The sequence below is a fragment of the Oryzias melastigma genome, linkage group LG21, assembly GCF_002922805.2.
Source record: "Oryzias melastigma strain HK-1 linkage group LG21, ASM292280v2, whole genome shotgun sequence".
NCBI classification, from domain to species: domain Eukaryota; kingdom Metazoa; phylum Chordata; class Actinopteri; order Beloniformes; family Adrianichthyidae; genus Oryzias; species Oryzias melastigma.
This window is the reverse complement of record NC_050532.1, coordinates 5,110,588-5,213,353: the sequence shown is the minus strand read 5'-3', so window position 1 is coordinate 5,213,353 and position 102,766 is coordinate 5,110,588. Positions and strand designations below refer to the sequence as shown.

The window sequence follows — 102,766 nt, the reverse complement described above, 5'->3', positions numbered from 1 at the left end:
GTGCATATGCCGAATCGGCGTGGATCTGCACAGTATGGGGTGAGGTGAAGTACTTACAGAAATATGACTTGACAAGCTTTATCAAATGGGGAAAGATGAAGACGAAACAGCTGCTGGTGCTGTCGTAAGCAATCTGGCCGTGATTGAATAAAAGTGTCAGGAAAAGGGCCGCTTGATGGTCTTTTGTTCTCCCCCATCCAGCTTGATGTTAGTTTGAGCTGTCAGGAGGGAATCACAGCTGGGTGATTTATCAATACTTGGAGTGACCTTGTAGCTGCACTGCTGTGTGTACGCATCAGTGTGCGTGTGAGGGGGAGCAAAAGTGTGTGTTGGTTTTTCCCCAAGTTTGTATCCGTGTGTGGCTTTCAGAGATTAAAAAAAAAAAAAAACGGAAGAAGTTGGAATATTTTGAAAACAGTTGGCACTAATAGACAAAGACTTGGCCTGACTTGGAACAAAACTCCGTCTTCTGTTAAACACAGCAAGTAGATTGTTCTGCCAACACCATAACGGTATTTTTCCCAACATCAGAGCACTCAAAGCATCAGCAGCACACGTTGGAGGGAGGATAAAGTCTCTTTGAACTCTGTTTGCTTTTGAATTTGCTCCCTTTTTGACTTATTTTTGCCTAACCTGTCCGCGCCCCCCCTCCCCACCACCACCACACAATACTTTCTTTGAGATGTGCTTGGACAGCCGGTTTTCACAGCAGCCATTGACTGTCTCTGTTGTGATTAAGCAGATGTTTTATTGCGGACTGGAACAGTCATTACTGCCATAAACCCATCTGTGGAATTGCTTTTTATGCAAATTTACAAAGCATCTGCATAAATAAAGTTCTAATTAATACCTTTTTGCAAACCTCTGCGCTCTTTGATTCCTAAGTGTTCTTAATTGTGTACAAGCAGGTAGAAAGTACAAATCGATGCTTGCAGCTCTGAGGTTTTGCTCTTTATTTGTGTTTTCATGATTCCTTTGGCAGCTTTAAAAAAAAAAAAAAAAATTACAGATTAATGGGTTTTTCAAAATACACTGCTGAACGGTTATTTAAAAATGCACAGTGCATTTCAATTTGTACTATCAAACAGTATTGACGCTAAAAAAAATTAAAAATATGAGTTCAAAGTATTTCGATCAAGGGTTACATTCACGTGGAGTTGCAGGAAGAAGCAATTCTCAGCTCCTGGTGTAGGTTACAAGGGAAATAAAACAAAATCTGCTGCTGCCGGTTGATTGAGAACTACTGAAGAGTAAAGTTTCCCCGAGAACATTAGGGCTGCTTTATAGATCCCTTTGTTGTGAAGGTGCCAATGGAAGCTCATTAATTTCCCCTGGTTCTAAATGGGGAGTGCTGAACATGTGGCAAGAGTTGTCTTGGTGAGCTGCACTTTTGTGGCTAATGCTTTACTAGTTGATTGTAAAAGGGTCCCTTTGCTAAGTAATCATGTGGATTTTATTGTTTTTACATTGTCATGCCTGATTTGGTTTGTAGAATTATTCAGATTTTGTTGAAATTTGTTGGATTTTGACCATTAACGATGTGAATTACTAAATTTGTCTGTTTATAACTCTAATCCATGACAGTCATTTTAATGTTTTTGTTACTTTTAATTTATTATTACATTTTCTACATACACAAAATAACCATTTCTCTGAAATATTGTTCACAAATCTGTCTAAATATATGATAATCCGTCTCACCTCACAGGTGTGCCATATCGAGACCTTGATTAGACACCATGATTATTGCACAGGTGTGCCTTATGGCCACAATAAAAGGCCACTCTGAAACATATTGCTTTAGTAATACTGGAGGGTCCGGGGACTCAAAAACAATCAGTATCTAGTGTGACCACCATTTGCCTCGTGCAGTAAGGAGAAGTGCTCACTATCACAGATTTGTGAACAATATTTGAGAGAAATGTTTATGTTGTGTGAAAGTGTTTCAGATCTATGAGTTCATCTCATGACAAATGGGAGCAAAAAGTTTACATTTTTGTTCAGTGTACTTCACTATCAACAGTTTTATTAGCCCAAATCTGGAAAAGTTAAAATTAATCTTTTTTTTCGTTTTAATTTGTTTAAAACAAATACATTGATATAATCATAAGACCCAATGCTTAATATAGCAGGGAGAAAATTAACCAACTAGTTTAATTAAGTGATATTAGGTCTTTAAGATGATTAGGGATTTCTTGCAGAGTTTTGAATGTATTAATAAACATAGGCTCTTCAATCTATTAAAAGTGCATAAAAAGATAGTGAATTACTTAAGAGCAAAGTATTCCCCAGTCTCAAAATACAAAGTTTGCACATTTTGTGATGCACAGTAGAATATACAATGAAAAGGTTTCAAGAAGTTTCTTTTTTTTTTTTTTTTTTTTTTTTTAAACACGGGATATGACGTCACTGATTTCATGAAGTGAAAATCTAATAAATACGAGCATTTTATGGCGTCTATGACTCCACTGTGATTTGATGATGAAAATGTGGACGTTTATCAAAAAATTACATTTAAACATTTTTTTTTTACAAAAAACATTCAAAAGCAATGCATTGTGGTCTATATTTGCCTATGTAGTAATACTCAACTTTCTCTATCAGGCATCACACAATGAACTGCATCAAGCTGTAATGTTTCACAGTTTAGACCTGTTTGTTTTAATGTTCTGAGATGAAAAAAAATATTAGTTTATGGAATATGAAAGACTTAGAGTTAGATTAACTCTGATCCGTACTAAAAAAAATAAAACAAAATTAAAAAAAAGGCATAAAATTACTCATGCATGCAAAAAAAGCTTGCATACACTGTTTAGAGTTTGCGGGTAATCAACTAAGACTGCTCACAAAGTGGATAAACCCCATGGTGGATTTTGTTCAGCACTGTGCAAAATCTACTTTTACTCTTATTTATTAAAAACAAAAAAAAATCTTGTAAATTGTGTTGCATTAAGAATATGCATGTAAAAGCATCCTTATCCAAGTAGATGTAGGAGCTTTCTGCAACAACATATCAAGTGCTAATGCATTATTATTATTATTCAAAGTACTACACAATGTTTTACTTCAAATGAGCATAAACGCATAAGTAGGACTTAAACAAAACCTGTAGGTACTTTGGTTTGAAAGAAATGAGATGCAGAAGAATGACGCAAAGAAACAGCCCCCACATGCAAACATACTGTTGTTTGTGCTTCTCTCTCATCAGCTATTGAGATGTAGCAACTTTTAGCATAATGAATTTAGCAGGGATGCCTTCTCCACACAGCCCATCAGGCCTGCCATCCACCAGATTAAATTACGTCCGCGAGCATTAAAGCATTGATGCTGTATTTGGGCAGCCGGCATGCATCCATTTGCAAAATTCTATATAACAAAATTAAAAACATGGACACCTATGGAAAAATGCCTTGGCACTCGCACTTAAAGCCAGCCTTTCCAAACAGACTGCTGACTGATGCATTTCTAATCATTTCTGTGATCAATGTTAGTCACCGCGCAATGAGATTAATCAGCCATATGCAAAGCTGGGATCACCTTGAACAAGGCAAAAGCACGGGAAGAAAAAACAGAGAGAGAGAGAGAGAGAGAAAACAGGCACTGAAAGAAAGTGTCTTTCCATTATGTGTGATGAGCGCACCATACGGAATCAAACCCGAACACCTGCATTATTCACATTTTTCATGTTGCGTGTTGCATCGGTACACGGTTCCCTCAGCTGTGCTTTGGCATGTTAGCGCGGCCATCTCGCCACTGAATAGCGGCCTGATTATTCCGATTTGAAGGGAATATTCAAACAAGGCCAATAATGCATTCTTCCATACGATTCTCCTGAGCTGGGACAGCTGCTCAGCAGCTTTCAGTGTCATGTTCGGAAAGGGACACATCTCTGCCTTCAGCTAATAAGCCCGTTTAAAAGAGCAGGGAGAGAAAAGAGAAAAATGCAGGTGGAGAGGAAAGCAACTGATGGTCAACGCCAAAGAATTAAGTTATTTTTAAACAAAATGTTAAAAAAAAAAAAAAAAAAAAAAAAAACGCTGTTTTCTAGGATATAGTTTCTGCAGAGCAGCAATAAAATTGTGTCTTAGAAATGTTCACGGGACTTTTGCTGTGGAGCAATCCCGCCCCTCTTCCCCTCTCATTGCTGAGAGCGGGCAGCAGAGAACTCGTGGCTTGCTTAGAATATTTTCTACGTCACAAATACACTCTTTTTCAAACCTTTTTTTGTGTCTGCTTCTGATTCTCAACAATTTGAATAAAGTCATACTCTTAGGTGCAATTTTAAGCTTAATTTTCTTTGTATATGTCCTCCATCATCACTAAAATACTAAAAACTTCAAAAACTTAATAGGTTTTTAAATGTTTTCCAAGATCTTTCAAGAAATCCCTTTTTTTTCCTAACACAATTTTTTTTTCTAACTCTATAAACAAAAATTCGCAACAAAAGATTACATACATTTTATATGAGACTACTAAATGGTAAATATCTGAGCCCTACTAATGCAACACACATCTACCAGTTGCAAACTTTAATAAGGTGGCTGCCAAACTTTATATCACAGTTTAAACATTATCTTTTGAGAAGTGGGCTGTAATTTTAAGCATGAGAAGTGCAAATACCTTTTAGTGGGTTTCTTGGGACATTTTAGGGACCATTTTAGGGACTTTTATTAAAACAGTGGTTACTGTTTTAATGAATAGAATGAACTATGAAAGAAAAAAACTGAACACTAATCTGGAAGAAAATAAAAAGTTCACAAGAGATTTGATGTGACAGAGAGCAACTGAAAACTGGAGTACATGAAGATAATTGAATGCATGGAAATACCTTAAACAACAATAAAGATGGTTGGCCAACCAGAACACAACTGAAGAAAAAGGGGCAAACCCGCTGGAAATATCAGTCGTAAACCATTTAATGAGACCCTGCACATTATTTTCTGTGGGCGACAGATCATAGTAAACACTTCAACAATGCGTAAGGGTATGTGAGGATAAAATAGGTGAGACACCAGCATGTTGAATGGGTGTGTTTTTTAATGGGTGTGTTTGAGATCATGCAGGCAGACGCAACCCAGAACACCTGGATTGCAGTGCATGTTGGGTAGTTTTTGCTCCGACGTCACATGTCAAACATCATAAAAATATTGCGAAGAGGGGTGCTAGGGACCTATCTGGAAATCTGGCACTGCGTTGACTGCAACCTGACGGCTTGATGACTACACAACAAAGCATTGTGGGAAACAGTGTCCTGACAGTTCTTGTAGTTAAATGGGATCCTGATCAGAAATGACTAAATAAATATGCTAAATGCAAAATTAGCCTAAAAAAAAAAAAAAAAAAAAACAACTTAGGTTAGCCAAAACAGCTAGCATGTTGCTGAAAAAATAGCTAAACTTCAAAATAAGCTAAGACGGAAAAAAGCCTAAACAGCTAGCATGTACTTATTAGCCTAACTCAGAAAAAGCCTAAATTAGACAACATAGCTAGCTACGGATTAGCCAAATTCCAAAATAGCATAAAAAATTCCGAGTAAATGCCAAAATAACCCAAAAAAAGCTAGCAGAATGCCAATTTTTAAAACGTAACTTTTTAACATATTTATGAATAATAAAAGGCAGGAATATTATTCCAGAATAAATTAACTTAAACCTTAAATAACTTTCATTATTTTATTCTCCATAAAAATATATTTTGTAAGAATTATGCAAGTTAGAAATAAGCTCCAGAAAACATCGGACCATTAAGGCAATAAAATAAAATGATCTGGAGGGCCGGATATAAATACCCGGCGGGCCGGATCCGGCCCCTGGGCCTTGACTTTGACACATGCTATAGGCACTTACAGTACGTATAAACTGCATACCTCTTTACAATCCTCCACAGACCCAGACAACACAGAGACCTGCAAACCCAAAGGGTCAAGGATGCATGTAACAACAGCTTAATTTGAACACATGATGTGGGGAGCAAATGAAAACTAGAAGTCAAAGAGGGAAGTAGCTCGAATGAAGGTAAAAACAAGAAAAAAATACAAACTTTTTACTCAAGTGAACAGAAGACAAAATTAATATAAACAGCTTTAATTTGTCTGAAAATGTGTTTACCAAATAAAAAAAACGCAATTGTAATAATTATCGTGAAACTTTATGATCATCATTTGAAAAACGGTGCAAGCCTTACATTGAGGGTGATCTCTGGAGGGGCACAAAGCCTGACTCTGTAAGTGAGATTCCCACACTGTAACTGTCAGTGAGGGTTTGTCACTTTGCAGTCATCAAAATTTAACAGATTACAACCAGGTCAATTCCCACAAACCCGCCCAGCGGCCTGATAAAACTTTAATGACAAGAATTTGTCCGCTGTATCAGACAGAGGGAATTACTGCGGATCAGAGTCTCTTTGTTCGCCTCGCTTTGGCCTCACGCTGATCTGAAGGTGGAGAGTGGTTCTGCCGGGCCTCTGCCTTGTAAAGTTTCAGTCGCTGGATGAATTCTTTCAGCCCGAAGCCCCCCCTTCTCTACCATCCTGCCCTTCCTCCTGCCCTCCACCCCAACTCTCCAGAACAACGGAGAGGTTGTCCGTCCAAGGGCGCACCTGTAAGGTGCAGACCCTCGCCAGGCTTACCTCAGTGGCCTCTCTGCTGCTGTACTCAAAAGGCAATTATTCCCCTCAGAAGATAGAGCACTGTCAACTTCAAACAGAGGACATTCTTTTGGCAGATTAGACTAAAATTATGTTTTATTATTTGGGCCCTGGAGGATGAATTGCTCCCTCTTTGGCCGTCTTTGTGCTGAAATCTAAGACAGTTAAATGGCAGAGGTATGTTTGGAGTCGGGGTAATACTCCGGCGTCTTTATGAAAGGGCAACACAAGGGATCAGATTAGAGGCTGAACAGCGAGAGCCTTTCAGGGCGGCCCTGCTAGCATCTCCGTCCTCTTGCCCATGCTTTCGGAGAGGTTAAATGAAACGGCCGTAATAAATGTTTGGGTCTGCTTGATGCGCCGCGGCTGGCCATCAAACGAAAAACACAGCGGAGAAACGGCACGGTGGAAGATCACAGAAAAGGAACAAATGGAGGGCGGCGGAACTATGTCAGCACATTACCAACATTAGAAACACGCTTGTTTTCACTTAAACCTCAATTAAACTGGTAGCTCCGAAAACAATTATATTGATGAATGCTTTCTAACTTACTGTAATTAAATTATTCCATTTAATTAACAAATTATATTGAATTTCTCCCCAGAGGACGGCATCCGCTTCATCCGCTGTTCCACAAACAGGAGCACTTTGCATGCTTTGGAAATGATTGCTAATGCTAAACGAAACTGTGTCAGATCAGATAAATGCGGCGCCGAGTCAACAAGACGAGCTTGTAACGCAGCCAAACATGAGACAAAACAATAAAGTCAAAGGAGGGGAGGGGAAAAAAAAAACATATTGATTGTATTTATTCAAGGGCACGCTTTGTAAATCTGACATCAAGTGAATTAAAATGCTAAGAGCCTGCTTGATGTTTTTTCTTTTTTTTTTAAACAGAGAATCATAGAAAATATGCACTAAGCAGGTTTGAGATCAAATTGCCCTTGAGGGGTCTGCGCATGCAGCACATCTTTGGTGGAAATAATGAGCCTTTTCAGAACGTGTCATCAAAAATCCTGGTTAAAATAACAACTCTTAAGTGGCGACACGAGCTAAGATCTACACTTTCTTCTGGTAAAAGGGTAAAAGTTACAAAAGTGAACGTTTTACTTCACCGTTTCACAGCAGAATGGATGTTGAAACCCAGAGAGGCTCAACTGTAGTTGACCATTGCCCTCTGCTGGGAATGTCAGGCGGCTGCGTGGAAATGCCACCGGACCGAGATTTATAAGCATGTTTTGTGCTGTAAACTTTACTCCAAAGCTCATTTATTATTAACAAAAATAAGACATAAAGGGTAATATTTTATAGTATTAACAAAGCACTAATAATTTACTTTTGTAAACCCTCTACAGTCCACCCAAAGAGTCTTAACAGTGTGAAGTTAACAAATTGGAGTTAAAAGAACATGGAACTACAACACAGATTTTTTTCCTGTGTGCATCTGAAGGTTTTTATGAAGGTACTCATGGACTGACTAAGGATCACTTGTTTAACCCTACAAAGCCCACTACATCAAAGAATTAGCATCATTTTTTTTTTTAAATTAGGGTTTTGAAACACTACTAAATCCACAAAAGCAATATTTTTTTTTTTAATTTAAATGTATTTATTTTTTTAAATACAATATCGACCGATGGTTAAATCAACGCAAATAGTTTAATCCAGATATGTCCACAGTGTTTTTTATTAAAGGTTGCCCTCAAAACCGGAAGTTGAAGGCAGAAGCACTGACTGTGCCGTAAGGCAGACTTTCATGAACCTATGAATGAATGAATGAATGTAATGGTTTATTTCAAGCAATCAGGAATAATACATGAAAAATAAAACACATTGAATGACATCTAGATCACTTGAAAGGGAGTGGGAGGAAGCAAACTTACATATTCCCACCCCGGCTCGACCATACCATTTTCTCTACATGAATTATCAGTATTATCAGTTCAGGAATTATTATATCAAATATTAATACCCTACAATAACAGAGATAACAAGTTATGTTAAGTTAAGTTAAGTTAAGTTAAGTTACCTAGAAACAAGTGAAGACTAAAATCTGACAAATGTATATATATTAAAAAACAAATCTCTGTGATTTAGATACTCTTTTTAGATCATTTTAGGCCTTCACTGAAGGATTTGCAGGCCCTGACGGTACGCCACTGCAACGATATTATTTTAAGCTGCAAAAATATCATGGGTTCAGCAATAAATACCCTCTCTCTGAAATTTGACCCACACATTTTAAACATGCCGTAACCGTTTATAAAGAATTTATTATCAACAAATTTGGTATTCTTTTGATGGAGCGAGAAGTGATAAAAAAATAAATAAAAAAATAAAAAATAAAAATAATAAAAAAAACTAATAACAGATGAGTTATTCACTCCACAAGGTTTTAAAAATTAGCCAAAACTTTTCCCTCCAAAAATGTTTTTGAGCTTTTATGGAGGCAGCCATTTTGAAATGAGCAGGAAAAGCCCTTCTACTGCCCCTAGTGGAATGATGATGAACTACAGGGCAGAATACATGGATTAAGTTAAATAAAATTGTTTAAGGAAAGTTTTGATTGGAATAATAAGACAGGAGTCTCAGAAATGAATCAAATATGAAACAACTAGCTATATAGAGTTAAATTTAACAACAATACACTTTTTTAGTGGAAATGAAGGTAAATTTAATCTGAAAATAAATTTGAAATCATCAAGAATGTTTATATTTAAGGTGAAAGCCTCCATAGACTGGCTGCTATTGACTATGCCATGCTATACCAGAAGATAACATTTAAAAATGTGAATTTAAGTACGGTCCTGTCCTTCCCTGTTTGGTCATTTAAGACTATTTGAAAGAAGAGTATATGAAATACTGCAAAAACATACCTGTCAGGAACAGGCAGACAGCTGGATCCAGGTTTATTCAGCACAGACAGGGCAACAGGCGTGATGCACAGCTAAAAGTCCACAACACTAAATCAGGGTCAGGCAGGCAGGGGTCAAGCACCAGCATGAGGGCATCAGGGGAAAACCAGAGTGGTCAGGATCCAGGCGAGGGTCAGGCACGGCAAGGGGTATATCACAGGCTGAGGCAGAACGGTGGTCAAAGACAGGCTGGGGTCGAGGCAGGCTTAAACAGGACCAGGACTGAAGGATATAACGCTCAGAATTGCAGGAGTAAACCAGAACAAGACTTCGCACCTGAGCACAGCCTGTAGCCTCCTTATAAATGTTTGTGGTGATTGTTGAATGAGGGACAGCTGGTGAGGTCTGGGAACAGCAGGCAGAGGCTTATGGGAAATGGAGTGAAGATGAGGCTCAGGAGAGATTAGAATTCAAGCGATGGCTCCCTCTGGTGGTCAGAGGGAAAAACAGACTGATTCATGACAATACCACACAAGCGCTCTAACACTGTTTCTGTTCAAACACTAACTGTACTTTTTCACACTGGACAAGCAGGAAGGGGCTTCTTCTTCTTTTTGTTTCTACTGTTTACTAGAGCATGTTTGAAGAGGTACAAATCTCACAATCTTGCTCCAGCATATTTCTTTCTTAGCTACGATATACAGTATGAAAGACTTGGTATCATATAATTCTGGTTGGGCACAAACCGTGACTAATTTATTTCTCTTCCATGATTGATTTCCAACTGGTTGGCGCTTCTGTGAGTGAAAGGAACGTCATCCATACATCACTACCAATTAACTTTCAACTTGGGTTTAATTTTGAGAGTTTTGAACGCAGAAAGTCTCTATGTTCATTTTCATTGACTTTACATTGGAATTGGTCTCTAGAATGTGTGTTGTCGAGGGAGGTGTGAACGTGGCCAACAGTTGTTGTTTCACAAAAATACTTTGAAGGGATTCAAAATGTTCGTTTACGTGACAATATGTCGAACCAAAAGCCTCTTGTGTGGGTCAACCAGCTGCGATCCAAAATAAATATGAAACAAACGTCCAAAGACGGCCCTACCTTTTGACTGTAAACACAACACAATTAAATCCTGTTCAGTCAAGCCTGCAGCGGCTGCACGAGCTACATTTCACTGAGAGGACAAGAGCCGCCTGAAGGAACATGTGGATGGGAGTGGCTGTGGCCTATAAATGTCATATTGAGAAAGCCCCCCCACCACCCATCCTTTCAAAACACACACATACATGCATATAGTGTATAATGAAACGCAGCTATAACACAGCTGCTACTGTGTAGGAAACGGGGAATGAATGTTTGGATCTCTAACTGTTCCAAAACCAAAAAACCTTGATGTTCCTTCCAAAAAACAAGAATCAATAACAGGTCTGGCAACAAACAAAGAAATATATTAGTGAGCACATCCTCCTCCATCTGCAGCTCCATCAGCTGCAGGCAAAATCTAATTGCTGAACATAAAAAGGAAACTATTTTGTGACCCACTTTGATTCCCCCCCATCACACACACACAGTGAGTTTACTGAATCTGAAAGAGACTTATAGCAGCTTCAGGAATGTTGAGACAGCTGTGTGCGTGGCGTTTGAAACATGCCACAGCAGGGTCCTGTGGATGATCTAAGTGCAGTTTGTCAAACTTCACACTTCTTGTATAATTTTCTGTGGATGAGCACGGAAACCACGCAGCAGTTTCCCAATCGGACAAACGGAGAAGGATTGGTGTTTGACACCTGCTCTGCCCCCAAACTAAAGTGTGTTTGACTTTTACCGCGTAAGTATTAGTGAAGTGACTTCTGCTTCAATGGCTGCTGCTGTGGGGAGTCACATCTGGGCTGCTCCAGGTCAGAACCCCCGCGCCACCGGCACTTACCAGTACTGGAGAGGATAAACACAATGCCATCCGAGAAATTTCATGTTTTCATCGTGATCACCTGGAAAGTAACTGATTTTTGTTTTTTTAATTGAAAATAGAGTTTCAAAATAAAAGCATGGTGTTTTAACGTAAAAATAAAGAAAGTTTTAATACTGATATCTTAGGTTTACCTCCAAATGCTCTGATGGTGTTGGAGAAGGATGTTTACATTTCTGACTTGTATTTCAGAACAGCCTGTTGGCTCGAACCTTTCAGATTGGCTTTTATAACAAAATTGCATATTGATCATTATTTTCCCTCATTTTTTTTTTTAAATAAATTTGGTCTCCTGACATGTAGATGTAATATTTCAGGTTTTTATATTTCTGTTCATGCTCAAAGTTAAAAGATGTGTGAGTGTGTATTTATGCTTTGAAGAACTTGATGTTTTTTCAAATGTATGTTTTAAAGCTTTTAAAAAAAAGTAATTTTAGGCTTTTATCTTCTTGTTTTTTCCTGTGTTTCTTTTTTTTACTTTTTATTGAACCAAGAAATTATCCAAACCGTGACACAATTAAACACGACAATTGGTGTTATTTTGCCTTTTTTTGAATACAACTTTGGTTGTAAAGTGACACATTTTTATAAACTGGGTGTATGTAAATAAATTCTAGACCATAGGTTAGATGTGTTGTTTATTACGTCATTTTGTAATTGTTCTCTGGATTACTACTTTTACTCTTACTTAAGTAAGATCATTAGATTTAATTTTTTTTTGCCACTTTGCCCACCTCTAATATTTGGTGATTTTAAAAAACGGCACGCTAAATTAGTTGTAAAATAAGTCCCAATCATCACCTCACCCCACCGTGTTTAGCACCTAACAAGATTATCGTACAATAATTTGATTTTATTAACCTAGATTTCATTCATTCAAATGCTATTTTAAAACTTTATTGATATAAAATGTATTATCATCATTTGGAAATGTTTTTTATAGACACAGAAACAAAGTGTGTCTCATAACTCTGTTCCAGTATGTGAAGGTTCCTATGTGAAAATGTGAGTTTTGACCACGATTGAATCTGATCCGACTCGCCTTCATCCTCAGTCATAGCTCCATCCTAGTCTGTTACATACAAAATGCAACTTTATTAACCTTCATGCCTCCATTCATATCAATATACATGTTTATGCTTGCACTTATTTTAATTTCACAGCTCCATCCATATGAAAAATACAGAGAAAAAGGCAAAAACACTGACTTGATACTTAAACAACTTTTTGAAAAAAAAAAAAAAAAAAGCTGAAAAGAAAAACACTTTTTTAGGATTTGAAAAATATCATTTATCTTTTACAGATGTGGAATTCCATGACTCCCTTTTTGAAGAAATGCTGAGCAATATCACAATTAGTAACGGCAAGAATGAAAAGATCTGAATATATTTACACTACACTCACTTTACATAAATACAGAAACAACGATTACCGTACGGAATATCAGCAAACTTGAAACATAGGCATTGGCTTCACTACTTAAACTTTCAAAAAACCAGTAAAAATTAACCGCAGATGTTACACACAAAAAAAAGTCAAATATTGAACAAAGTCAGAGGAGGTTTAAGGTCAGTAACAAATGTGCCGATTCCTGAACAAGGATCCTGATTTTCTTCCACGTCGTGTTAAGCTAACCTGCTAAAGCTGACACACCCAGAGGCCTTCGTCGGATTCCCCGTAAATGAGGTGACTTATTGCAAGCAAAGGAACAATGTCAAGCGAAACAAGCATGAAGGGAGGATTTGTGGCGTTTGGACATAATGGTATAAGGCTCAGTGCGAAAAAAAAAGAAAAAAAAAAACAATGTTCGAGGTCCCACTTGCATATTTTAGTCTGTGCTTTTCTTTATTTTTATGTCCGAAATTCACTATTTTTTTTTATTGTTGTTTCAAATGCAGGATTTGACATGTTGGAATCAAAACTCTGCACAGAGCAGGCGATATTACAAGTTTGTGATATGAGGCACTATTCATTTATTATTGCATAACTTTGACCCTGGTTACCATAACAAAATTATGCTTTAAACAATGACCAAAAAAAACAAGGAAAGTTGCGGTAGGGAAATACAATCCACCCTGTCCTGTGGAGACGCCACCTTCAAGTCTAATTGAATTTGTCGTTAACCTGTTTTTTTTTTTTTTTTAAGGCAAGCATGCATCATATACTGAATACAGAAGTACACGTGCTGCTGATATGTGCTTGGTTTGTGAAAAAATACTTGTGTGGATAGAACAAAAACACACTGGGGATCGATCACCTTTCAATGTGTAGAAATTATTATTTTTTGATTATAGCAAACACTGATTTAGCCTCAAACAAAAAAAGATCTAAAAAAATGCAAAAAAGATGGAAAAAAATCCATGTTAATTTATAGGAATAAACATTTAGCCCCTTTTTTACTGTTTATCAAATTAGATAAATTACAGTCTCTGAAAAGACTTTACACGTATAAATTGTGATTCCTGCATCTGCTAATCAAAAGCCCTATTTTTCCAATGTATTTACAGGTTGTAGAACTTTTTCTTTAATAGCTTTTAATCTCCACTATCACATATATTACAACAAAAAGATCATTTTTCAAAATTTTTTTGTACAGAAAAGAGAATTATAAGCAACCATCGAGTGCGACTCGATCAAAACACGTCTTAATACATTAAATGGATGATAAAAGGATGATTATTTGCTAATAAATTGACATCTAAAATAAAATTATCTGGAAAAATACATAAACAAACAAACAAACAAGAAGGTGCTGATATGCTTTTACCAAAATGATAATACAACCGGTTGTAATGAAAGGAAATCCATAAATAGTGAGAACATCCTTCTGAAGAGAATGATGTGCGGACCTCCTTGGATTTGGCTGATCTTAACTGTCAAAAGCATGCTTGTGTGTGTCTGTACGTGTGTGTGTGTATTAGTGTATACGGATTTCAAGGTACCATAATCAAAGTGTTCCTTTTTGCTGGCTTCTGTCCAATCTATGCATTTGGCAGAGCGTTCAAAAATGGTTGGTTGGCCTGATCCTTTCTGTCTGAAGCTTTTATGAAGCTGAAAGAGCACCAGAAACACCCGCATAAATGTCTGTAATGAGGACTATAAAAACACACTTTGAGTCTAATTCCCTGATTAACACCAAGCAATCTTCTGAATATTACACAGGATAGATGTGGAACTTGGTACACACTTGTGTTTTATTAATATTTGCGTATCTAAGTGTTTTATTTTAACATATGTTTTTGATCAGATTGTAATCAGTAGATGTTGGGATTTGTGTGAGGAGGTGTTTTTCTTTGTATTTGACAAACAAGAACATGTGTGAAAGTGTGAAGGGAACCACATCAGAGGGGGACAGAGATGGGACTGTATATGAGAACTGGACCGAGTGAGTGTGACATCACTCAGCGATTCCAACAAAATGAAGTCAAGTCAGTCGCCATGTTGGAACCAGAAATCGTCAGAAAGGCTAAAATGTCCCCAAGCAGAGACCCACATGTAAGTTTTTTAGTAAATTTGGCAGATTGTCGCATTTGCATTATAACGTACTATGCTGGAGGTTTTAAAATAGAGTTAAAAGTTTACAGCAACCGGACAATTTTTCTCTAAAAGTCACATGGTGGCATTCCAGTGACAGGAGGGGATGACACCATCACAAAATCGAGCAACTGGGCGGCTACAGCAGCTCTGATTGGATGATGCATAAATGTCCCTGGAGACAGCCGTCCGTATCATTGCCACCGGCTGCCGGCCAATCAGTACCCCAGGGGAATTCTGGACGCTTGACGGCCACGTCTATATTCATGACCACGATGTTCAAAAAAATTGGGCGGCGGCCTGAAATCTTGAAGATTCTGCCGATGCGGCGTGACCGTAGCATAAGCTGTGATTGGTCCAAGATGGTCTAAGTCACCATTTCTATGGCAACCACTTTCACCAATCAGGAGTGAAAGGCCACACCCCCGACCACTTGAAGGCAGACTTGTGAGAATCAGTCAACTAAATGTTTTGATTGAGGCCTCTGATTGAAAAAATAGGATTAGCAAGAACTGGTTTTAGCTGGAGTGGGATATGGCCAGAACACCTCCACAAGGAGGCGTCCAGGAGGCATCTGGACCACCCGAGTCACCTGGCTCCTCTCAATGAGGAGGAGAAGAGGCTCTACTTCGAGCTCTCTCCGGGTGACCAAGCTTCTCATTCTATCTCTAAAGGAGCGGTCAGCCAACCTAATTTTAGCCGTTAGTAATGAGGGCCTCGTTCTTTCGGTCACGACCCAGATCTTATGACTATGGGTGAGTACTGGAATGAAAATCAACCGGTAAATTGAGAGCTTTTATTTCTGGCTCAGCTCTCTCTTCACCACAACATAACAGTAGTCCAATCCACCTGCCAATCTCATACTCTTCCCTCACTCATGACCAAACCCCAAGATACTTGAACTCCTCCACTTGGGGCAGGAGGACTCCACCCATCCAGAGAGGCCAAACTACATCTCAAGAACCATAGCCTCAGACTTAGTGGTGGTGGGAATGCTTTGGGGTCCCCCCAGAGGAGCTGGAGGAAGTGGCCAGGGACAAGGAAGTCTGGGTATCATTGCTTAAACTGACCCCGTGACCCGGGCTGGGATGAGTGGAAGAAGATGGATGTTAAAAATGTATCGGGGCAAGAAAGGTTGTTCTGACAAATGGAATCACTGAGTTTTAGCTATTTATTTCTCAATAGAATTCTATGGGAATTTGTCTTCTTGGAACCACTTCCTGTTTGGAACACCAGTCCAGTTCTCATATACAGCCAATGAGATGGAAACCCCTCCTCGGATTTTGACATCAACCAGAGGGCCAATGAGGAGGCTCCAGCTCAGCACTTTAGTTACGGTTGTATTGCTCTTCTGTCCTGGAACGCTTCGGCTGCTTGTTGTGCTCCTCAAAAATAAGGATGAAGATCTCTAAGGTGCCTTATTTAAAAAAAAAAAAAAATCTGATTGTTTTGAAATTGGCTCTACATGAGGGGAGGTGTATTCGTCAAACATAAGCAATAAACAGGCATTTAAGAACCAAAAAGCAAGATTCATGAAAGTACATTTATCTTTAAGATTGCACTTTACTGATTGCTAATCACAGCTCAAAATACACAACAAAAGTTTTTTGTTTCTTTTTCTTCTGTAGCAAATTATGAAACGTGAAAAAGAAAGATGCGTGTGCCCGTGTGAGGAGGATCCTGAAGCGCTGTTGCTGGTGTGCGATGATTGCAGAGGATGCTGATGAGGTTGATCCTTCCAGGCTGTGACTCAAACAGTTCCTTACTGTCTTCTGGTTGAGCTTTTTTAAGTTAGCTTGTGTAGGGGGCGTCACGGATATTCCAGCAGATTATTGAAAAAAATGGGTTAAAAAAAAAAAAAAAAAAGAATCCATCCATGAAGAAATAGTACCCTCTACTGGTCACTTGGAGGAAATGCAAGGAAAAAAAATCATAATTCCAACTGTGCCCAAGATGTGATCCTGTGATCCGCTCCAGGTCCAGCTCCTTCCTGTTCTGACAGGAAACCTCCCAACAGGGTCCTTCACATTATGAATGCTGCAGAAGCAGCAGCCTTAACAACAATGAAAGGAAAGTGTGTCCACAAACAAACACGTTTGTCTGCATGAGTACAAATAGAGTGCGACTTCATCTTAAAAATCCAAGCAAAACATTAACAAACAGTGCTTTTTAAAGAGTTCCCTATTATATTTCAAACATCGACAATAAAAGATCCTTCTGCGTCTATCTTGAAAAGCCAGAGGATCCAGAAGTGACCCTGTTTTCTGCTCCGTAAGCTCTGTGCACCTTCGTCCATCTCCTTAGAAAAGATGGCTGTATATGTGTGTGTGTGATTGTGGGGATCCAGGCCAGCTGAAAACATTCACGGGGAGATCCCGCTCCCCGGGCTGCCTGCCTGGCTGCGTGCGTGCGTACGTACATGCGTGTTTTGTGTCTCTCTTTTGTGTTTTTGTTTTTGCCGCGACCCTCTTTGAGCTGCTCTGTGTGGCTCACACCAGCATGTGTCTCCGTCTGTGCAGGGCCAGGTGGTCGGATCTGGAGAAGCTGCGGTCACAGTCTGCGCACTTGAAGGGTTTCACTCCGGTGTGCTTTCTGTAATGCCGCGTCAGCTCGTCGGAGCGGGCGAACTTCCAGGTGCAGCCGTCCCAGGTGCATTTGTATGGCTTTTCCCCTGGAGAAGGAAGGCGGGAAACAGTTTTTATTCCTCTGGTGGTTCCACTCTACTCCTCCTTCAGTCATGCACCAAGCATATTATTCACTCATGAAATACTCCTAATGTGCACTCATTTGAGTGTTTTTGCAGATAATGGTTGAACAAATGTCAAAAAGGTGTAGATTTATACCTGTGTTCAGTTTTTAACTCAGTGCTATTAAAGGGGAGCTTTGATGCCTTCTAGAATGTTTTATTTCTTAAATTCATGACTCCATTAGGTAAGATTCCTAATGTTACCTCCTCTCCAGCTATAAAAACCCCTCGGAGATTTTGTTGAAACAGTTCCAGATCAGCATTTCTGAACAGGATGATTTAAAAAACAAAAAAAAAAAAAACAAAGGTACATCTTCCCTCCCTAAAGTCTTCAACCATAATTCCTAATAAGAACCAGCAGACCACAAAGACAGATTTACAAAGCAGGACTCATTTTTATGAGATTCCCGACCTGCTGCAGGTCAGAAGGAACTCGTTCTCAGAACACGTTTATCTGATCAAGTTTCACTTTCTGTAAATGTAATTATACATCTTAAAAACACACAAAGTTGTGTTTTTGGTGTTTCTAACATGTTATTGTGGCGTTTTTTCTCATGTTGGATAACAAATATCAAGAACTCCAAATAGTATTACTTTATTCAAATCCTTCTGGATCAGGAGCAGATGAAAAAATGCTCCACTCCATTCTGATGCACCCATCTTTGTTTTCCTCGTCTGAGCTAAAGTTGTGAGTCTGGATAGTTTCGATGTTGCTCCCCATTTTTGAGCACCGGTAATGTTAGGTTGAGGTTGTGAGGGGCTGAACAAAGAGATGATAGGAAGTCAGGGCGGGCTTACTATGCACCAACAGTCCCGCCCACAACTCGAAGGTGAATTTCTAACAAACTGATGTTGCTCTTCAGAAATATGTCCTAGAAAACGACTCAAATTAAAAAAAAAATTGGCTAAAAACTGCATAATTGTAATTAAAAGACCGCCGGAAATGCTCTAAAAACAGATCAAAAGATGTTCAGAGTTGGACTTTAATGTCTAGATTTAAGCACTAGATGACAGCAATGTTATTCATGTATTTATTTATTTTTGCTAAATTTGCAAAACGTTTTGCAACTCTCAATTACAATTTAATGAAGTAAAATATTTTGCTAAATTTATTAACTTAATTTGCAAGAAGTTCAAATAAGCACAAATGTGAACCCTAATAATGTCCTTAAAAAGTTCAGGCCGGTCACACTTTTCAAGTAGACTAAGATTGATTGATTGATTTCAAGCATAGATTGTGAAAAATGCAGGACAAAATACACATTTGTCAAACTCATTACAAGAATAATGAAATGCATTGATTAGAAAATAGAAAACAAAAAAAGAAAAACAAAGACACACTTATGTCACATTTGATTGATTAAATATAGTAAGAATTTACTAAAGTCAAGTAGAGTTTGATTGATTGCTTGAAAAAGAGTGGGAAGAAGTGAATTTATATAATCCCACCTCTACTTAGTAATCTCGTTTTACAGTTTTGCATAGTTATGTAATCTAGTTCTGATCAGATCAAATGCAAGTTTGTTTGTTTTTTTTATGAGATACATTACAATTTAATGTGACGTTAACATTACAATGTCTTTGGGATTTTACAGATTTTAAAGATATTTTCAATGAATAACAAAAAAAAAAAAAAAAATACAAAATTTAGTTTAAAATGTGTACGTTTCAAAGTTTTTTATACGCGACCCCAAAATTGCAAACAAAATTCGACAGTTAAAATATAAAAAATATTCCAACCAGGGAAATTAGTGTAAAATATTTGTTTTTTTTCTATGTGTATTCTTAGCTGAAAGGGAAAAAAGCTTTCTGAGGAAACAAAAGCTTTACACCAACATTGTCTTTGCTTAAGGAAATGTTTGTAGAAAAGAAAAAAGATGTATTTATAATGTAAAAGGAAAACAATAAAAAAAATGAATATCTTCGTTGTTTTTTACTTCTAAAAGTGTATATTTTATGTCTGTATCAGGCTTATTCTGTAGCTTTTCTACTTCATATATAACCACTCTAGTGTTGACGTACACTAATGTGCCATGGGCAACATCCTTTGTTGGAAGACGCGCTGCAGTCTTTTTCATGGGTTTGAATGAGTGCACATCGTGAAAGCAAAAGGAAAAAAAGGGGATTTACTTAAAAAGGCTGCTGGACAAGTGAAAGTCTGACCTAAAATCTGTTGCTTAACCCAACCTTCGACAGAAAGGAAAAATCATGAAACTTTCTAAATGATATGAATTTTTCACCTTCATCCTGCTGGACTGGAACTCTTAAAGGGTTCAATCGCTCAAGTCATTAAAAGTCATCAAAAAATTGAAGCAATAATTAATGAAAATAAACAGTTTTTCCGTAGCTTTCTCTAACTTTTTTTTTTATTTGGTAGCATGTTTTTATACGGGAATTTTCACTTTCTAACCACATTTATCTGATTTCTCCTTATAAAAAATAAGCCAGGAAAAATAATGCTGAAAAGTTGTATTATTACAAGACATTTCAGTTACAAAAACATAAAAATCCTCATTATGATTGTCAATACTCAATCACACTGTCAGATTTGTTTGAGGAAAATTATTTTCTTGGTAGTTCCTTTTACCTGCCAGTAGAGGGTGGTGTTGCCTTAATAATAGGCACTGTTGATAAACTGGTATTAATTTGAAGTCAAATAAGTCTAATAAAGAATTAAATTCAGGTGTGATTTATGACAACATTTAGTTAAAAAGTTAAAATTGTATTTAGAATATATTTCTCTTCATATTATGTTATCTTCTGGTGTATTTTCCATTTTTATTCTTGCTTTATTTTTAGTGACTCACAGCAATGTAAAATAAAATGTCACGTTACTTTTTTTTAAGATGTTATTGTCGGTTGTTTGGACTCGATTCAACCAGTAAAATGACACAAAGCCACTCCCACTGACCTGTGTGTGTCCTCCGGTGTGCTTTTAAATGTGAGCTTTTGGTGTAAACTTTATTGCAGCCCTCAAAGTCACATCTGTGGATTCTTCTCTTTTTGGAGTCTGGTGACTCGGACCTCCGGGGGCGTCGGATGCTTTCAATACTGAATGGAGACATAGAGCTGAAAGAGAAAAAGAGGAGGAGCATGAGGGAAAACGTCAGCTAATTGAAGGTTACCATTTTTTTTATTATTATTCTAATCTTTTTTAATCCAACTAACGTTTAACACAAGATAAAGTTAAAAATATATACTTAAAAGAAAATTTTAATTGGTTGATATAATTTATTAGTTTTTTTAATCTAACAACAAAAAACATCTCATTTTTAAATATAAAAATAATATGCATTAATTTACTCTAAAAATAAAAACTTTGCAATATTCTTCTGTTTAGCATTATTTTGCACAATTTCAAGTTCATTCCTTTGCCCAAAAATCCTTTACAAATCGACTAAAAACACCAATCAAACTGAAAATACAGATTGAACAAAAAACAAAATAAAAATGACAAAACTAACAAGCAATTGAGTCAAGTATGGACTGTCAGGCTGACAGTATTAGTGATTTTTAGATTTTCAAAAGTAGAGGCAAAAGGTTTTTCTTTTCCAATCCCAACAGTTAACAAGAACTTTGCATGTTCCAATTACTGTACCTTGGTATCCAGACATTTTCACAAATCAAAGCTATTTCATAAAATGTATTTTTCATAACCTTATATTTGATAACGCAGTGGTGATCTATTTCTCATGATTTATACAATAAATTATGAAAAATCAAGGTAGAACAACAATAAAGAAATCTAAATGGATTAAACCTTGAACAATTATTGAAAAATATAATATAGAATTTTTTTGGTTTAAAATAAGCAAACAAAAAGTCTTTTGCATACTGATTGAGAGAGAGAACTTATTTTTCTTAATTTACATTTTTTTACATTTGAGGTCTTGTTCAAAAAAGTTCAGGTTCTGCTGTGAATGCCACATTTATTAAGACCTAAAAACATTATTTTAATCTTTTTTAAGCATCAGAAACTAAAAAAAACTTTAAAGCGTATGCTATAACTTTACAAAAGAGCTAAATATTTTAATTAAATTATTGTTTTGCATTTCACAAGCTGATGTGATCAAATGCCTAATATTCAAACCTTTAAAAATGTGATGTGAATGAGCAATTTTAAAGAAGTAAGACCCCCAAAAATGTAGTTCAGAAAAAAAAAAAAAAAAACATCAAAGTTAGTAATTGTTAAAACATTTAGCCAAATAAAATGATCAGGAAATGTGTCACAGCAGAACAAACCAGGGCTGGATTATTGCATAAAAAAGTAACACAAAAAAGGCAAATAAACATGTCAACATGTGATGAAATTGTACATTAATTTACCACTAAAGTGAAAATGATAATTCTGTGTTTGATTTAGGAGTTAAATGTTTTTTTGAAAAGCAGCTTTGGACTCAGTGTTGTAGAAGAGACTTGCAGAGCAGCAACCCGCCAGTAGATGGCAGTGCAGTTCCAACGTGGAGCGCTGACCAGGAAGTAGCAAAGCAGCTTAGTTGTTCAGACGTTGACCAAGATTAAAATATTGCTTTTTTCTTTATCAGAAAGCATTAGTGTAATGTTTTCTCTTTTTCTAATTTCTTTGTGAAGTTTCTCACAAATTCACCTCTTTCCAGAATATTAAATTGCCCCAAGTGTATAGCTGAAAATAAATGTCGAAAGATTTTAGCAGATTAAAGTCTGTTGAACAGTGAGCACACTTTATGCAACATATGACTGTAGCAAACAGCAAAAATGACAGGACAGCAGCTCCATGGCAGAAAGTCAAAACAAGAAGATCTCTGTTTACTTGTGATATCAGTGGAAATATCTCTGAGGTCTGCAGCTGACGCTGAGAAGCAGGTAGGAGGCTGAACAGGCCCCGCTACCACTACGGGGAGGGGGTGACTGAAAGAAGAGCACGGGCTGCCAGACGGGCCCTTCCACTGAACTGTCTCCTGCACACAACCCACTTCCTGTCTGTGTCTCACACACTGAAGGATGATCCGTCAACTGCAGACTCACATGCTCGCCGTCAAAGTAACACTCGCCGCTGCACGGAAAAACAGAAATCGGCCAATCACCTGTTACTTTAAGGCAGGGGTGTCAAACTCAATCGCACAAGGGGCCAAAATCCAAAACACACCTTAGGCCGCTGCCCAAACAGGATAAACATTTATTGAACACACTAAATCTTCATTTTTAAAACTTTAAGACCGTAACTTTTTAACATAATTATGAACTAGATATATAGCATTACCTGCGATAATGCTAGTGTGAATGCTGTAAGCTGAATTTGGCCACTGAAGATGATGAAATTGATAGCTGAAAACGTTGAAGCTGATAGCTTAAAACGGTGAAGCAAATTGCTAAATTAGCCTAAAAAACTACATCAACCAAAAAACGTAGGTTAGCCAAAACAGGTAGCATGTTGCTAAAAATAGCTAAACTTCGAATTTAGCCCCCAAAAGGAAAAAAAGCTTAAACTAGTCAAAACAGCTACCGTGTAAATATTCGCCTAACTACAAAACAGCCAGAAAAACTTTTTAAAAGCCTAAATTAGAAAAAAAAACAGCTATCATGTAGCTGAAACATTAGCTAAATTCCAAAATAGCCTAAAAAACAAACAAAAAAGCCCAAATTAGCCAAAATAGCTGGCATATAGCTGAAAAAATAGCTAAACTTCAAAATAGTCTAAAAAAAGTGAAAAAAGCCTAAATTAGCCAAAACAGCTAAAATATTAGCTAAACTCTAAAAGAGTCTGACATAATGCCAGTTTTCAAAAGTTTAAAACTTTTTAAAGTAATTATGAATAATAAAAAGGGAGGAATATTATTCCAGAATAAATCAATTTAAACATTCAATAACTTTCAGTATTTTATTCTCCATAAAAATATATTTTGTCAAAATTATACAACTTAGAAATAAGCGCAAGATAACATTGGGCCATTAATAACAATAAAATAAAATGATCTGGTGGGCCGGATATTTTTACCCAGAGGGCCGGATCTGGCCCCCGGGCCTTGACTTTGACATGTGCTTTAAAACTATCAATCTGAACCTGCACAGTCAGGTATGTGGTGAAGCCCAGCTCCTAACTGTTTTCTCTCAAATCTCCAGCAAATTATAAGGTTTTCAGAAAAATGTTTCATCTGTGTGAGTGAGACTAAGAGTGCACCCCGGAAAATGAAGAGGAGAGCCAGGATTCAAAATGGAAACACTCAAAGCTCAGACACCGAACAGATGAGGCGGATGTTTACTTTCTGACTTCACTCGTGGAGCCACGTCAGGATTATGACATAATTTAGGACAGTTTTAGAGCGAAAGCGTCCAGCACGAAGCATCATAAATCACATCTGATGCAACATTGGTATTTAACCCTTTAACACCTGAGGCGTCGCCAGTGAAGCTTAAACACAAAATCTTTAACATACTGCAAATTTTTGACCGTTAAGACGCTCAACGTGATTCCAGTAGATTCTAAAGGAGAAAAGCGGCTTCGACGAAATTGACCAATTTTAGAGCTCCATGCTTCACAGAAAAATCAATTAGAGATCATTAAGTACAACCATAATTCATAAAGAGGGCATGCTGGACATTGAAGTGGAATTCCTACTTTTGAAAAAAAAAATCAAGGATTTCAAGTGTGCATGATGGTTCAAAACTATGGTAATTTAAATGTATGAATTTCTGGCTATTTTTTTTTTTTTTTTCCTGCTAATTTATGACAACATTTGCTGCATTGAGATGATCCTATGTGGATTATATAATTATTTTGAAAGGAAGTCATGTGAACGTCTGTCAAAAGTTATTTCATATTTGGAAAAAACTGCACATTTGTGTTTTATTAAAGGGGCCAGACAATGAAAAAACATTTTGAGCCTTTGAGTCCATTATAATGTGTATTCTTCACTATAAAAAACCCCAAAAGCTGTATTTTGATCCGTTCACACATTTCTGAGTAATCCTCTAAAAACCTGCACTCTCAACAGCAGCCCTACATGAAAACGAGCAGGTCCTCACATGCTGATGTCACAAGGTGAGAACTCCCCCTGCCAGGAAGAGTCTGCTCCGGCTACCAGGCTAACACAAACACTTTCTCCACAAAGCTAGCAGCTCCAGCTAGCGGTGATCAGCTAGCTTCGCTTGAAGTGGGCGACACCCTCAGGGAGCTAAAGGCGGAGCCTCATAGATTTAGTTGTTTTACTACCGGGTATGAAAAGAATCTGCAAAAATAACTTATATTTCATACATATTTAGTTTTTTTAGTGTTCCAAAGGTAATATATGATCATTTATATGGATATCGTTTACTCTGAAAAACTTAAAAAAAAGCCCTTTAATGCCAAAAAAAAGCCAACAGTTCATCTATATCAATATTAATAGTAAGAGCAACTTAAACACAAATCAGCATGGTATTTGTCTAAGGGGTGAAGTAAGACCTTATGGCTTCTGCTGGGTTGTAGTCAGTAAGAAATTGACCATGTGTTAAAGGTTCCAGACCCCTGGTCTAGAATAATGCAAGTGTATTTTTAAACCGTTAAAAAAATTCAAAAGTTCAAGATTATTTATTACTGATCCCTGAAGGATATCACATGAGAAGAGGGGAAAAAGTACAAAAACGTTAAACACAGTGAGACTTCAGCATTTATTTAACAACTTTTTCTAAACTAGATGATTAGTCAAGATGTTTTTACTGTAAAAAGTCCGGCTGCACTTTCCCAAACAGGATCTCTGGATCATCCTACCGAGCGCTAATCTGTCAGACTGCGATGAATGCATCTGGGAAACAAGGAGTTCAGTGTCTGGCCCAAGGACATATTGACGCACACATCCAACCACCAACGATACGATGGGAACCACCCTGTAACCATGACGACCTCAATGCCCACGCGAGCATGAGGGGGAGCAGCAGGTCACTGTTTTTCAATGGAAGAGAGTCAAAGAGAGAAATGCAAATCTGACGATTGACTGAATGTTGGACTGTTAACTCAATTATGTCGGAGAATGGCTCAACTATTTCAAAATATCTTATTTCCAACAAAAAAAAGTAATGTGAAAAAAACAATATTTCATGAAATAACAAGCTTTAAATAAACCATAAATAAATAAATGTATTGTTATTGCGATATTAACGTATCTGATAAACCAGGGATGGGCAAATGCTTTGTTAAAAAATTTGACAATAGGGCCAGACCAAGATCAGATGCGTTGAGTTTTTTTTTTTAGTAATCCCTCCTCATTAGAAAAAAAAATAGCATGGAATCTGGACAAAAACAGTCTTTAATTTTAATAAAAAAAATATTGATATACAATAAAAAAGAACATTTTGGAGTTTCTATTTCAAAACTGTGGTTTTTGTGTCCATTTTAATGCAAAATGTACCAATGGGTTGATGTCCTTCAGGGAAAACAGCAAACATAGAAAAATGCTGCGTTTGTGTGATGCTGGAAAGATCGGACAAATGGCCTTCCAACTCAAAACACACGTGAACTTGAGAAAATGAACAAACCTTCCAACACCACATGAATGCAGAATTACTTTCTGCACCTAAACAAAGGCCAATGTATTAATAGTGCGCCATCTATGGGTAAATACCAGAATTAAAATGAAAATGAATATCATCAATAGATATAATTCTAGTTTGGGGCTAAATTAAATGGTTTTAGGGGGCGGTTATGGCCCCTGGGCCATAGTTTGCCCACTCCTGCAATATATATTGCAAAAGATGCCGTAAACTCTGATAAATAACTGTTTACACACATACTAAAACAACTTAAAGTGGACTCCTTTTCGTCATTGATCAATCAAATGGAGCTTTTTTATGTTAAAGGTTCCTCCTATTGAGTACAATCTAAGTTGTGCTGACTTTTATTTAAACAAAACTTTTGCAGTGAAGTAGAAAGGCTGTTTTAGTTGTATTTTGTTTTGCCATTTTTTCATGATTCGTAAGTCGTGTTATCACAATATTGATTACTCACAAGTTTTCCTCATACCGTGCAGCCCTACTTTAAATGATAAATGTAAACATGTATTGGAACACATAAAGAACTGTGGGGCGAGCCGTCTTCTACGTTTGATTTATGTTTCTGCAACATTCCTCTGCAAAGCCTCTACCACACAAAACCAGTTATTGCTATTGACATTTATACTCGTGCATTTTGCTCTACTTCTCCCCAGATGGGAATAAAAGAGTTCAGCTGTGCTGTTGCAGCTCACAATGAGAATCTTTCTTTAATTTCAGTGTATTTATAAACCTCCTTGAAAAAAAAGTTGTTTCCAGATTCTTTGCAACATCCCTTAAAGGTAAATAAGGAAGCTAAAAAAAAACTACTCAACAAAATCACCAAGTCTGAAATGAAAAAGAAGAAATTTCCCATGATGCTTTGAGGAACATTTTTAAAAGGGCTGAAATTTCATTTCTTGAGTTGTTTTGATTTGTATAATATTGGCTTTTTTTGTATTGCAACATTAGTAATGTTTAGAACAAAAACAAAAGTTACATTTGACAATTTAAGAAACTTAGAGTTATTCTTGCGTAGGGAAAAATAATTTTTAAAAAAGTTTAAATTCTATGAAACATGTTATAGTTAAATGTTCCATTTTGACACTTGTCTTGTGACATGTATAATATTTTTATACAAAGTTACAAACTGTAAAATGATGAGTAAAAATATATAAAATAGTTAAGTAAATGAACGTTTGCCGTCAAGCAATTACTAAACTATTTATGATCCTTTTCACATTGAATGGATCTAATGTATCTTGTTTTGCATGTATAAGTACAAATATATCTATTTATAATCAATAGTAATCATAATTGCATTATTTGCATGTATTTGTGGATACTGTACAAAAGTAATTTTAAATTTATAGTTGTAATTTAAATTTTGTTATATCTATCTATAGATTTATGTCTCTTTTGTTTGTCTTCTTCATTTTTTTTATTGAAATTACCAGTTCTGTTTTTAATCCCTTGACCCTTAAATTTATTTCCAGCTATAAAAAATATCATATATTTTTTTGATTTCATGTTGATGCTAAATTAAGGTAATTTTGTAACCAAAGTGGTTTGCTCCATATTTGCATCTACAGGCCTCAATGGGTTAACATTGGCCTTTACTAAAAGACATTTAAATCATCACAAAGACAATAAATCCTTTATTGTTCTAAGGATGTCATGACTGAACTTGACCAAATTACAGCTTTGAGAACAATGAATCTTTAGAGTTTTCTCTTTAGCCCAAAGGTGAGTTCTCAGCACGAGTGTTTGGTGGTTCCACCCGCAGGAGAACAGAGAAACGTTGAATATCAGCAGAGAGCGGTTTCAGGCAGATCTGACCTCTGTTTTGCTGCCCCATTATTCCCCCTCTTCCTCCCCTCACAGAAAGGCTGGAAGCGGAGGGAGTGAATGTGTCACCTGTATCCGGGCTTTCTCGAAAACAACACTTGATTTTTTTCTGACTTCTCACGGATAGCCGGGTCACAACACCAGCTCCGAGACGGCAACAGCGCTGGCTGCTTCTCAAACACAAACATGAAATTATCAAGAAAAACAGGAAAGGGAGTCTGTGTGTGCCCTGGGAGACTGCCCACTGGGCATTCCTGTACCTGTCCGAGGATCTTACCCGGAGTCTCACCCCTCCACCTGCTCTGCTCCGTAGCCCCTCGGTCCCTGGGGAGCGGCCAGACTTCAGCAGAGACACAACCCCCTACCCCCAACACACACACCTCTTTTCCTTCTGTCTTCCTCTCTCAGCTGCACTCTCCCACAATAGCCTATCCACTCGTCCCCAGGGAAACACATGAATATGGAGGAGGCTGCCCAGGAAGCGCATGATACATTCACACACACACAAGCTTACTCTCTCGCCTTTCACTCATTTATTTATATATGGATACCTGGATTGGAGGCTGCAGGCACTCCCATCCTCCACCCTTGCACCTCTCCTCTCTGATGCTCTCAGGAAGACTGCACGTGTGCCAAACTATACAAAGCTGTTCTCTCCGGCCTCACATTGTGTGCAAACGGAAAGAAAAAAAAAAAAACAGCCACAAAGTAGAGCTACATGTCACAGGGATGTCTATAGCATGTGAGGTGTGAAAACAGGAACCAGCTTTCTTCTTTTTGTGGCTAAACCAGCACTTAACTCAACACAAGCGCTCCGTTCGACAAAAACAAGCACACCAGTCTGTGTTCCTGTTGACAATGGCTGACCTCCCCCTGGAACCAGCTGTTCTGTCCACTGTGCAGAGACACGTGCACACATACAGTACGGAACGCACATCAACAGGAGGATTAGTGCTAGACATATTCTGTTCAGACGCACACCGAGAGCCTGCAGGAGGAAGGCTTCCACACAGCACCGTCTGCACTTTGCACACTGAAGCGAGTGTGTGGGCTGGGCATTGGCAGGATATTGCTAAGCCGGGCTGGTGATTTATCTCCATCGCGAAGGCTTGGGCACTGTAAGGTTGGGTCCTGCCAACCTCTGTTCTCCTCTGGCCAATTGGTGCCCACGTGTGGCACTCAGGGGCGCGCCTGTCCCTTTCAATAACCTGCAATGAAACCTGAATCCCACAATAAGTGTGCCTGTGTGCAACCCTCCACTTCTGCTGAATAGCCCAAAGCGACAATGAGATTTTGGGAAAAAAACACAACGTGCTGCCACTACAACCATTAGGTCTAAATGGAGTTTTACAAAACAAAATCATATAATGATGTCTAATGCAGGATGCCAGCAACAAAAAAAACAAAAAAACAAAGCGAGCTGTGCTTGTCTTCGCCTTGCCTAATGATGGATCAGGAAGAGAGTCGGTTCACATAAAAGCCTGACCAGTTTGGAAAGTTTGGCCCCTCTCTGGGCAGCAGTAAAGAGGCAAAGGGCTGAGCTAAATCTTTATTTTATATCTGATCTCTTGCTTTTGATCAGAACATTATTAGCTGGAATGCTCTGGAAAGGACAGGACGCTCACAGGGTCCTTTAGAGGAGGAGTACATTTGTAAAGTAGAGTCAATAAAAAGTTAAGCTTCACAGACAGTTTGGTGAATCAAGTTTCATTCAATCTATCTTTGATAGAAAATGTTTTTGTATTCATGAACATTTAGACAAGGAAGTATTTATTTAAAAAAGGTCAAGGAACGTGAGCTACAGCTGCCTACACACCGGACATTTGACGTGCATTCAAGAACGCACGTTTAGCTCTTAATGCTCACACTGTACAAACAGGGAGGGGCTTCTTCTTCTTCTTTTCTACTGTTTACAACCAGAAGCTGGAAGAAGCTTGGTGTGAAATGTGAAAGTGGTACAAATCTCGCTCCAGACTTTTTCTTTCACTCCAATATATGAAAAACTTGGTGTCAAACTTTAATTATCAATTTTTTCTTCATGATCAATTGTCAAACCGTTGACACGTCAGTGAATTTAAAGGGATGCCATCCTATACGGTTATAGAAAACTCCCTGTTATTCTATGGAACTACATTACCCAGCATTCATTGTGGTCAGGTAACTCGAGTGCCGAGTGATATTCCAAAACCTTTGCTCCGTAGCTCAGAGGTTTGAGAGCTCACGTGATTTGTCTGGGTTGTTGAGGCTGGTGTGCGTCTCATGAATGTAGATAGTTGATCACTTATTCTTATCGAGTTAATTGAGTTATATTGTGAAGTTTAACTGGCACATGTTAGTTTGAGTTTCAACAAAAGTTTTTGAAGAATTAGCAAAAGAAGACTCAAGTTTGGTTTGGAGTGCCATCTAGTGGTGATATGATGAAGCATCCTAACTTATGTGCTTGTGTAACTCATTCAAATAACTGTTTTGTGTTATTATATCTACATAGCGGATTTTTGCAGATTTGTGAAATATATATTTGTTTCAATTTTTTTTTTTTTTTTTTTAGAAACCACACTGCAACCACCAAACTATAATCCTTGTTACCCCATGCTGGTTACCAAATAAAGATAGTTACTATCTCTCTGTGTGTGAGTCTCCTTCTGCACACTTCACCATATGTCAGACGCACAACAATCTTTTTTTTAACGTCATTATCATATCACAGTCCCTTATTGGTCAAAGTTCAACCTGGTTTAACTAAAACGGTTGTAGAAACCTGTGTATTTACGTGTGAATGTGCGAGTTTTAAATGATGAAAAGTAGGAAGAACTGCTTCCGAAGCAGCTGAAACATGTCTTTGTGTATTTTGTAGACTTTCCATTTTAAGCAGTAGCTTGAAAGCACATTGCTGAGAGTGGTGTGAATGTAGGTTTAGGCCTCATATGAATTTTAAGAAAAGATAAAAGGATGAAAGATTATTTAAAAAAAAAAAAAAAGATCTTAACCCTGTAGTTCATCATCATTCCACTAGAGGCAGTAGCTCTTCCTGCTCATTTCAAAATGGCTGCCTCCATAAAACCTCAAAAACATCTTTTGGCGGGAAAAATGTTCACTAAATTTCAAAATTTTATGGTCATAACAAGTCATCTGCTGTTATTCATTAAGAAAAAACGATAACTGGCAACTTTTTTGTTTAAATAATTCATTATAATAGAGTTAAAATGTGTGGATCAAATATGAGCCAGTGGGTAAATAAGAGGATTTTTTATTTCCTGAACACTCAAGTCAATATTTTTGCATTTTAAACTTTCAGTTATGAACAAAAACGTACAAAATCACTCAAAGTGTCATAACCGATGTATATCTATAAAAACATGATATTGTGTGGATTTCATTCAAGGGTTTAAAAAACATCTTAATTAAAGAAAAAAGAATTTTCTGTCATTTCTATGAGGTAGTGGGCTTTATTGGGGTTAAATGGGATCTGTCTCATGCAGCTTCAATTCTTTACCACCTTCGGAGTTGTGAGAGAAAATCATTTTTCTTAGAAAAAGTAGAAACCATTTGAAGCAAACGATACACTTATCCGATTTTCATTAGTTACTCATATTCATAATTCCTTCCTGAAAACAGTTTTACTCTTCAGCACAGACGTCACCTGAGCAGCAGGAGGGTGCTTCATATTTTACAGCCCAAAAGAGAAGTGGAACCAGATTATCTATTACATTTTTTTTAAAGCCTGATCCTTTATTTCAGATAAGACAAAAAAAAAAGAAAAAAAGAAAACCCTGAAGTAGCTTTTATAGAAAAATCACCTATTACCATGGCAGCCACGCAGGTTTTGATATATTTCACTGAGGTAAGAAAAGAATGAGCCTCTTTCTTCTTCTTTTATTTTTCAATCAATTTATTACTAAATATCTTACTTAGTTTTGACATACCCATGTATGTATATATATATATATATATATATATATATATATATATATTGTTTTGATTGATTGAAATAAAACAATTCCAGTCCCAATATTCAAGTTTCATTAGGAAATACTTTTTTTAAAGACATCTTTTGTTCTATTTTATAAGCACACACGGTGCTTGTTTTTTTAATTAGAGTATGCTTCTTTTTTTTTTCTTTTAAATTGTGTTTTCTAGGACATAGTTTCTGTAGAGTGGCAGTGTCTCATTAGAAATCCATCTCTGAATTGTAATCGGGACTGCTGGCATAACGCAACCCCGCCCCCCTTCCCTCATTGTTGAGAGTTCTCCACTCACACGCTCTCCCGCTACCTTCCAGCCCCTCACACCCCTTACGTATAGTGCAAGTGACACAAAAGTGGCGAGCAATGTTGGAGCGATCCATCTGTTTTGATCCAGATGTCAGCTCAGATGATGAAAACAAAGATGTTCATGGATCTATTTGTCTACAAGTGGATGCATCAGAATAGAGCAGAGTAGGGAGCTTGTGCCCCACTGGTTGTATTTTCTGTCACAAATACAATTTTTTTCACACACCATTTTATCGTTTGCTCCCGATTCACAACAATTTGTACAAAGAAATGCAATTCGGAGCTTAATTTTATTTATATATGTTTTCCATCATCAGAAAAATGCTACAAGAACATGTTAAAAACACCAAAAACACAATTGTCATCGGAATGGGGCTTTAAAGGCTTTTTTGATGTGAAACCATAAGGGACAAAATATGTCAGACTTTGTTTTAAAATATTATTTATGCCAGCAATATATTTTAGATTTATATTTTTTTTGTCTGCTGCCAAGCAACATCAGTGTGTACACCACTTGGCTCCTCCCCTTCCTTAGGGTCTTGGCTGGATGGATTAGCTTGAAGAAAGTTTTAATATAGCAAAAAAAAAGAATGCCTTCCCTTTTTTGCTGTATGGTTATATGCTTTTTCAAAAGTTCTCTTTTTCACTAAAATGTATCGATGTTTTAACAATAACATTTTACGGTCATTATTTTAACAGAATTTCACCTCTTATTAGAGATTTTGACACAAACAGCAGAAATACAGTTTGGGCATAGAGAGGAGAAAAAGTGGGAGCATTCGCGTACGATCATGATACTCACTCTTGTACAGCTCGGGCTATAGACAGCGCCGTGGAGCCGGTCTCATTAACACTGTCCAGGGTGACGTTTGGCAGGTCATCGTCGTCGCTGTCACTTTTGATCTGCCTTGGCGACAGGCCGTTGAGGTCTGTGTGTGCTGCGAGGATGGGACACAAACACAGGAGTCTGACACACGACACGGCAACGGTAAACTTATAAGGCATATCACATTGTTTGTACTAGAAAGAGTCTAATTGTAATCTTTTATTTCATCACCTGCCACACGTTTTTCTTTCTTTCCACTGGTTTCATTTAATTGTGTTTTTACTTCTTGCTATGTGTTTAAATGCTCTAGCGCTTTGAGTCGCTTGTGTCTAACAAGCACAGCACTCGGCTCCAGGACAGAGCAGCCAAGCGTTACCCTGAACCCGGGAGCTGCATAGTCAAACACACAGAAACATAATCTATATCAACCTCCAGCCACAGAGATAAGACGCTGGGCTGAGCAGCGTTTGGCTGCTGTTACAGCAGTTGCGGAAACCCTTTGTAATAAAGCAGGTTTGTGAGAATACTAAACATATGGGGGGTGCATCAGCATGGCTGGTACCTCAAAAGTGCATGAAACAATGATTCAAAACATCTATTTTCTGCATTTTGATGTTTCGCTGCATGTGCTTATGGCGTATTTTCTGCACAAATGTGAGAACTTTTCATTGGACAACCGTCTATCTCAGCCATTATCTCTTTGCCGTCTCCATGGACACAGACGGAGCATCGGAAAAGCCATCAGTTTCTCTTTTATCGGAAAGATGATGTATTAAATAGGCTTACTGAGTTAGAAAAAAATATAAAGGATGCCATCTTAAAAAAATCCTATAGATGTTTAGTATGTATATGAATAAAAAAATGAAATAAGACATCTCCCTGTCAGCGTCTGCATCCTCCCTGTCTCTGGTAAAGCCGCTGCCTTTCTAAGCTATCAGGACTTCACCTACTCTGCCCTCTCAGCTGAGACTGTGGCCGTAATGGTCCATAATAATGGTCTTGAGTTTTGAACAGACATGGTGTTATTACTGAGCTGAGGGGCAGCAGGGAGCGTGAGGGTGTATGTATGGAGGGGGGGTGGGCACAGAAATAATTCTCTAACTCAGTTGGACTTTTACTTTAAAAGGTTCCCACTGTTGTTGTAGACTAAGACATGCAGAACGGTCAGCAGCCCGACGGAAAACCTGCAATTAGTTCGAAATGCAATCGGAAAAAAAAGAGGAAAAGGGGGGGCATTTTGAACGAAGGACACAAAGGAGGAGTGGTGAAGAGGTGGGCAGAGCAACGGATTTCTTCCTTTCTTTCCTGTTGTTTCCAGTCAAGCCCTGTTTCCATGGCAACCTCCTGCCGGAGACAGGGAGACAGCATTGAAAGAAATGGTACCCACCCTCTCTTGAAGAGGATGGCCAACCTGTTGGTGTGTGTGTGTGTGTGTGTGGGGGGGGGGGTGTTTGTGAAGGGATGCAAGTCAATGTGTGTTAACAAGAAAAAACATCCTTAAACTATCTTTTAGTTTGAAATTCTACGTGTTGCAAGAACTTCTTTGTTCACAAACAAAACACTAATTAAGTTACTGTAAACCTTCATTTTAAAAACAGGTTTTTCTTTTGTCTTTTCTCAAGAGAGTGTCTTTCGTCTTCTTCAGAAAAGATCTCCAACATCTCAAACCCCCATCTCTAAGGACCACCACACCCAGCTGGCCTAGTGTCTGTTTGCTCTAATTACATTTTTTTCTGTTTGCTTGCATTGAAAGTACATACAAGGGTGTGAGTGCAATTCTAAATTAGTCCTTCTAAGAAGAGACCTTTTTTTTTTCAACCAATGGTTGGCCTGGGTAGAGCTCAGGCTCGGGTAGAAACACCTACTGTAGGCTCCCGTCCAATAGTTGGCAGTAAAACCACACCCAGAGAGAAAACCAATAATTCACTCAAGGCAACACCAGAGGAGGAAAACACTCAAAACTATCCAAGATGTCTGGTAGAAAGAGAACAGGGAAGTGCACTGAGGACGAAATGAGGCTCTAAAACACACGATGTTGATGGGTACATGTTATATCCTGAAAGCATATCAAAATTCACAGAGGTTTTCTGAGCGGAACTAACCACAAAGCATATGCTACGATGAGCATAAACCAGGAAATAACACAAAAGGGGTTCAGGACCCCCTGCTTGGAAAAACAGAGATTGAACACCTGCAACATGTCATTGTTAAACTGTCAACACTGTTTTACATAATGGAATAAAATGTGTTTTGTAGTACTCGTCTATTATAGGATGGCGATCAGTCCATGGTGTACCTTCATCAGGTTATATAATGCTGGTGTGTTAGTCTGTTTAAAACTCGGCTTTACTGCCTCTTCTGTCCTGGATAACATTAATGCTCTGTTTGGATCGTTGAGTCTACTAGTGTTTAATGGGGATGTTTCAAATGTACCCTCAACTAGTCACTTAATACGACCATATGTAGGCAAAAGTATTAGAACACAGTGTACTTACTGAGCTCAGGTCTTTGAATATGAACTAATGCCACAGCTCTGAAAAAAAAACCCAGTACTGAGCTATGCAGTCTCTAAACATCTTATCTAATGTGTCATAAGAGCTCAATGGCTTCATTGTGTCCTCTGTAAGTTCTGATAATAAACTGTAGGTAGTAATATTGGAAAGTGGTGGCAACCAAAACCTTATAAAGCTGGAGTATCAAAAGTCAACACTTTTTTGCCAGGTTAACCCTTTAATACTGAAAAATATAGCTAAAGACACCTAAATGACACACACTCTTTGACATACCGTAACTCTTCAACCGTTTAACAACTTTTCATAATGTCAAAAAAAGCCACTTACAGAACCAGCTAATAAACATTGATTGTGTAAATACTTAACCACTGTACAGTGTTGCATATCAGTACAAAACTGCATTCTTCACTTTAGGATCTGCAGGAATTACATTGATTGAGTTGAACAGATGAGATAGTGGAAAAAAAGTAAACATTAGATATAAAGCTATGGCGCTAAAGGATTAACAGATGGAGAGCACAATACGGGTTGAACTGTGGTTTAGTAGTTAGCTCTCTGGCATCGCTAAAGAAGCCCTTAGTTCGAGTCAATGCGGGGTCCTTCTTGCGTAGAGTTCACATGTTCTTATGCATCTGTGGATTTTTGCCAAGTATCCTGGTCTTTTCCTGATTGGTTGATAGAGGATTCTAAATTGTCTCTTCAAGTAAATATGAGCGTGTAAGATTGATGGTCTCTATGTGGCCTTGCAATGAACTGGTAAAAGGTCTAGAACAGGGATAGGCAAGTCCAGGGCTCGAGGGCCGCAATCCTGAATTTTTTCCAACATACCCTGCACTGGCATGTTCTAATTGGCTGGACACACCTGAACCAGGTAATCAGTCATGAGTAGGGCTTGGATATCTGGAAATCATGCAGACACTGCAGCCCTCGAGGCCTGAAGCTGGCAATCCCTGGTCTCGGGTATACCATTGCTCAAAAGATGGCTGGATAGAGTACCACACACAAGTGACTCCAAACTGTACTAAACAGGTTTAGAAAATGGATGGATAAGCCCAATGAGCCCAATAAGCTTGTGGTCCAAGTAGCCGTATAGAATAGCAAGGCTTAGCTAGACTCTTCTACTGCTTTTGAAGACCAATGGTCCTCCATGCCTTTGTATTGTGGACAGTGACTAAAGCAGGACTCAGAGAGAGTTTGTTGGGGTAGAGGTCATCTAGAAGATCTATCCAGCTCAAAAGTAGAACGGAGATGGCGACCATCGGTTTTTCTCCAACATTAATGCCTGCATGGGTTCTACAGAAATACTCTCAACTCTGATTAACCTTTCAAGAAGCAGCGAGCACTTTCAAAGACAAAAAGGGTAACAAAACCCACAACAAAAACAGTGTACTTAAGTTCAGAGTAATTCAAGTCTCTACTGATGTAACACAGAGACTTCCCAGTATTGTTCTATGCAACAGATTGTTCCCATATTTATAAAAAATGTATTATAAAGTAGAATCAGATAAGTTTGCCTGTGGGAGCCATCTTAACCAGATGTGTATTCTGCTTTATGGACACGTACAGGGCTAAAGATTTGTCACAATTTCAATAAAGATAATTAGTTTCAGTGGTTTCTGTTCTGAGGGGCAATGTGTTACTTCTAGTTTCCCATGCTGTCAATCATCTTTGATTGTAATTATCCCCATTGCTCAAGGCCAATTGGAACTTATCTCCCCTTTATCTAATTAGCAATCTTCTCGCCTTCTTTAATTTCTTACGAGTTGCAGTGCCATAGTCCCAAACTTTTCACCAATCCGTTCAATGCCCCCTACTTGACTCTAGACACCAGGGATCCCTCCTCTACTTTCTGCAGTAGAGTCAGAACCATCCACTCCTGTGTCCTACTGTTCCTTGAGTCTCCTGGTTGAGTGACTTTTATTCCACGTCAAAGATTTTTATATTCCTAATCAATGTTATAACCCATGCTTTTGATTAAATAGTGTTTATTCTTTCTCTTTATGGAACGGGGATCTCTCTCCAACAGCCATAAAGCTTAAGAAGCTCTTGTGCTCCAAAAACAATATAAATCACAACCATGGGACTTGAACTGAGAGGACAAGACCCAGGTGGATAGCAGATGGTTACATCTATGTAACGTTGTTTCATCTGTGTCACTCTGAATTTTGGATTCAGACACAGATCAAGCAGTTTGTTTATCACATTTACATTAAGAATGCAGTTTAATCTATAGCAGGTCTGGAATGCATCAATCAGTTACTTAAGCCATCAATGAGGCAGGAGCAGTTTTATTAAGAGGATGAAGAACTGTTAGAAAACTGGTGAAATTACATTTGCAAGTTGAAATGAAGGATAAATTCAGTTGTATGAATATGTAAGTACTTGTGGGAACGTGGTCGTACCTTTTCCCTGGCTTTTGGCCTCTTCCAGCAGAGGTAGCATCATAGCGTTGTTGAGGCTGGAGGGTGAACGCACAGCAGTGGTGTACATGAGGGGCAGCGACTGAACCACAACGGGGATGCGGTGAACATGGCTGGCCAGCTTTCCTGCTCCCTGCAGGCTCAGAGGGCTGGATGGAGGCGGTGGCACAGACTGCAGGATGTGCAAATATGGCTGACCTCTCAACCCTCTGCCGGGGGCGACCAGAGGGCCCGGTGTGAGCACCGATGAGGCCGAGGTGATAACCGACGGTGAGGAGGAGGAAGAGGAGGAGGTGGAGGAGGACGATAAAGACGATGGGGAGAAGGCGGATCTGAGGATGGATGTCGAGGAGGTTGTGGTGGTGGAGGAGGAAGAGGGGCGGGGTTTGTTGATTGACAGGTCCACAGGCTCAGTCTGTGTGTGGAAGTTCAAGTCGTAGCCCAGCAGGTTTTCTGGGTGTTCGGGTTTCACTCTGCTGAGATAGAAGGGGATGCCGTCCATCACAGGATAATGCCGCACTTTAGGTGACTGTAAGCGGAGAGAAAACATAAATATTAGAGTTTTGTCCTTCCCAAACAAACAAAAGAAAGATTAAATACAAAAAAGTTCAAGCAAAAGCATCAAATGAGCTAAAAACCAAATGGTCACACTGCCCTCGGCAACAAGTAATCAAGCAACAATTTTCAATTAAAGGGTTTTGGGCTTCTGCATTCAAACTTCCATCCATGTGTTGCTAATGCAAGTTTTTACAATCTATTTGTCAAGAGTCAGAGTTCTGTCTTCCCCTTTGGTCACTGGTGGAAGCCATCCCCAGTTTACGGACTCACTTCATCTCCCAGGGACTACCGTATTTTTTTTTTTTTTATAGATTGGCTAGGGGTGCGACTTATATGCAGGAGTGACTTATTTGTGTGTGTGTGTTTTTTTTTAACATAAATAGGCTCATATATTTGTTATTTTCTCACTTCTACTTTTAGCGGTTGTTTCCCAATAACAGCCACTAGAGGGCACTGTGGGTTTGTGTATCAGTATTTGCTGTTGACAGAAATACAGAAGAAGAAGTGCCGTCCAAATATGGCTGAGAATCTGATCCCTCTCCTTATGAACGCTATGATGTTTTCTTATTTGCACTGAGACATTATTATTATGGTTTTTATTGTATCTCTCGTTGGACTAATGCGGAACAGCAAGCCATTAAACTAGGTTGCAAACAGAAAGAAGAGCAGCTAAAAACGTTCATTTAGATGGAGCTTCTGCAGGCTAGAAGGTAACGAAGAAAAAAAAAGAGACTGCTCTCTTGAACCCAGACATGGAGACGAGATTATAGATGCTTTTGTAGAGCTCTCCGAAATAAATAAATGTAACCTCTCAACATCATCCATATCTTCCATGCATTTTAAATGAGATATACAGTCAAAGCCTCCATCATGTAGTGATGAGGCTAAAAGACAGTTTCTCCACACGCAATGGGAGGATCTGGTTTATGAACACATTTTTGGACAATCATTGAGCATTAAATTTGACACATGTCAATAGAGGCAGCAGGCCCCAACTTGACGCATGCATTGCATTTGGTGTCAAATGCAACGTTACGTCAGACTTGTTGAAGTTGTTCATAAATGTTGGACTTTTCTCTTAAAACTGCTACTTATACTCCGGAGCGCCCTGTATATGTTTTTTTTCTTCTTCGTTATGCATTTTCTGGCTCCTGTGACTTATAGTCCGTAAAATACAGTATCCGCTTAGGAAAATAGTCCCCGGATGCCGTCCACCTGAAAACCATTGACAATCACCCAACTGAGACTCAAGCAATGAACTGAGCCTCACTCAGTGCAAAGTATTGTTTGTGCCGGTCAGCCTGCATTACTGAGCATTTCTATCCTGATCTGATCTTCTGTTTACCTGACCCGAATTCAACTCTGACTCTGATTGCCCTCTGCCTAGCCCGATCCACGCCTGAACTGTGACATCCGACGTCTGATCACAGAACGTCCCAAGTTTTCGACTTCTGTCTGCTCGAGCCTGGCTTGCTTGACTCCAGTCAAACCTTCTGGTCAACAAACCAGCTGCTTTTGGATCCAGCCGCCTGCCTGTTCTAACACCATTGAACGCGTGTTGGGAGTTAAGCCAGATCAAACTATGACCAATCAGCGACACAGTAGGGACGTAAGGATGGGATCCCTTTAAATTGACGGAAGTGGCAACTGTTAGAAAATTGATTATGCGTTAGTAAACAGTAGAAAAAGGAAAAGAAGAAGAAGCCCCTCCCTACTGATCCAGTGTGAACACCATGGACTAAACGTGTGTTCAAGAACCAGCATTTAGCAAGTTTATTGCATGTACGTAGCTTTAAACTAACTAACAACTAAGGCCAAAAATCTGGTATGTTACCAAGGATAAAGCTATATTTCAGAAACTTTTTGCCATGATGCCTCAATAAAAAGGAACAGCCACATTTCTAACATTTATTCAGCCTTTAAACTGTCTTCATCCAGGCCCCGATGATAGAGTAATGCCAGATGAAACGAGAGCAACCACCACGTCCCTCAAACTCTCCTCATTTCACTTCTTTTCTATTGACGTGGGCTGTTCTCTCTGTGCCTTTCCCTCCTGCTTTCCATGACTCCCACTCACTCTCTCTTGGCTTTCCGTGTACATCTCCTAAATCTCCTTTGTGACGGTGGAAAAACATCATCTGGGCTCAATTTCCTGACCGTCTCCTTCTGTCTCCCAGCGATGGGAGTCCTAAGGCCAACGCCGGTGGCTTCTAGTATCCACATCTTTCACATAACACCAAACAGGCTCCATCCATCTGTAGGTTCCAGAAACCATTTGGGTTAATCAACAAGGACCATGCATGGCAGAAAAGATTATCTTGCTCCTCTGTTTTATTTTTTTTTTCTTTAGCTGCCATATCTCATGAGTTATATGCACTGGAAAGGATTTTGACAAATGGGAGAGGGGTGTTACTTTGTGTGGTGAGCGATATGGATCCACATCAGAGAAGAATCAGGCTTCCAAGCAAATTCAATTTTATGCAGTTAAAAAAAAGAAAAACAAATGCATGCATCCTACTATAACTGCTACAATTAAAAACTAATTAAAAGAAAGAAAAGTAGAATACATTCAACACTAAGCATGCTTTTAAAACATTATATTAAACCTCAAACTCAATTGGAAACTCCACTTTGTGTCTTTAGTGATGTCTATTGAAGGTCAGCTTAAATCAATTCAATTATTACGTTTTTTCAAATATTTGACAATTTTTAAATGACCAATATTTAGCTAATTATAAAGTAACATTTTTCTATAAATCCCTTCAGTTTTTCTCAAACATTAAAGCTACAGAACTTCAAAAGTAGCAAAAAAAACTACACAAAACTTGGGGAATATTGTTTCTTAATCCAAACTTATTCATTTACTTTGTCATAATATTTATGTTTTAAGACTAAGCAGAGCACTTTAACCTTTAAGGTTTCCATATACTGCATTTCGATAAAAAAAAAATAATAATAACATTACCTAAAACTGGGATCAATAAGTCTTAATATGCAGTAAATATTAAACAGAATCAAATAGAGAACAGGTTTGGGTGGTTTGGATTAACCTTATCATAGTACTTGACCGGACAATGAGAACCCTAAACCAAACCTGATCCAGGTTTAGGGTTGTCAGATGGTATATTTCACAACACCCAGCTTCTTTTTCAACTTTGAAGACGTTTTTTTTTTCTTTCTTCTTGGGTTGTAACTTTCCTGCATATCCCAGTAATACTTATACAAACATGATATTGAAAAAGAGACAAATTTTGGCAGTAAAAAAAGCAATAGCTCAGTTTAATATTTCTTTTAAATATATGTTGGTGTACCTGAGGTTATTTTGGTGGTTAGTCTGATGCTGTGCAGATTAAAAACATAGTTAAAATTAAGATTAAACAGCTTCACTTGCGGCATTAAGGTTACAGTAGAAAAAAAAGCGATTGACGTTGCAAAGGAGAAAAATTAAATAATGCAATTTTATTATTGGATTGTGGAGATCAGCTGATAAATCAGCCCACAATGACAAACTCTGTATAAAGCAGCTGATGTTTATAAGCTGATCTCATTTTGTGACCCGGCCTGAACCAATACCACGCTGACTTTTAGAGAGAAAAATGACATTTTAAAGGTATTTGTTCATTCATTCAAAAAACAGAAAAGCGTAAACGATTATCTTTCTTACATCACACACGGTTTTATTCACTGAACACATTTTTATGTCTTTTTTTTTTTAAATAACTTACAAATAGCCTTGTATTGAAATATACACTTGAGAGGATTAGGTAAGATGACAACACTGCAGAATAATGTTTAAAAATCTAAATGAACACAATAATAATGTTTTGTACTTGTTTAGTAGATTCCCTATTTTAACAAATGGACCCTTTTTTGATTTATCCATGTGTCTATTGTCTGATAATTATATCAAGGTTAAATTTTGCTTTTTAAATGAATGTCACAGTATTTGTTAAAACATTTGTTTGTGATGAAAAATACCCTCTGTGTTTCTCTAACACCAACTCCTGATTTAGTCTTCTTCAACAGAGCCCGAGGCTGCCCCCCAGCCGCATGCGCATGATCTTTGTGTTTGCATTTCCTGCGTACCACAGATTGCCTGGAGCTACGCTGCCTGATGGCTTTGAAGCCATTGATTCCGCTGAGGCTGATATTCAAAAATATTGTTGTTTTCTCTGGCGCGCAAATGACCACCGGTACCAGAGACTCAATATTTTTAGCTTAACTAAACAGTTTGGGACTCAACAAGGCTCATAAATGTTGCCATGATGGGGCCTTTATAGCATGACAGGAAGGTTAGCTAACTACACTAACTAGCTAAGTTAAAGTGAAGACAACGGCTATGTCTGAACTCCTTTCCTAACTCTCTAACTGTTAATAAACGACATAGTGCGGGACAATCTAGTACTCTGGAGTTTAAAGTCTCACTCCAATTATCTTTTTGATGCATTTTAAAGGCATTCACAGAGGTATTTTAATACAATTGTGCAGTTTTTAGCCAATATATACATCTATATATTGTTTTCTAGGACATAGTTTCTGCAGAGCAGCAGTAGTTCAATAGATATTCAACTCTAAGTTGTGGGCAGGACTGTTGAAGCAGAAGTAAGCCTCAACTCATTTCCCAACTTCCCTTTATTTACATTTTTCTCCTGCTAGCTCCTGCGAGCTAACATTAGCAGTGCAACAAAATAGGCAAGTTATATAGCAGCTATCCAGCCGTACAGATGAGGAAAATGAAGAGGTTAATGGATACATTTTTCTGGAAGTTGTATCCGAATGGAGCAGAGCAGATTACTTGTGGCTTGTTGATTGTAGCTTGTATATCAAAACTACAAGCTTTTTCAAATTATTTTTTGTCTGCTCTTCATTCACCATGATTTGAATAAATAAATACCCAGAAATACAGATTAATCCTAATTTTCTTTATATATGCCCTCCTCCATATAGAAAAATGCTACAAGAACAAGTTATTAATTTTTTTTGCAGGCAACCTGCAGATTTTTTTACCCACAGACACCTGACTAAGACTTAAGCTATGTCCAATTTCCCCCCAACTCCCCATATAGTGCACTATATGGTGCATTCACCATGTACTAATTCAAAATCGAGTGCAATAGAAATTTCCTAGAAGTCTTTGCGAAAAACTGATGTGCATTGATGCTCACTAGATTAGCGAATATAGACCACAATGCATTGGGGTCGAACAATTTCAAACAAAAAAAAACAAGTTTAAATGTAATATTTGAATAAACCATCCACATTTTCATCTTCAGAACACAATGGAGTCACAAATAGATTTTGTGAAATGTTCCTAGCGATTCGATTTTGACTTTGTGAAATTGGTGTTTAGAAAAACTAAAGAAAAATACAGTAGAGATTATCATGTCCAAATTGCCTTTAAAATCCAGGGCTCTATAGAGTCCCAAACTATATAGCTTTTTAGTAGTTATGGATCAGGGTGGGAATTTGAACAAAACCCAAATTTAATAAAGTCATGTAATGCCAATTTAAGATGGAAAAAAAACATTTTCTACTTTTATGTTATATAAAACATAGTAAACTGGACTAGATTGTGTAACATAAGATGTAAAAATAAGAGAAAATAAAAATACCCTGAGTTTGTTTTTTTCTTTCTTTTTTTTACTTCCTGCTTGCAGTCATTGCTCATTAGCTGTCTCGGTTAAACTCTAAGAAATTTTCAACCAAAACTAAAAGGTTGTGTTGCTCACTTCTGAACTAAAAGGTTTCGTATGAAGAATTCTCTAATTTCAATACCACAGAAAGAAGAATAAATGTATAGACTGAAGGTTGTTTCCCTCATCAAAAATAAATAAACAAGACTAAAAAAAATAGTAGGAAACAACTGATTGTAGAGTTCTCCTTTGGACCTACAAGTTGTGTACCAGGAACACAAAAAAATAACTTAGACGTCACTGTGGTGCTATAAAAAAACCGACTCAAATAGCGTCCGAGTCAAAGTCGGGACAAAGGGCGAATGTTTTTACTTGTGTGAACTCTGAGATTCTAATAAAGGAAGCTTAAAATAACCATTAAGCAGTCCAAACTTCTCTTGGTGATGCGTAAGAGAAGATCAAAACAACAAAGTCACAGAAAGAGGAAACCTGAAGCGGTTGAATTTTGGGGTCAGGTTTTTCACACAGCTCCAAACCAGCAGAAATGGAAAACTGCTGCCACCTCCGCTCTTGTTTTGACAGAGAGAAACACATGCGTGCGCTCCGTCCTACACATCCTAGTGCACACTGACACACATAGACAGATACCCTCAACCCGCCTACCTGCCTCTCTCCTCACGCATTGTCTTTATTAGGGGATGCCGGGTAAGAGGGGCAGACTTTCCAGCCCCTTTTCAGGCAAATTGTCTAACAGGCAGAGCGTTTCCAGCAAGCCTTTGGCCCCACGCCATCCAAATGAAGACCACATTTCTGCAGCAGCCTAAACTGTCTGTCTCCGTCTGCCATCTGAAGGGCAGCTCAGTCTGTGAGGGCAAGATGGGATCTCGGAGCACTTCAAAGCTGTGTGGGCTGCAGCGCTCACATCCTGTCTGTGACTGACATCAGTGCATGTGGAATAATTACTCAAACCCCAGGTATTAGGTATCAGCTCTCAAATCCTTGGTCCACAGCTGAGGGCAGGACACCCAGAAGAGAACCGCCACCTGTTGCAAATCTAAACTTTTCCAAAGTGCTGAGAAGAACTCATCTCCTATCAATAAAAATGTTTTTTTTATTCCCAGACTAATCGATAAAAGAACTACAATGACATCATTAGTTATTAGCAATTTTCACCTTATGCATGCATCACCTTAATAAAAGCTGTAACACCATTCTACCACAAATCCCTCCTGGTGATAAAGTATGTGCAGAATAGTCATTGATATGTTATTAATGGAAATCGATAGTAACTGAACTCTAATTCATCATGATTACAAATATTAAGTGGTCTGCACCCACTGCGCACAGCTGTGGCAGCAACACAGAGCCACACAGCCCTGTAACCTAGCAACAGCTTCAGCGTAACAAGTCCACTTTATATGTGGGTACGTCAGACCAAAGAGCAACGAAACTGCATGCGGGCTTCATGCTCCTTTTTTTTTAACTAGTCAAGCCAACAAACAGATGTACTATTAATAATAAACTTAAAAGTAGACTATAAATTTGCCACATCAGCTTTTCCTTTATTAATGCACAAATATATAATCAGACTTTAATTTACGTCCTACACATAAACCAATACTGAGAGATCCTCCCACTTGAGTTTCCAGTTGGTTTGGCGGCTATGTAAAAAAATGACCTTATTATTAGGGGTTTTTACATAATCAGGTTGAAAAAGCAAGTGTGAGAGGAACCTTAAAGGGCACTTTCTCATCAGGACTGGTCTGAACCAGAGTTTAGACAATCTGCTTCATTTGGAAAGTTTAGAAAAAGTCTTTTGACCTTTGGTCCAAATAAGTTAAATGGTGGTTTACCTCTAAATTGCAAGTAGAAAAAGTTAAATTCCACAGCAGGGAGAATCTAATAAAGTTTTAATAAAAAAAAAATGTTTCAAATTGTATGTCAGGTGCAAAGCAGTGATGAGGTGCATGTCTATATTGGGGCAATTTAGAGGACTGTGATTTAGCTCTGATTTTTGGACGTCACCAGACAGTAGCTTGGTAGACTCTAGCAAACCTGTGACCCAAAAACAGAAAGTGAGTGGGTTGAGTTGATGTGTTATAGCATTGTAGTGTTGGTCCACTCTCAAAAGTACAGTGTGAAAACAAACCAAACCCCATGAATCTTTCTCAGCACTTTGGGCTAAACTGAACAGCCTACTAGTTCAAAAGGCGTGACTAAGGATTGAAGTAAAGGTGATTTGGGTATTCGGCTTCTTGGACGCCTCCCTGGGGAGGTGTTCTAGACATGTCCCACTGGGCGGAGACCCCGGAGAAGACCCAGGATATGCTAGCGAGATTATGTCTCTTGGCTGAACTGGGAAGACGTCCAAGTCCACAAGGATCAGTTGGAGGAAGTGACCCGGGACAGGAACGTCTCAGCATCTTTGCCTAGACTGATGCCCAGTCTAGAGACCCAGTCCCACATGAGCAGAGGAAGACCGCTTTACTTTAAGAAGGATACAATTTCAAAATTCTCAAATGCTAATGCTGACACCATTTAAAAGGTTTAGAGAAGCTTTATTTAGCTATATATATATGTAAAAAAATAACTAAAGGAAAGGTTGGTCTGGAAAGGAAATGCAATTTTGGACATTTGTGTAACCTTCAGAATGTATTTTGTATGAAACAATCACATCAAATGCTGATATTTGAACAGCAGTCAGAGCTTGCAGGGACAAACTTCTTGAGAACAAACATGTATAAAGGGTAACCAAAGCCTAAATCAACTTTTTTTGGCGGTTTATCTCTATAAATGGAGCTTTAAAAGTGCTGACTATTGAACCTCGACAAATTTTTGACAACTCAAAATAAACGTGTATAAATCTAAAATAATGGTCTAAAACCGTCTGTGTGCTGTAATAATTAGGTATTAAAGAGGGTTTTCATGATTGGTCAAACCATTTAAGCCCCACGTCATGACCTGCAGCTCCAGTAATGATAACAGACCTGCCCCCAAGCCCCACCCCTCAGACTGGATTTTCACATTTTGGTTGTGGGTGGAGTCAGCCTCCAACTGTCCTGTATAGTTTCCTTGTAAAGCCTAACTCCACAGTCATATTTGATCCACTTTAAAAGCGTTCCCAGTGGTCTTTTAATCATGATTATGCTGAATTTAGCAAAAAATAAATCCCTGTGTGGTTTTCTAGGACATAGTTTCTGCAAAGTGGCAGGAGAAGGACTGCTGGCGCAGAGCAACCCCGCCCCCACTTTCCCTCCTATGCTGAGAGCTCTCTGGTTACAACCTCAGCCTAACATTACTGGTGGAACAAAAATGACGAGCAATATTGGAGTTAACCAGCCGTACAGTTTAATCCAGATGCCAGCTGATCTAGTCATCTACAAGTAAATGCATCAGTATTGAGCAAATAAGCTCTATTTCAAACACATTTGCTCCTAAATCACAACAATTTGAAGTAATAAATACTCAGAAATTGCTTAATTCTCTTAATATTTACCCTCCATCATAAGAATGCCACAAAAACATGTTAAAATGCCAAACACAAATTTTTTTCCAGAGTAGATCTTAAAAGGTCTAAATGTATAGGAGATAACTCAAAACTGCTTGGATAAAAAGACATACAACTTTTCTCTTTTTTTCTTTGAAAACTGTATTTTTGCACAAATAATATATTTTTCAGCTGGATTCTGTCTTAAAAGAGATAAGGGAAGTCTAAAGATGTGAAATGTGGAAACTGGGGGACTTACAGAAGCAGGAATGGACACAAGAAAAATGATTTAGGGTTTCACATGCAGTCCAGCGCAGCAACAACATCTGTGCTTTCACCCCAAGCCAGGACTGGGCCGGCCCCAGTCACCTCCTCACAAGACCCCACTGCATTCCTGCTACAGCTGCGGCTCTCCTCCCTTTGCTCACTACCATCCTCTCCAACCACTCCTCTCAGCCCCACACTCAGTCACTGACTTGCTTAGGCCTGGAAGTGATTATCAGCCTATTGCCGGGAGGAGGAAAAAAGGAAAAAAAAGGGAATTGTCTGGAAAACAACTCCCCTCTTACTCTCTTACCCCTTGTTCCGATTCCAGGGGCTCAGCTTTGACTCGGACTGCAGGCATTCCGTCAAGCATTAACATCCTGCTTCTTAGGCTGCCTGTGAAGGAACACAGAAGAAGTGTAAGACGGGTGTTTTAGCATGACTAAGCAGGTCCCACACTTAGTTATTCACACTTGGACATCAACAAATTTTTTTCTTGCTCGAGCCGCCCGAAGAAACAAACACATTTTAAATCAACACGATTCCACATTTCTAAATCGCCAGAATCTGACAGACAAGAGAAGAAACTGTGGAGGCTCAGTCGGCGCACAGCACGACTCCTTAATAATTTTCTGCATCCTGGTGGGATGCTGCGAGACTAACTTAATAACTCGCAGCAAAATCCTCTTAAGACTTCTGTGCAATACTGAGTTACACAACAAGAGACCTTGCTACAGTCTTTCTACTTGTGACTGTTCACATACCATTCAGACTCATTCAGTTAGACCAAGTTTTTGATTCTTGCATACGACTGGAAGGACTTACAGGCTGGAACACCTGCTTTGCCTGTGTGTGTCAGGAAAGTGCGCTGGAGATCTCGTCCCCTCAGTTCCTTGCTGTGTCTTTAAAAATGATACTCGGATGAAGCCAATGAAAACAATGCATGTTTTCCTCGGCTGAGGTCCGACCTGAGGTAACCCTCCCTCTTATTATTTTAGCAGCACTACATGGAGGAATGCAAGCCAAGCAAATAGCCTCTAAACATCTCTATTACTCTCTGCCGCTAGCAGCAACATTTGAGGGCACCAAAACCACTTCTGACCCCACCGGTTATTAGCCCTCAAGATTGTTATTATGATCAAAACTTTCCTTATAAACCCATTTTATATAACGTGGTTTATGTCTTCTGTCCTGTAGTTCACATGTGTCAAAGTCAAGGCCCAGGGGCCGGATCCGGCCCTCTAGGTGATTTTATCTGGCCCGCCAGATCAGTCATAATCTCTGACTTTCTTTTTAAAAAGCACAGCATTTTTCCTCATCCTGTCTCTCCTTCTCACTCCAGCTGCAGAAAGAAACAAACATAGACTGATAAAATGATGAAAGGCAAAACAAAGTGAAACAGCCAGACAACAAAACACAGCAAAGGAAACAGAATAATTTGATTTGTGTTGCTAAAAAGCACAAATTTTATTTTTATTTCCAGGCTTTGTTTCTATGTTCATATTTGGATCATTTTAACAGGATTTATTTTATGGATTTAAAAATCTTTTGGGTTATTTAAAAGTGTAATTTTTCATTAAAAAATACGTAAAAGTAAAGAAATTTTAGTTTTTTTTAACCTTTTGTTTAATTCTAACTTGTATAATTTTGAAAAATATATTTTTATTGGGGGCTAAAATATTTAAATTTATCTAAGGTTTAAGTTGATTTATTCTGGAATAATATTTATGTCTGTTTTTATTCATATTTTTGATCAGAAATTAAGTTTAAAAAATGTAGTTTCAGTGTAGTTTCAATGTTTATCCTGTTCAGCCCCCAACCAAAGGTGTGTTTTGAATTTTGGACCCCTGTGCGATTGAATTTGACACCCCTGCTGTAGTTGATCATCATTCCACTAGGGGCAGTAGAAGGGCTTTTCCTGCTCATTTCAAAATGGCTGCCTCCTTGGAATCTCAAAAACACTTTTGACGGGAAATGTTTTCATTCAGTACTTTTTTCCTTTGGCTCCTGTATTTAATTTTTTGTGCATTGATTTTCAACTTTGTTAATAAAGTTTATTTGGAAAGAAAAAAAAGACTTTGGCGGGAAAAGTTTTGCTAGATTTCAAAACGTTATGTTGGGAGTAATTCATCTGTTGTTATTCTTTTTCTATGACTACTTGTTGGATTGAAAAAAGGCTAAATTTGTTGATAATTGTTTTTTTTATAATACAATTACATCACATTGTAAAGTGTGGTAAATAAGGTAAATATGTCAATATTTTGGCATTTTAAGCTAACATTGTTGTTAGCAAAAACTTGAAAATATATGTCTTGCACTGAACAGAAAATATCTCATTAAATATTATATCGCAAAAAAATTAATTCTGGATTTCATCAGAATTTGGAATCATCTGCGTAACAATGGTATTGAGAGGCATTATTTCTATGCAGATGATGCTTTGACATCTCTTTACAGCAAACATCCCACTAGGTTTTATTTTCCTTTCTTAAAACAACAACAAAAAGCCAATAGCAAGCTGATTCAGTGGTATTCATCGCTCTTCTCTCTCAGCTCCTGCAGAAGAAGGAAAATCCTGGCTGTTCTGTTCAGTGGAGGTAGAGAAAGGAGGATTTATTCCCTCCATCTGCACCCCCCCGAGATCCCGCCTCACAGGTCTAAGTCCCTCAGGTACCCTGGCTGTGCTGCTATTGTATTGTTGTCCAGGATGTCCTTCGGCTTCAGGTCTTGGTAGGCCCAGATAGGGTTACCATGGTAACGGTTGGCGGGTGGAGCTGCAGCCTCGGTCCAGCCTCAAGCCATGTGTTGAGGAGAAGAAAGAGAGGAGGGTACTGATTCACCCAGAAAGTGTGATTTGTTTTCGTTTGGATTACTGTCATTCTGGCATTTCTTGCTCACTGGAGGGGAGAAAAGGAAATAGAAAATTTCTCCCCTCCTAAAAAACATTAAATTGCACCTTTCCCTTGTGAGTTTAGCTGCCAAAAAGTTACAGTGTGTGCCTGAAAAGTTGATCTTTTGCACAAAATCGTTGTTAAATGTGCACCTGCATTGTCCAGCCAAAAAAAAGGCAGAGTCTTTGAAAGCAACAACCTTTTCTTTGTGCCCTAAATCCAATTAATCCAGTGGTGTGCGAGCACTTTCCTTATGAACTGCCCTGCTGAGGGCCATTCATAGGAAATCAATGGCAACTGCACCGCTCTGCTTGTGACTGCAATGACCAAAGAGCTAACAGCAGTGACAGAAACCTAAGAGTGCGTAATGAGCTAACACGGGAGCCCTGCACACCGAGCCAGTCAAATTCTTTGAAGTCGAGTGTTTTTTGTTTTTTTCTTTGCTCCCATAAGAGGATAATATCTGCCAGCTGAGGATCCCACATAAAAAAAAGAACAAGAGCTACGTCTGAAATTAAAATAATTCAAACAAGGTGATAAACCGGAGTGCAGGCAGTGTGCTTCACTACCAAATTGGCCTTTTCTGGTGGAAGGTTGAGCGCCGTCCGTCAGTGCTACGAGGCGCTGTGTGTGGGAGATAGGGAGGGAGGGAGGGGGGAGCCAGAAGGAAACGGGGAAGATTAAGATCACCTTTCCATTTGCTGCACTCTGAAATGAAATGGCCATCCCAGGTGTGTGGGGGAGCCCGCAGAGAGAGGAGAGCAGTGGAGTGTTAAGGCATCTCATTTTTCCCTCCACAAACCCTCTTCTCCCCCAAAAACATATCTTGGGGAGGGGAAAAGCTAGAAAGAAGCAGGTGAGGGCAATTTTGTCAACAAAAACATGTCTTACTGATATGTTTCTGGATTTTTTCTATTGGGGATGACTATGTCTGAAATTCTAAAATGTTCCTTTTTTTTAGTTAGAAGTTATCGCCAATTGAAAAAGTTACACTTTATTAGCTGCAATTAAATTCAATCATTCTGTACATTCAGTGCACCTATAATGAGATAAATTCTCTCATTTAAATAAAATATTATAAAAATGACAAAAATTAGGTAAATTGCATCATCAAGCACTTAAAATTGTTTTTTATCAGTCAAAATCTGTTTTGTATTATTGAGAATGAATGAAACAGTTCAAAGGTCAAGCAGTGACAGACTCTGATCAATTAAAAAAATGCAAATGCCAGAAAAAAATGCAACAAGCATTTTGATTGGACAAAAACACGAGAAGCTTTATAAACACCTTGATCCATTTTCACACTGCACTTTGGTATTTCCCTTGGGAATTAACCCCTGAAGTCAATTCCAGCTATGAAAAATTCACGTGTTTTAGGTTTCTATATGCTTCATTGAGGTTTTGGAGCCATATAGGTTTAATGTATAGGTGTCAATAGGTTTAGAAAAGCATGGTTTACCCACACAATTTTTTAGAAAAGCAAGATTAAATCTCAAATTTAAGCATCCAATTATTGACGTCCCATAATACCTACTTTTTCTGGTTTCCCTTTGTTGTTTCATTTTTTAATGTTTCATTTTACTTTTTTAAATTAGTTTATTTGGTTTCTGGAATTGTTTTTGGTTTCTGGATTTTTAGTTTTATTCTAAAATGTATATTTGTTTTAATTTTCATTTATTTTTGCACTGAGTGGCAAAACCAGTGGAGTGGCACTTCAGGGCCAGCCTTGTTCACTTAGCTCCCACTCAAGAGAAAATTGTGTTTTTTGGTGTTTTTAACATGTTCTTGTGGCATTTTTCTCATGATGGAGGGCATATATAAAAAAAAATACTAAAACCAAGTTTCTGACTAATTCTTTATTTTACTCGTGTTGGAGACTATGAAAACCAGATGTTTGAAAAAGCCCAGGTTTGTGACACAACAACTGCCATGAGTGGGCCACAATCAAATAGATCCATGAAAGTCTTCATTTTCCTCGTCTGAGCTGCTACCTGGCTTAATGTGGTATGGCTGGATAGCTCCGATTTTAGTCACCTTTCTTTTTCTTTTGGCTATGCTAATGTTAGCTTGGGCTTGTGAGGTGCTACAAGTTAGCAGGAGAGAGTGTAAACAGTTTTTTTTTTTTTTTTTTTGATATCCAGAGTTTCTTCATGAACATTTTACACCTTTTTCTCCAGCGCATCACTGCAAGTGTTGATCAAATCAGCAAGCGTTGCAGCAGAATCATCAGACATGAAAGAATTTAGTTTTTTAGGGATGTTTTTTTTTGCAGTCGGAGGCTTAGAGGAAGTGACCAACAGGGATGGGAATTCCTCTTCCTCATCTATCCGAAGGGTTACCAACAGTCATTCTATCGTAGTCGTAGTCAATGCTAGCCGACGTGCAGCCCAGCTTCACAGTATTTAATCTTTCTTGAGCTGGTTTTGGGATATTTAAGTAGCACAAAGGGGACCAAATTCTTTTAAAAACCACCTCCCAGATGTTTTTATTTCCTTTCACTCCAAAAAAAGCTGTTAAAATCGTTGGAAAAAGGTTTGGCTACACAGCAACCATGACTTACGTCTTACTCATCCGCCATCTTGGATAGCCCCCCTAAACAAAGGGTTGATGGGAAATTAGCCGAGGCTAACTTCTCCACCAACAGTCCAGCCCACAACTCAAAGGTGAATTTCTAATGACCTCCTGCTGTTCTACAGAGAATAGGTCTTAAAAAAACACAGGATTTTTAATGTTGGGAAAAAAAAGGGGATAATCATAATTAAAAAACCACAGGGAACGATTTTACAAAAGAAAGTTGGAGGACATTAAAAGCAAGGAAGAGCTCAGGTGGATAAGGAAGTAAAGCGTGGAGTTCTTTCTGTTCAGTGCAAGACATAAACTCTAATTTACTGTCGTGATTAAGTATCCGCAAGTTATTAAATGGACACAAAATCATCCTTTTTTTAAAGTGTGAGTTTGAGAAGACAAATATGCTGTAACCACCTATTTTTTTAAGACTAAAGTCTCTTCTGTAATTTTGTAGATGTATTTTTGTTTTAATGAACTTTCTCTGTTTTATTAATTCTACTCCAATGTTTTTCTATACAATTTAGCACACAGAGTAGGCATGTATTTGCTGATACATGTTCTCAGATTACTCAGTGACTTCATATAATTACAATTATATCATTCACACTGTGTATGAAATAGATTTGGAGTCAACCACTTTAACTTTCACCGGCAGAGCACAGACTGGAAAAAACCTGCAGTGGGTGGTGAGCATCACTGTGAGTTTGTGTGAGCGTGAAGGCAGGTCCTGTTCCAAACTATTTCTGGTTGTTCACCAACGATCGAAACACTTTTTGTTCCAGGGAAACTGAGGTTTTGACAACTTCATGGAATCCACCTCAGCTCTGCCTGTCCATCAGCATCTCCTGCATTGCGTTTAAGGGCCCCTCTATTTGCTGGGATTTTCTAAGCTTGAGTTTGCACAGAAAAACACTATTAAATAGAAAGTTGGAGAAATCCTTCTCAGCTATGTCGTTGTCCAGCATTAAAGCTGGAGGAGGGGGGGTAGAAAGGGTGGGGTGAATAAAGGGTGATAGATAAGGAGAGATTATGGAAGATGATAGCAAAAGAAGTTAGCAAGGGCGGGAGTTGCTGGCGAGAGCAGAAGTTAAGGGAGCAATCAAGCGGTCGGAGGGGGGTTCGTTTTGTGAAGGGGGGGCAGGAAGAGGGGGCAGGAGTCAAAGAAGCAAGAGAGAGGGAGAGAAAGAGGGTAGAAAGGGGACATGGAGCTGAGCCAAGGCCCGGTCGAGCGCAAAGCTCACGGTGCAAGAATGCCAACAGGGCCCCTCCCACCCAGAAGAGATGAGAAAAAACAAGGGAGAGCCAGAGGGGAAAGCAGGGAAACATTCTGAAACAATAAAGCCATGACTGACCACAACTATGTGTAAATATGCAAAGAAAAAAAAGAAAAAAAGTAGCAGAAGTGTTTAGTGATGTGAGCATTTCCTGTGTTTTGCCTGCAATGTCTGCTGCTGGCCCCTTTGCTGTGGCTCACTTCTCTCTTCTGTGCCTCTGGACACCCCAGCGTGACACATTGGCCTAATAACCGCCCTGTAGCTGCTGGGTCACCAGCATACAACTCTATTACTTCTTCTGAGTTTCTAAATGTGAAAACGTATTTTAGGGTAAAAAATATGAATTTAATTAAAATTTTACCCAACTCTGATCATCTTTTAATTAGGATTTGGCCGTTTTTAGCCAAAATTAAAAAAATGTGTTGCTTTCTAGGGCATAGTTTCTGCAGAATGGCAGTAGTTCATTCGAAATTTGCCTCCAAATTGTGGGCGGGACTGTTGATGTGAAGTAAGTCCGCCCTCACATCCCGTCATCCATCTGTTTACATGCTCTTCTTCTACGAGATTACCCCAACCAAACATTAAGGGTGCAACAAAAATGGCGAGCAATATTAGAGCTATCCAGCCTTACAGTTTTCAGCCGAATGCCAGCTCAGACATGGAAAATGAAGACCTTAATGGATCTATTTGGATGCACCGTAGCAACTTCTAAACCACACCTACAATCTTTTTCAAACAGCACTTTTTCACCTGCTTCTGATTCACAACAATTTGAATAAAATATACTAATAAATGCAATTTAAAGCTTAATTTTTCTTAATATGTCTTCTATAATGATAAAAATGCCACAAGAATGTACCCTAAAACCCAATTTTCATCGGAATGGGTCCTTTAAAGAGGCAAGAGAAATCCTTTCTTACTATCTAGAGAGATTTTTACGAGCGTTTGTGAAATCCAGAATTAAAGCACCCTTATTTGGTTTGCAAACAGCACAGACACAACAGAGCCGCAGCTGAATCACAGCTGGCTTTAAATCTTAACCCCGGTCTGATTCACGTCGAGCCGACTCTGTGCATGACCTCATCTACTTGGCCTAATTCTTGCTTGAGAGCTATTCAAATACTGTAGTTCCCTGTAGAGTTAATTCTTAAAGAGAAACTTCACAGGGCAAAGTAACAGCACTTGTTTTGGTCAAAAGGTCCGGCAGACTTCAGCCCACTCAGCGCCGTCTCACAAAGCCAGAGACGCTGCTCTGTTGCATAAATAATAAACCACCACAGCTGCAAACATGCGCAAGCATAGTGAGAGATGATTACCATCGAATGGGGAAAAGTGTTGGTGCTTTAAGTAATAGCTGTTACACACTCTGGCAAGTTGCCTTTAATTAGCTAGTTTGTAGCAGGTGATGCAAGGCTTTTTCCAGATTTACTGTGATGTTCGTGCCGTAAAAGAACAAATGTTCTAACTATGTGCACTTGTTTTACTTTGGTAGGATAATATTTAAAGTCTGACTCCAGTCACCTTAGTGGTCTTTTAAACCCTGATTATGTCGTTTTTAGCCAAAATTAAACAAATATGTGTTGTTTTCTAGGACATAGTTTCTGCAGAGCAGCAGTAGTGAGTTGTAGGCGGGACCAATGGAATGGAGTAATGGACCCCCCCCTTTACCCTCCCTGTTGTTGAGCAAGGAGATTGTGGCCCGCCCAGTGTATTTCCTATCACCAATGATTTCCAGAATCGATCCGATTTGATCCACCACAGATTGGATCAACTCGATTGACGTTTTTTTGCTTTTTAATTCTTTTGATTCACCAATTCAGTTCAATTCAATTCAATGGAAGTTTGAGTTCACACATTTAGATACATTTGTTTAGAAATACATTAATAATCTACTATATGTTTTGAAGATATTTATATTAATCTGATAGAGTTCACATACTGTAAAATGTATTAGTGAACTAATAATGAAAAGCTCCAACAATTGTTCTGCCTCTCCTGGAGGGCATTTCAGTTTGGCCACTAGGTGGCAATCACGCTATAGCATAGCACTTTTTTTCCAGAAGAATAAGCAAAGAATGAGCAAAAAAAACTGTGCTTTAGACCACAAATGGTTACCTTAAAAATAGTTTCTGTAAAAGGAGTTTAGAAAAGTCATGCCTGTGAGTAAATACAGATGTTAATTTAGTCAGCAATATATGTTTAGATCGACCGAGCGTTAGCATTAGCCGTCCTATGGTAAATTCCATGATATGTTAGCATCAAGCTAGCTGACTTTAGCTTTATGCGTTAAATCGATCTCTCCTTTTATGGACTGATTAATTATCTATTAAGCTTAGATCGATTCGGATCAATGAATCAGTTTTATCAACCCTGCCCTAATATTTTTTACGTAAAAAATACAAACTTTTTCAAACAGCTTTTTTTGGTCTGTTCCTGATTCACAACAATTTGAAAAATGCACCAAGAACACATTAAAAGCACTAAGAACACCATTTTCATTGGAGTCGGTCTTTCAGTAAGTGTATTCAATGTTAAAAAAGCTGAGGCAAATCTACCAAACTCCAAAGCTCTGGAGTATTTTTTCTCCATGATGCAACCCGATCTTTTTTGGCATTTCTTCACATTTTTATTTCATGACCAATCCATTGCTGTGTTTTTTCCTACTCTCTGATATACAACACTAACTATTTATCATCAGACTTTTTTTTTTCTGAGAATGACATTTGCTTTCACGCTACAGCAGAGCTCACTCACAAGTTACAGTAAGTGACCTATTTAACAAACTGATGGATTTCCCCTGTTGCGTTTCCTACCCCAAAAACCACACGCAGGCGGCAGGTAAACAGTGATGACGGCGCTTGTTATGCGTGGATCTTGTGTTGACAGAGTGTGCTTTCCCAAGACGGTCACTCCTGGATGTACTGATATGGACGGCATTTGTTTTTCTTCTTATCATTCTTGGCACTCTGTGAATGGTCTCAGAATTTCCATTTCATACTCTGTGTTTTTCTTTGGTGCAAGTGAAGTCTCTGAGATGCTTCTGGGACATTTTTGAAAGGAGCTAAAGAGTGCAGAGTTCTGCTACCTCTCTGCTAATAAAAGTACAGACTTCTCTAAATGGCAGCACACACACACACACACACCGTGAAGCGTTCATGCACTACTCTGTAAAAAGCAAAAGACAGAGAAGAAGTCCACTTCAACGCTGAAAACCCCTAAAGATGCACTCAGCTGATGCTTTTACTGCACAAACCTCCGCTCGTATCCTCAGAGGATAAACCTGTTCCACCGAGAGAAAAATATGCCCTGAATTTATTTTTAAAAAATAAAAAAAACATGGTAATTATAAACAACCTAAATATGTTAAGGTGGTTTTTGAAGAGCTTGAGAAACACTGAAAAAAAATCACAATAAAGTAAAGTTTAGAAAACTTAAGAAGGTCTTAAGGAGAATTATTGAAGATTTGATCAAATGTCTTATGCCTTTGTCATAATTGTCCTTATGGATAAAAACGGGTTTAGGATCTGTAGACCACTAAGTGAGCCGGTAGAGCAAAACTGTTCATGCATATTTTTCTACGGGTATGCTGCAGGCGACAGGTCATAGCAAACCCTTAAGCAACACCTGAGGATAAGCAAGGTGAGACGCAGGTGTGTAGTACAGATTAATTGTATCAACCTCCCCAAAACTTGAGCAATGCGCAACAATTATAAATGAAGAAAAGAGAGAATCAGAGTGTAGTTAATTTGGGTGTCCTACGGGGACTTACATATCACCTGCACACCCCTTCTGTGCAACATTTGCACATGGTCAGTAAGGGGCCAGTACAAAAGCATCAACCGTACATTATAAGTGCGTGTAACTGACATTATCCTTTCAAATACTTTACAATACATTTACCACATGCACAACAATGGTAGGATCCATTTTTTTGACGTCCCTTAAGGTGGCCGCACACGCTTCAAAGGAACTGCAAGACACACCTGCTCTCCCTTTGAGATCCTACTCCTGTCTACAACCTGTGGTGTGGCGGTCGACCCCTGATCGGAAGATTGCGGGTTCGATTCCCACCTTGCCCACACATGAGTCAAAGTCACATGTGTGGTGGAAGGTTGGCGCCAGTGTTCGGCAGTGGAGCAACCATCAGTGTGTGAATGGGTGAATGTGATTGTAAAGCGCTTTGGGTCTTCAGAGAAGGTAGAAAAGCGCTACAAGTATACGCCATCTACCCTCCATGAGTCCAGACAATCAAAAAAAAACAGCAGCACCCGTATGGGTTGACCCCCCATACAGATTCGAGTGACAAAGGCATTAGTGGCCTGTCCCTCCATTTAGGGACGTGTGAAGTCTAGAGTACAAGTTTACGCATACGGCTATTTGACACCTACAGTATGTCCACATAAATTGCATCACTTACACTCTCTGAACAAATTGTTCTTACAGTTTATTTACTGTTTTATTTTTTCACTGACAAAACAAAATCAATAAAACAGCTTTGTTTTCATTTTTTATCACCGTGTTCTCTTCTATTGACATGAAGTTTGCTTAAAACCCAACATTTCTTTGACTGCCATAATAAAACATAATTCACTCTTGTCAAGTTTTAGTGGTTCTGCAGGTTGTTAAACAAACCAAAACGCTTCAAAGAAAAAGGAATTGCAGATGTGACAGCGGCAATCACTAGCAACAATATGGCACTAGCACACTTGCTGTTCACCTTTTGGCATATCCCCATCAGTGATCGCCACAGCTAATCAGCTTTCACAGATTCGCACAGGTGGTTTGGAGTTTTACAGCCCTTTCTGACAGAACCCTGTATTTTATTCGGACTTGGGAGCGGCACGGGACCCAGGTTTGGGCTTGTGGCTACACAGTTAGGCAGTAGCGTATAGGGTCTTGCCTAATGACCAATGGAGCCAATTCAATATAAAAGGTAATAAACCTCCTATCACAAACCTCGATCACCACAATATTAATTATACATATTTTTTGCCCCTGTAGAGAAATTTTACACAGATTTTCTAAAAACTAGCGTTTGGCGGCTAGCAGCATGTCAAATACATTAAGTGTCAGTTAGGTTTCAGCTAATGAAATTTCTTCAGCATAAATTAATTTTTATGAGTCAATTTATAGTTTTCTTATTTGTTTAGATTTGTGTTGGTGGAGTGTTTGCCCATAAATACCCAAGTATAAATGAAATAAAATAAGAGAAAAATCTGTAACTTTTCTCTTGACGTCCTTGGATCAAAAGTTGATTAAAGTAAAGATTCAGCCAACTTGCAGCTCCATAAATGTAACACATTAACGAACATTGCTAACTTTTTTATTTCTGATTTAAGAAACTAAAAAAAATGTTTTTTTTAGAAGGTTAATTGAGTTTCATGATATGTCAGAACAGGATCAGTAAAAAAAGTGGTGTGCCAAGATTTATAAGGCTTAAAATACTTATATCTTTTTCTGCATCAATCTTATACATTTGAAGATAAACCTTTTTTTCCAACCACGTTAAAAGGATTTCTTGTAGTACAAGCGTTGTGGCGACAGTCTTTTCATTGTGGGTGTTGACTTCCTTTTGGGGACGAAAAAAAAAGCCAGTTCCCATGGTATTAACCACCCAAAGGCTCAGTTAGGTTGAGTTCCAAGAAATAGACGGAAGTGATGAAAACACAACTGTCTGTGAGAGGAAAAAAAAAAGAAAACAGAACGCACAATCACCTCAGAAGAAATCTGCTCCATTTGTAGACGCGAAACTCCTGTAAATACACAAACTCTGCATAATACACACGTGCACACTTGTAAGGTCCACGGAAGTTCCCATATTCTGCTGGATTGCCCTTGGGTCCTTGCTATTTCTGCCATGGGGAGATCCTGTGTCAGTAATCCTGTCAGGATGAGGGGGATGAGTTTGCCGGATGCAGCTCAAGTCCACTGCCTGCACCAGCACACACACACAAACACACACTTTGAAAGGGTGTGCAGGAACAGGTTGATTGGAAGACTTCACTAAAGATGTAGGTGATGTTTTTCCACAAAAAGAAGTCCTAATGGATAAAGCAGAGACCATAAAGATTGGATTTTAATTAGAGGTATCTTTCCCCCCTCACACGATTCAATACGAGTCAATACATAAAAGATTCAACAAACTTTTTGGTGATACAGTTTGATTCTTTTACTAAAAACGCTAAAATATAGATATTTTTAATTCATATGTAATTTAAAGCTATAAATAACAATGCATGGTATTTGACAGAGAAATGTATTCAGGTATTGACCTGGAAGAAGCAAATTTATGATTGGACGTTTTTTTGTTTGTATCGCATGTACATAAAAAGACAAAAAAAAACAGAAAGAGAAACTGCAGTTTGCCAGAAATCGATTATTTATATCTTGATTGATTGTATACCTTTTAACCAACATAATCTTGTTTATATCTGTGGTTTTCAAACAGTACTGCAGTTGCTCGATCAACTTTTCGATACATATCTAGTATCTTTTAATCCCTACTTTTAACCCTAAAGTAGATGTACAGTTATTCTATAACATCTGTCCATTCTGCTACCTAATTCATTGATTTCTTCAAAGTAATAGAAGAGTTGGAGCACTAAATGAGCTGCATGAAAAGTGTGACACACCTCAAAAAGATAGACTTCCAGTTTGAAGCTTGTTTGAGAACAAAAGTTCATTTAACCCCAGAGCTTTAGCTCCAGTGTTAACATCCTTTGGACTACCGTAACTCCTCAACCGTTTGTGCAATTCGTGTAATTCTAGCAGATTCTGTTGTGGCTGATATGCAACATCTAACGGTGGTAAAGTTCTTCTGAATCTAGGTAAACCGGCTTTGCGCCGTTAAGCAACACTTTACGTTATGGAAAGTCTTAACCACAACTGCTCTTACAGGTGGATACTGGCTGTCTGTGGATGAAAAATGAGCAAATATGAAGGCTGCACGTAAATTCTTTGCAGGAAATTTTAAGATCGTAGGCCACTCGAGGCAAAAATGGGCATGCAGCAGGCGACAGGTCGTGGTGAACACACTCATGTGATGAGTCCAGTAAGAAGCCGGTGATACACCTTATTAATGACTAGGGCTCTATGCAAGGGCACCGTACCACAGCATCACCCGTACATCATGAGTACACATAACTTACATTCTCCATTAGAATACTTCATGATACACATACCATGAAAATAGTATGTTCCATTTTCATACCTCATGAGGCACACAGGAATGGCAAGACACGCCTGCACTCACTTTAAGATGCAGTCACACCTTTCCTGACAACCCCAAAAACTACGGATCCACAAGAATCAGCTGATAGATTGTATAGACAGTCAAAGAGTTCTTGTATGTCAAAGAGCGTTTGTTATTTACAGCTCAGATTTTAGAAGGTTAAAGGGAGAAGTTCACGGACTAACCACAAGAGCTTTCTCATAGATGCAACTTAGTCCACATTTGATCATCCAATTGTATAACACAAGGAACCATACATACAGTGTGTGGTTGATCTATTTGACAAGTCAAGGTTTCGGGACCTTAGAATTTCATTTTGTATTGGACTCAAAACACACACAAACAAGAGTACAGTTCCTCAGCTGACAGGTGACTGTCAAATTCTCAGCTCTGGAAAACTGTCAGGACTGTTTGTCCCACACAATGTCACAAGAGACAGAGTTTGGTGACATTATATTCTACCAAACCGGCTATGACTTGTGGGCTCAAAAACATTCTCTCAAATCTGTCCTTTAGATTCCAGTGACTTCATTTTGGTCCATCTGCGTTGCAATTACCACGTAAGGTGACCAGGTCCTCCTGGAGACGCATAAAGACAAACTTCCATACGTGCTGAAATGAACACCCACGGTATATTTTAGGATCACCAAGTTGTCGGCCGGCAGGAGAAAGGCAGAACTCTGGAGGAAGACTCAGAGAAAGCTCAGATGAAAGAGCTAATGAAAAACCTGCTCCTTAGTTAGTTTCTCTGAGTTCTCCTTAAAGCCAAAGACCCTCCCCGTGTCGCCATGACCACTGCAGTCTCACATGTGAAACTGTGGGAAACGAAGATTCAAGAGGAAACAGTCAAAGCAAAAAGAAGACTCAGAACTGTCTGGTTTGTTGGTGTCAGTCTGTGTGTCAAATGCACTTCTTCAAAAGCTGACTTCCTGAGCCACACACACGCGCACACACACACCCACAAACGTCATGAACTCTGCTTGCACCCACAATGAAGTGTGTTTTTTTAGATTCAGACGTAGACACTCATGAACACAAGGTCTCCCAGCATTGAAGCTCTGCCCATGAACAAAGAAAATGGATGCCCATTCAACGCAAACAGCCACCCCCACACACGCAAACACACACACACAGAGTGCGTGCACAAACACACGCTTCTCCAAAGCACTCCACAGAGAGGTAAACAGAAGAGTCTGACATCCTCTTGCATCATGTGCCTCAAATGCTGCAGAGAAACAGCTAAACAAGCTGCAACTGTGACAGCTCTGAAATGAGGTGGAATTACTCAAGTGAGCGTTAACTTCCAAGTCAAAGCAATTTGTGACACCATTTCAGACAATTTGTGTCCAATTGAGGACAAATTTGATGTGATCATAAAAAATTAAAAAATAAAAAATCACTTAAATATTCATCACAAGAATCGGACTGAGCGTGGCGTTTAAAGACCATGACCGGACGCCTGCAAAAGAGCTTCTAGAGAGACATTTTAAAAACAGTCTCACTAAGGAATAATCCAATGACCTCGCGGGAACCCCACACACTGGCTCTGCTCACTAAAACACAGTAGGGTCAGGAGCTGGGCATCTAAAATTAGGTTTGTACAATAAATCGCCATCGCTGTATCAGCCTGTGAGATACTGTATGTGTATCCCAAACTGCAATAAATGTTTCTGCACATTTCTAAATAATTTAATGACAGATCATAATATTTAGCAAATTAAATAGAACCCTTTACACATTTGACCAATCAGATCTCTCACCTTATGAACCAATGGAATGGAGCTCTTTTATTTATAAGCCCACCTCCTATGTAGACAAAGGTCATTTTGCGTACAATTTAAGTTATCTTGACTTTTATTCAAATAAAAAAATTATGTTTGTTTGTTTGTTATGCAAGTTTTACCGTCATAACGATATTGAATATCTAAAATCGTCTCACTTGTACCAAAGGGGATGAACGTTCTGTTTAAAAGCTTTAGATTTTTCTCATTCATTAGACATGTATTCGTATGAAGGTTATAAACTCTCAAAATGAGGTTTATAGAAGCACAACGTTTTTTAAATTTCTTTAATTTCTATAGTGACGCCTAAAGATCCCCGGGCTGAACTGTGTTCAACGAGTGAGAGATAAAGCCAGAGAGAGGTCGCTTCAGCCGATCAATAGAAAATGCACTCAGTGACTCTGTACCGGTCTCTTATTTACTCTCACTTCACAGGTCTTCGCTGGAGGTGACCGCACTGCAGTACTTAAGCATTTCAAGCTGACTACATTGAGCAGACCTATATCTACACTGCATTCATTGTAAATACAAAAAGAAGGGATGGTTGAAAAATGCCACACAAATGATGGGTTTTACAGGAAACGAAGGGGTGTGAAGATTTATTTAACCAACTATTCGATTCATAATTTGTGGTTTTTAATCTAATATTGGTTCATTTTGATCTAAAAATGACCTAGGACATCCTTAGCCAAAACTTTAACCAGTGTGACTCAGATAAATACCTGGTACTGAACAGTGGATGTGTAATTTTCCATACTCCCTGTATTTCTTGCACGATAATCAAGTGTAAATTAAAACAAACAAACAAACAAGAATTCATGTCAATCCATTCACAATTTAGTCTCATAAAGTTTAGCCCACTGTTGTTTTTCCACATAAAATTAATACAAACAGAACATCATTAGAACATTGTACTACACAGTATGGTCACATGTCTGCTAAATTCAGTGTTTCCACACATTGGCCTGTAACGACAACACATTCTCATCCTCAAGTCTTCACATATTGACATTTGGTCAAGGACCCCTACACGGCACTTTTTGGGTGTCCTCAATTTGTCGCTTTTCGACGTGTCGGTTGTTCGTAAAATCTGGGATCCGTAAACCTTGGAACGTGGTACCAGATGCAGTACCGGATGCAGACTGGTCCTCGGGATGCGTTCAGTACCAATACTCTAACACAGGGGCATCAAACTTAAATTGCGCAGGGACAAAAACCCAAAAACACACAGTAGGTCGTGGGCCAAACAGGACAAACATCTACTGAATACATGAAAAAACAAAATTATTAAAACTTTAAAAATTAAACTTTTTAAAGATAAATATGGAAAAAATAGGCAGGAATATTAATCCAGAATGAATCAACCTACATCTTAAATAACTTTCAATATTTTGCTCTTCATAAAATATATATTTAGTCAAAATTGGGATGTTACACAATAACATCGGGGCGTTAATAATAATATAAATTGATCCAGGCCCTAACCCAATGCCGGTACCCTAACCTTAACCCAGCATTGTTTGTGCTGGTACCACATCTGGTGCCGAGTTAGGGTACCAGTACCAGGTTTGGTACCGGTGCACTCCATTTCTGGTCCATGACTCAAAGGTTATGGACCCATGATTTAATGAAAACAGCCAGCACATCAAAAAACGACGAGTTGAGGACACCCAAAACGCCAAAAAGCGAAGCGGAGGGGTCCTTAACCGAATGACAGTATGAGGATGAGAATGTGTTGGTAATGATGGTATTTTCCAAAATTGATGTAATCAATTAATTTAATTTTGTCACGAGAAACGATGGCATAGGTCAATTCGATTAACAACTTGCCTTAGACAAATTAATCTGTTTGGATCGTAGAAGTATAAATCGATCAGTTGACACACCCCTAATGGAAAACAACCAAAAAAAGCCAGAAATTACAAGGTTGATTGTTTGCGTTGAGTCTCTTAAAAGGGTGAAAATAGAAACGCATCCTTACAATGACCTGCATCTTTCCCACCAGAAGCCAGCCACCCCCCAGTAGTGACGGTACACTCCTGTCCTAATGGGACTCTATGAGTAAGCTTCTGCCTTTTATCCCCTTAGGCTCCTCTAGAGCATGTATGGACTCTTATGTCCCTCCTGTGTGCCTGAATGCGGTGCCCCCTTCCCCCAACATACGCACTGTGTACATTCTACTTACCCCAAACGTCTGAATGCATCACAGCACATGTGCGCTCACTTGCACTCTCAAAGATCGACCTAGATGTTCTACATTAACTGTACAATGCCAGGATGCGCAGGCCCCGACACTGACTCATCTGCGGTATCTCCTGCGAACAACTCACGTAGAAACAATATCAGCTCAAACACTTTTTTTTTCTTTACACTTCTGCTCCTTTGCATCTTCCTCTCTCTCGTTCTACAAGCGGTGACGAGCGTGGTCACAGTAGGCGAGCATTTAATAGTCCTCCTAACGCTGCATCGCAAAGTGCCTACCCTACACCTAACCTGACACTGCTGTCACAACAAAATACATGCAAGCCAGCCGCATATGGAAATGGACAATAATGGAGCGACAGAAACATTTTAACATGCTGACACTTGTTACATCAAAAGTGATGCTATTTTTTTGCTCTGAGAGTTTTTTTTTTTTTGCCTGGTTTGACCATCCCAGCTCTCCAAAGCCACTTAGCACAAGCCAGCAGCTGTGTTTAGCTCTACTGTCCGTCAGCCCACGCCTTCACTTCGATTATTTTTCTTCTCCTTTTTAAAGCTGTTGATACCTGGTTGAAGCAGGTAACAGAGAACAGACGTGCCCCCTCGGGTGCAGGCTCACATCTGCCTGCGCTGGAGTCAAAGAGTCAGGAGAAAGCCTCCCAAAATGGATTCCACATGCCGTTCACATAACGTCCTCTTTCTTACAGTTGACCTACAATCCACGAGGAAGAAAAGTTCACAGCCGTACGCGCCGCTTCCTTACGCAGGTCTGCAGAAGGCATCTAAACTGACATGCAGCTCACAACAGGCTCTGCAAACCATTTTCTGCAAAAAAAAAAAAACAAGCGCTGACATCAAACACTCCTCCATCCTCTCCCTTCTCCTTTCTCCTTCCGTTGGTCCACCAACCCTATTTAGATGAAGCTAATGACATGCAGCGAGACAGGAAATGTTGCGCAGATTGAGTCGTTCTCCTGGCACACCTTTCAAACCCAGCCGAGGAAACACGTCAAACTCAAGAGTCTGGGGTTGAGCTCTGTAAACTGAGTCACTGCCAGAAAGATCTGACTGTGCAGCTGTGAAGATGCTATCGTTTAAGTCGGACATCACAGCAGATCCATTCAGTGACCCCTCCCCCCTGAAGTACCAAGAAACCACAATCCCAGAGACTTCTATAGAAAAATAAATAGCTATTACTGCCGTTCTATTTGTCAGAATAACCAATCTTACTCTAAAACCGTTTTTTTATCATGTTTTAAATTATACTCATTTTTAATGCTTTTTGTAGTGATAAGTTGTAGTTATAAACTGACCAATCAGACGCCTCAACAAAAGTATAGTTTCGTGAAAGTTGAAAATATTTCACAGATTCTCAAGCATGTTTTCAGTGGAAGAGGCGTGGTCATCCAACATGCTCACTCCTGATTGGAAAGCTTGGTTCCCATTGGGGGTGTGCCAAAATATCGATATTGCGATATATCGCGATATTTAGTCCTGCAATTGATTCTGGATGGATTCTCACCAAGTTTTGATCTTTTACATTCCTTTAAAGAGGCTGTAAAACGTTATATTTTTCTTTTTTTGGTGTGACGTTCCTTCAGAGGTAGATAAGGGGTGCATGTTTCAAGACTGGCTGTCGTGAGCACCAATGTGTCTGGCAGCTACTTGAATTATTTCATTTTTGCTTTAGTGTTTACAACAATTTTGCACTAAATAGTAGGACTGCTGTTCATATTTACTATAGTTAACTCTGATAACATATGTTTCCCAAAACATATGTGTTGTTCTATGTAATGCGAGTTGTTAGAAACATCCATCCATCCATCCATTTTCTTGACCGCTTCATCCCGTTCGGGGTCGCGGGGGTGCCGGAGCCTATCCCGGCCACTGATGGGCGAAGGCGGGGTACACCCTGGACAGGTCGCCAGTCCGTCACAGGGCCTCAATCACACACTCAGTCACTCTCACATTCATACCTAGGGGCAATTTAGAGTCACCAATTAACCTATGAAGCATGTTTTTGGACGGTGGGAGGAAGCCGGAGTCCCCCAGCATGCTCGGGGAGAACATGCAAACTCCACACAGAAAGGTCCCAGCCGGGAGTCGAACCGGGGCCTTCTCGCTGTGAGGCAAGAGCGCTAACCAGTTGCGCCCCCGTGCAGCCCTGTTAGAAACATTTTTAGCGATTACTGCAGTATCGCGATATCATCGATATCGTTAGCTATGTGTCACGTATCGCATCGTATCGTGAGTTCCCAGCTCTAGTTCCCATAGAACTGATGACTCGGACTGATGTCATCTAACTCCAACATGTCAGCTTTTGAATGATAAAAAAATGGCAACTGATTGACTTAATTTCATTGGAGCCATTTTCTATGGCCACGCCCACTTGGTCTAGTCCTCATAAACAGTCAACAGGCAGAACTTGTCTCCTGATCATTCAGATTAACAAAGTTCATGTGGTCCACAGAAGCTTTTTCCATCGCAAAATTCTTTATGTGTTCCTTTCCTCACTGTTTACACATTCAATTGTAGAGTCACTGGCAGTTGCACAACACTTTCTGTCAGTCGCTAAACACACATTTGCGGCGCTCTGTGTGCCTTAACTCAATCGGGTAAACAAACGGGGGTTGGAGGCTGGGGTCAAAGGTTGAGCCCACCTGAGAAAACACACAGGCAGGAAACATTTTAACAGGCGAATGGCAGCACAGGCGCTCAAAAGACTCTCCAGCTTCAGTTCTATCATGCTTAGGAGCTTCAGGACTCCTGGAGACGGGATGTTCTAAAATCGAAAACCAGAGGGGACCTTTTTGACTCTCCACTCTTTCCTCTGGCCTCAGTTTACAGTTAGAGACTCATAAATCCAGCTTATATTGCAGTCTATCTGCAATCAATGCCGATACACTCCACAACACCCACTCCAATCAATGAGCAGTCACTCAATATGCCAGCCCTTAACCCAGCTGATTAGGGGTAATGCTGACGATCCCATCCTCCTGAATATGAATAAGTGCCTACGTGTTGTTAGTATGACCAACTGCAACACGCCACGCCCTCCTGGAAGATCCAATCTCTCAACGGGAGATCAATTTGTGATTTGTGGCTGATAGAAGATGAGGGAAAACTTGCCAAGCAATTAAAATCTCCGGTAAAGCAGCGTTGATAGACAGTCTGTCTGAAGGTGAATGGGTTTTTAATTGAGTCCCCCTCCACCACCTGTACTGATCTTTATCATAAACCCATAGACCTTGTCCTGGGTTGAAGGGATGGAGGTTCCAGCAGGAGATTAATGCAGTTGTGGAGTGAAACAAGATGGTATAAATGTTGTAAGAAATGCAGCAAAGCCTCTTGTTTGACTTTGAAATTGAACTAAAACTTAATATAGAGTTCATAATGCAGACTGGAAGCTTTGAGGGCAGCCTCATGCCACATAGATTACACTTCGGTGGCTCCTGGTTGTACTGTGGCTCCACTTTCGCGGTCTCGCTGTTTTGCATGCTTTTACTTGTTTTTGTACAACACACTGCGTTCTGCATCCTGATTGGCTGTCAACCTTGTAAGTCGATTCCCTCCGTCTACCGTCTACTGTACAGAATGCCTTCAGTTTGCCACATCTACATAAATCTTCTTTGTTTTCAATCTATAATATTTTCTCTGAAAGTTTGAACTTTGAGAGCATGAACAAGAGAGAAAAGTACATTACTGTATGCACATTTAGCAGATACAGGTTTGGTGAAGCTAGAAGACAGTGGGGTTGGCTGTCTTGCACAAGGACAGTGATCGACAAGCCTGTAGTTTGAACCCACAACCTCTGATCTACAGCCATCCAATGATTAAGAGTAGCCACAATCAACCAATTTGAAAGTCATGATGTGTCATTAAATTCTTGCTGCTTTAATTTCGTGGTGGTTTTATCTATATGGTTTATTTCTTCATCTAAATGTTATTAAATTAGCTGTGAATTAAGATAAAACACATTAAAGTAAATGCAGATATCAGATATAATGAATTTACAGAGTTCCAGATACTTTTCAGGGCATATCCAAACTAAATAGGACCATCTGGCCTCAAGTTGTCCCTAAATGCAACTTATTTGGTTTTGATAAATATTTAGTTGGATTAAATTGTTTAAAATAGAGAAATAAGGTCAGTTTTCACAAAAATGTTCAGTTGGATGGTAGTTCTATCCATTTATTCATCATCTAAATCCTCTGAATCCCCTTTGGGAGACTTTCCCAGTTACTGTCATTCAAAGGTGGGGTAGGTGGACAAGTCGCTAGTCCGTTGCAGAGCTTAATTTAGGACAAATTCATCAATTCTTTGACAATTCATCAACTTTTTACATTTTTGTATGAGCGTGCAAAAACATAATCAAATTGCTCAATTATTCTCTTCATTATTGTGCGGTACACAGCCTTTCCTGTGATTTTTACCTCTCACTAAGCTAATCGCTCAACTTTAAACACAAGTGAAGAAATCTGAATGGCAACAGCTTCTTAATTTAGAGGTAAAAGATGACAATAAGGCTCCTAGGATGGGCAGCACTCACCTCTGCAACTCAGTATAGACTAAAGAAAGTACATAAAAAGGAAGTTTAAAAAAAAAGCCTGATAGATTTACTTACATTTTGGTTAAAAATAGAAACTGGAAGGAAATAGAGTTGACTGCGGCTGCTCTACATGAAGGAAACTTAGAGATCAATATTGCAATGGTGATACAAAAAGAAAAAAACTACTAATACATTATTTTTACATTAATGCAAAAGTTTTATAAAATAAAAGTCAACACAACTTAAATAGTAGTCAAAATGACTGTCGACTACACGATGACAATACATTCTCCAGTTATTGTGCAGAATTAATGTTGACTAAATGTGGATTTTCCTGCAATCTGATTTGATTAAATTGATTTATCAATTACGTCAGTAAATGGTAACACTCCTACTGTTTTGTGTCAAACTTTCACAGTTTTTCATGAAGTCATGACCCCTGCTTTCACTGCAGAGACTCCCTAAACGATGTGAATGAAACTTCCATTTGACCACAGACGTGATTCAGTGATGCCGTAAATAGAGGAGACTTTACTATTTCATCACTCCACCATTTCTGTTGCATCAGATAAGAGGAAACTAGATCACGTTAGTATTAACACCCTCCCCAAAAAAAAGCACCTTTAAATATTTGTGCTTTTTCTGCTTTGGCTCACACACAAAGTGCCGTGTAGAGGTGCTGAGAGTGTTTTCGGATCCCTGCGAGTGGGTTTAAGCGAGACTTTAAACAGGCGCTAATCTCCCTCGCCAAACATCCAGGAGCTACAGGGGGTCCTATTCACTCACACACACGCAAAATCCACAACCTACTGCAGAGACAGATAGACCAACATCTCTATTATTATCCCAATTTTTATTAGATTTGAATGTCTGAAGAACAGCAGTGGTGAAACTTCCACTGTTTATTGATGAGACGACTTTCTACGGATGAGAAGTCAGTTTGCGGACAAAGGTGATAGTGATCGTAAAGTCCCAGAGGTCAGAGCGAAGTTTCCACATCAAACCCAGCAGCACAGGCCAGTGATACCCCCCCCCCTCCCCCCACTCCCTCCCTGCTTGCCTCCTACTTTCCCTGTCCTTCCCTCCCACTCTCCTCTGCCCACCCAGCCCTCCACACACAAACTCTCACCCTCCTCCTCCTCCTCTTCCTCATTGGATGTACAAATGCCTTTGCTGTCAGCTCTGCCCTGGTCCCCTGTAATTGAAAATAACAGCCAAGGGCCAGCCCCCGGCCACTCTCCCCCAGCCCGGTGGCTCTCTGCCTGGATGACAGCCACCCATCAATACCAATGACTATTACCCTGGAAGTGAGAGCGCCGCCACTGATGACATCCAAGACACCACCCCTGCAACCCTCCCTCCCTCCCACACACACACACACACACACACCCCGGTGTCCTTCCTCTGCTACCCGAGCCTCCTAATGGTTAACCCGTTGCTAACTGCCCCATCTCCACACACTCTCAACTCCCTGAACTTACCAACTCTGACAAGCACTAAACTTTTCCCTGCCCCCTCTCATTGTCACCCCCCCTCACACCGCATCCAGTCTGCTACAACTCTCTTGTTCTGCTTCCTTCTGAACTTGCTGCTGAGTTGTGAGAAGAAGAAGAAGAAGCCAAAGATGCTCAGTCTCACTTTGAGCGCAATCAACCCCCCCTCCATCACAGTCACTATAAAAGCCCACCACGCAGAGGCTCCGTCCCCCCCTCCCCCCTGACGGACGGCGGACGCACAGGTGATCGGAGTTGTCATGCTCTGAACGCAGTGACAGCTGACTGAACGCACGCGCGCTCGCGCGTTGCTGCGAAAACCCACAGACCTGGTCAGAAGCTGCAGAGCCGCGGAGACTCGGAGGCTGCTCTCCGTCCTCCAGTCCTCTCCGTCTCGTCTCCTCCTCTCCGTGGACGCGTGTTTGGAGCGCTCGTGACGGCGTGTGCGTGTGAGCGCGGCGCCCTCCCCTTCTGCCTCTCTCTCAGCTGCGCGCTCTCTCTCACTCGCTTCTCTCAGGAAATGAATGGGAGCGCACAGTGAACTGTTGTACTTGCAAATGACTTACCCCGAGTCACATGATCCGCTAAATGTAGGGTGGGCCCGGCCGGGTGGGTTGGTGTATGGGTGGAGGCTTGGTAAGCAAAAGGGAAGACAATATGCTCTAAGCTTTAACAGCATGCATCGAATTACATGGGGCCCCCTCCGGGGAGGTTTCTGACTCCGCTCTCCACCAGCCCCGAACTCTCTGTCCGCCCCCCTCCCGGAGCGCGGCACTGCGCCCGGGCAGGAGGGAGAGCGCAGCAGCACCTCCCAGTTTAAAGGGGACTGAGAGGAAGAGGAAACGGCAATTAGTTGAAATGTTTCACTTTACGACACCTCTGAAAAGGCACTTAAGACGTTTTGTTTCGTATTGCGCATGCGTAATGACAACTCAAACAAAAAGTATTTTTCTGAATCTCCAATAACACTTTTACAAAACTTCTAATGCAAAATTAAAAATTTGATTTAGTGACACATCATTCAGAGAATCCAGAAAAGTTATTTTTTTAATTGTTGCTCTTTTTTTCTAAAATTTGAATGAAAAAGTCATTTCCAGTTATTTCCTGTCTCTAACTTTCCACGAAATTCAGTGGGTCCACTTCCGTCATCATCACCCCCTGGACACACTGTACCAGAGGACTCCCTGCTCTGCTAGGTATCTTTTTAAAATTAACTATATGTCACGCTTGCGAGTCACAGCCGAAATACAGACATTAGATTTGGCAATGATTAATAGATCTGCTTTAGTGCACTCATCCAGTTTGTGCAGCTGTGGGTCCAGAACAAAATCATCCAAGTTGAAAGCCATTACTCCCAACAGAGAGCAACGAGGACGCATAGAAACCAACCATCAGATACCCAAAACAATAAAGGGGTTAAATCCCGGACAAGCCCCCAATCAGTCAGTTGTCTAAATAGAATTGTTTGGACCTAACTGGTTTTGTAAACACTTCATCCCTTGCTGATTTTAAAGGTTTCTAAAAGAAACTGACAGTTTGTCATACTTAGTGGTTCATTTGAACAGTGAGAGAAAATCACAAAGAAACTCACGAACTTTAAAGAATTGAATTTGCATCTCATGATAATGGAAACCCGACCAGGTCAGAGCCAACACATTCTCATCCCAGAGTCGTCACATTTTGACGTTTGGTTAAGGACCCCTCCGCGTCACTCACTTGACCAACTCCTTTTTTAACGTACTATCTGTTTGTGAAACCAAGGGTCCACAACCTTCGGAACGCAGTACCGGACACAGACTGGTCCTCAGGATGCGTCCAGTAACGGTACCCTAACTTGGTAACGGTTCGCACCCAGTACCGCATCTGGTGCCGGTTCGGGTCCGATGCCACATATGGTCCCCCATCTAGTACCACATCTGGCGCCGGGTTAGGGTACCAGTACATGGTTTCGGGTACGGGTGCACTCCACATCGCGGTACTGGACCGGCTCCGGTTCACAGCCCAGGGGTCGGGGACCCGTGATTCAATTGGAACAGCTAGCACGTTCAAAGACGTCGACTTGGGGACACCCAAAAAGTGATGCCGAGGGGTCTTTAACCAAACATCTAAATGTGACGACCTGGGAATGAGAATGTGTTGTGAGATCTGGTTTGGAGCCCCAGCTTGATGGTCGTGTGGTTGTATTTTGGCACTATTGCACCAACAGTTGTCACCTTAACCCCCGGCTCCTTGCTGATGGTTTTGTAGTCCATTCTGGTCTTGTGTAGATCTACAATCTTCTCCCTCAAATCCACTGAAAACTCTTTAGTCTTTCCATGTTAGAGTTTGGAGTCTGACTGATTCTGTGGACAAGTGTCTCTTATACAGGTGATTAGTTTAAACAGGTGTCTTCAGTTCAGTGTCAGGAAATATAACAGTCAGTGTGAACTAGAACTCTTATGCTATGGTCACAAATACAACTGCCACCACGCCAAAGGAAAGCATTGGCAAAATCTTCAAGATTCCGCCTGATTTTTTTTTTTAAATCATTGGCATGCTCATGAATGTAGACAGCGGCAGTCAGGCGTCCAGAAGGGCCCACTTTTTATATACACCAGGGCTACCGGGCGGTTGGCAGCCGGTGGCACTTGAAATGAATAGCTGCCGACCGGCGATTCGACCTGTAGCCGCCCAACTGTTGCCCGATTTCGCAATGGCGTCATTCCCACCCGTCACTTGACTTCCACCGCCTGACATCAAAGTGTGCCCAGGCGGCAACTTTGTCAACTTTTAGGGAAAAATAGTCCAGTCGCCATCAAATTTGAACTTTTTCTTAAAACATCAGCAACATGTGCAAAAATGCGACTGCTTCTTCCTAATTACAAATGCCGCCATGTGGCCAATTGCCGAATTTGCCAGAAAAACTTGCATTTAGGATTTTGCTCGGTGGCATTTGGGCATATGTAACTGTATGCTAAAGGTTACAAGGAGTTCAAATACTTAATTCCCACAATGATATGCAAACAAATGTATATAAAATCTTTAAAGTGGATTTCTTGATTTTCTGTTTTTCTATCTCACTGTTTAGATGAACCAACCAATAGGATGATACTCTGCCATTTATTTAGGCAGTCAAACCTACAAAATCAGCATGGGATCAAATACTCCAAATCCTCTACTGAATAACTGGGTAATCTTTGGTTATAATAATTGGAAAAAAAAGTTTAAATTCAAATATTCAAAATATTTAAATTAATAGATTGTGTTGCGAATATATTGCCAAAAATAAAATCTACAGGATGAAATCGCCAGAAATTTGTGGCTTTTTTATATATTTTTCAAAATAAAATATTTTAAAATGTTTTATGCCTTTATTTAAAAGAAACATTAATAAATATAAATGATAAAAAAACAACAAGACAATTTAAAACCTTGAATTATTTTTAGTAGCCCCATAAGTTGTTCTGCATTGCTTTGTCAATTTTATTGGAATATACACTTTAACGTGTCTCTTGCTTAGTTTTTAAATCATTAAAAAAATACTATTTTTGAAAAGCATGTGCTAACCTTACCGTCTGACACAGTAAAACATGTTTTGTTTTATTATTGTTTAACAAAATAAAGTATATTTTTAAACTTTATTAAATTTAATACGTTCACACTCAGAACTCATCTTATTTTAAATAGACAAAACATTAAAAATATACAGTGAGTGAACACACTGCTCATAAAGAAACATTTTACACAATTGTTTTACTTTTATAGATTTCTGGATAAACTAAAATACACTGAGGTTGGTATTAAAATATTTACCAATGCGGTTAATATTTTATGAAAATCAACTAAGCTAGAAAAAAGTCCAAGAATTTGTCTGTACATATATGTGAAAGACATCAAAACATTGAGAAAAAAATGTGCTTAGACAAATAGTTCAAGAGCAGAGGCAGGCTGTCTGTAAAAGTACACAGTTACTTTTCTATTGCTTTTAATAGTTCAAATTGCGTCAGATAATATAAATAAATAGCTGAAGATGCTTCATTATTTAGATCAAATTGACAGGATAAAGACGGCATAAAAAGTTTTAGTGCATCTGGATAAAATGGATAAAATCAAAAAGTTTAAAAAAACGCAAACTTCTTAAAGATTTACAGTTGAAATGTGTGTTTTTGACCATAAAAGTAGCACATTTTACCACGCCGTCTAACCACAGATCACTCAGAGCTGTAGCTGAGCACTTGTTCATAATTACACTGTTAAAACAGTGTGCAGTGCCGGAGCCTCTGTGCACATGTTGGCTCGGGCTTAATGAAAGGTATCTCTGCGGTATCTCACGCTTCTGCAGCTCAGACCAACTCTCCTGGGAGCTCTAATTAAGGTAAAGGAAGCGCCACTCATCTGCATGGCTGATGGCGCTCAAAACACGACTTTCCAGTTTTGTTTCAGGATTGAAAGAGAAGGAAATGACTGACAGAGAACAGAAAGAGACAAAATAAGAGTAGATTACTATATAAATGGCAACTCATCAAACTGCAGCTCCCTTAATTCTCATTGTTATCTCTTCATGCTCTGTGATCCGCTTACTCACAGATAGTCAGAGATAAAATGCTTTGATGGGAAGAAAAGGATAGATTGAGAAGTTTGAAGATAAGCAGATACAGGAATGTCAGAGAGGTTGTGGGCAGGAGAAATGGTTGGACAACAGATCCCCAATAGATCGAAGCTCTAGTAGAGCTGTAGTGCCTAAAAGCACAGCGAGAATGAAGAGATTTGATTGGGATTTACATTGTGGTTAGTGTAAAAAAACACACAACCTCATCCATGGGGGATTCAAATGAAACTTTATTCGATGGGTTTCATGCTCAAAGACAGTTTATGTGAATAAAACCTTAAATTTGTGAAAACTGCACAAAGTCACCTTTGTTTGTTTTGCTGAAGCATGAATTTTCAAATAGGTTAACTTTATTAGGAATATTCCAAAGAACTGTGTAGCAAACTGAAGCCTTAGTCACTTGCACCTGTACTGAGATTGACTCTTACGGGCGTTGTGGGTTTTTGAGTTGATACTTTTGTACAGTGTACAACACTCTAGTCATTGTGATTGGCCCCTACTGATCATGAGTAAATGCTGCAGGAAGGGGAGACTAGGTGATACGTACTTATAAAGTATGGTGCCCTTATGCCATTTTCTAGTCATTAGTAAAGTGCACGTACTGACTCCTTATTGACTGCATAATGCACGCAAAAGCTGCACGCATGGGGTGTGCACATGATACGTAAGTGCATGTAGGATGCCTATTATCAACAAAACTCACTCTACTGAGAACTACGGGATAATATTATGAGACAAAATGAATCCACCATGTCAAACGGCGGGCCGATGCTCAATTTCATTGCATGAAAGCTTCAGTTGCATTGAAGCTTCAGTGAGCTGGCTCATTGGTCACAGGTCATGGCTGTGGGTCGCAACTCAAATCTTGTGTGTCACGACTCACAAGTTTGAGTCAGGTGAGCCACCGGAAGTAGGCCGGAGCAGTTTTTAGCTGTCGCCTGCAGCATGCCCATAGAAAGCGTTGATGACTATTTCTGTTCTACGGCCTCACGGAGTGGTCTATGATCTTCAAGTGATCTTCAAGTTTGCCCATTTTTCACCCTTAGACAGCTCGTTTCCACCTGTGACTGAAGCTTTAGTTGGGTCTTCCAGCAAAGGAAAAGTCATGAATTGGTCAAAAAATAATATCAAGGAAACCTCAAATCAAGGTCTTCCACTGTCTCTTTTCGAGCGACTAATTCTACTTGAGGTGAAGCCCCCTGCTTGGAAACAGTGTGGTTCCTCAGCCCTGTAATGTTGTGAAAAAGAAAAAGTAGTTATATTATTTTTTACAAAAAAAAATGAACAAAACACTTAAGGAATAATGAAAAGTTCTTACAAGTGAGTCTAAACAACTGACATTTTTAAAGTTATTGTTTAATAAAGTGTTAGAAATCTTGGTTTGCAACAAAATAGCAAATTATTTAACCAAATTAAAAAATGCTGACTTTAAAGAAAAATCGTTTCCATAGATGAGTTGGGGGCTGATTATTTCCACCCCAGCCTCCGCCAATAGAACTGCATCTACATTTCTTAGAAAAATCTCTTGTTACACGAAAGGGGCTTTCTCTTGCACAACCAGTGATTTGTCAAAGAATGTCACTACAGAGCATCTGGTAAAGACAGAAAAAACAGAAATAGAACAGATAAGCTTGTGGTCGGACTACAGAGGTTCAAGGATCAAGCAATCATCCAAAAAGACGTCTAAAGAACAGATCTTGAATCCTTGAAAAGCTTAATAGGGGGTCTGTAGCACCAAGGATTTTCTTCTTTTTAAGAAATGTGATGTAAAAATTATAACTCTTTATGATCATTCATACTATGTTTGATACCCAGATTGTTTTGATATCTTATTAGCACGATCCAAACTTACCAAATACCTGACATATCATAATTTCTATATCTATATCTAGTAAAAAGTGTGACGTTGCCCAAAAAATATTTTGTGGATTTCGTTAAAGGGTTTGAAAAAAAAACATCTTAATTCCAAAAAATGTGAATGTTCTTGAAATTTTTTGATGTAGTCAGTGACACGGTCACAGTAGTTTCTCCATTTCTAGCTTTATAAAAAATCCTGTGAAGGAAAGTTGCGCTTTAGTGATCCCCAAAGCCATCGGAAAGCACCAATACCTGCGAATGCTTCTGACAGCATTTTAGAAAGATTTTACCAGCTGAGATTGATGTCAAATTCTTTGGCTGTGAAACACCACCGAGCCTCCCCCTCAGTCTCCTTCCTGCCTAATTTGTCACCTCAACACCTGTCAGGTATTCAGTGACAGTGTTGCATAAGTTCTTTCAAAGCAATGTGATTTAAATTAACTGACATATGGATATTTATATTGTCACTGGTACAAAAGATCTGCAAGTTTCTGTGTCTGGGATTTGCCTGACAAGAGGCCAGGCTGGTTATTAGGGGCTTCTAAGGCTGCGCTTGTGATGGATTTCTAATGAAGCGTCAGCTTAAGGCATAGTGATGTCCAAACTAGGTTGTCTGGGCGGATGGTGCCCCAGGAGTTCAGCCATGCGTTCTAGGAAGGGCAGACAGAGGGGCGGGGACAGCGGCCTCAGAGGGCGAGGAGTGTGGAGGTCCCTGACCCCCCTCTGGATTGAAATGAGGTGTTAGCAGGTCATTTCTTCCCCAGGATGACTCCTTCAGAACCTGAAGCACATCTCTGAGGTTGCACATGTTCCACCCTGAGCTAGGAGCATGTTATTCAAAGAAGACGTAGGTGTCGAGCAGATCATTTGTGAGGCGGCATAATGAGGCGTAAGACATCAAGAGGAGCGTTATCAATGCAGTCCTCTCCCTTGCATCATCTGGCCCAATCTCATCAAATTATTGTAAACGAGTTCATCATTTAGTCACACTCTAAGATGCAGCTTCTCTGAGGGGGCGGGCATCTCCTGAAGGAAAGGAAGGAAGGCTGAGGGATGCTCCATCCAGTCGTTTCTGACTGAACATTAATACTGTGGACTCTGATCAGTCAATACCCATGTCTGATGGATAGAAACAACCACCTTTTCTGTACATTTGACATTCTTTGTTCACGAAAGTCTGGATTAAAAAAATTAGAAAACTAAAAAGGGCCATGAAAAAAGTAATAAATCGAAGCCTTGGTTCGGAGTTGGACAAGAATATATATTAATTTTGTCCAACAACCCTGGTATGAAAGCAATAAAGTGCTCATTCTGGCACTTTTCTCCATTCCCTGCAGTCTTTTCTCTTTGTGAATGAACGGCACAAAAGGTTCACAAACACAACACGAGAAGCTCTTGGTCTTTGCTCCAACAGTCAAGGTTTTCTGCGTCTGACATTGAATCCTGAGAGGTACAATGGAGAGCACTTCCTTCTATATTTGCTCCCTTTTGTTTTCTTTCTTAAGTTTGGAAAGTTGCAGACTAACGCAGGAGGGGACTTTTTTGTGTGTGATTGTGTACTGCACACTGTCTGTGACAGTAGACAATGTGGCTTTTGTGTGCTGTGCACTTTGTCAGTGTCAATGAAACCTTGACGGAAAGAGTAAATTCAAACATTTGGAGCATTTTGAAGGAAAATGCAGAGTTTTTCAAGGATCACCTGTCACTATTTGTCACCAAATAACAAACGATTATAGTATTTTGATAAAACATTGTAGGCAGATAGTAAAACTTACAACTTTAACGTAACTTGATGCTAAAATATTCGATTTGTATGTTTTTTCTAGAAGAAATAGTTACTTTACACAACTTATTAGTTTAATATCTGTCACGAATCTCTAATAAAGTTGCCTTTTTACAGTCAACAAAGAGATAAATCTTGATCAATATAGGTGATAAGTTTATGCATCTGCATGAAATAAGCAAGGGTTTGTGCTAACAATGCTTATGTGTGCTTATGTGTGTTTGCATAGGTGCTTGAGAGTGTCAATGTGTCTTGTTGTGCATAAAGATTAAACCCTTTTGCCAACGTTGTTAACATTGAGCCTTTGTTTTGCATAGGGAAACTTTTATTTATGATTTATTATCCATTAAGTAAGGTTGAATAATAAACACGAGTTCACTGCTAACCAATAAAGTTAAAGTTAAAGCTAAAGTCCCACTATTTGTTCTCCACATTTGACCCATCCCCTGGGGCAGCGGTGAGCTGCAGACACAGCCACGCTCAGGAATTATTTGGTGGTTTAACCCCCCAGTCCAACACCTTAGTGCTGAGTATCAAGCGGAGAGGCACTGGGTCCCATTTTTAAGAGTCTTTGGTATGACTTTGAACCCACGACCTTCCAGTCTCAGGGCGGACACTCTACCACAAGGCCACTGAGCTGGCAATGCATTAAATAATACACTTAGTAATCCAAAGTAATGCATAAAAGTGTCTGTGAAGACATTTAATGGTACAATAATGCATAAGTATGCGTTGATAACTGTTAATAAAGCTTACATTCTCGTAAAGTCTTACCCAGTTTTTGGTTCACTTTTGTTCACCCCCTCCATCATGATTTCCCCCCTCCCTGTTCTCTTACTCCAGAATTTTACCTCACCCACCACTCCTCATTCACACACTTACCTTTTTTATTTTTCTAGTCTAATACTTCATATACGGAGAAAAAATAAAATAGTGAATAAAAACAAGGTTTTGTCTCTAATAAAAACATGGGTATATATGTATACATGTTCCCCCAGCCCCCCTACGTAAAGTTTATATAGCATAACAATAAAATCTGTGTAACACACGAGGCTTTCACTTTTTTTTCTTACCAAGCTACTTAACCAGACAAGTAAAAAACTCTTCATCCTACAAGGAACCAATCTTTTTTTTACAATATATTTGTGAACTAATTAATTGTGTCCTTAAATATCTATTAATATATGACACATAATATAGTCTGTGTTTTGGACCAACTGATACCTTTACAAATATAGAAGAACTTTGGCGGGTCAGTGAAAGTGGTTCCTGCTGACAGTTGGACTTGTCATCGATTCTGTTCATAATTCATAGACAGAGTGTGCGGATGCAGCCAGATTCCAGAGATGGATCTTTGGGAGCTTTAGAATTCTGTAATGTGGTCCTCTTGGCATTCCCAAGTCATGACCCCCAGCTCTCACTGGAACGATTCAGTCTGGAAAGAGAATCAGCACCCTCAAAGTATCAGGCAACAGTTCTCAGCCAGAGAAGCGATGATATGCCCTTTTCAGGTACGAAGTGACTCACTTCCACAGGTGGTGCAGTTTGGGCATTCTGTTTACAAGCGAAGGAGAAAGGATGGTGTGGGATTGACCAACAGATCGATGCAGCGTCTGCAGTAATCCAGACATTGTATCCATCACTTGTGGTAAAAAGATGGATGAGTCTGAAGGTTAAAGCTCTTAATTTATCGCTCAACCTACGTTCATAACCTCACTTATGGCTGCAAGCTGTGGGTTGTGAACAAACAGTTAAGATTGCAAATGCAAGCAGTGGAAAAAATCTCTCAGACAGCTCAGCTATCTGATGGATCTTGTAGAACTACTACTCCTACATACTAAGAGATGACAGTTAAGGTGGTTTGGAAATCTATAAAAAAAATGCCACCTCAAATATTATTCTGCAAAGCAAAAGTCATTCAAATCTGAAAAGGATGCATCATTAACATCTTTAACACCAGAGGTTTAGCGCCAACGTTTACATTCCTTGGACTCCCATAACTTCTCAACTATAATTAATGTAGTTCCAGTGGATCCTGAAGCGCAGAAAAGCAGTTTTGCATTGATATGCAACAGTTTTCTATTAGTAAAGTGCTTAAGCAATGTAGAATTGAATGATGTAGATCAGGGGTGTCCAAAACTTTGCAAAAGAGGGCCAGATTTGGTGAGGTGACGACATGTGAGGGCCAACCGTTTGGCCAGTCTTAGAACCCTAATAATGAAATAAAAAGCTTGTCTACAAAGAAAAAACTTTTTTAAAATCATTAAATGTCGGTTCAATATAATGTTACATATTATACATATAAATGTTTCTAAATTTAAATCATGTGAACAGGAACTTAGCACAAATAGTTATCTTATTCAGAAGTACAAACCACAGTGGTTTACATAACTGAAACAAATGAAGTTGTTTTTGTTGCTTGGCCCCGAAGGTTCTGGAGGTCAAAAAACCACAGTTTGTTGCCACAGTTTCAAAAATGTCTTCAACGTATCACAATCAAGAAATTATACACAGTTTTTAGGAAGTTCTGGGGCCCCATATTGCAACAGGAACCTGCGGTTTGGTAGAATTCTTAACGTGGGTCACATTTACCCACAGGCCAGACTTTGGACGCGCCTGTGTAGACGAATGATAAATGTCTCCAATGTCTATTGAAAAGTGTTGGTGCTGCACTGGAGCAGGAGGTAACATTTTCCCATTCTTTTGAGGCATGTTTACAAATAAAATAAAAATAGAAAATGGAGCCAGGTCAGTTCAACAAGTGAACACTAGATGGCTTGTTGCATCTGCCAGTCAGGCTCCATTTGCATTAAGGATGTTATCACTGTGGTTAAAAAGAAAATGTCAAACAAGATGTGTGGTTCCATTTGGAAACAAACGTCCATTATTTGTCAGGTGACTAAGTAACCATCAACTAAAGAATGACCTCACTAGGAAAACATTCCAGTGCAGAAAATCTAATGTAAAATAAAATATTTTTTAAATTTGTGGAAAATGTAGGAGAAAGAGACATTGAAACAGGATGACAACAACTGTGAAGCTGAAAAATTGACTTTGAATAGCTTTAACACCAACCCACAAGTCACATTCCCATATTGTTTCTCCATGTATATCCGGTCTTTGAATTGGACATGAGCTCATTTATTCACTGGCTTCATAAAATGGTTGATACTTGGCTTTGACATTTGCAGTGTAATTTCCACCATTTATGAAAAATATATCTTCAAACAAAGTGGTATTTGGTACTATTGTTTTCGTTTGTGCTCACTCAACTTGTCTCTAGAATATTTATTTATTTATGCTTATACCTACCTCCTGCTCAGGTCATGATTTGGACAAATGTCCGTTATGCTGCTTATGAATCATCCACTGAAGCTATTTTGACTGAAAGGGATGTTTTTTCTCTTTTCTGGTTGTTTAGTTAATGTTAAAAACCCCAGTACTGCACTTCTAGTGGTTTGAACGGACTGATGTGAGGTTATGAAACCATAGGAGTGAGTTTAGTGGAGGAGGTGTGTGAGTTTAATACTGAGTGGAGAGATAAACTTTTTTAGTTCCGTAAAACCCCAGACTGGTCGCTTTAGCGTAGTAGTTTTGTTACAAAAAAAAGTTAAATTGTACTTTAAAAAAAACAACATTTTTGATTTGCTGAAAGATATTCAATGTAAACTGAAGTTGATGTTCAAATCTCTGGAGATGACTAGGAGCTTAGAGAGTTTTACATAGACAACATTCTACAGACGTGATTAAAATGAATACTTTTGAAGAGAGAAAACAGTTGATTTAAACCTGTATAAACTTAATTACTAAAGCACCTTTAAGAATGCGCACCAAAGCATTATGTGTTAGATATTTGACTCAACAAATCCACAAAAAGATATGTGTCATCATGAAAGGCTTGTTAGGCCGGTAAAAAGTACATGTCCTCTTATATACTGATGACACCCAGCTTTATCTGTCCAAGAAAAAGCATTGGATCAATTTATCCAGAACTGGAAATTTATATGTGAAATGTAGCCCTATATTTAAAACTGAAAAATAATATATTTAATATGATTGAGGTTTTATCATAACAGAAAAGACGATTACTGAGACAGAACGTTACCACCTTTTGATTGTCACTAATGTTTGCGTTAATAATAGCATAAAAGCAATCATTATTCAAGATATGTGGGTGGCTCTTCAGCCGTCTTTTACATAATGTGAAAGAAGCTCTAGAGTTTTTATAGCATACTCTTGTGATGTCCGGAAAAGTGACAGCCATCCAGCTGTGTAATGAATGTATGAGCGAGAACTGTGGGTGGCATATGCTCCAAATTGTTCTGACATTCTTCAGTGTTTATGTATGAAAAACCTTTTACACAGTGATAACTTTTGCTGTAATTAGGTACCAAACACAACACCATTAGAGGAAGATGACAGGAAATACGGTGAAACAACAAACAAGAGCGATACAGCTTTTTTTATTTAAACAAAGCACTTAGAACAAAACATTTAACAAAAAAAACTCATTCATGAGTTGCATTATATTTCAGAGTTGTTAAGTATATATTGAGAGATGTTTAATACAACTTAAAACAACATTTTTATGGGGCTTCACACATTGACTGCTACCTTTAGCAGTAAAAGAGCCAGTCGGGCCTTTTTCTTACTGATCAAAACCAAGTTGGAGCAGCAAAGTCTTATATTACCCATTAGGCAAATTTGATACGGTTCTGATTTTTACTTTTATAATAAATATATAATTTTTTTGATTGAATAAAAACATTTTAAAGAGAAACATGTATTTTTTTAAAAATGTTTTGTTGTTTTTTTTTTTTGTTTTTTTGACATAAGTTCGTATTAAGGCCTTTCAAAATAAAAGACGCCATGTGTCTTATGGCTTATGGTGCATTCTCACCAGAAGCACATGGTCTGCCACCTCTCTTTTCACGTGTGTCAAATGCAGCATTTACTTATTGCCTTGATATGCCTGCTGCAGAGCAACCACCAAAGTTGTTCTGGAATTCATTTGTCACCATATTATGGAAGGGATGGATGATGTTGAGCGAGTAGCTTGGGTTTATATGCATCTAAGATCATGAAAAACAACCTTGCATCAATCGGCCATCTTGAATGTTTATTTCTACTCTTTGATCTAGTAACTGAAAACGTCATGTGCTTAAAGCTAGGTCCCTGATTGGTTGACGTGCCGTGTCAAGCTCACCGCCAAAATTGTGTCTTTACGTTGCCTTAACATTGAAACTTAACTCCGTCGCGCCTGCCGTGTCTGATGTGACCGTTAGACCGGCTCAGACCAACTACTGATAACTGATGATTTCTGGCTCCAACATCTCTACTATGGAAAAATGGTAGCTGAATTGACTTCATTTGTTGGAATCGGAAGCAATCAGACGTCACACTCACTCATTCAAGTTCTCACATACAGTCAGTGGTGTCATAATATAGACATCTGTACAGGAAGTCAAGCTAAATTCCCTGGGGCTGCCTTTTTTTTACAACAAGAATAAAGTGCTAGAACTCATTCTGGTCTGTGTGGCTTGTAGTGTTTTGTGCTGCGTGTACTTTATTACTGTCTTGTTTTCTCTTTCAGTTGTTGGGCTTTGTCAGATGCTGCATTTTCCGCCTCAGTGCCACTGCAGACAAATGAAAAGAAGATAGTGGCCAAAAGGGAAGAAAATTCAAATTGACAATAAAATCAGAACGAGAAATAGAATGTTAAGAAATCCCGAAAAAAGCACAGGGAAGGGGAGTGTTTGGACATCTGCTTGCTCAGGGGCCTTCCTCGGTCTGCTTGTTATGCATGCTTGCATACACGCGCGCGTGTGTGAGAGTTGTTTGCATGTGTGTGTTTGTCCAGGCATTTGTACACCTGCACAGACTGAGTGGGTTGGCTCAGTGGGCTGGTGTGGAGCTCCGTGGATCCCCCTCCAGGCCAGTTCTCTGTCAGGCCCTGCCAAGGTCAGCTGCCTGCCAGTGGGTGGGTGGTTGGGGGTGGGGAGGGCAGGGAGGGGGACGCTTCAACAGCATGGCCACTGGGGCCTCAGCACACTGTGTCAAATAGCAACCGCTAAGTTCACACACACTCGCACTCACCCTTAGAAAGCACTTAAACACCAGCACAGACAGCAGCAGCCAAGTAAGTGTTCTCTGACATCCCACAGCATGCATGCAGGAAGCGGCTCACTGTAGAGATTATACACACAGAAAAATGTGCTAAGAAAGGTAAACAGTTTGGATTGGTAGGTGGAGTAACTCTGCCGTCTTCACTTTTGGAGACCTGCTAGGAAAGTAACAAGAAGACCTGTGTGTTTTCAAACAGCCAGCTTTATATTTTATCCATTTGACAGCTATCAATTACCTGGATCGTCTCACTGGAGGCCCAGACTGAGGGTGCGGCTAGTGACACAGAAACCGCCCTAAAAAACTGCAGCTCACTTACATGCATGTGAGACACTCAGCGAGGGAGGAGGGAATGTACACTCACCGGTGACCAATCACATGGCAGCAACTCAATGGATTTCGGCCTGCTGATCTACTGGGATTTTCACCCACAACCATCTCTAGGGTTTACAGAGAATGGTCAGTAAAAGAGAAAATATCCAGTGAGTGGCAGTTCTGTGGACAGAAATGTATTGTTGATGCCAGAGGTCAGAGGAGAATGTCAGACTGGTTCCAGCCGATAGAAAGGCATTAGTAACTCAAATAACCACTGGTTAAAACCAAAGTCTGCAGAAGAACATCATCTAACCTTGAGGCAGATGGACTACAGCAGCAGAAGAACACACTGGGTACCACTCCTATCAGCTAAGAACAGGAAACTGAGGCTACAATTCACACAGACTCCCCAAAAGGGAACAGTAGAAGATTGCAGAAACGTCTGGTCTGATGAATCTCCATTTCTGCAGCCTCATTTGGATGGTAGAGTCTGAATTTGGCATCAACAACATGAAAGCATGGATCCATCCTGCCTTGCATCAACAGTTCAGGCTGGTGATGGTCTAATGGTGTAGGGGTATTTTCTTGCCACACTTTGACCTCTTAGCACCAATTTATCATGGTTACAACACCACAGCCTACCTGAGTATTGTTGCTGACCATGTCCATCCCTTTATGACCACAGTGTAACATCTTCTGATGCTACTTCCAGCAGGATAAAGCTCCATGTCATAAAACTGGAATCATCTCAGACTGGTTTCTTGAACATGACAATGAGTTCACTGGACTCAAATAACCTCCACAGTCACCAGATCTCAACCCAATAGAACATCTTTGGGATGTGGTGGAACGGGAGATCGGCATGATGAGTGTGTAGCTGTCAAACTGCAGCAACTGTGTGATGCCATCATGTCAATATGGACCAAACTCTCTGAGGAATGCTCCCAGTACCTTGTTGAATCTATGCCACCAAAGATTAAGGGAGTTTTGAAGGCAAAAATGGGTCCAACCCTGTACTAGCAAGGAGTACCTAATAAAGTGGCCAGTGAGTGTACATTTCTGGTATTAGTGACACTAACAAAGTAAAATCAAGCCTGAAAAGGTGTGAGAGTTTCAGTCTCTCAGTGATTGCTCCCAACAGAAATGTGAAATGAGTTTTGAAATGGTTGCTGAGAGACTAACATCCTCATTCGGCAATGAAGACACCTGAAATGTGTGGAATCACCAAAGCAATTATCCACCGCCACTCTTCCACATCCCCGACGATCAAGCCTGTCATCAGCCCCAGCCTCTATGTGTGTCTGTGTGTACATGAGACACTCTTGTTGCTCTTTTTTCCTGCCTTTTAGTTTGGTGGTGGCGAGATTTTGTCTTGTTCCCCTTTGGCAGCTGGACCCCTCCCATCCCACTCCCCCTTTTCTCCCATCACCTCCTGGTCCCTCGGCACCTTCCCCTCTCCTCCCTCCCAGGCGTTGAGTATGAGAGGGAACAGCCAGTGCTCTCCAGACACAAGGACAGAAGCTGCCAGCAGGTAGTCATAGCAACAGTTTCTCTCTCAGCCGCCACTTCCCTGCTCGGTAAAAGGGAGTGTGGAGAATCGCAGGGCCCCTCTCTCTGCTCTCTCGCAGCCCAAATTAGAGGGGTCACAGTGTTTTTCTGGCACCCGTTTAAATAATCATAGAGATGGATATGCAGAATGGGAGAGCGATGAAGGAAGAGAGGTGAGGCGGGGGTACGCCAAGGCAATAGAACGGGGGTGTTAATCAAAAAGAGGCAGATTGCTGAAGAACAAATTATTTCTTTCTTTCCAGACATAAGACAGTGGTGGGTGGATACAAGGATGCCGGAGACATTTGCAAGCAATTGTGCAGAACTCATCTGTCTAATGCAAGCAAAACGGAGGGCTGTAATCATTTCAGAAGCAGGGCCTTTGGTGAGAGGATGTAAATGTCTGGCAGAGGAATCCCTTTCTTGTTCCAGGATCTCTGTTAGTATGAAGTTGAATCTTCCCTTCCGGATCCACCTGAAACACCGGATAAAGGTGCACGAGCAGCCCTGTGGACTTGCTCAGACACTGCAGATTGATGACGTTTCATGGACCTCTGCGGCAGTTAGCGTAAAGTTTTGGCGTCTTTGCAAAAGTTTATGTATCTAGGAAGAAGTGTTGATATTTCAAGCGCGGAAATGTATGATGGAAGGCCCTGAAGTATTATCTTTTCACGAGCTGCCCTCCCTGGCTTAATAACATTCTTGCTTTTTAGAGAAAAAAACAATCCAATCCTGGCTATTTTCTACTTGATTTACTTTCCACAAGAATTCCTTCATCAGGCCAGGGTTTTGACATGGAGCCAGAGTAAATAAATCTCACTTTTTAGTGATATATTGGCCCTGCACTAACAAAGCAAATTTTAAAACTCGTCCAGGGGATTGTATCACTGCTAAACAATGTCTATTTTTATCCCGCTTAAAGTCCTCCTCACGTCTAGGAATTTCCTAAACAGGATATATCTTGAGGCCAAACTCAGAGCTGTGGTTTAGAGTGGTTGTATGAATGCGCAAAAGCTGTTTTTAGTGAATCAAACTCCCAAGTTTTAGCGGCAGAAATGTGGTCCCACTTGAAGTGTCCATGTTTTGGCTGTTCAATGCGAGTAGATGTCCTGAGGAACCTCCGGGAGAGCTCACAGACGTGACACCCAGGATCTGCCATTAATCTTTTGTAGACAAAGTAAAGTCAGGTCTGCTGTGAAAATTTAAATTTATTAGCTTCTTGACTTCCCCACACTGATACCAGATGGCCCTTCCCAACATGGCCATTGGAGGAATTCAGTTGGCAGGACCCTATCTTGTTCATGGTCAGTGTGTGTGTGTTTCCCTCAACAAACACACACTGACCTATTTGTATTCTGGGCAAAGTAGACGAGGCTCCAGGCCCACTGCCCTGCTCCCCTCTCTCCTGCTCCCCGGAGAGGGCATCTGTGGGCCTGCGCTGGGCAGATAGGGCAGACCCATCATGGCAGCTCTTTAAAGACCACCTCAGCGGTCCACAGAGAGGGAGCTTGTTTACATTTGGGCATAAGGGGAGCATCTGTGCTCCCTTTTTGTTTGTCTCAAGCAGCATTGTTTTTTTTTTTTTTCCAGAATGTCTAAAGAATTCATCTGACTGTAACCATCAAGCTGAAAAGTTAAAGTCCAGCTGAGGGAACACCCTTTGACTGTATATGAAAAATGGACCAAGTGAGTGTAATGTCACCCATATAAAATAAAGTAAGGGTGTATTCAGACAAGCAAAGTACCTCGGTCCAGATCAAGTCAGCTAAATTTGGTCTGAATTGAGTCCTGAACCTTGTGGTTTGTCTGTATTCAGACAGGCATTTCTGTTCCAAACTAAAGCCTGTAAATAAAACCAGGTGAGTAAAGATCTCTTCATTCATTGGTCAGGAATTATAAGGGCGGAAAAAGCAAAAAGAGAAGGAAATATGGAAGTGCTAATCTTTGCAGTACTTGTTGGGATGGTTCACTTATTTAAACTTTAGATTTTTTTGATCAATTTTGAAAGTCTGGGTCAAACCGGGTCCAACACTTTTTACTGCTACTTCGGTACAGTGGAGTTATGCTGCAAGACGGTTACTAAGAAGCTACACCAATAAGGGTTTAGAACAGATTTTCATGAAAACAGTGAGAAACAGTGTGTTTTACGTTAAAAGTTGTAATTATGAGTCTGCCATCATCCAACTAGAGTGAACCAGAGGTCAGTCCAATTGAAAACAAACTGAGACCACCTTGAAAGATGGGTCAGAGAGCGGTTCCTGGTCCTACACCAGGGTCTGCTTGGGTGTATTCAGACTGAAAATTTGTTGAGAATCATCGGGGGAAACACACTCTGGTTCACTTTAAGTGAACCAAATATGTCCAATCTGAATAATGCCCCCTAAAAGTCCCATTAGTTGTCACATATTTCTGTGTGTGGATTTGTTCCCCTCTTATGAGCCTTCCCTGGATTTGGGGAGCAGTAAGCTGCAGACACGGCTTTACTCAGGAACCATTTGGTGGTTTACTCCCCCAATCCAACCACTCAATGCTGAGTGTCAAGCAGGAAGGCATTGGGTCCCATTTTTAGAGTCTTTGGTAAGACTTGACCCCACAATCTTAAGGCAACACTCTAACACGAGGACACTGATTGGTGTCTTGCTTGCTTGCCTCAGGCTCCAATGAAATGAAATCAATTCAGTAGTCATTTTTTCGTCAAACGGACACTACGAAGTTGGAACCAGAAATCATCAGTAAGCAGTGATTGATCTGATTTAGTCTAAGTCATAATTTCTATGGAAACCACTCTCGCCAACCAGGAGTGAGCTTGTTAGAAGGCCACACCCCTACGACTTGAAAGCAGGTGAATCTGTTAATCAAACGTTTTGACCATTCAATGTGAGACCCCATACTTTTATTTCATATGTTTGGTCAGTTTATGACTTAAATGACTTACAATAAGAAAAAATACAGGTCTAGCAAGAACATGTTAAAAAACAAATGTACTCATAGCTGTTTATTTAATCAACAGAAGTCTATGGAATTTTGGCTTTTTAGGCCCAGCGGGCACCTATTTATAATGCCAGGGGAGAGGGGTCACTCAGTCCAGTTCTCATATACAGTCAATGGGAACACCTGACAGGTCTTTGTGCATCAGCACATCTAGACACAACGTGGATTGTTCTGTCAATACGTTCTTAAAATGCATCTATAATTGAATGAACCTCTGAGTTATTGAGACTCAATCTAAAACTCATTAGTGGCAGAGTGGAGGCTCGCCTCCGTCCTCTGTGAGGGGGGTGCCTGGTCAGTCCAAATGTGTTGTGTGAGTGTATTTCGTCTGTGTATCTGATTGAAATGGGCTCATTTGAAACCAGCCAAGCATCTCTGATAGGACCCCCCCTCCTCCCCCCCACCAGTCTCTTTAACCCTTTCCTCATCTTTTCACCCAGAAAACATTATTTGTTGATTTGCAACCACACATATGTGTTAAGAAAACACACACCAACACAGAAACACAAGAGTGCCGGGGCATAAAGGAATGCAGAGCGGTATAATCACAGCATCATCAGCTATGTCCTCGGAGAGAGCAGGCCAATAATGCCTCTCTAATTGAATAACTTATCCACAGCTATTTCCCAGGAGGCTAAGCTGCAAGGAACTGTCATGGAGAGAGGGGGGCAGATGGCTCTGAACAGAGCAGACCAGCATTCAGCAACTACCCAATCACACGTGGACTTTCCCGCAAACAGAGTTTCTCACCAAAGATTAATCCACCCCAAATGGAACACTTTAAATCCAATATTTTTTTTAAAAGAAAACGGAAATAAAAAGATTTTATCTTGTTTCATATGTGCGGATTTGGAATATTCCTAAACCCCCAGGTTGGTATACCTTAACTTAAAACCTTCCAAATTCTCGCTTCCTGAACAACCACCCCTGCACTCAGCAGGGGGTGAAGCTATACATTCTGGGCTCTTGTCTCCCATCAGTCACCGTGCCACCCTGGGAGAGAACACACGCATGCAGAACATAATACTTTCCAAGAAGGGCTGCTAAATTTTCATCATTTCCTCCCCGTGATGAACAGCCAGTGTATGTGCAAAATGTACCACGCCAATAGAAACATCTTTGATGATCATCCAGGACTCCAGTTTTTGCAGGAACAACGCCACATGTTAACACCTGGTTCTGGTTGGACTAAATTTCCCGTCAAGATGATTTCATGGGTTTGTTCTTATTTAAATAACTCCTCTTTGATGAGCTGTTCCTCACCGGCGGGCATGACATCCACGCAGGTCAATGGCCTTTTGCCCAGAAGCGCAGAAGAAGAAGTCGATATAATTTTTATCTGGAATGAATAAAGGGGGTGGGGGGTGAAAGGGGAGCGAGGTGAGGAGGGAAAGAAATCGAGGTGTGGAGAGGTAGTACATTGATTTACCCTTCATAGTTCGTTGCACTACATTTACCCAGCAGAGTGCTCAAATTAGTGCCCTCCAGCTCTCTCCCAATTAGTTTCCACAGAGACAAGGTGTAAAGCCAGTCACTGGCCTCATTACCTCTCCTCTCCCCTTCTTTCACTCTGCCCTACTCTTTCCAGCAAAAAAATCAACTCCTTTTTCCTCAGTGTTTTTAACCTGTTTTGTTTCCTTTACTGATTTCAGTACTCAGCCCCTCACGTTTATTCATGCTCTCTTGCTGTCTCTCCATGACATCTTTGTATTTTTTTCTTTTTTCATGTGTTTTTCAAGGCATGTGTGTGTGTTAGCACTGTGTATCTGGATAATACATTAGGAGTATGCGTAACAATAGAGGGTAAATCATTTCTTTCTTCATTTTTGTTTGAGTAGAGCTCTGCAGTCAACAATTTCTACCTACCTGGTACCAAATTTCAGTATTTTTTGAACTTGCTTTTTGAACTTCGAAATACAAAGAAACTCTGTGGTCAGAAAAATTAAAGCACCAGAGCTGACTATACAAAAATATTACTGACTTTGATCCGATTCACTGACGAAAAAGTGTCTTTAGCCAAAACTTCAACCAGTGAGACTCAGAGATAAATTCCTGGTACTGAACAGTGCAGGTGAAGTTTTCCAGATTCCTTGTTTTTCTTACAGCATAATCAAGTTTAAATTAAACATGTGTACAAACAAACAAGTAAACAAGAATTAATGACAAATCCATTAATTTTTTAGTTTCATTAAGTTCAGCCCACTGTTGTTTTTCCACTTCAAAAGAATACAAAAGGAACATTATTAGAACATTCTACCACGCTGCATGGTCACATGCAAAATTCAAGTGTTTCAACACATTGGACTGTGATGATGGATGATCCTTTTTTTTGTTTGTTTGTTTTTGTGGTCATCACGTGTGTTGTTCACTGTGTGTAGTAGTCCTTTACTTTTCAAAAATCGCTATATTGCTATATATATATATATATATATATTTCTTTTGTTGGAATAAAACCAAGATGTTGGCCCAATCCGAATTTTTCTCTTCTCCCTGACCCTCTATTTGAAGGGACTTGTTAAGTGCAAGTGGTGTCTGAAATATATTTTTATTATCTTCCCCTCCAAGTGGAGGGATACAGTGTCTTTTGCTTCACAGTTGTCTGACGTCCAAGAACTATCAAACTTGTTTTTTCGTGCCCTTTTTGGTTGATTAGTGACCAGTGACATGACAGCAGATGAGAATAACCACTAGCTTCACATTAGCCCAGTGCAAAACAGTGGGGCTATGTCATCATTCCATCCCTATCTATTAAAAAGTGTGGTACTATGCTCACTACAGGTTTTTTATAAGGCCAAATATGACATCACCAATTTTCAGAAGCTAAAACCTATTAAGTATGAACATTTTAAGATCACTATTTTTGAATCCACTGAGTTCTGATGATGAATACTTTGTATTTAACCACATTTTCTTCAAACGTGGCCTATATTTGTTAGTCTAGTGAACATCAATACACACTATTTTTCACTAAGGCTATGTCCAAATTCCTTCACTACTCACTATATAGTGTGTTAACCATTTTCTAGTGCTGTCCAAATCTAAAAATCGAGTGCCCTAGAACTTTCCCAGAAGTCTTTGTGAAAAACCAGTGTTCATCGATTCTCACTACATTGGTGAATGAGGACCACAATGCATTGTGTTTTAACATTTTTTTGTGGAAAAAAAAATAAAATGTGTTTAAATGCATTAAAAAAAAAAAAAGAAACTATCCATGTTTTCTTCATCAGAACACAGTGAAGTCATATACATCGTAAAATGTTCGTATTGATTAGATTTTCACTTCGATGTCAGACTTGCCGTTTAAAAATAAGTGGTGTGCATGGTGTTCGGATTCCTTTTAAAATCCTGGGCATTAGATAGTCCTACAATGTGTAGTTTTTTAGCAGTTAGGGGGTATGGAGGGAATTTGGAAATAGCCTGAGACTTTTCTAAGACATCTCCAGGGCACTAACACGACCCGACAAAATGGTGAATGCCGAATATATTGCACTAAGTAGTGAGGGAATTTACACTCTATAGGTTACTTGACAACACCTGTCATCCATGTATTTTAGAGTCACTGGTTTATATCATATTTGTGAACTCTTACCCACCTTAGAATGAGAATCTTAGCTTATTTGCAAGTGAACCCAGGTGAGTTTTACAACAGTGTTCTTGCCACCCCTCCATTACAGTAAAGAGAGAAAGCACAGAAAACAAAAAAGAGCACATGATCTTAATGTGTGCTGGAATAGGAGCATTGGTAAGAAAAAAAAAAAAAAAAAAAAAAAACATAGCTGCACAAATCTCAAAAAGAATAAAGTAAAAAATGTCTCAGAGGACCAGGTGCCACTCCTTGAGGGGAACCTTTGTTATGATTTTGTTCCGCCTCCTAATCTTTCTCGCCTTTTTGGCCCTCCTGTGTTTCCATAATATAATCCTCTGCAATCAAGCTCATGCTCCTCAACTGTTCAACCGCATATCAGGTTCTTCATTCCAGTGCCAGATTGTAGTAGTTTTCCTGTCCCACCTTTCTCGTGACGCCTCTTCATTTCCCCAGTGCTGACCACGCTGTAGCCTTCGGGTCTGTTTGTTCAGTGGATTAAGGTTACTAAACCTGCCCTGTTGTACAGATGATGTTTTTGGATCTTTCCTCTGTACTCTGCCTCTCTGTCTGCCTTTCTGACTGCAAAATAAAGATCAGTTCCTGCCTTCTCTGGTCAAGACTTCCTCCCTAGTATTTATTTGAATAAATTATTAACCTGCCTTCTGGATTTGCTGTTCTTCTGGGCTGTTCATCCTAAAACCAACACAGCTCTGCTAAATCAAAGAAAGGTTTCGGTTTCACTGCACACTCTGGTAAACAGTCTTAAATACACCCAGTGCAAAGATTTGCTGTTTGGTCCCACCCCATAAAAGAGCGGTTGCTTTTGGGTTACTGAATTAGTGGTACTGCATCCTGTGGCTTTGGGGATGAAGAGCCATCCCTGTCCAATGCTTGAATGTGTTAAACGCGACTCTGACTGTTGAAATGAGTCTGATTGATCAAATGTGGGAATCAATGAAAAAAGACAGAAGTTGATGCTCACTGCTGAATCTTGGCACTGGATACTAGATAAGATGTAGAAATAATAGCTCAAGATCTTTAGAAATTCTGTTAAGGTTATTCCTCAAAAGTGGTACGACTAAAACATTAGGGAGATGGGTTAATGATGTTGGGATAGGTTGCTGAATATTGCAAGCTAGCAAGTGCGAAGTCATCTCAGCAAAGCATTGCAATCACTTTTTTGCCACCTATGTTTATGAAATAGGATCAGATTATTGTGGTGATGAGCAAATTAATATGAAGTTGGATCTTTTTTGGTAAATTTGACTAAATAAATAAACTGTTCCTTTCACATAAGCACATTTTAAAGAGGAATTTTGACCTATATGTAAAAGCATTATACTGAGATCAAAAACATATTATGATCCACATCTTTAAAACACAGAGCTTAAGAATGAATTAATATTCATGGTGGACATCCGCTGGGTTTGCATCTGTTTTAATGTCCTGTAGGGGCCATATTGTTTTTGCAATTCTTCTTTCTTTGTGTGACTGCGCAAACATTTCATTCCTGTCAGATACTCTAAAACCTGCATGCAGCTTGTACCAAAATATTATGGGATGGCAACAGGACCTTTGGCTTGGCAGCTATTTTGTTGCAAAGTGTAAAATTTGGTAATTTTTACATTTTTGCACAAAAGTTTAGTTTGAGCGATCATCACGAAATTTCACACGCACGCCAACGCCTTAATTTCACAACCACGACCGAAGTTTCAATGAACTTTGAACTCGGGAAGAGGTGGCTATCTTGAATATTCACATAAAAGTAACTTTAGTACCTTCTACAAATATAAACTCCTTCGGGGGATTTTGATCTATTGGCTCTGAACTCCTTGAAGTCCTATTCAAACTATATGTTTTTTTTCTACAATAACATCATTTCCAGAAATCTTTGATCTTCTGAGTTGTGGGCAGAGCAACACTGCCCCCACCCCCTCCCCATTGCTGAGAGCTCTGTCTGCGTGTTTACGTGCAAATTTATAGCCTTAAGCTAGCATTAGTGGCACAAAAAATAACAATAGCATTATTGGATCAGTCCAGCCGTACAGTTTTGAGCCAGAATTGCAATTCGCTACAGCACGAGCGTTGAACACTCGTCATGTTTCACACACCTAAGCGTGAGTGGGCAGGCGTGCGTAAAGGAGGAGCGGAGTCTTTGGCACGCCCATTTCAGTGGCTGCATAATTTGTCTGAGAATTTTCTAGCATCTGGTTTTCATCTGCTCCTGATTTGAATTAAGAAATACTCAGAAGTGCAGTTTTAATTGTATATTTTTTTATTTAGGTTCTTTATTATGAGAAAAAAAATGCTACAAGAACATGTTAAAACACAAACTATATATTTTTACTGGAGTAGGTCTTCAAGCATCATAAAGGTTGCTACTTGGGAAAAAAAATGTTCGAAATATAGTTTGTAGATTTTGAATGGTGTTAACATGGTAAGATAGCAAAAGTGATGTTTACGAGGAATATTACTGGAATATTTTGAAAATGTATCACCTGGCTACCTTGGTTCAGGCTGAATGAAAGGATATAACATGCAATGTGACTACATTAGGAATGTGGGTGTCGCTAACAAAAAACCCTCTATTGTCAAGGAAATCTAAAAATTTATTTTGCAGAATCTTCAAAAGATTAAATGTTCGTCACCCCCAGGCGACTAAAAAATTAAATGGTTGCTATGGAGATTAAACAACTCAAAGTTGCCATTTTGAAAAAAAAAAAGTGTTTTTTATGGAGTTCTGACCAGAGTGGCATAGGCAGAGGGGGGAGTAAGGGGGTGTAGGCGCCCATCAGCCAGTGATAGCGGGTCAAAAAGGGTCAGGAAGGGCGGTGGTAGGTAATACTATAATGCTACTTTAATTATCTGTTGTTTTCATGTTTAAAATGAAACATTTGTGTGAAAATGAAGCTTTTTTAAAAAAATAATCTCATTAGTTTAGACTCTTGTGGTGACACGCCGTTGGATATGTAACACACACACTCAATAAAACAATAAAAAACAAACACCTTTCCTTCTCTGATTGCACCCCCAGCAACATCTCCTCACCTCCCTCCCTCCCAGCTCGTATGTGGAAATCTGGAAGAGGCGTCAGGCCAATGTGCTGCCTGCAAACAAAAGCCGCCCTGTCCACCCCAGACCCAGATGTTCCTTATTGATTCCCCTGTGGTTTTGACTGAATGTAACCGTTCCAGAATGTCTCCCTCTCGTCTCTACTCCCTTGTTAATCTGTGGGATCACGCGTGTCCGTAAAATAAGCCGCGTAGGGTATACCATTTTCAGTCTGAAACAGTTTGGGACTCACCGCTTGCTCACTCATGTCCAGTATTGTTTCTTCAACAGCCGGCTTCTGCTGGTTAATAATGTAGCGCGTTACCGTGTCTAGTGTTGCAGTGAGTTGCTGTGGCACCACCCAGACACTGGCTACCTTTCGAGGAGAGACACCGAAGCAGGTCGCTTTGTTCCAGGCAGAAGAACGGAGGTTAAAGTAACAATCCGACAGGAAATGAAAAATAAACATGTCAAATTTTAATGCGCAGCATTTAGACCCTTTTTGGTGTTCCCAGAGGGGTTTGGTTTAGAAATAACAGGTCTTGTTGAATATGTAGAAAATATGTTAGGCTTAAAAAGGGTGGAAAGATGTTTGCGTCTCCATCTTAACTTTGTCTGCAGCTACTTATCTTTTCAAATAGGAAAAGAAAATGTGCCATGAAGTAATAATAGGTCTCATTTGCAGATTGTGTTGTGGGTGGAACATGCCATTCACAGTCTCCACCAGTGCATATTTACGTCATTACAAGCATAGGCACGGTTGCTAAAGGAATGGATGGGTTGTGCTGCTTGTCACTGTTTCAAAACCATAAGGTTTATGGTATCACGCGCGCGCGCACACACACACACACATTCACAAATACAGAACTCCTTAAAATGTATGTAAAAGCTGACTTTACGCTTCAAGCCTTAGCACAATATTTCTGCAGTGGTTAATCTGATTCTGTAGCAAGACTAACGCAGGCAGGGTTGTGTCAGAGATGTCTCTTTTTACCAGTGAGCTTCTCCTACATCAATGAGATTGTCTTTATCTGCCTGTTTGCAGCTTGGGCTCAGATTCTGCCCTCTATATACGGGTGCTGGGTTGTGGGAGGCATGTGGGCGAAGGTGCGTGGCATCCGGCCTAATGCACAGCCTGGAGAGAAATACTAACACTTCATATTCACTGTGACTTCAACACCAGCACAGTTGAGGCTCTCACATTTGGATAGAGATTTTCAGAGAATGAGTCACAGGTTTGAGAGATATTCCCTGGGACATGGTCTTCTAATTTAGTTGTGGTGTGAAATGAAAAGAGTCAGCTGAATGCCGATTGCAGGCATCGGGGTAGTTTTTGTCAGCCGTACAACTGCAGGATGTGCTCGCTGTCATCTAGCTTAATGCGAAAACAGAGTTATTAGAGGTTTTGCCACAAAGTGCTCCTCCTCAGACCCCCAGACATCCTTGTGTTTGACTCAGGATACTCCCCGCTGCAACGCATTCCACTTTGGTTCCATTATCCTGGACAGGGTCCCTGCCTCTTCCTGCCAAAGCCCTCCCCTAAAGACACGTCCAGCCCTGGAGCTCTGGCTCTGCGGGGGGCATTCCAGAAGTGTTAGTTTTCAGAGCCCTCCTCCGTATGTGCACGCTCATAAACACTGCGTTCAGACACAGAGTGCTCTTACCCTTACCCTAAAAATAGGAAAGTTAAAGATCACTCCTGCTTGTACGACTGGAAAAGGCCTTGCATTTCAAATTTTGCTTTTTTGACTTACTTCTATTTCACAACATGATGTCTATCTGTCTAGGAAATCTGACCTGAGAATATTGGTGTGAAAAAGAACTTTGACATTTTGTGAATAAAATATTTTAGCTCCAAAAACTGGCATAAAATCTAAAAGAAGTGCTATTTTTCGTGAAACTTTCTCACCATCAAATTTGCTTTTATGCTGAAATAAAGAAAAGAAAACACCTTCCATATTTTTTGGAGTATAGGCCACGATTTCTTGCACAAATTGGCTGTGAGCGCGACTTATACTCAGGTACAACTTACGTGTGACTGTTTTTTTTGTACAAATAAATGGCAAAAACCACTAGAATACACTCTAGGTGTATATCAACATTTGCTGCTGAGAGCAAGAAGAAGAAGCGTCTCTCAGTCTTACGCCGGGCTTGTTCCAAAGTGACACTGAAGATGAAGAATTCAATGGATTCAGTGATTTAGGGAGTATTCAAACTGGAAAACTCTAAGTCCACTTGGTGCAGATCGAGTCCTGAAGATCGCATTTGGTCCATATTCAGACTGATGTCTACCAGAAATTTCCGTTTTAGACCAAAACTTATAAACAAACTCATATGACTTCTCTTCATTCATTGGCCAGGAACTCCAAGCTGGGTCAAAACAACAAGAAAAGTGGAAGGTGCAGCTCTTTAAAATCCTTGTCTTGAAGTGTTAAAACTTTATATTTGATTACCAGTCTTGAACGTCAGGAGCAACAATTTTTACCTTTTACTTTGGTACAACGGAGGCATGCTGCAAAACGGTTACTGGCAAGAAGACGTGTCGTATGTGCTTTAGCTCCGAGGATGTTAGCAACTGCAGTACTGAGGATACGTCGAGTCTGAAGGTACACTGATATGTGTTTACTGTTGGGAAAACAGAGAAAAGCAATGTGTATCATGTTAAAAATTGTTTTAATGAGCTTCACCAAACCAAATTTTAATGAGTTGAACTTCGAGGTAGTTCAAGCTACAAGCTAACTTTTAGCATGACATCACAGCTGAGTGTGTGCCGCGTAATGAGACACAGAAAAGCATCTGAGAAGCATTTTTCAGCGAACCTGAGTTCGGTGTGATTGGAAACGAACCAAGGCTACTTTGAAAGATGGGTCAGAGAGCGGTACCTGTTCCCGGACCAGAATTCACTTGGGTGCATTCAGACTAAAAGTTTATTCTGCATTCTCGAGGGAAACAAACTTTGGTTCAATTTTACCAAACCAAATGGGTCCAGTGTGAATACATACCGGCCATGGTTCAGGTTTCAGGTTTGTGTTACTCTATATTACATTTAAAGTATTTACATAAATGCAACTTTACTGTAGTGTTTGGACATCTTTAAATCTTGTGATAGGGTGCTTCTAAAATGCTAAATGTTAATGAAGTTGAGGTGGGTAAAGATTTTACGAATGTCACGATGTGTTGCTGACAGGAACACTTTGAGAGGATCTCCTGTAGTTCCATGTTCCCTTAGTTTGGTTTTCCAAATTGTATCAATTTTTGTTTTCTTTTTAAGAAGTTCTTTTCTTGACTTTTTGAAGGATTGTGATCAACAATCAGCCAAACACAAATGGCAGATGTCCCATCAACCACTCCCTGCACCACAGTCCAGCCTCTCCCTCTGCAGCGGAGCAACACCACCAGAAAAACAAAACAAATACCACTGTTTGCTTGTGTTCGCAATGAAATTATAATTCTGTGATAAAAAAATAAATATGGGATGTAAGAGCTGACCATTTTTAAATACTATTTAAAATGAGTGTATATACATTTGCAAAACTTTTTTAATTACAGTTAACACCAGATTGAATATTTTGTCAAAACAGCTCTCATCAGTATTTCTCACCAGTTTTATGCTGTAACCTCTCATCAGATTAACAGGGATTAACTCGTTCATCTTTGCTTGTTGAACATCATGATGAAAGCCTCCTCACTTTACACTGCCTTCTAATTTGAAACTTCAATTAACTGGTGTCCGGTTATTGGGCTTTTAATTTGGGTTGGTAAAAGTGAAATAATTCCAGCAAACCCCGGAGAGGTAAAACTAAACTTTTAACTACACACCCTGGGTGTAGTTTCTCCTTCACACCAGCAAAGGGACACATGTGATGACTGGCATGTGCTTTGACAGACTCTCGAGGTGTTCCCTCGTGAACTTGACACATCAATTATTCAGTTCGATTCCCTACGCTCCTCACAGTCTACATGTTTTTCTTATAGTAGAGGGACCTGCTCTGCTGAGGAGGTGTGTGTGTGTTTCGGGGGGGTGCGGTGCAGCCCTGTATGCAGCCTGACTGGAGCCAGAAGAGGCCTGGAACAGAAGTGTTCATTAAAGTCGCCCCGGGAGCACTGGCAGAGAAGATAACAAGACCCCTGGGTGGCTGGTGTGGGTCCTCTCCTTCTATATAAGAGAAGACCATAAATGTGGTCCCCCCCATATAAACAAATCATCCGTGTCAGCAGGAATGGGTACACACCTTCACTGGAACAATGACTCATTGCTTTTTCTTTGCTGCTATATGTTTAAAAATTGCAATTAAAAAGGTTATATATACGTTTTTTTCTGTTTTTGATCTTTTACTGCTGTTTACTAGAATATGAAAAAATCTACAATTAAGTCATTAAAAAAGCCAGAGCTTGTTAGAGAAAAAAAAGGGTAGCACCAGTGTAGCTGCTTTCCTTTGGATGTCACTGAATAAAAGCGGCAAAAAGTTAGACTTTTACTTCTGAAAGATTTGCTAATTAGTTGGATTCTGAATGCATAAAAATGTTGGGCCTCTCCAACAATAAGCACTTCCAGTAGTCACTGAGCTCATGCGTTCCCCGGGGTGTAAACAATTATGGGGGGCACTGTACATGGGAAACACAACTGAAGTTACATGTCTTTAGTTTGGCGTGTGGAGAAGTTTGGAGGAAAATCTGTTGAACATTTTATTTCTCAGAATTTTTTAAAACAAAGATTTATGTAAATTTGTAGCTCGGCGTGTTGAAATGTGAATGGTGTATACTTATATGGTGCTTTTCTACCTTTTTAAAGACCCAAGCACTTCACAGTCATACTCATTCACCCATTCACACACTGGTGGCAAACACTCCCAACCTTCTACCAGAGGAAAGGTGGGGTTC

The 102,766-nt window shown here is 39.5% G+C and overlaps 1 protein-coding gene across 1 annotated transcript; it reads right to left on the bottom strand.

Annotated features, from left to right (window-relative positions):
• Positions 1-11,893: 11,893 nt before the first annotated feature.
• On the bottom strand, positions 11,894-72,822 carry klf12b (Kruppel-like factor 12b). The gene is made up of 6 exons (XM_024286780.2): positions 72,373-72,822; positions 48,368-48,450; positions 38,095-38,641; positions 33,156-33,291; positions 20,665-20,822; positions 11,894-17,678 (listed from the first exon to the last, which is right to left on the bottom strand). Exons 2-6 carry the CDS (start codon positions 48,431-48,433, stop codon positions 17,497-17,499), a joined length of 1,089 nt encoding a protein of 362 aa, XP_024142548.1. The 5' UTR covers positions 48,434-48,450; positions 72,373-72,822; the 3' UTR covers positions 11,894-17,496.
• Between the last annotated feature and the right edge of the window lie 29,944 nt (positions 72,823-102,766).

What these genes read in the sequence shown, in the direction of transcription:
- klf12b (XM_024286780.2), bottom strand. Translation starts at nt 48,433, where the DNA reads ATGTTAATGCTTGACGGAATGCCTGCAGTCCGAGTCAAAGCTGAGCCC. An exon ending in CCCTGGAATCGGAACAAGGG is followed by an intron (nt 38,642 to 48,367) that starts GTAAGAGAGTAA and finishes CTCCGCTTACAG; the next exon opens with TCACCTAAAGTGCGGCATTA. An exon ending in ACACCGGAGGACACACACAG is followed by an intron (nt 17,679 to 20,664) that starts GTCAGTGGGAGT and finishes TTCCTTCTCCAG; the next exon opens with GGGAAAAGCCATACAAATGC.